The 141,449-nt window shown below is 47.6% G+C and overlaps 4 protein-coding genes and 1 long non-coding RNA gene across 6 annotated transcripts; 3 read left to right on the top strand and 2 right to left on the bottom strand.

Moving 5' to 3' along the window:
* Window positions 1–19,071: 19,071 nt before the first annotated feature.
* On the top strand, window positions 19,072–32,408 carry POC1A (POC1 centriolar protein A). The gene is made up of 11 exons (XM_073564533.1): window positions 19,072–19,243; window positions 21,335–21,419; window positions 24,276–24,447; window positions 24,861–25,040; window positions 26,165–26,272; window positions 26,813–26,928; window positions 30,525–30,658; window positions 30,819–30,887; window positions 31,584–31,724; window positions 31,868–31,993; window positions 32,223–32,408. The coding sequence occupies exons 1-11, from the start codon at window positions 19,232–19,234 to the stop codon at window positions 32,316–32,318; spliced, it is 1,239 nt and encodes a 412-aa protein (XP_073420634.1). The 5' UTR covers window positions 19,072–19,231; the 3' UTR covers window positions 32,319–32,408.
* A 5,932-nt stretch (window positions 32,409–38,340) lies between these two features.
* Window positions 38,341–47,852, top strand: LOC141077504 (dual specificity protein phosphatase 7-like). Its single transcript, XM_073564483.1, has 3 exons — window positions 38,341–38,743; window positions 42,731–43,159; window positions 44,317–47,852. Exons 1-3 carry the CDS (start codon window positions 38,386–38,388, stop codon window positions 44,622–44,624), a joined length of 1,095 nt encoding a protein of 364 aa, XP_073420584.1. The 5' UTR covers window positions 38,341–38,385; the 3' UTR covers window positions 44,625–47,852.
* An 8,873-nt stretch (window positions 47,853–56,725) lies between these two features.
* Window positions 56,726–111,644, top strand: LOC141077505 (inter-alpha-trypsin inhibitor heavy chain H3-like). 2 transcript variants are annotated; one of them, XM_073564485.1, is made up of 20 exons: window positions 56,726–57,516; window positions 60,423–60,589; window positions 63,177–63,281; window positions 80,485–80,647; window positions 80,790–80,900; window positions 80,969–81,097; window positions 82,228–82,344; window positions 84,423–84,591; window positions 96,758–96,883; window positions 98,647–98,828; window positions 104,696–104,881; window positions 105,283–105,413; window positions 105,491–105,651; window positions 107,867–107,902; window positions 108,121–108,177; window positions 108,651–108,764; window positions 108,981–109,146; window positions 109,533–109,678; window positions 109,820–109,898; window positions 111,423–111,644. In XM_073564485.1, the coding sequence occupies exons 1-20, from the start codon at window positions 57,436–57,438 to the stop codon at window positions 111,556–111,558; spliced, it is 2,562 nt and encodes an 853-aa protein (XP_073420586.1). In that variant the 5' UTR covers window positions 56,726–57,435; the 3' UTR covers window positions 111,559–111,644. The 2 variants fall into 2 exon arrangements, with proteins under 2 accessions (XP_073420586.1, XP_073420587.1); XM_073564486.1 differs by lacking the exon at window positions 107,867–107,902.
* A 16,706-nt stretch (window positions 111,645–128,350) lies between these two features.
* Window positions 128,351–131,748, bottom strand: LOC141077500 (uncharacterized). The gene is made up of 2 exons (XR_012227580.1): window positions 129,222–131,748; window positions 128,351–129,033 (listed from the first exon to the last, which is right to left on the bottom strand). It is a non-coding gene; the product is annotated as an uncharacterized lncRNA (long non-coding RNA).
* Window positions 131,749–137,771: 6,023 nt separating this feature from the next.
* LOC141077532 (olfactory receptor 5B12-like) lies at window positions 137,772–138,743 on the bottom strand. The gene has a single exon (XM_073564526.1). It carries the CDS (start codon window positions 138,741–138,743, stop codon window positions 137,772–137,774), a length of 972 nt encoding a protein of 323 aa, XP_073420627.1.
* Between the last annotated feature and the right edge of the window lie 2,706 nt (window positions 138,744–141,449).

Consider the following 141,449-nt stretch of genomic DNA (forward strand, 5'->3'; position numbering starts at 1 on the left):
TTCTTTTTTCATCTTGCTGTATTTGTTGACATTTTTGTGCCAGTTCTTCGCCTTTAGTGCAGTTGTTTTTGAATTTTGTGCAAATTTTTAAAAAAAATGTTATTTATTTTTACCTCTAACTTTTTATTGTGAATTTTTAAGGCTAAAACTTTCATCTTTCATGTTCTGGTTGCAATATTTCTGTCAAAAATTATTGACAAACATAAAATCACTCTGGGGAGGATGGAGAACATTTGCTCCAAAATGTTGTGACTGTTTAAAAAGTCACAATTGAATCAGCTAAAAACCATCTGGGTTACAAAACCGCCCCCACATCAGCGAAGATGGAAAACATAAACTTGCAATAAAGAATCGTTTTGCGCGCACCATTGACTTGTATGGGTGTGTGACGTCCGATATACGCTGCCAATTGCTGCATGCAGTTAGTCGGCTCTGCTACATCGTATAGCATTGGAGGAAGCACTATCTAATGAAAAGGCCGTCGTTCTGTTTGTCTCCCCACATTCCTCAGCTTCCCTGCTTACCATTGTCCATGTCCTGAAGTAAGGGATAAAGGACTTTTTATCTTTTTCATCGATTTGGTGAGAGACGCTTTTCTTTCATACTCTTGCCGGACTGTCCAATGAAACATCAGGAATCGGAGGAGACACAGATTAGATAAAACTTTTTGACAGAGTGATCAATGAGTGGAACAGGCTGCCACGAGAAGTGGTGAGTTCTCCTTCAATGGAAGTCTTCAAACAGAGGCTGGACAGACATCTGACTGGGATGATTTAGCGAATCCTGCTTTGAGCAGGGGGTTGGACCAGATGGCCCAGGAGGTCCCTTCCAAATCTACGATTCTATGATTCTATGATTCTATGATCACAGAGCGCTCGTCCGAGTTATACGCTGACTATTCGCCAGTGTGAGCAAACCCTAAAAGTGACCCAGGGATGGAAGCCATGAGATGTACCCAGCGGGGTGGAGACGGCGGTCCTGACATCGCTCCTCCAGCCGGGGTCTCGTTACCCTCCTATGAGCGCAGAGTGCTGGGATTTGTTGGTCGGCACCAGGTCTCCAGGTCGTTCATCAGTTTTTCTTCTTCAGGGTCCAATTTTTTGTTGCCACAATACAGACTACTTGCAGCACCAGAGCCGCCTCTGTCTCCGGAGCGTTCGCCCTAGCAGACGCCATAGTAGCAGCAGAAAGGCCCCTACACATTAGATTAATGTCAGCTGGACACCCATCAATATAAACGGGATCGGCTGACAGTCAAAGCCCGATTTCACACAGCCAATCACATAGTCTCCCAGGGATAAGCCGCCGGCAGAGATGTCTGTTGATGGCTTTATCACAAAGAACCAAGGTGCGCTCAGCCGAACAAGATCTCCAGTGTACGAGAGTCAGCCGAGGTGTGTATGGCGCCCAGAGCAGCTCCGCGGTGTAGACAGCAGTGTCACCCATCCGATCTTAGGGCCACTGCGCTGTTCAGTAGGATCTCAGTGATCTCTGAGGACGGGTCCATCGCTCTGCCCAATGCACTCGCCATCTCCCTGTGTCACTGGCCGGCTGACCCTCTATCTCATCTGCGTCACTGATGTCTCCATCTGCGCTGGGCTGCAGTCTCTCACGTCAGTGGCTGTCTCACCTGTCTGAACTACTCTCATTTGGGCTGTCAGACTGTCGCCGCCGGTCTCTCCATCTCAGGCTGTCTCCTGCTTGGGAACATAAACGTAGGTGGAAATGGGGTACAGGGCACCAGCTGAACCTCCCTCCTAGCACCAACCCTGGGGTGTCCATGTCGCCCTTCAGAGCATCGGGGTGCAAAGTTTAGCCCCAGCCGGCTCTCCCCTTGCTGACCTGGCACCCTGTCCCATCTAGTGCAATCAATCACTCCCACCTGTCCCCTCCCCTGTATGGCCGGTGCACGGGTCCTATAACCGGCCTCACCATTAGTGACCAGATCCTTACAGGCGCAGATCTACTACTTTAGTGTTTGCAGCCAAAAGTGGATCCAGAGGGATTTGGAGAGAATATGGAACATAATAAATATGCTGAGAGGCAACAATGGCGATTTCAGTCACGTACCAGGCAATGCTGATACCCTCGGGTCGCCCCTCGTAATCCATCTCTCTTTGAATTTCTTGGGAACATTTTATGAGTCAAGTTGGTTCTTTTCACTTCTCGTTCTCAGGTCAAATTTAACCATGTAACAAGATGTAATGTGAGCAAAATCTGCAGGAGAGATCTGATCCGTGAGAGCCGAGGAGAGAAGAACAAAAAGGAGGATAAAGCCTGAATGGTGGAGGCCACGTCTTACACAAAGGGCTGCGAGCACCTGGCGGCTCACACACCGGAGCGGATACATAACTCGCAGGATCACGTGTCTGCAACTCTATAGATCGCAATCAGATTTACACAAAGAGCTTGAGGCAGAAACTGGTCAGAAATCTGGACGAGGTCAGTGTCGGCAGAGACGGACTGGACCAATGGAACGCAGTGGACGTGGTGTACATGGACTTTTCAAAAGCTTTTGATACGGTGCCACACAAAAGGTTGATACATAAAATGAGAACAATGGGGATAGGAGAAAATATGTGTAGGTTGGATAAGAGCTGGCTCAGGGATAGGAAACAAAGGGTGGTTATTAATGGAGCACACTCGGACTGGGTCAGGGTTAGCAGTGGGGAACCACAGGGGTCAGTATTGGGAACCACAGGGGTCAGTATTGGGAACCACAGGGGTCAGTATTGGGAACCACAGGGGTCAGTATTGGGTACCACAGGGGTCAGTATTGGGAACCACAGGGGTCAGTATTGGGTACCACAGGGGTCAGTATTGGGAACCACAGGGGTCAGTATTGGGTACCGCAGGGGTCAGTATTGGGTACCGCAGGGGTCAGTATTGAGTACCGCAGGGGTCAGTATTGGGTACCACAGGGGTCAGTATTGGGAACCACAGGGGTCAGTATTGAGTACCGCAGGGGTCAGTATTGGGAACCACAGGGGTCAGTATTGGGTACCACAGGGGTCAGTATTGAGTACCACAGGGGTCAGTATTGGGTACCACAGGGGTCAGTATTGGGCCTGCTTTTTAACATATTTATTAATGACCTTGTAGAGGGCATAGAGAGTAGAATTTCAATATTTTCAGATGACACTAAACTCTGCAGGGTAATCAATACAGAGGAGGACAATTTTATATTACAGGAGGATTTATGGAAACTAGAAGCTTTTGCTGATAAATGGCAAATGAGCTTTAATGGGGATAAATGTAAGGTCATGCACTTGGGTAGAACGAACAAGATGTATAATTATGTGCTTAATTGTAAAACACTGGGCAAAACAGTCACTGAAAAAGACCTGGGTGTATGGGTGGACAACAAACTCACATTTAGTGGCCAGTGTCAGGCGGCTGCTGCAAAGGCAAATAAATAATGGGATGCATTAAAAGAGGCATAGATGCTCATGAGGAGAACATAATTTTATCTCTATATAAGTCACTAGTGCGACCACACTTAGAATACTGCGTACAGTTTTGGTTTCCGGTGTATAAGGCTAGGTTCACATTGCGTTAGTGCATCCGTTTAATGGATCCATTAAACAGATGCGCTAACGCTGATGTCATTTTTGACATCTTTGGTGACCTAGCGCTAATGGTATGCATTAACGCTAGGTAGCGCTCAGGTACCATGCGCTACCTAGCGTTAGCCCATACAGTTCTATGCACAGCGAACGGGTCTGTTCGCGGTGTGTTACTGCCAACGCACCCAAAAACGCTGCAAGCAGCGTTTGAGGGTGTGTCATGAATTAACGCATACTTGCTAATGCATGCCGATTTTGGCATGCGTTAGGATGGGTTAGTATCATTGCGGGCAATGGCGGCGTTAACGGATCCATCAGCGCATTGCCCCCTAACGCAATGTGAACCCAGCTTTAGAAAGACATACAGTTGTGGCCAAAAATATTGACACCCCTGCAATTCTGTCAGATAATAGTTTCTTCCTGAAAATGATTGCAATCACAAATTCTTTGGTATTATTATCTTCATTTAATTTGTCTTAAATGAAAAAACACAAAAGAGAATGAAGCAAAAAGCAAAACATTGATCATTTCACACAAAACTCCAAAAATGGGCCAGACAAAAGTATTGGCACCCTCAGCCTAATACTTGGTTGCACAACCTTTAGCCAAAATAACTGCGACCAACCGCTTCCGGTAACCATCAATGAGTTTCTTACAATGCTCTCCTGGAATTTTAGACCATTCTTCTTTGGCAAACTGCTCCAGGTCCCTGATATTTGAGGGGTGCCTTCTCCAAACTGCCATTTTTAGATCTCTCCACAGGTGTTCTATGGGATTCAGGTCTGGACTCATTGCTGGCCACCTTAGAAGTCTCCAGTGCTTTCTCTCAAACCATTTTCTAGTGCTTTTTGAAGTGTGTTTTGGGTCATTGTCCTGCTGGAAGACCCATGACCTCTGAGGGAGACCCAGCTTTCTCACACTGGGCCCTACATTATGCTGCAAAATTTGTTGGTAGTCTTCTGACTTCATAATGCCATGCACACGGTCAAGCAGTCCAGTGCCAGAGGCAGCAAAGCAACCCCGAAACATCAGGGAACCTCCGCCATGTTTGACTGTAGGGACCGTGTTTTTTTCTTTGAATGGCTTTTTTTTCTCCTGTAAACTCTATGTTGATGCCTTTGCCCAAAAAGCTCTACTTTTGTCTCATCTGACCAGAGAACATTCTTCCAAAATGTTTTAGGCTTTTTCAGGTAAGTTTTGCCAAACTCCAGCCTGGCTTTTTTATGTCTCGGGGTAAGAAGTGGGGTCTTCCTGGGTCTCCTACCATACAGTCCCTTTTCATTCAGACGCCGGCGGATAGTACGGGTTGACACTGTTGTCCCCTCGGACTGCAGGGCAGCTTGAATTTGTTAGGATGTTAGTCGAGGTTCTTTATCCAACATCCGCACAATCTTGCGTTGAAATCTCTTGTCAATTTTTCTTTTCCGTCCACATCTAGGGAGGTTAGCCACAGTGCCATGGGCTTTACACTTCTTGATGACACTGCGCACGGTAGACACAGGGACATTCAGGTCTTTGGAGATGGACTTGTAGCCTTCAGATTGCTCATGCTTCCTCACAATTTGGTTTCTCAAGTCCTCAGACAGTTCTTTGGTCTTCTTTCTTTTCTCCATGCTCAATGTGGTACACACAAGGACACAGGACAAAGGTTGAGTCAACTTTAATCCATGTCAACTGGCTGCAAGTGTGATTTAGTTATTGCCAACACCTGTTAGGTGCCACAGGTAAGTTACAGGTACTGTTAATTACACAAATTAGAGAAGCATCACATGATTTTTCGAACAGTGCCAATACTTTTGTCCACCCTCTTTTTTTATGTTTGGTGTGGAATTATAGCCAATTTGGCTTTAGGACAATTCTTTTTGTGTTTTTTCATTTAAGTCAAATTAAATGAAGATAATAATACCAAAGAATTTGTGTTTGCAATCATTTTCAGGAAGAAACTGAGTATTATCTGACAGAATTGCAGGGGTGTCAATACTTGTGGCCACAACTGTAGCTGAACTGGAGCGGGTACAGAGAAGAGCGACCAAGGTTATTAGGGAACTCGGGGGTCTGCAATTCCAAGACAGGTTATTACACTTGGGGTTATTTAGTTTGGAGAGTCGAAGGCTTAGGGGTGATCTTATTACAATGTATAAATACATGCGGGGACAGTACAAAGACCTTTCTAATGATCTTTTTACTCTTAGACCTGTGACGGGGACAAGGGGGCATCCTCTACGTCTGGAGGAAAGAAGGTTTAAGCATACTCACAGACGCAGATTCTTTACTGTAAGAGCAGTGAGACTATGGAACTCTCTGCCATATGATGTTGTAATGAGTGATTCCCTACTAACATTTAATAAGGGACTGGATGCCTCTCTTGAAAAGTATAATATTACAGGGTATATACACTAGTGTCCTTGATATTGCATTGATCCAGGGAGCTAGTCTGATTGCCGTATGTGGAGTCGGGAAGGAATTTTTTTCCCCAATGTGAAGCTTACTGTTTGCCACATGGGTTTTTTTTTGCCTTCCTCTGGATCAACATGTTAGGGCAAGTTAGGACAGGATATGGGTGAACTAGATGGACTTAAAGTCTTCCTTCAACCTTAATAACTATGTTACTATTTACATTATCCCATCTACAGAATTCAGTATTTATTCAATAGTCTGTTTACACCCTGAACCATCCACAACAGATCATTCCATGCACATTATTCTCAGCAGCACAAAGTGTTTACACGGGACGATGTGCTGCAGAGAACGATGATGGTTTGTCCGTCAATAGAGGTGTAGCCCCTCCACTAAGCTGTAACAATTGTACGCTCTCCAACAATCCAAGGCACCGGGTATCTTCCTTCCACAAAAATGATTTTTCCAGTGTAAACTCAGGAAAATTAACCGCGATGATGTTTTGTACAGCACAAAAAAGATCATTTTAGCCAGTGGATCAGCATTTTGCTCGTTCATCGGGCGATCGGCAGCCTGAAACCTGCGTTAATAGGAACCACTGATGAAAAGAGTTCCGTATAATTGAACCTTAAAGTTGACCCCTTTCAGATATTTGACCTTGGCTGCACTCTGTACCCATGGTCCCCAGGGCCACTGCTGAGTCTCCGCAGCTGCTCCGAGGGTCTGGCATTGGCTGCGGTGCTGATGTCACATGTGGCAGCCAATCAGTGAGCTCTGCCAGTGGAGATGGACCACCCCCGCGGAGCTGCTAAGCCCTCTGATTGGTGATCTCAGCGCTGCAGCCAGTGCCATCCACCATAGCAGACTCTGAGCAAGCAGCGATGACTGGGAGATTTCAGCTCTGAAGCTGCAGACATTCCAGCTGCTCTGGGATCATTGCTGATATATAACCGCGCTCCTCACATCCCGCTCCCTCCTCCAGTCTCAGGTGCTGCGCTGTCAGGGTTCTCGGGTGTTTTCTATCCTCTATGCCTTGCGGCAGATCTTATAAAGTACACAGTGACTGACAAGGAGAAATACAGTAATCATCATCATGGATGTCAGTGTCTCATGATGGCTTCACAGTCACAGGTGTATTGACATTTCCCACTAGATTTACATGTAAAGTGGCACTCAGGAAAGATAAAGGTTCCCCTGGGAATGAAGTCTGAGATACTAGCAGTCATTTTGTAAATTAATTATTTTTTTACATATATGGAAACTGTCAGCAAGTTGCTGTTAATCTACAATCAATTACAATATTTGGTCATTCTAAACTAATTATATGTTAATGAGTATCAGGAATTTGTTAATATACCACACCTGGAATGAAAATGAAGCTATAATGGGATCTGTCAACAGCACTCAGCCTACTTGTTTATGGTTTCCAGATAGAGTCTTTTCTTTTCAGAAATTAAACAAATGTGACGGTATTGTGACGGTATGCCACGTTACATTTTCTGACAGTTTCACCAATATTAATGACAGAGGCAGTATCACTTCAGCCTAATATATGCCGTGCAGTGGTGGTCTTGGCTGCTGGGAGTTGTAGTTTGCAACCACTCCAGAGTCACAGGTGTCACCAACGCTGGCACCATGGGCAGAATGTGGGCGCTGTTTATGGTGATCTGTAGTATCAAACGCCTCACAACAACCACAAAGAGCCGCTGCTATAAATTGTGCCCTTTTCTGCTGGCACTACCGGCCGGGCAATAGAGGGAGATCACATACCCCTGCACCCCATGAAGCAGTGCTCAGGGTAATGTGACCCCCAGCTTGGTGACATCACAGAGACGTGTTAGTCTTTCCATTGATCGGTCAGTCAGATGGAACTTTGGGGCCCCCAAGGGCTCTAAGGGGTTTTGAGCTGGAGATAATAATAAATTTTATTTCTATAGCGCCGACATATTCCGCAGCACTTTACATTTCAGAGGGGATTTGTACAGACGATAGACATTACAGCATAACAATAATCACATAGATCATAGCAGATACCAAGAGGAGTGAGGGCCCTGCTCGCAAGCTTACAGTCTATGAGGGAAAAAGGGGAGACACGAAAGGTGGGTGGGTTGTTCAGACCAGCCATAGTGTAAGAATCGGGTGTTGCTGCATGAACCAGTTAACAGTCTAAATATGTAACAGTACAGACACAGAGGGCTATTAATGCATAAAGCATGTGAGAACATGATGCGATGACCCTGGTTATGGCAAATAATTCTGAATGAGCCACACAGGGATAGATTAGGTTAATATGCTGAGGCGATAGGCCAGTCTGAATAAATGCGTTTTCAGGGCACGCTTAAAATTGTGGGGATTGGGGACTAATCGTATTGACCTGGGAAGTGCATTCCAAAGAATTGGCGCAGCACGTGTATAGTCTTGGAGATGGGAGTGGGAGTTTCTTATTATTGAGGATGCTAACCTCAGGTCATCAGCAGAACGGAGGGCACGGGTAGGGTGGTATACTGAAACAAGGGAGGAGATGTAGGGTGGTGCTGAGCCATGGAGAGCTTTGTGGGTGAGGGTAATAAGTTTGTACTGGATTCTGGAGTGGATGGGTAGCCAGTGTAATGACTGGCACAAGGTAGAGGCATCGGTGTAACGATTGGCGAGGAATATGATCCTGGTTGCAGCATTCAAGACAGATTGGAGAGGGGAGAGTTTGGTAAGAGGGAGACCGATTAGAAGAGAGTTACAATAGTCGAGACGAGAATGAATAAGAGAAACAGTAAGAGTTTTTGCAGAGTCAAAAGTAAGAAAAGGTCGAATTCTAGAAATGTTTTTGAGGTGCAGATAACAAGAGCGAGCCAGTGATCGAATGTGGGGGGCAAAGGAAAGCTTGGAGTCAAGTATGACCCCAAGACAGCGGGCATGTTGCTGGGGAGTAATAGTGGAACCACACACGGAAATGGCAATGTCGGGTATAGGTACATTAGTAGCGGGAGGAAACACCAGGAGTTCAGTCTTTGACAGGTTCAGTTTCATATATAGGGAGGACATGATGTTAGACACAGCGTTTAGACAATCGCCGGTGTTTTCCACAGAATTGAAGGGTTAACACTGGAGTCCTGGCTCCTTACTGCTCAGATGTTTCCACAGTGTAACACATCCACATTGCTCAAAATCTGTCCCAATGGCCGTCATCCAGAAGTGGTTTCCCTCTTTCTCAACTGCTATCATGCTGTAAACATTCCTGGTTTTGCAATTTGGTTCGTTATATGAGTTCTTCCTAAAAAATAACTGAACTCCCCACAAGTAAAAATTGACAATAGTCGGGGCTGCAGAGGCCGCAGGTCACTCGGGGACGTGGATCTGCGTGCTCATGGGCAGCGGGAGACACAGATCATTGGGGTCACCATGGACTCAGTGGGTTTTCATTTTTGCCATTCCCAATACTATCTTCTATGTTCTGTCTGCGTGAAATAATGAAATATCCCTTTTACCGCACCAGTGATGATGACCTTGTCCTGCTCACACAGCCGAGTGTTTGTTACAGTTGTATCCAGCATAGACAATGGTCTGCAAAGAAAACAACCTGGACTCCGGACTGATACATTGTTGCAAACTATTGTAACTGCAGAGATTTGTGGCTGTCTGCACTGGATACAACTGTAACAAACCCTCAGCTTTGTGACCAAATCTAGGACCAGGTTTTTAAACCTCTGGATGTTGACGAGGAAGATTTCTAACCAAAGACATCGTGATAGGGAATTTAGACTGTGAGCCCCATTGGGGACAGCGATGATGATGTGTGCAAACTGTAAAGCGCTGCGGAATGTGTTAGCGCTATATAAAGAAAATATATAATATATATAAAGAAATATAAATATACAGAAAAAATAAAGATCCCTGAAAGAAGCAGAAATCTTGAAATAGACAAAAAAAACGAGAACATAGAAAGTGGTAAAACTTTTCATTATTTATAATTCAGCTTTATTTACAGAACACTTGACACCCTGTCATGTGGGGCCTGTAGGGTGAGGCTGGGGGCCACACACAGGGTCCTTTATAAGGGCCACACACACTCTGGATTGCATTTTCCACATTCTTTGATCTTCTGTTCTTATCTGTTCTTCCAAGGTAATTATACAGCTCTGACAATTAGTGATGTGGAAAGGAGCCCCTCCAAAGGGTAATGACTGACCTCCCCAAGGATGATGCAATCCCAAGAATCTGGCAGGCGTTTATCAATAGGGAACATTGCGATCTCCCTTGACCCAGTACTGTGCAGGCGCCGCGCTGCCAAGGATGATCGGCGCCATTATATTAATCATTTATTATTATTATTTCTATAGCGCCATTAATTCCATGGTGCTGTACATGAGATGGGGGGTTACATACAAAGTTATAGATAACAGAGGGGAGGGGACCCTGTCCTTGCGGACTTACATTACAGACATGCTGCGGTCTAAAAAGTCGCACCGCATGTCCGGTTTAGCGGGTGTGTCACCCACGTATTCAGACGCATAGTGGAGACGGGATTTCATAAAATCCCCTCCACTATGCTGTAACATCTGGACACAGCGTTCATCCCGCTGCTAATCCAGATGTAATCCGGCAAGTGGAAACTCACCCTAAGTGTCAGTCTTCACAGCATTTCTGAGATTCTATTCCAGGATAAAGGTGACTAAAAAAAAACAGATGATACCAGGAAATAATACAATATATCAATGTGTATAAATACACTCAATATTGAAAAGATGCATAATTCTGCAAATCACAGGATGGACAGACATGATAATGATCTGCAAATGAGGGGAAGAAAGGAAACAAAACTTTCCAGATATCTCAATTTATTCGGTGTGGAGTCTGAGTCACGTGCAGAAATCCCGGAGCTGACAGCCGTACACATCAGATGGATAATAAAGGCTGCTTCTATTTTCCATCTCCATCCTGTGATTTCCATCATCCACTACTTTATCGCTGTGCTGTTGCAATTTCAAGATTGATGAGTATATATATATATATGTGTGTAGTGAGGGGTATGAAGGTCTTGAGGCCACTTCATCCCGACATCAGATCATTGTAATCAGTGTTAACCTAATCCCCTTGTATCCGGCGTCACACGCTCCTTGTCACCCTGAGGCTCTATTAATATTTCAGGCTTCTGTTTCCTGCGGTCTATAATAATGACGTTTTGGTAGATTTTCATTTTTGATGAACAGATACATGTACAATCATTAGGTATCACCCTGGGGCAATGTACGGACCTTTTCTTCCTCCTCACTGGCACCAAATCACTCAAAAATAAGATATACGGTATTCAGTCCCATTCCCTATAGGGGAAGATAAACGATGAGCAGATAAGTCATATACAGCGCCCCCTAGAGCAAACCAGGCGTTACATACAGCTATGTAGTGCCACTGATACAGCCTTGTAGTATTTATATAGTGACATTTGGCAGCACAGTGGTTAGCACTGTACTATACGTAGAGGGCACAGAAAGTTTTTAAACCCCTTTATATTTTTCACCCTTTGTTTTCATTGCAGCCATTTGGTAAATTTAAAAAAGTTCATTTTTTCCTCATTAATGTACACTCTGCACCCCATCTTCACTGAAAAAAACAGAAATGTAGAAATTTTTGCAAATTTATTAAAAAAGAAAAACTGAAATATCCCATGGTCATAAGTATTCAGACCCTTTGCTCAGACACTCATATTTAAGTCACACGCTGTCCATTTCCTTGTGATCCTCCGTGAGATGGTTCTACTCCTTCATTGGCGTCCAAATGTGTGTAATTAAACTGATAGGTGTGCGCCTTCACAAATCAAGTCCTGTCTATATAAGACCTCACAGCTCACAGTGCATGTCAGACCAAATGAGAATCATGAGGCCAAAGGAACTGGCCAAGGAGCTCAGAGACAGAATTGTGGAAGGCACAGATCTGGCCAAGGTTACAAAAGAATTTCTGCAGTACTCAAGGTTCCTAAGAGCACAGTGGCCTCATTAATCCTTACATGGAAGAAGTTTGGGATCACCAGAAGTCTTCCTAGACCTGGCCGTCCAGCCAAACTGAGCAATCGTGTGAGAAGAGCCTTGGTGAGCGAGGTAAAGAACCCCAAGATCACTGTGGCTGAGCTCCACAGATGCAGTAGGAAGGTGGGAGAAAGTTCCACAAAGTCAACTATCACTGCAGCCCTCCACCAGTCGGGCCTTTATGGCAGAGTGGCCCGACGGAAGCCTCTCCTCAGTGCCAGATATATGAAAGCTTGCATAGAGTTTGCTAAAAACACATGAAGGACTCCCAGACTATGAGAAATAAGATTCTCTGGTCTGATGAGACGAAGATAGAACTTCTTGGTGATAATTCTAAGCGGTATGTGTGGAGAAAACCAGGCACTGCTCATCACCTGCCCAACACAATCCCAACAGTGAAACATGGTGGTGGCAGCATCATGCTATGGGGGTGTTTTTCAGCTGTAGGGACAGGACGACTGGTTGCAATTGAAGGAAATATGAATGCGGCCAAGTACAGAGATATCCTGGGTGAAAACCTCTTCCAGAGTGCTCTGGACCTCAGACTTGGCCGAAGGTTCACCTTCTAACAAGACAATGACCCTAAGCACACAGCTAAAATAACAAAGGCGTGGCTTCAGAACAACTCTGAGCAAAGGGGCTGAATACTTATGACCATGTGATATTTCAGTTTTTCTTTTTTAATAAATTTGCAAAAATTTCTACATTTGTTTTTTTTCAGTCCAGATGGGGTGCAGAGTGCACATTAATGAGAAGAAAAAGGAACTTTTTGAATTTACCAAATGGCTGCAATGAAACAGAGTGAAAAATGTAAAGGGGTCTGAATACTTTCCCTACCCACTGCATATAGGGCAGGACTGTGGCTCAGTGGTTAGCACTGTACTATATATAGGGGAGCACTGTGGCTCAGTGGTTAGCACTGTACTATATATAGGGGAGCACTGTGGCTCAGTGGTTAGCACTGTACTATATAAAGGGCAGGGTGGCTCAGTCATTAGCACTGTACTATATATAGGGGAGCACTGTGGCTCAGTGGTTAGCACTGTACTATATAAAGGGCAGGGTGGCTCAGTCATTAGCACTGTACTATATATAGGGCAGCACTGTGGCTCAGTGGTTAGAACTGTACTATATATAAGGCAGCACGGTGGCTCAGTGGTTAGCACTGTACTACATATAGGGGAGCACTGTGGCTCAGTGGTTAGCACTGTGCTATATATATAGGGCAGGACTGTGCCTCAGTGGTGGTTAGCACTGTACTATATATAAGGCAGCATGGTGGCTCAGTGGTTAGCATTGTACTATATATAGGGGAGCACTGTGGCTCAGTGGTTAGCACTGTACTATATAAAGGGCAGGGTGGCTCAGTCATTAGCACTGTACTATATATAGGGGAGCACTGTGGCTCAGTGGTTAGCACTATACTATATATAGGGCAGGGTGTCTCAGTCATTAGCACTGTACTATATCTAGGGCAGCATGGTGGCTCAGTGTTTAGCACTGTACTATATATATAGGGCAGGCCTGTGTCTCAGTGGTTAGCACTGTACCATATAGGGCAGTACAGTGGCTAAGTGGTTAGCACTGTACTACATATAGGGCAGCATGGTGGCTCAGTGGTTAGAACTGTACTATATATAAGGCAGCATGGTGGCTCAGTGGTTAGCATTGTACTATATATTGGGCAGGGTGGCTCAGTCATTAGCACTGCACTATATATAGGGCAGCATGGTGGCTCAGTGGTTAGCACTGTTCTATATATATATAGGGCAGGCCTGTCTCAGTGGTTAGCACTGTACCATATAGGGCAGTACAGTGGCTAAGTGGTTAGCACTGTACTATATATAGGGCAGCACTGAGACTCAGTGGTTAGAACTGTACTATATATAAGGCAGCATGGTGGCTCAGTGGTTAGCACTGTACTATATATAGGGAAGCACTGTGGCTCAGTGGTTAGAACTGTACTATATATAAGGCAGCATGGTGGCTCAGTGGTTAGCATTGTACTATATATAGGGCAGGGTGGCTCAGTCATTAGCACTGCACTATATATAGGGCAGCATGGTGGCTCAGTGGTTAGCACTGTTCTATATATATATAGGGCAGGCCTGTCTCAGTGGTTAGCACTGTACCATATAGGGCAGTACAGTGGCTAAGTGGTTAGCACTGTACTATATATAGGGCAGCACTGAGACTCAGTGGTTAGAACTGTACTATATATAAAGCAGCACGGTGGCTCAGTGGTTAGCACTGTACTATATATAGGGCAGGACTGTGCCTCAGTGGTTAGCACTGTACTATATATAAGGCAGCATGGTGGCTCAGTGTTTAGCATTGTACTATATATAGGGGAGCACTGTGGCTCAATGGTTAGCACTGTACTATATAAAGGGAAGGGTGGCTCAGTCATTAGCACTGTACTATATATAGGGCAGCATGTTGGCTCAGTGGTTAGCACTGCAGCCTTGCAGCGCTGGAGTCCTGTGTTCAAATCCCACCAAGGACAATACCTGCAAGGAGTTTGTATGTTCTCCCCGTGTTTGCGTGGGTTTCCTCCGGGTTCTCCAGTTTCCTCCCACATTCCAAAGACACACTGATAGGGAATTTAGATTGTGAGCCCCATTGGGGACAGTGATGATAATGTCTGTAAAGTGCTGTGGAATTAATGGCGCTATATAAATGAATAAAATAAGAAAATACACACAGCCTTATACTGCCATACCTTGCTAGATCCTGTGCTGACATAGAGCAATATATCACTACGTATAATGCCCTATAGTTCCTATAGGTGATAGCCTCTTGCCATCACTGTGCCCCTAGCTCTGCTACAGGGATGTGGTGCTGCCCCTGCTGGCCACCGCGAATCTCCTAATGTCTCATCCACTCGCTACATAATATTATACTAAAACTGACAGTTGTGACCCTAAAGTGCAGGACCCCCTCTGCCCGCGGCCTCGGCCCCCACTAGTCTGCTCGCCTCCTCCTTTGGCGACCACCTATCAGCTGCATCGTGAAGTTTCTTGAGTCCTTCTCCCATGTACAGTCATGGCCGTAGTCAGAGGCCGCCGCAGAAAGACCGGAGAGGAACACAGGCAGCGCGGGAGCGGCGGGGGTCTGGCAGCCGATCCTAATGTGGTGGGCAGCCATTGGTACTCCTTCGTTCTCCCTCTTCTTCTCACAGTCAGGACAGGTTTACGTTTGCGTCTCCTCGGTCGTCCCAGGACTTTCTTTCTCGGGATGAGTTCTAGTTTTAAACGACATTATTCATTTTACTGTAAAATGAAAAAAAATATTAAGTGTCTCATTATCCGGCGTTCCCTGTCCTGGTGACGCGAATCTCCGGGTCGGTGCGATTACAGCGAAAAAAAACTCTAAGGATTTTTAAAATATTTTACAGCTTTAACAAAACCCAGAACTTTGGAAAAAATGTTTTGCTTTGTCGCTGATTTCAGAGCCGCGGTCACGGTTGTATCGTTCCGCCGCGGTCACGGTTGTATCGTTCCACCGCGGTCACGGTTGTATCGTTCCGCCGTGGAGTTTTCTGCACAGTCGGCAGCAGATCTTACCAGTCCCAGATGTGCAACTTGTGAGTCGCTTTTTATTGCAATTTTTGAGGGAGGAAAATAACAAATAATAATTTGGCCGTTTTGATTCTTGTTTTAAATATTTTTCACATTTTAATAGATTTCTTTCTATTTTGCACAACAATAAAAAAATTTATGTTTTCCTGCGAATCCAGAGCCGCTGGGCGCTGTGTGACGAATACAAGGGGCACAGGTGCATCAGGAAGGTGGGGACCCCAAACACAGCGTATACTGAGCGCCCTGCGTACAAGACCCCATTACTGGGACACAAGTACACTTTACAGGAAGATCCCCTAACAGGACACGAGCCCCCACTTACAGGACACGAGCCCCCCACTTACAGGACACGAGCCCCCCACTTACAGGACACGAGCCCCCCACTTACAGGACACGAGCCCCCCCCCTTACAGGACACGAGACCCCACCCTTACAGGACACGAGACCCCCACTTACAGGACACGAGACCCCCACTTACAGGACACGAGACCCCACTTACAGGACACGAGACCCCCTCTTACAGGACACGAGACGCCCTAACAGGACACGAGCCCCCACTTACAGGAAACGAGACCACACTTAACAGGACAAGAGCCCCCACTTACAGGACACGAGACCCCCACTTACAGGACGCGAGACCCCCCCTTACAGGACGCGAGACCCCCCCTTACAGGACAAGAGCCCCCACTTACAGGACGCGAGACCCCCCCCTTACAGGACGCGAGACCCCCCCTTACAGGACGCGAGACCCCCCCTTACAGGACGCGAGACCCCCCCTTACAGGACGCGAGACCCCCCTTACAGGACGCGAGACCCCACTTACAGGACGCGAGACCCCACTTACAGGACGCGAAACCCCCCCTTACAGAACACGAAACCCCCCCTTACAGGACACGAGACCCCCCCTTACAGGACACGAGACCCCCCCTTACAGGACACGAGACCCCCACTTACAGGACACGAGACCCCCCCTTACAGGACACGAGACCCCCCTTACAGGACACGAGACCCCCACTTACAGGACGCGAGACCCCCTTACAGGACACGAGACCCCACTTCCAGGACGCGAGACCCCCCCTTACAGGATGCGAGACCCCCACTTACAGGACACGAGACCCCCACTTACAGGACACGAGACCCCAATTACAGGACGCGAGACCCCAATTACAGGACGCGAGACCCCCCCTTACAGGACGCGAGACCCCCACTTACAGGACGCGAGACCCCCAATTACAGGACGCGAGACCCCCCTTACAGGACACGAGACCCCCCCTTACAGGACACGAGACCCCCCTTACAGGACACGAGACCCCCACTTACAGGACGCGAGACCCCCTTACAGGACACGAGACCCCACTTCCAGGACGCGAGACCCCCCCTTACAGGATGCGAGACCCCCCCTTACAGGACACGAGACCCCCACTTACAGGACACGAGACCCCCCTTACAGGACACGAGACCCCAATTACAGGACGCGAGACCCCCCCTTACAGGACGCGAGACCCCCACTTACAGGACGCGAGACCCCCAATTACAGGACGCGAGACCCCAATTACAGGACGCGAGACCCCCCCTTACAGGACACGAGACCCCCCCTTACAGGACACGAGACCCCCCCTTACAGGACACGAGACGCCTTAACAGGACACGAGACCCCACTTACAGAACACGAGACCCCCCTTACAGGACACGAGACCCCAATTACAGGACGCGAGACCCCCCCTTACAGGACACGAGACCCCACTTACAGGACACGAGACCCCCCTTACAGGACACGAGACCCCACTTACAGGACACCGAGACCCCCCTTACAGGACACGAGACCCCCACTTACAGAACACGAGACCCCCCTTACAGGACACGAGACCCCCCTTACAGGACACGAGACCCCCACTTACAGAACACGAGACCCCCACTTACAGGACGCGAGACCCCCCCTTACAGGACACGAGACCCCCACTTACAGAACACGAGACCCCCCTTACAGGACACGAGACCCCCCCTTACAGGACGCGAGACCCCCACTTACAGGACACGAGACCCCCACTTACAGAACACGAGACCCCCCTTACAGGACACGAGACCCCCACTTACAGAACACGAGACCCCCCTTACAGGACACGAGACCCCCCTTACAGGACACGAGACCCCCACTTACAGGACACGAGACCCCCACTTACAGAACACGAGACCCCCCCTTACAGAACACGAGACCCCCACTTACAGGACACGAGACCCCCACTTACAGAACACGAGACCCCCCTTACAGGACACGAGACCCCCCTTACAGGACACGAGACCCCCACTTACAGTACGCGAGACCCCCACTTACAGGACACGAGACCCCCACTTACAGAACACGAGACCCCCCCTTACAGAACACGAGACCCCCACTTACAGGACACGAGACCCCCACTTACAGAACACGAGACCCCCCCTTACAGGACACGAGACCCCCCCTTACAGAACACGAGACCCCCACTTACAGGACACGAGACCCCCCCTTACAGGACACGAGACCCCCCTTACAGGACACGAGACCCCCACTTACAGGACACGAGACCCCCACTTACAGGACACGAGACCCCCCCTTACAGGACACGAGACCCCCCTTACAGGACACGAGACCCCCACTTACAGGACACGAGACCCCACTTACAGGACACGAGACCCCACTTACAGGACACGAGACCCCCACTTACAGGACACGAGACCCCACTTACAGAACACGAGACCCCACTTACAGGACACGAGACCCCCACTTACAGGACACGAGACCACACTTACAGGACACGAGACCCCCCCTTACAGAACACGAGACCCCCCCTTACAGGACACGAGACCCCCCTTACAGGACACGAGACCCCCACTTACAGGACACGAGACCCCCCTTACAGGACACGAGACCCCCACTTACAGAACACGAGACCCCCCCTTACAGGACACGAGACCCCCCTTACAGGACACGAGACCCCCCTTACAGGACACGAGACCCCACTTACAGGACACGAGACCCCCCCTTACAGGACACGAGACCCCCCTTACAGGACACGAGACCCCCTTATTCCCGGGGGACAGTCACTGATCCTGATCTTCCTAATCATTCTTGGACACATGATCCCCACTCGCCCTAAGAAGGAGAGGAAGTAAATTGACCAATTTTCCATTTGTAGAAAGCCTCAGTCCGGCAGCTGTGGCCGAGATCACAGGAACGGAGGTCTCCTCATAGAAATGCACCACCTGATGATAGAACTACAAATCCCAGCATGATAGCGCCGCAGCTATAGAGCATGCGCAGTAACCAGCCGCTGGGATTGAAACGTCACACCTCCCGCCTTACTCTCCCCCCCCCGCGGCGCGGTGCATTCTGGGATTTTCAGCTCTATAGGCAGTGACGTAAGTACATTCTCTGCCAGCATAGTGACTTCCGCTGTATCCCGTAACCTAGCAACGCGTCGTCCGTTAGCCACGCCTGCATGCTTTTAAGCCAGTCAGTTTGGAGGCGGCTCGCGCGGCGCTCTCACTCCTTAACCCCTCGGTGTCTGCACTGCAGGAGCCGCCATTGCCGATCAGTGAAGAGAGCGGCGGGGGCGGCGCATGAAGGGTTAACAGGCGCGGAGCGGCAGATTCATAGTGTGATCAGAGCGGAGGGGAGACGGCGGCCGGAGCCATGGAGCAGCCGGTGAGTGCGCACTGGAGGGGCCACAGCAGGAGCGAACGGGCTGAGACTTGTAGTTCCCCTGTGATGTCTTCTTCTGTCAGAGACGCAATATCTGTGCGACCCCCGGGGGTCCGAGCAAGTGTCCCCCGCACCCTCTTGGGCTGTGTGCACACACTGCGGAATCACCTGCGGGTAAAGTGACCTGCGGTTTCACACTTCTACCATGTTAAGGCTGTGTGCACACGTTGCGGATTCTGCTGCGTTTCCGCAGCGGTTTTGGCCCTGCGGAAACGCAGCAGTTCCGCTGACCATGTACAGTACAATGAAAGCCTATGGGGTTTCAAAACCGCTGTGCTCACAGTGCAGTTTTTTCTGCGCGGTTTTGCTGCGGTTTACAAACCACAGCGTGTCAGTTGTTTGTGCGGTTTCCGCAGCGGTTTCCCACCTTTACCATAGTAGAGGTGTGAAACCGCAGGAAAACCGCAGACCAAACCGCAGGTCACTTTACCTGCATTTCCGCCCGGAAAAATCTGCAGCGGAATCCGCAACGTGTGCACATAGCCTTAGGCTGCGGTTTTTGTTGCGGAGCTGCAGCAGTTCTGCAGACAGGGTACAGTACCATGTAACCCTATGGGATTCACAATCCGCTGTGCCCACGCTGCTGTTTTTTCCGCGGTTTATAAACCGCAGCATGTCAGTTGTTTCTGCGGATTCCGCTGCGGTTTCACACCTCTACTATGTTAAGGCTATGTGCACACGCTGCGGATTTTTAACTGTGGAAAAGCTGCGGTTTGCCACCTATTCCATTGTCCAGGCGTCAAACTGCAGGCCAATCCGCAGTGTGTGCACACAGCCTTATTGCTCCACAGCCCGGAGCGTCCGCTGCACGTATAGCGGATCACAAGGCGCAGAACAAGGAGCGAGCCACAGACCTCACCTCATAGAGTGCCACCGAGTACCTGACAGAGCGCCTCAAAGAGTGCCACCGAGCGCCTCAGAGCGAGCCACAGACCTCACCTCATAGAGTGCCACCGAGTACCTGACAGAGCGCCTCAGAGTGCCACCAAGCGCCTGACGGAGCGCCTCATAGACTGCCACAGAGCGCCTCAGAGCGAGCCACAGACCTCACCTCATAGAGTGCCACCGAGTACCTGACAGAGCGCCTCAAAGAGTGCCACCGAGCGCCTCAGAGCGAGCCACAGACCTCACCTCATAGAGTGCCACCGAGTACCTGACAGAGCGCCTCAAAGAGTGCCACCGAGCGCCTCAGAGCGAGCCACAGACCTCACCTCATAGAGTGCCACCAAGCGCCTGACGGAGCGCCTCATAGACTTCCACCGAGCGCCTCAGAGCGAGCCACAGACCTCACCTCATAGGGAACCACCGAGCGCCTGACAGCGCCTCAAAGAGTGCCACCGAGCGCCTGACAGAGCGCCTCAAAGAGTGCCACAGAGCGCCTCATAGACTGCCACCAAGCGCCTCAGAGCGAGCCACAGACCTCACCTCATAGGGAACCACAGAGCGCCTCATAGAGCACAACCGAGCGCCTGACAGAGCGCCTCATAGACTGCCACCGAGCGCCTCAGAGCGTGCCACAGACCTCACCTCATAGGGAACCACCGAGCGCCTGACAGAGCGCCTCATAGACTGCCACTGAGTTCCTGACAGAGAGCTTCATAGAGCGCCACCGAGTGCACGACCGAGCACCTCATAGAGAACCACAGAGCGCCTCAGAGCGTGCCACAGACCTCACAACAGACCTTACCTCATAGGGAACCACCGAGAACCTGATAGCATGCCACTGACCACATCACCAAGTGCCTCAGAGTGCTCCACAGACTGCACGAGCAAGCACCTTAGAGAGCGCCTCAGAGCACACGAGCGACTGCCACATACCGCACGACTTAGCGCCTCAGACCATGCCGCATAGCGTGCCACAGACCTCACAAGTGAGCCCCTCAGATCGTGCCTCAGACCGCGTCACCGAGCGCCTCATAGCGAACCACCGACAGCGCCTCAATAATACCCGTCCTGTGCCGTGTCACTGCCGATAAGTGTCCCACGTCCGGCCGCTGTCACCGGCTCTGACAAACCTCTGACCTCTCTCCTCAGGAGGATCCATCCCTGGAGCGGAGCTTCAAAGGTCACCGAGACACCGTCACCAGCGCCGACTTCAACCCCAACATGAAGCAGATCGGTGAGTGACCGACACAGGCAAGAGAGCACCGCACCGCAGCAAGAGCGCAGAAGAGTGAATGCCAGCAGTGTCTGGTGACCGCCCGTCACCTCCATCATCAGTGTCTGGTGACCGCCCGTCACCTCCATCATCAGTGTCTGGTGACCGCCCGTCACCTCCATCATCATTGTCTGGTGACCGCCCGTCACCTCCATCATCAGTGTCTGGTGACCGCCCGTCACCTCCATCATCAGTGTCTGGTGACCGCCCGTCACCTCCATCATCAGTGTCTGGTGACCGCCCGTCACCTCCATCATCAGTGTCTGGGGACCGCCCGTCACCTCCATCATCAGTATCTGGTGACCGCCCGTCACCTCCATCATCAGTATCTGGCGACCGCCCGTCACCTCCATCATCAGTGTCTGGCGACCGCCTGTCACTAGAGATGGGCAGACCCCTTGATGTTCGGGTTTAAACATGACAGCGCGGCAAACACTGGATCTGATTGGCGGTAAAATCATTACTGCCAGTCAGAGAGCCTCAATTTTCACACTGTCAAATGGAACAACGTGGGAATCGGAAATAAAAAGCTGGGGGCTGGAATTCACAGGCTGGTAAGGGGCCATGGATATTGCCCCCCAGCCAAAAAATAACAGCCCGCAGCCTCCCAGAAAAGGCACATTAGATGCACCAATTCTGGCGCTTTGTCCGACTCTTCCCACTTTTCCTGTATCGGTGGCAAGTGAGGTTCATATTTGTGGGGTTGATGTCACCTTTGTATTGTCCGGTGACATCAAGCCCATGGCTTAGGAATGGAGAAGCGTCTATAAGACACCCATCCATTACTAATCCTATAGTTGTATGGTAAATAAAGACACAGCCAGAATAAAGTCCTTTATTAGAAATAAGACAAAACACGTTTACTTATTATTTAAAAATAACAAACAGTTATACTCACCTAACGCCTAATTCCACCGAAGCCCTCATCTCCTGTAATAAAAAAAAATAAAAAAACGTCACTCACCTGTCTGCCCCTCTGTCCCACGCCGTAATCCATGTCTGAGGGATAAAGTTTTCAACCTGGATGGTGCCAAGATGCGACCGTCCAGCTGAGAACCACTGGTGAATGAGATGTCTCGACTGCAGCATCAGTGACCAGTGGTGACGTCATCAAGGGTACCACCGGTCAGTGAGGCTGCGTTCCCAGCAGGGCTGAACTGAGGTGACCTCGGTGAGAGCAGCGCTGCACCATGAGACTTTTTTCTCACTGTGCTATCAGTTATCTCACCGATGTTTCTGCAGTTTAGGGGCCCGGCTAGGAACGCAGCCTCACTGACCGGTGGTACCCTCAATAATGAGGATCTGCAGATCAGTGACGGAGGTGGAAGGTCTGGGACTTTAATTCTGCTAATGGAGTTGTGTGTTTGGTCAGGATTAATGGTATCCACAATGCTGAGAAATCCCGTAAGAGACTGACCCATCATGTAATATCAAGAGGCGACTTGTTCCAAATTTATTACATAGTCGTTTCCTCCCCACTTTACAAATATCATCACTATCTCCATTGGTGCAGTCACTGTGTAGACACTGATACATTACTGATCCTGAGTTACATCCTGTATTATACCCCAGAGCTGCACTCACTATTCTGCTGGTGCAGTCACTGTGTACATACATTATATTCCTGATCCTAAGTTACATCCTGTATTATACCCCAGAGCTGCACTCACTATTCTGCTGGTGCAGTCACTGTGTACATACATTATATTCCTGATCCTAAGTTACATCCTGTATTATACTCCAGAGCTGCACTCACTATTCTGCTGGTGCAGTCACTATGCACATACATTACATTACTGATCCTGAGTTACCTCCTGTATTATACTCCAGAGCTGCACTCACTATTCTGCTGGTGCAGTCACTATGCACATACATTACATTACTGATCCTGAGTTACCTCCTGTATTATACTCCAGAGCTGCACTCACTATTCTGCTGGTGCAGTCACTGTGTACATAAATTACATTACTGATCCTGAGTTACATCCTGTATTATACTCCAGAGCTGCACTCACTATTCTGCTGGTGCAGTCACTGTGTACATAAATTACATTACTGATCCTGAGTTACATCCTGTATTATACTCCAGAGCTGCACTCACTATTCTGCTGGTGCAGTCACTGTGAACATACATTACTGATCCTGAGTTACCTCCTGTATTATACTCCAGAGCTGCGCTCACTATTCTGCTGGTGCAGTCACTGTGTACATACATTACATTACTGATCCTGAGTTACATCCTGTATTATACTCCAGAGCTGCACTCACTATTCTGCTGGTGCAGTCACTGTGTACATACATTACATTACTGATCCTGAGTTACATCCTGTATTATACCCCAGAGCTGCACTCACTATTCTGCTGGTGCAGTCACTGTGTACATACATTACATTACTGATCCTGAGTTATATCCTGTATTATACTCCAGAGCTGCACTCACTATTCTCCTGGTGCAGTCACTGTGTACATACATTACATTACTGATCCTGAGTTACATCCTGTATTATACCCCAGAGCTGCACTCACTATTCTGCTGGTGCAGTCACTGTGTACATACATTACATTACTGATCCTGAGTTACATCCTGTATTATACTCCAGAGCTGCACTCACTATTCTGCTGGTGCAGTCACTGTGTACATACATTACATTACTGATCCTGAGTTACATCCTGTATTATACTCCAGAGCTGCACTCACTATTCTGCTGGTGCAGTCACTGTGTACATACATTACATTACTGATCCTGAGTTACCTCCAGTATTATACCCCAGAGCTGCACTCACTATTCTGCTGGTAATGGTGATGATTTCCTTGCAGCCAGTGGATCTATGGACTCATGTGTGATGGTTTGGAACATGAAGCCTCAGATGAGGGCTTACCGCTTTGTGGGCCATAAGGATGCAGTGATGTCTGTGGAGTTCTCTCCCTCCGGTCATCTCCTCGCTTCGGCCTCCAGGGATAAGACCGTCCGCCTGTGGGTCCCCAGTGTGTGAGTATCGGGGTCTTGTTCTCGTACCTCCGCTTGCTGTCAGTGGTGGGATACACATTTCTGAACACTTCTCCTGATTGTGGAGCTCTTTCTCCCCCTGGTGGTGGATTTAGGTACTGCCCATGACCTGCATTCATCCTCACATGACCCGGGCTGTGATTTCTCTCTGCTCCTGCACACACGGTTTCTGGTCCCCGTTCTTCTCGTGGGGCAGATGGGGCCGTGTTCCGGAAATAAATCTTATAGTCTTACTATAGAGAATCTGGCAGGAGATGCTGGACGTGGCTACATACAAGCCGGAGAGGAGACCGGCAGAGCCGGGTGGAGCGGTCAGTCCTGTGGGGGCCGCACAGAGATGCCAATCCCCCGTGTTCAGACCACCAGACGTTTTCACTTGTGACTTTATTTTCTAGGAAGGGAGAATCGACCGTGTTTAAAGCCCACACGGGCACGGTGCGGAGCGTCAGCTTCTCCAGCGATGGGCAGTCCCTGGTCACCGCGTCCGACGACAAGACGGTGAAAGTGTGGACGGTGCACAGGCAGAAGTTCCTGTTCTCCCTGAATCAGCACATAAACTGGGTGCGCTGCGCCAGGTAAGGGCTCTGCAGCGGCGTCACCGCCTTCCACAGCACCGAGAGTCCTACGACATGGCCCGCCCAACACGTCACGCGTATAATACCCACCGCCTTCTCGGGTCCCCGCGGGCACTGGTCTGTGGCCAGCGGGTGAGTCCATGACCACATGTGGCTACCACAGTCCTGCACCTTCTGTGCCACATGGATCAGTACAAGACAGTGAGGTCCGAGCACCCACGAGGCCCTAAGTAACTGGTGCTTCTTTTCATGCAGGTCCAGTGAAATGTTTGGCTGGGTGAACGTTCATCCTCTGCAGCACTCTTCTCCTCCTCTTGCAGCATTACTCTTCTCCTCCTCCTCTTGCAGCATTACTCTCCTCTTGCAACATTACTCTTCTCCTCCTCCTCTTGCAGCATTACTCTCCTCCTCCTCTTGCAGCATTACTCTTCTCCTCCTCCTCTTGCAGAATTACTCCTCCTCTCGCAGCATTACTCTCCTCCCCCTCTTGCAGCATTACTCTCCTCCTCCTCTTGCAGCATTACTCTCCTCCTCTTGCAGAATTACTCCTCCTCTCGCAGCATTACTCTCCTCCCCCTCTTGCAGCATTACTCTTCTCCTTCTCCTCCTCTTGCAGCATTACTCTCCTCCTCCTCCTCTTGCACCATTACTCTCCTCCTCCTCCTCTTGCACCATTACTCTCCTCCTCCTCCTCTTGCACCATTACTCTCCTCCTCTTGCACCATTACTCTCCTCCTCCTCCTCTTGCACCATTACTCTTCTCCTCCTCTTGCACCATTACTCTCCTCCTCCTCCTCTTGCACCATTACTCTTCTTCTCCTCCTCTTGCACCATTACCCTCCTCCTCTTGCAGCATTACTCTTCTCCTCCTCCTCCTCTTGCAGCATTACTCTTCTCCTCCTCCTCCTCTTGCAGCATTACTCTTCTTCTCCTCCTCCTCCTCTTGCAACATTACTCTTCTCCTCCTCCTCCTCCTCCTCCTCCTCTTGCAACATTACTCTTCTTCTCCTCCTCCTCGTCCTCCTCTTGCAACATTACTCTTCTTCTCCTCCTCCTCCTCTTGCAGCATTACTCTTCTCCTCCTCCTCCTCTTGCAGCATTACTCTCATTTTCTCCTCTTTCAGGTTTTCACCAGACGGACGACTGATCGTGTCTGCCAGCGATGACAAAACCATAAAACTATGGGACAAGAGCAGCCGGGAGTGCACACACTCCTTCTGTGAGCACGGCGGGTAAGGAGCACCCTGTCACTGCACTACATCTCCCAGCAAGGATTAACTCTCACAACCTCTGCACCATCCCTGCGTCTTTACTATTTTGCACATCTCTGCTTGCTGTCAGTTCAGCATTTCTCATAGCAGAGGTTTTGTTACAATTGTAGACGATCTTGTGGGTGCACCGATACATTGTAACAAATCATCAGGACAGGAGAGGGATTTTGTCCGGCTGGTGTCTTTAGCTCGAAGCGAATTCTTTTAAACCATATCCCCAGCTGTGGGAAGTGGGGGGCCTGTAGGGATAAACAAGAATGTTCCTATTCACTGACGGCAAGCAGAGATACTGCGCGGTGAGGAGTTCCGGATCCCCCTCTGTCCCTGTGAGGCGCTGAGCTTTGTGCATATGTCATATGATATAGCGAGCCCTGGAACATCGCCCCCCAGAGGCCGCCCCCGGGGATGCGTCTCACTCAGCTTTATTAGCAATGGTGGTTGATTGCCGTCTGTGGAGTCTCCACGCTGACAAGTGGGTGCCTTGTGTGCTTTGTGCTCCAGATTCGTGAATTTCGTGGACTTTCACCCCAGCGGGACGTGCGTGGCAGCTGCGGCCACTGACAACACCGTGAAAGTTTGGGATATCCGGATGAACAAACTCATCCAGCATTACCAAGGTATCGTCCTACACCGAGGGCCCCTTTATATCCCCCCCCCTACAGCATGGGTCCCTCTGTATCCCCCCCCCCCCCCACTGCATTGGCCGCTCTGTATCCCCCCACCTCCTACAGCCAGGGCCCCTCTGTATTCCCCAACATTCAGCATATGCCCCTCTGTATCCCCTCTTCCTACAGCGAGGGCCCTTCTGTATCCCCCCCGCTCCTACAGCCAGGGCCCCTCTGTATCCCCCACAGCCAGGGCCCCACTGTATCCCCCACCCCCTACATCCAGGGCCCCTCTGTATCCCCCACCTCGTACCCCCCACCTTGTACATCCAGGGCCCCTCTGTATCCCCCGCCTCGTACAGCCAGGGTCCTCTGTATCCCCCGCCTCATACATCCAGGGCCCCTCTGTATCCCCCACCCCCTACATCCAGGGCCCCTCTGTATCCCCCTACCTCCTACAGCCAGGGCCCCTCTGTATCCCCCCCCCTGCTCCTACAGCCAGGGTCTCTCTGTATCCCCCCCCCCCTCCTACAGCCAGGGTCTCTCTGTATCCCCCGCCTCCTACAGCCAGGGCCCCTCTGTATCCCCCCACCTCGTACAGCCAGGGCCCCTCTGTATCCCCCCACCTCGTACAGCCAGGGCCCCTCTGTATCCCCCCACCTCGTACAGCCAGGGCCCCTCTGTATCCCCCCACCTCGTACAGCCAGGGCCCCTCTGTATTCCCCAACATTCAGCATATGCCCCTCTGTATCCCCTCTTCCTACAGCGAGGGCCCTTCTGTATCCCCCCCGCTCCTACAGCCAGGGCCCCTCTGTATCCCCCACAGCCAGGGCCCCACTGTATCCCCCACCCCCTACATCCAGGGCCCCTCTGTATCCCCCACCTCGTACCCCCCACCTTGTACATCCAGGGCCCCTCTGTATCCCCCGCCTCGTACAGCCAGGGTCCTCTGTATCCCCCGCCTCGTACATCCAGGGCCCCTCTGTATCCCCCACCCCCTACATCCAGGGCCCCTCTGTATCCCCCTACCTCCTACAGCCAGGGCCCCTCTGTATCCCCCCCCCTGCTCCTACAGCCAGGGTCTCTCTGTATCCCCCCCCCCCTCCTACAGCCCGGCCCCTCAGTATCCCCCGCCTCCTACAGCCAGGGCCCCTCTGTATCCCCCCACCTCGTACAGCCAGGGCCCCTCTGTATCCCCCCACCTCGTACAGCCAGGGCCCCTCTGTATCCCCCCACCTCGTACAGCCAGGGCCCCTCTGTATCCCCCCACCTCGTACAGCCAGGGCCCCTCTGTATCCCCCCACCTCGTACAGCCAGGGCCCCTCTGTATCCCCCCACCTCGTACAGCCAGGGCCCCTCTGTATCCCCCCACCTCGTACAGCCAGGGCCCCTCTGTATCCCCCCACCTCCTACAGCCTTGCCGCTGGCTGCTGGGCACACATGGCCAAATTATGGGCTAAGCATCGCCATTGTTTCGTATTATCTAGAGCAGTAATGCATATTGGATATATTACATGTTCAGCGCTACAGAGCACAGATTATATATTGGTCATGTGTAGCGATGGCTGCTCTCAGTTTGCGCCTGTACACACCAGTTATCTGTTTGGAAGTGACGGTCAGTCTTTTGTTATATTACTGATTCTTACCCCGGTCGCCCCACTGTCCTTCATATCTGGAGGTGGTTTGTATTGGGCTCTCGGTGTGGCGTCACTCCAGTACTGGTGACCGTCGGGGGTCTGAGTACGGCCTCTATAATACTTATTACGCCATCTGTTTCTCTTGCTCCATGGCGACCGGTAATGATAGTAAGTACAACTCTGTGACTACACGCAACGTGATGGACACAGACTCCAGGCAAAGTGCCATTAAAGGGAATCTGTCCCCCCTCAGTTGTGTGTCACATTAGGATTCTCTTAGTGCTTTTGCTTCCCCCTGACCCCGCACCTTTCATGCATAAATACCTTTTTTATATCGGTTCAGATGTATGTAAACTGCCGCGGTCCGGTCCTCTGGGCGGGGCTTATTCACCTGCTCCCCCCCCGTCTTGCTGTACACAAGAAGAAATGCGTAGAGCAAGACGGGGGGGGGGGGGGGGGGAGCAGGTGAATAAGCCCCGCCCAGCGGACCGGACCGCGGCAGTTTACATACATCTGAACCGATATAAAAAAGGTATTTATGCATGAAAGGTGCGGGGTCAGGGGGAAGCAAAAGCACTAAGAGAATCCTAATGTGACACACAATAGAATGATATCATTATATGATATCTCAAAAAAGGGGGACAGATTCCCTTTAATTGCATGCCCTTTACATGGCGTGTGAGCGCACAGAGGACGTTACCGGCCCTTTAAGTAGTGCGCTGTGTGCACAGTGACCCGGCGGCTCAGAAGTAAGGCCACAATACGAGTGCGGCTTTCGCGGAGTCACTGTGATGTGGACAGACGCCGGGTGTAATCCCCAGCGTGCCCAGAGTCTATGCTTTACAGATCGGATGGATTCCGGACTATCGGATGTTAGTAATGGACAGTCACAAAGATTCCGCCTCTAGGGCCCTGGGGATTCCACACTCCACTGTTATGAACTCATTTTCTGCTCCACCGGTTGAGAGTTCCCCTTCCGTTCTCCCTCTGGTGGTGACGGGAGGTAGTGAGGTTGGTTTAAGTGGTAGTGATCTGCCACCTGGTGAGGAGGATAACGATTGGCTCTCTGGAGTATCAGACTGGATATAAGACAGCCGACGCCCTATCCTGGTGCTGGTGATTCAGTCTGCTTCTCAGGTCTAGGACTCAGCTCTGTTCCAGTCTTCTCAGATAAGTTTGTTTTTTGCTAATGTTCACACTTGCTCTTGTCGGTCTTTTCAGTTTTTTGTGTGGTCAGCCAGCCCGGCTGGGCTGTGCTGAATTTCCACTCTTATTTGCCAAATTGCCTTTTTTTTGTCCCTTATTAGATTGGCCTCTTTTTGCTCTGTCTCAGAATATTTCAGAGTGCTGATATAGTGGGAGAATTCTAGTGACTTCAGGGTTAATTTTGCTATCAGTTGTGTTGGACATTTTGTAGGTTTTTTTGGCGGACTGCAGACAGTGTCTTTCCTTTCCTGTCCTTTCTAGTTAGTTTGGCCCCATCGTTTGCTCATCCTATTTTCCTGCCTTTGTTTGTGTTTTCATCTTTTTTTCACCGTCAATACATGTGGGGGGATGTCTCTCCTTTGGGGTCTGCTCTGGGGCAGGTTGTTTTCCCCTTTTCCTGCTTTAGGCTTATTTAGTTTCTCCGGTTGTGACGAGGCGTCTATGACCAACGGAGGAACGCTCCACGACTGCTGCTAGTTGCGTGTTAGGATCAGGGGTCTGCATAGTTACCAACCTCTTTGGTTTTCTGAGACTTAGCTTGTGTTGTTTTTTATTTCCTCCTCGGCTACCCGTTCATAACACTCCGCCAAGCAATATGGCCGCCATAACAGGGTGCCCCAAAGATTTGCAGGCCTGGGCAGCAGGTGACCTGCTCTCTGCTGACGTAGGGCCGGTGGGTGGGATTCGGGGGCTCTCTGTTGGGGTTCGTGCAGCCCCTCTGGTCAGGGTCATGTGACAATGGCCCCTCTGCTCCGTGTCTTGCAGTGCACAGCGCAGCAGTGAACTCTCTCTCCTTCCACCCATCCGGTAATTACCTGATCACCTCCTCCAATGACTCCACCCTGAAGATCCTGGACCTCCTGGAGGGGCGGCTGCTCTACACGCTGCACGGCCACCAGGCGAGTATACGCCGTATACCGGGACTACGCTGCACTCAGCGTGGAATGGAAACACTACTCATGGACTGTGTGGATGTATTCTGCTCTAGTCAGGGTCTCTGCCTGCTGTCGGGGGTCTCTGTCGGCTGTTAGTGACTGAGAACTTATTTCCATTTTGCAGGGGGCAGTAACTTGTGTCAAGTTCTCCAGAGAAGGACAGTTCTTCGCTTCCGGAGGCTCCGATGAGCAAGTGAGTGCAAGACGCATGAACTCGGGGAGCCATGACTTGTGCAAGTGTGCCGCTCACACCGGGGAGGAGGCGCGCCGGGTGCGAGGCCCTTCACATTGGGGAGGAGGCGCGCCGGGTGCGAGGCCCTTCACATTGGGGAGGAGGCGCGCCGGGTGCGAGGCCGCTCACACCGGGGAGGAGGGGCGCCGGGTGCGAGGCCGCTCACACCGGGGAGGAGGGGCGCCGGGTGCGAGGCCGCTCACACCGGGGAGGAGGGGCGCCGGGTGCGAGGCCGCTCACACCGGGGAGGAGGGGCGCCGGGTGCGAGGCCGCTCACACCGGGGAGGAGGGGCGCCGGGTGCGAGGCCGCTCACACCGGGGAGGAGGGGCGCCGGGTGCGAGGCCGCTCACACCGGGGAGGAGGGGCGCCGGGTGCGAGGCCGCTCACACCGGGGAGGAGGGGCGCCGGGTGCGAGGCCGCTCACACCGGGGAGGAGGGGCGCCGGGTGCGAGGCCGCTCACACCGGGGAGGAGGCGCGCCGGGTGCGAGGCCGCTCACATCGGGGAGGAGGGGCGCCGGGTGTGCTGCCACTTTTACTGAGGGACAAATGTCAAGTACGGGTGTGCCGCTCACACAGGAGGAGAGGTGGTCAGGCTGCTGCCGCTCACATCGGGGGAGCTGTACCGTTTGCCGCTCACATTACTTCCTCTTTCTAGATCATGGTCTGGAAAACAAACTTTGATTCCTCCACGTACAGCGATGTCCTGAAGCAGAAGAGAGGAGACGTTTTCATGAATGGCGCAGACGCCAAGACGAGCGGCGCCCCTCTTCACCCCCCGCACCCTGCACAGGAGCAGGTAAGGTTCAGCATTGTACCATGGGCGCGCCGCCATCATCGGGGAGTGAGAATTCATGGACCTGGTCTTGATCTCTCTTGTGTTTGCGTTGAGGTGTCGCGGTTCGGACGGCGTCCATTATTACTTTATTTCTGTGTTCCCAGCGCACTGTCACTGAGGAGGACACGGGCAGCCCCGGCCCACCCGGACCCCAACCTGACAGCTACACCATGAAGAATGTCGCCAACACCCTGGAGCACATTGTGGGACAACTAGATATCTTGACTCAGGTGCGGACCACCACCAACCTCAGATCCCCCTCCCCCAGCGATGGCAGCCCTTCATATCATGTATTCTCACCCCGTTCATCCTGTGCCTCCTGGTGCATGAGCAGAATACGGACACATTCACAGGCCGCGTGTCCGTGCTGATCTGTCCAGCTGCAGCTCCAATTCCTATAATTCCCAGGATATAATGTTCGGCCCCAGACCCCGCTATAACCCGATCTTTCTCTTCCAGACTGTGGGGATTTTAGAGCAGAGACTTTCCCTGACCGAAGACAAACTGCGAGAATGTATGGCGAGGCAGGAGCGCCGGCCCGGCACTGACACCTGAGGAGCGCCAGGACGCCACCTCTGCTCTTGGAGTTTTTAGGTTTCCTTTTTTTATTGTAAATATGAAACTTTAATAAAATATTTAATGTTTTTCATGGATAGAAGAGAAGTTTCTGCCCCTGCGTCCCGTCACTTCCTGCAGTTGCTGTGATCTTGTATAAGGGCCTGGTGATCACCTGCGGGATGACGAGGACACGTCTGCTGCAATCGTTTCCTCCTCGCCCGCAGCCACACGTTCATTTCCACATTTCTAGTTCCACAAGTTTAACAGGAAGTTTCTTGCTACAATAACCTCCCCGTGTGTAACTTCCACATTGTAACGACCCGACACCGAAAAGAGAAGTGTTACACACCCGTCATCTCCGGAGCTGCACTCACTACTCTGTTATACACCCGCCATCTCCGGAGCTGCACTCGCTATTCTGTTATACACCCGCCATCTCCGGAGCTGCACTCGCTATTCTGTTACACACCCGCCATCTCCGGAGCTGCACTCGCTATTCTGTTATACACCCGCCATCTCCGGAGCTGCACTCGCTATTCTGTTATACACCCGCCATCTCTGGAGCTGCACTCGCTATTCTGTTATACACCCGCCATCTCCGGAGCTGCACTCGCTATTCTGTTATACACCCGCCATCTCTGGAGCTGCACTCGCTATTCTGTTATACACCCGCCATCTCCGGAGCTGCACTCGCTATTCTGTTATACACCCGCCATCTCCGGAGCTGCACTCACTATTCTGTTATACACCCGCCATCTCCGGAGCTGCACTCACTATTCTGTTATACACCCGTCATCTCCGGAGCTGCACTCACTATTCTGTTATACACCCGCCATCTCCGGAGCTGCACTCACTATTCTGTTATACACCCGCCATCTCCGGAGCTGCACTCACTATTCTGTTATACACCCGCCATCTCCGGAGCTGCACTCACTATTCTGTTATACACCCGCCATCTCCGGAGCTGCGCTCACTATTCTGTTATACACCCGCCATTTCCAGGCCCTCGCACCGCCGTGTCCTCACTGATCCCTTTATACCCTCCAGGACACCACACGCCCCTTTTATTGCCTTACTGATTAACGCATACGACAAAAACTATTTTATATCTTTGGTTGCGATATGCTAATTAGCGGCTGACGAGTCGTGGGGGCTTTGTTTCCCCCAGAGTAATGGTCCCACAGATGTTATCACCTCCTGTCACCACTGGCTCTGTATACGTCTGACCATCCGCAGCCCAGCGGCATCCGTGCACGAGGCAGCGGGACACAGACAGCGGGGACAGACTGCAAATCTCACGGGTAGAGGTGTCCTAGACGAGAACATCATTTTTGGTTGCGCATTTACAGAAAGGGATCAGTAAGTACAGGGGGCGTAGTGGGGGGATGACGCTGTTAGGGTCTTCTTAAAGGTTTATGTAAAATCCGGTGTAATATTACAAGACCTCACCATGGCCGGGTTCACACAGCACTGCGGGAATGCGCTGATGGCGTCCGTTACATAGAGGCATTAACGCATGCCAAAATCGTCATGCATTAGTGATGACGCATTACTTCATGACGCACCCGAGAACGCGGTCTGCAGCGTTCGAGGGTGCGTCGGGTCTAGCGCACAGCGGACGGACGCGTTCACTGTGCATAGACCTGTATGGGCTAATGCACGGTAACAAACTGCTACCATGCACTCGCGCATACGTTAGCGCTATGGTCACAAATGATGTAAAAAATGACATCTGCGTTAGAGCATCCGTTCAACGCAATGTGAACCTAGCCTAATGAGAACAGGAACGTAAAGAGAAACATCTCCGTATATAACATTACTTATCCTGCATTGCTCTCCGGAGCTGCACTCACTATTCTGCTGCAGTCCCTGTGTACAAATCCTGCACTGCTCCAGAGCTGCACTCACTATTCTGCTGCAGACCCTGTGTACAGATATTGCTCTCAGGGGCTGCACTCACTATTCTGCTGCAGTCCCAATGTCCATTCCCTGCACTGCTCTGGAGTGGCACTCACTATTCTGCTGCTGTCTGTGTCCTGCTCCGGAGCTGCACTCACTATTCTGCTGCAGTCCCCGTGTCCATACCCTGCTCTAGAGCTGCAATCACTATTCTGCTGCAGTCCCTGTGCCCATACCCTGCTCTGGAGCTGCACTCACTATTCTGCTGCAATCCCTGTGTCCATACCCTGCACTGCTCCGGAGCGGCATTCGCTATTCTGCTGCAGTCCCTGTGTCCATACCCTGCACCGCTGCACTCCTCGTGTACAGATCCCACACTGCTCCGGAGCAAAACAGAAGCCGCGGAGACACCATCACATGTTTCTCAACGCAAGCAATGACTAGCCAGGTCTTTCACTGGGAAGGAACAACCACGGGAAGGGTAGTCTCCAATGAAGGAAACCACCTATGCCAAAACATGGTGTCCATCCACAGACAGCTGGAGACTGCCCTTCCCGTGGTTGTTCCTTCCCAGTGAAAGACCTGGCTGGTCATTGCTTGCGTTGAGAAACATGTGATGGTGTCTCCGCGGCTTCTGTTTTGCATATTTCCCATAAGGGATGGGGGCATTGCTCTAGAATCACTGCGTTGAGAAACGTGATGGTGTCTCCGCAGTGTTGGATGTTGATCTCCATGAGTTCATTCATCCTCATTTTTCACTGCTCCGGAGCGGCACTCTCTCTGCTGCAGTCCTTGTGTACAGATCCTGCACTGCTCCAGTGCGGCACTCACTATTCTGCTGCAGACTCTGTATACAGACATTGCTCTCAGGGGCTGCACTCACTATTCTGCTGCAGTTCCCGTGTCCATACCCTGCACTGCTCCGGAGCGGCACTCACTATTCTGCTGCAGTCCCTGTACCCTGCTCCGGAGCTGCACTCACTATTCTGCTGCAGTCCCTGTACCCTGCTCCGGAGCTGCACTCACTATTCTGCTGCAGTCTCCGTGTCCATACCCTGCTCCGGAGCGACACTCACTATTCTGCTGCAGTCCCTGTGTACAGACATTGCTCTCGGGCTGCACTCACTATTCTGCTGCAGTTCCCGTGTCCATACCCTGCACTGCTCCGGAGCGGCACTCACTATTCTGCTGCAGTCCCCATGTCCATACCCTGCTCCGGAAGCTGCACTCACTATTCTGCTGCAGTCCCCATGTCCATACCCTGCACTGCTCCGGTGCGGCACTCACTATTCTGCTGCAGTCCTTGTACCCTGCGCCGGAGCTGCACTCACTATTCTGCTGCAGTCCCTGTGTCCATACCCTGCTCTGGAGCTGCACTCACTATTCTGCTGCAGTCCCCGTGTCCATACCCTGCACTGCTCCGGTGCGGCACTCACTATTCTGCTGCAGTCCCTGTGTCCATACCCTGCGCTGGAGCTGCACTCACTATTCTGCTGCAGTCCCCGTGTCCATACCCTGCTCCGGAGTGGCGCTCACTATTCTGCTGCAGTCCCTGTGTCCATACCCTGCACTGCTCCGGTGCGGCACTCACTATTCTGCTGCAGTCCCTGTACCCTGCTCCGGAGCGGCACTCACTATTCTGCTGCAGTCCCTGTGTCCATACCCTGCACTGCTCCAGTGCGGCACTCACTATTCTGCTGCAGTCTCCGTGTCCATACCCTGCTCCGGAGCTGCACTCACTATTCTGCTGCAGTCCGTGTCCATACCCTGCACTGCTCCGGAGCGGCACTCATTATTCTGCTGCAGTCCCTGTACCCTGCGCCGGAGCTGCATTCACTATTCCGCTGCAGTCCCCGTGTCCATACCCTGCTCCGGGAGCGGCACTCACTATTCTGCTGCAGTCCCTGTGTCCATACCCTGCTCCGGTGCGGCACTCACTATGCTGCTGCAGTCCTTGTACCCTGCTCCGGAGCTACACTCACTATTCTGCTGCAGTCCCTGTACCCTGCACTGCGCCGGAGCTGCACTCACTATTCTGCTGCACTCACTATGCTGCAGTCCCTGTACCCTGCGCCGGAGCGGCACTCAATATTCTGCTGCAGTCCCTGCACCCTGCGCGGAAGCGGCACTCACTGTTCTGCTGCAGTCCCTGTACCCTGCTCCGGAGCGGCACTCACTATTCTGCTGCAGTCCCTGTACCCTGCTCCGGAGCGGCACTCACTATTCTGCTGCAGTCCCTGTATCCTGCGCCGGAGCGGCACTCACTATTCTGCTGCAGTCCCTGCACTGCTCCGGAGCGGCACTCACTATTCTGCTGCAGTCCCTGTACCCTGCTCCGGAGCGGCACTCGCTATTCTGCTACAGTCCCTGTACCCTGCTCCGGAGCGGAACTCGCTATTCTGCAGTCCCTGTACCCTGCTCCGGAGCTGCGCTCACTATTCTGCTGCAGTCTCTGTACCCTGCTCCGGAGCGGCACTCACTATTCTGCTGCAGTCCCTGTACCCTGCTCTGAGCGGCACTCACTACTCTGCTGCAGTCCCTGCACTGCTCCGGAGCTGCACTCGCTATTCTGCTGCAGTCCCTGTACCCTGCTCCGGAGCGGCACTCACTACTCTGCTGCAGTCCCTGTACCCTGCTCCGGAGCGGCACTCACTACTCTGCTGCAGTCCCTGTACCCTGCTCCGGAGCGGCACTCGCTATTCTGCAGTCCCTGTACCCTGCTCCGGAGCTGCGCTCACTACTCTGCTGCAGTCCCTGTACCCTGCTCCGGAGCTGCGCTCACTACTCTGCTGCAGTCTCTGTACCCTGCTCCGGAGCTGCACTCACTACTCTGCTGCAGTCCCTGTACCCTGCTCCGGAGCTGCACTCACTACTCTGCTGCAGTCCCTGTACCCTGCTCCGGAGCTGCACTCACTACTCTGCTGCAGTCCCTGTACCCTGCTCCGGAGCTGCACTCACTATTCTGCTGCAGTCCCCGTGTCCATACCCTGCTGCGGAGCGGCACTCACTATTCTGCTGCAGTCCCTGCACTGCTCCGGAGCTGCACTCGCTATTCTGCTGCAGTCCCTGTACCCTGCTCCGGAGCTGCACTCATTATTCTGCTGCAGTCCCTGTACCCTGCTCCGGAGCTGCACTCACTATTCTGCTGCAGTCCCTGCACTGCTCCGGAGCTGCACTCACTATTCTGCTGCAGTCCCTGTACCCTGCTCCGGAGCGGCGCTCACTATTCTGCCGCAGTCCCTGTACCCTGCTCCGGAGCGGCGCTCACTATTCTGCAGTCCCTGTACCCTGCTCCGGAGCGGCACTCGCTATTCTGCTGCAGTCCCTGTACCCTGCTCCGGAGCGGCGCTCACTATTCTGCCGCAGTCCCTGTACCCTGCTCCGGAGCGGCGCTCACTATTCTGCCGCAGTCCCTGTACCCTGCTCCGGAGCGGCGCTCACTATTCTGCTGCAGTCCCTGTACCCTGCTCCGGAGCTGCACTCGCTATTCTGCCGCAGTCCCTGCACCCTGCTCCGGAGCTGCACTCACTATTCTGCTGCAGTCCCCGTGTCCATACCCTGCTCCGGAGCGGCGCTCGCTATTCTGCCGCAGTCCCCGTGTCCATACCCTGCTCCGGAGCGGCGCTCACTATTCTGCTGCAGTCCCTGTACCCTGCTCCGGAGCTGCACTCGCTATTCTGCCGCAGTCCCTGCACCCTGCTCCGGAGCTGCACTCACTATTCTGCTGCAGTCCCCGTGTCCATACCCTGCTCCGGAGCGGCGCTCGCTATTCTGCTGCAGTCCCTGTACCCTGCTCCGGAGCTGCACTCGCTATTCTGCCGCAGTCCCTGTACCCTGCTCCGGAGCTGCACTCGCTATTCTGCCGCAGTCCCTGCACCCTGCTCCGGAGCTGCACTCGCTATTCTGCTGCAGTCCCTGTACCCTGCTCCGGAGCTGCACTCGCTATTCTGCCGCAGTCCCTGCACCGGAGCTGCACTCGCTATTCTGCTGCAGTCCCTGTACCCTGCTCCGGAGCGGCGCTCACTATTCTGCCGCAGTCCCTGCACCCTGCTCCGATCTGCGCTCTCCCCGCCCCCGGCTCGCCCAGGGTCAGGCGCGGCTCCGGTGCTGGCTCCGCCCGGAGGAGGGACCCGGGTGTGTAGTGCGCGGTCCGGCGCTGGCCCCGATGGCGGCGGCGCCCCCCAGTAAGAGCGGCCGGTGGCTGCGGGAGAGCCTGGAGGCGGGGGGCCGCGGGCTGCTGCTGCTGGACTGCCGGCCCCAGGAGCGCTACCAGGCGGCGCACATCGAGGCGGCCGTCAGCGTCACCGTGCCCGGGCTCATGCTCCGCCGCCTCCGCACCGGCAGCATGTCCGTCCGCTCCGTCATCGCCAGCGACCCCGAGGCCTTCTCCCGCCGCAGACAGGCGGACACGGTGCTGCTGTACGACGAGGCCACGCTGGACGGCGCCGACCCCCAGAGCTCCGTGCTCGGCCTCCTGCTCCAGAGGCTGCGGGAAGACGGCTGCACGGCGCACTACCTGCGAGGTGGGTCCGGCCGAGCGTCCGGGGGGCGGAGCGGGCTGTAAGGTGTGGTCAGGGGGGCGGAGCGGACTGTAAGGTGTGGTCAGGGGGGCGGAGCGGGCTGTAAGGTGTGGTCAGGGGGGCGGAGCGGGCTGTAAGGTGTGGTCAGGGGGGCGGAGCGGGCTGTAAGGTGTGGTCAGGGGGGCGGAGCGGGCTGTAAGGTGTGGTCAGGGGGCGGAGCGGGCTGTAAGGTGTGGTCAGGGGGGCGGAGCGGGCTGTAAGGTGTGGTCAGGGGGCGGAGCGGGCTGTAAGGTGTGGTCAGGGGGGCGGAGCGGGCTGTAAGGTGTGGTCAGGGGGAGGAGCGGGCTGTAAGGTGTGGTCAGGGGGCGGAGCGGGCTGTAAGGTGTGGTCAGGGGGGAGGAGCGGGCTGTAAGGTGTGGTCAGGGGGGCGGAGCGGGCTGTAAGGTGTGGTCAGGGGGGCAGGGCCGGCTGGGAGGTGTAGTCGGGGGGCGGGCTGGGAGGTGTAGTCGGGGGGGCAGGGCTGGCTGGGAGGTGTAGTCGGGGGGCGGGCTGGGAGGTGTAGTCGGGGGGCGGGCTGGGAGGTGTAGTCGGGGGACGGGCTGGGAGGTGTAGTCGGGGGGGCGGGCTGGGAGGTGTAGTTGGGGACGGGCTGGGAGGTGTAGTCAGGGGGGCAGGGCCGGCTGGGAGGTGTAGTCGGGGGGCGGGCTGGGAGGTGTAGTCGGGGGGGCCGGCTGGGAGGTGTAGTCGGGGGGGCGGGCTGGGAGGTGTAGTCGGGGGGGCAGGGCCGGCTGGGAGGTGTAGTCGGGGGGGCGGGCTGGGAGGTGTAGTCGGGGGGGCAGGGCCGGCTGGGAGGTGTAGTCGGGGGGCGGGCTGGGAGGTGTAGTCGGGGGGGCGGGCTGGGAGGTGTAGTCGGGGGGCGGGCTGGGAGGTGTAGTCGGGGGGGCGGGCTGGGAGGTGTAGTCGGGGGGGCGGGCTGGGAGGTGTAGTCGGGGGGGCGGGCTGGGAGGTGTAGTCGGGGGGGCAGGGCCGGCTGGGAGGTGTAGTCGGGGGGCGGGCTGGGAGGTGTAGTCGGGGGGGCGGGCTGGGAGGTGTAGTCGGGGGGGGCGGGCTGGGAGGTGTAGTCGGGGCGGCGGGCTGGGAGGTGTAGTCGGGGGGGCGGGCTGGGAGGTGTAGTCGGGGCGGCGGGCTGGGAGGTGTAGTCGGGGGGGCGGGCTGGGAGGTGTAGTCCTTTGCTCTGTGGCGGCTTCTCGCTGTGATTCCTCCGCTGACCTCGCCCGCCGCGTGCAAGGGAGCCGATGACCTGAACATTGCAAATTTTCCCACTGCAGACAGAGCGGATTTCTCACCATTCTACGACCTCTGCTGCTGTCAGTGAACGGGACATCTGCTCCCAGAGGACTAAGAATGATCGTGACCTGATGTTTCTCACAGCTGAGGGTTTGTTACAGTTCTATCTGGTCTGCACAATCCTCTGTGGACTGATGAATATTACCTGCACTGATACATTGCACCAAATCTCAGCTGTGACAGGTTAGAACCGAATTTCAGCAGTTAATAGTTCTGTTCATTGAGAACAATCAGGAACCTGCGAATCGAAACACAAAACGTCTCAGGAAGATGCAGAATGAATAAACTGAGCAATGGAGGCGCAGCATGTAGTCGTGCTGTGTCTGCTCGTACCGGAGCTGTGTGTGCGATGAGTTTGTCAGTTTTCCGTACATGTATAGCTATTCTGTAATGCCGGGCTGCACATCACGTCTCCCATGAGATGACAGCCTGGGCTCTGCTGTTGGTCATTGCCCATTTTTTCCTGGAGCGGAGGATGCGCCGGTTAGCACCCAGCTTTCCCAAGATCGGAGGACGCGTGGGTCATCGCCCAACTTTCCCAGGATCGGAGGACGCGTGGGTCATTGCCCGACTTTCCCAGGATCGGAGGACGCGTGGGTCATCGCCCGGCTTTCCCAGGATCGGAGGACGCGCGGGTCATCGCCCGACTTTCTCAGGAGCAGAGGACGTGCAGGTCATCGCCCGGCTTTCCCAGGATCGGAGGACGCGCGGGTCATCGCCCGACTTTCCCAGGATCAGAGGACGCGCGGGTTATCGCCCGATTTTCTCAGGAGCAGAGGACGCGCGGGTCATCGCCCGGCTTTCTCAGGAGCGGAGGACGCGCGGGTCATCAGCCGGCTTTCCCAGGAGCGGAGGATGCGCGGTCCATGACCCGGCTTTCCCAGGAGCGGAGGAGGATGCGCGGTTCATCAGCCGGCTTTCCCAGGATTGGAGGAGGATGCGCGGTTCATCAGCCGGCTTTCCCAGGATCGGAGGATGCGCGGGTCATCCTCCGGCTTTCTCAGGATCGGAGGACGCGCGGGTCATCCTCCGGCTTTCTCAGGATCGGAGGACGCGCGGGTCATCCTCCGGCTTTCTCGGGATCGGAGGACGCGCGGGTCATCGCCCGGCTTTCCCAGGATCGGAGGACGCGCAGGTCATCGCCCGGCTTTCTCAGGATCGGAGGACGCGCGGGTCATCACCCGGCTTTCCCAGGAGTGGAGGATGCGCAGGTCATCGCCCGGCTTTCTCAGGAGTGGAGGACGCGCGGGTCATCACCCGGCTTTCCCAGGAGTGGAGGATGCGCAGGTCATCACCCGGCTTTCCCAGGAGTGGAGGACGCGCGGGTCATCACCCGGCTTTCTCAGGAGTGGAGGACGCGCGGGTCATCGTCCGACTTTCCCAGGATCGGAGGACGCGCTGGTCATCACCCGGCTTTCTCAGGAGTGGAGGACGCGCAGGTCATCGCCCCGCTTTCTCAGGATCGGAGGACGCGCTGGTCATCACCCGACTTTCTCAGGATCGGAGGACGCGCGGGTCATCACCCGGCTTTCTCAGGATCGGAGGACGCGCGGGTCATCACCCGGCTTTCTCAGGATCGGAGGACGTGCGGGTCATCGCCCGGCTTTCTCAGGATCGGAGGACGCGCGGGTCATCGCCCGGCTTTCCCAGGAGTGGAGGATGCGCAGGTCATCGCCCGGCTTTCCCAGGAGTGGAGGACGCGCGGTTCATCACCCGGCTTTCTCAGGATCGGAGGACGCGCGGGTCATCGCCCGGCTTTCCCAGGAGTGGAGGATGCGCAGGTCATCGCCCGGCTTTCCCAGGAGTGGAGGACGCGCGGTTCATCACCTGGCTTTCTCAGGATCGGAGGACGCGCGGGTCATCACCCGGCTTTCTCAGGATCGGAGGACGCGCGGGTCATCACCCGGCTTTCTCAGGATCGGAGGACGCGCGGGTCATCACCCGGCTTTCTCAGGATCGGAGGACGCGCGGGTCATCACCTGGCTTTCTCAGGATCGGAGGACGCGCGGGTCATCACCTGGCTTTCTCAGGATCGGAGGACGCGCGGGTCATCACCTGGCTTTCTCAGGATCGGAGGACGCGCGGGTCATCACCTGGCTTTCTCAGGATCGGAGGACGCGCGGGTCATCACCTGGCTTTCTCAGGATCGGAGGACGCGCGGGTCATCACTCGGCTTTCTCAGGATCGGAGGACGCGCGGGTCATCACCCGGCTTTCCCCAGGATCTCATTTCTGCATCTGTTCACTGCAGAGGATGTGACGTTTCCTGGCTTACAAGTTCCAGCACGCCGGGGGTTACTCATCTGCTACGTCGCGCTGCTGCGTGGGCGTTATAACGCGCGTGTGTAATGAGGGCGGGTGGAGACAACTTGTCACATCACGTCCTGCAGGGAGGGATGGCTGCCGGTGTCACCCGATGGGCGACCTGTGTCCAAATCTTGCCCACAAATGTCCAATGCTGGTGACCCCTCCGGTGATTTCAGGGCGGCAGTTGTGTTACATTGTTACAAGTCAGATTTCAATAAAAACATCAAAGTTCTGATGATGCAAAGTGACAGAAAGCTGCGAGCTGTGGGGTCAGAGGTCGGGGGGCTCGGGTGGCGGTTTCTATCTGTGTCTGACTTCTTGTTCCGCTCGTTTGCAGGTGGATACAGTAAGTTCCAGAGGGAGCACCCGCAGCTGTGCGAGTTCGGCCTGGAGATCCCCTCCCCCACCGACCCATCGCCTGAGTCTCTGCTCGGATTGGGCAGTTTGAGGATAAGTTCTGAAGGATCCGACGGAGAATCCGACCGCGAACCCAACAGCGCCACAGAATCAGAAGGCAGCCCCGAGCTCAGCAGCCAGCCCACCTTCCCCGTCCAGATCCTCCCGTATTTGTACCTCGGCTGCGCCAAAGATGCGGCGAACCTGGAAATCCTGGGGAAATATCACATCAGGTACATCCTGAACGTGACGCCGAACCTGCCCAACGCCTTCGAGAAGAACGGAGACTTCAAGTACAAGCAGATCCCCATCTCCGACCACTGGAGCCAGAACCTGTCGCAGTTCTTCCCGGAGGCCATATCCTTCATCGGTACGTGGCGGCCTCGCTGATGGCGCCGATCCCAGGCGTTGTGCGCTTGCTGTCAGAGAATGGAAACAGGAGCAGATTTTTTACAATTGTATCCAGTGTAGAGAATCCAGGCTGATACATTTACCTGCACCGATACATAGTAACAAAGGAGCAGCGATTTCACAGATTGTCCGATCCTGGCCACACTGTAGCGAATCCTCAGCTGTGGGACGTATTAGGCTTCTTAACATTTTATAGCCTCCGATTGGAGACAATGAATCTTCCCGTTCACAGCAAGTAGAGATCTTTTAAAATGGAAAGAAATTGACTTCTCACAGCTGAGAGTTTGTTACACTTGTAAATCTCCAAACTGATACATTGTAGCGAACAAGGAGAGACTTGTGGTTCTATCTGTTTACACCACAGACTGGATGCAATTGTAACAAAATCTCAGCAGTGCAAAGTATTGGATTTAAACCATTAATTTTCCATTCGTTGCCTGCAAGCAGAGATCTTGCACCTTTACTTTTACTGATTTCTTGCCTCAGTATTAAGGGTCCCCAGGGTAGCCCCCCGGCCTCATCCTCAGACGTGCGAGCGGTTTCTCATTGTTACCGGTGATCAGCGGCGCCGTGTCCCGGTTATAAGACGCCTCTGTTTCACTGTGGAGACCGTCAGCAGGTTGGCCGCTGTTCATGACTGGAACAGAAAGCAGACAGGGCTGGGCATTAGCAGGATGTGTGAGCTGTATACTCCAACCACATCCAGAGCTGCACTCACCATGCTGATGGTTTCCACTTACCACAGAGCAGTGTATTGTGAAAGCTCAGATCATAGTTTTGCCACACGTTCACAGGACTTCATCTGGGTCAAGGATTGCAAGCAGAACTAGAATTACAACTCTGGAGGCGCTAGATGTGCCTGAACTATGAATGCAGCTCTGGATGCAAATAGAGTATTACGCACGATACTTTGTTCTTTGCCATTTTATAAATCTGTGCTCGTCAGTAATTGAAGTCCTAGTGCTGTGCACACAGCTGGAGGGTTTGTTACAATGTATCGGTGCGGATAAGAGAATCTAATGGCGTATTGTAACGAACCCTCAGCTGTGGGAATCGGAACATTTCACCGTTCGTTCTCCCCATTCATCCCTTTTATTCTAACTTCTCTCGTTTCAGATGAGGCTCGGTCCAACAAGTGCGGGATCCTCGTGCATTGCCTCGCAGGTATCAGCCGCTCGGTCACGGTCACGGTGGCGTACCTCATGCAGAAGCTCAACCTCTCGCTGAACGACGCCTACGATTTTGTGAAGAGGAAAAAATCGAACATCTCGCCGAACTTTAACTTCATGGGCCAACTGCTGGACTTCGAACGGACCCTGGGGCTGAAGAGCCCCTGCGACCTGCGCTCGCCCCCCACCCAGCTGTACTTCACCACCCCCACCAACAACAACCTCTTCCAGCTGGACAGCCTGGAGTTCACATGATGGGGGGCCGCGGAGGATGGCGAGTCTCGTATGTTGCCCCTTTGTCACCTGTAAGTTCCTGCGTTTCACTTCCGGAGCAGAAATCGCTTTCGGTTTCATCTTGCACTTAACCCTTCGATGTGCGGAGAACGTCTGTTTCCTATTTTCTGGTTGTATCCTGGGCCGGATTCTGCTGAAATTCCTTTAATCCGGCAACAGACGTCGTATTATTAGATGCCGGATTATAGGAATTTCTGGAGTTCAAATGTCCCGGCTGCTGCGAGCTTCTTAGAGCGGACGCGGCGTTTGGTGGCGGGTAATTAATATGCGACTAATCAGCTAATAATCGTTGGATGGAATCGATAATCAGATTTTTTTCTTCTATGTGACGATCCTAATTTTTTTTTCCTCCTTTTTTTGTATAAAAATAGTATTTTTTGTATTTTTTTTTTATACGCCAAATATTTCTATTGACCAAATGCTGTTTGCACAGTTCACGGGACGACGACGGGTGAAAATCCGCTGACGCCGCTGCTCTCGCTTCTCTGTGATTGGACGTTACCCTCTGCAGCTGCCGCCAGGTTCTCGGTCATATCCACAGTATTGAGCGTCGTCTGCGGAGCGAGAAGTGTTTATATCGGGTTTATTCTATGCAAATGGTGATCACGCGGGGAGCGGTCGAGCGATCAGGGTTCCTTGCTCCGCAGTTTAATTTGGGGCAAATATTAAAGCCCCGATGAGGTTATTGCACCTTCACACGGATCTTCTTGGCCAATCGGATTACTTAAAGGGCTGGCATCCCGGCGGAGTCACGCTGTCCTGATCCTGAGTTATAATGGGCAGTATTAAATATTCAAGAGCTGCATTCACTATTCTGCAACTTCAGTGCGGAAATCTCCCAGCATTCCCTGCTGGTTCAGTGGTGTCATCCTTACACCAGGCTCCTTACTCTCTTGTAAGAGGTTGGGGTAATATTTGACCACACGTTTGCTGACTGTTTCGGAAAATAAGCAGCAGAATGGTGAGTGCAGCTCCGGAGTTGGCCTATTTCTCACACCACCCACTCTCATAGGTCCGTAGATGTGTAACTGCTCACGCTGTAGCTGCATTTAGTGAACACCCTGCAGTAATGGACACACTGAGCTCTCGTTCCCTGTACTCCAGAGCTGCACTCACTATTCTGCAGCTTCAGAGCTGCATTCTGGATGATGCCCTCATATCAGCTGTAAGAGGTGGAGATACCACTTAAAGGGGCAGGCTGGGTCAGTCACTATACTCCCCGGATCGTGGTGAAGATTGCGCCCGTCTCTTCCTCCGCTCTGTCGTATTTTGGCGCTGCTGATGTAGAGTGAGAAGTGCAGCCATATCCGCTCCTCACACTTCTTTATGCAGCTCCAGGTGCTCCTCTCAGCTGCTGGAATGATGGGACTTGTGGTGCCACAGTAGCTGAAAAGTAACACAGTGGCCTTGATACATTGTATCAGCAGAGATGCCGTAAAGCGAGACCTCGGTGTGTTGTAAGATTTCGGTTTCTGGTGCCGACCGCTTCCCCCGATCACCAGACGGTCGGACGCTGCGACCCCGGTGCTACAATATGAGTGCCAAGTCCTGTAGTTATTAACCCCTAATGGTAATGATTGTATTTTGTCAGTATGGTATTGACGAGCGCTCATGTCTGATCACTGCCAAATCGCAGACTCGTCTCATGTTGTGCCTTGTGTGTCTTCGTGCGCGCTCTCCAGCCGCCACCTGCGACCATTTCCTCAAAGCCTCAGCGGCCGTGTCTTCAGTAGTGCGCAGGTCCCCTTTAAATGTAATTTCACAGCTTCTCCCCTAAGGCTGGGTGCCCTGCTCCGGTCACAACTAAAGCTGCATCCACATTCCTGCTCCTTGTATCCTGCTGCGTCAGTGTCCTGGGTCCTGAGTCCAGAACCAATGGGAAAAGCTGAGCGCTGATGTTTGGCGGTGCGGCGGCACTTTATGGCGTCCTGCTCGGAGGTTTGCGCGCTGCCACTGAGAAGCCATACGTTCTATTTCTGCCAGTATATACAGCGGGCGGCGCAGGAGCGCCCCCTGGCGATAACGCTCTAGTGCCAACCAAAGCCGATAATAAAGGAACTCCACAGACCCGGGCGCCATGAGGGGATTGACGTCACGAGTCCTGTGCTCTGATTCTGTCTGTACATCACTCCTAACATTATTTACTAATAACTCATTTCCTTTTCCTTTTTTTTTTAATTCTTTATTTCATTTCTTCATTTTATATTTTTGTTTCATTTTTTCTTTATTTTCTTTGTATTTTTTATATCTGCTACCTTTTATTTTATTTTCATTTTTATTTTTCTAAATATTTCTTTCAATGTTTTTGTTTTCTTTTCATTACTTTTATATTTGTCCCTTTTTTTATTGTTTCCTATTTGATTTCACACTTTTACTACTTTACTTTTATTCTTTTACATTTTTCATGTTTTCATTTTTTTTTTACTTTTCTATTATTTTTGTACTTTTACATCAGACTTTTAATTATTTCTGTTTCTTTTTCATTTTAAATATTTCATTATTTTATTTTCTTTTATTAGACTTTTTATTTCAGATACTTTGTTTCCTTGTTTTTTATGTTTTTTTAATTCCCTCCTCCTCTCGTGCTGAGCCGTCCTCTCTGGATGTGGATTTTATCGGCTGCCTATACTTGTACTTTATATACCCGGTCTTATAAGCATTTGTACTCCGTTTGCGCCGAGTATAATGACCGTCTTTTCTAGCGGTCGCACACTTTATACGGATCAGACACTTTATAAATCTGGGACTTTTCCACTGGTTTCACTTTGTTTTTTATTTTCCTGCAGAAAGAAATTGTATAAAATGTTTGAGAATGTCCTTGTTCTGAATGTTGGATGCGATGAGCATGCAGAGAGCGCACCGCCTGCTCGCCGCACAGAATTGGCGCCATATGGAGGCCGTGAAGGTCACATCAGCTCCATCCAGAAGGGGGCAGCGTCCTCTGTATTATATGGGTGGGAGATACATTGTAGATGTCACATTAGACCTCCCCCATTTATTAACCCTCTCCTCTAATGCTATATCCTTGTATGGGACTGTTGGGACCTGCCGCCCCCACCCCCCACATGTCACAGCGAGCCGGTCGTGCGCTCTAGGGACTAATGGTTGTGGTTATATGGCTTCTGATTTCCAGAATGTAAGAAAGATGATTGTTGTTTATACTCAAATAAACATATTTTTCTTTATGAAGACTGTTTCTTGTCATGATTGTTTGAGCAGCATTATGTGCTCCAGAGCTGTTTTACAAAGTTAATAAGGGTCTGAATTTGTCACAAGACACCATTCTGGATGCTTTATTTTTACACCTCATAGACGAAACAATAATGTATTTACAGACTGATGTTCTCAGAATGGAAAGCACAAGATTAGTGAGTGCAGCTCTGGAGTATAATACAGGATGTAACTCAGGATCAGTAATGTAATGTATGTACACAGTGACGGCACCAGCAGAATAGTGAGTGCAGCTCTGGAGTATAATACAGGATGTAACTCAGGATCAGTAATGTAATGTATGTACACAGTGACTGCACCAGTAGAATAGTGAGTGCAGCTCTGGAGTATAATACAGGATGTAACTCAGGATCAGTAATGTAATGTATGTACACAGTGACTGCACCAGCAGAATAGTGAGTGCAGCTCTGGAGTATAATACAGGAGGTAACTCAGGATCAGTAATGTAATGTATGTACACAGTGACTGCACCAGCAGAATAGTGAGTGCAGCTCTGGAGTATAATACAGGATGTAACTCAGGATCAGTAATGTAATGTATGTACACAGTGACTGCACCAGTAGAATAGTGAGTGTAGCTCTGGAGTATAATACAGGATGTAACTCAGGATCAGTAATGTAATGTATGTACACAGTGACTGCACCAGCAGAATAGTGAGTGCAGCTCTGGAGTATAATACAGGATGTAACTCAGGATCAGTAATGTAATGTATGTACACAGTGACTGCACCAGCAGAATAGTGAGTGCAGCTCTGGAGTATAATACAGGATGTAACTCAGGATCAGTAATGTAATGTATGTACACAGTGACTGCACCAGCAGAATAGTGAGTGCAGCTCTGGAGTATAATACAGGAGGTAACTCAGGATCAGTAATGTAATGTATGTACACAGTGACTGCACCAGCAGAATAGTGAGTGCAGCTCTGGAGTATAATACAGGATGTAACTCAGGATCAGTAATGTAATGTATGTACACAGTGACTGCACCAGCAGAATAGTGAGTGCAGCTCTGGAGTATAATACAGGAGGTAACTCAGGATCAGTAATGTAATGTATGTACACAGTGACTGCACCAGCAGAATAGTGAGTGCAGCTCTGGAGTATAATACAGGAGGTAACTCAGGATCAGTAATGTAATGTATGTACACAGTGACTGCACCAGCAGAATAGTGAGTGCAGCTCTGGAGTATAATACAGGATGTAACTCAGGATCAGTAATGTAATGTATGTACACAGTGACGGCACCAGCAGAATAGTGAGTGCAGCTCTGGAGTATAATACAGGAGGTAACTCAGGATCAGTATTGTAATGTATGTACACAGTGACTGCACCAGCAGAATAGTGAGTGCAGCTCTGGAGTATAATACAGGATATAACTCAGGATCAGTAATGTAATGTATGTACACAGTGACTGCACCAGCAGAATAGTGAGTGCAGCTCTGGAGTATAATACAGGATATAACTCAGGATCAGTAATGTAATGTATGTACACAGTGACTGCACCAGCAGAATAGTGAGTGCAGCTCTGGAGTATAATACAGGATATAACTCAGGATCAGTAATGTAATGTATGTACACAGTGACTGCACCAGCAGAATAGTGAGTGCAGCTCTGGAGTATAATACAGGATATAACTCAGGATCAGTAATGTAATGTATGTACACAGTGACTGCACCAGCAGAATAGTGAGTGCAGCTCTGGAGTATAATACAGGATATAACTCAGGATCAGTAATGTAATGTATGTACACAGTGACTGCACCAGCAGAATAGTGAGTGCAGCTCTGGAGTATAATACAGGATATAACTCAGGATCAGTAATGTAATGTATGTACACAGTGACTGCACCAGCAGAATAGTGAGTGCAGCTCTGGAGTATAATACAGAATTCATCTGTGGATATTTTCCACTGAATCCTATTTGCGCCCTTGTTAGGGCTCATACCCATATGTGAGAAAAAAAAAAGTTCCAATATCAGGACCGATTTTTTTTTTTTAAATGGAACATGTGTATGCAATCCGTAGGCAATGCAATTATTATTCTACAATCACTTACAGTGTTCTGTGCCACAGAATGGTAAGGTATCTGTAAAAATCGGACGGCATGCGCATGGTGCGAGTGCTGTGCGATTTGTTTCTCGCACCCATTGCCTTGCATTGCTGAGTCTCGTCCGCGGCACGCTGCAGTTTTTTCTCAGTCGGATTTCAGTCACCCATTGAATAACATTGGTCCGAGTGCAATCTGATTTTTTATCGGCTTGCCCTCGTCTGTGTGAGTCTTTGGTGTTGATATTGCCATGATTTACACTGCATCTCTGCTCCCTTGTGGCGTCTGCGCAGTGTGGCCGGGGCTGGGTTTGCACTCGCTCTTCTGGTCGGGGTGGGACCGGTCGCTTGCGCTGGTCACGGACTGACGCCGCCGTCTGTGGGACCCCCCCTGCTCTGAGTCGTCATAGACGGTGATGTGACCGCACACGGACAATGGCGAACCCAGATCTCGGCCATTCAGCCCTTTAGAGACTAAGGCCGGGGTCACACTAGCGATTAAAACGGTCGAATGCAATGCGATAAAAAATCGCATTGCATTCGAACCCATGTTATTCTATGGGGCTGCTCCCATCATGCGATTTTTTTATCGCATCCGATCCTCTGACCGAGACAATCGTAGCATGCTGCGATTGTCACCGATTTTTGGATCGGATTCGACAATGCAAGTCTATGGGGGCGAGAAAAAATGGGAGTAAAAACGGACCCGATGTGTGAGTTGCGATAAAAATCACACCAAAAGCCGGCAATTTTTTTTCCCTAAAGTAAAGTAAAATCACAGTGTCCAGTTAAATAAACCAACGAATGAATAGATATAGACACATTAAATAAATATATATATATTTTATACTTGTTATAGAGACACATAATTGCTATTCTGCAATTAAGAACTGTATGAACTAGAAATATAGATATAAATGTGTCTCTATAACATGTATAATATATATATGTATTTAATGTGTCTATATCTATTCATTCTTTGTGTGGGGAAACCTGTCATTGGGCTCCATTATATGTCCATTTTGCTTTCCTGCGAGAAAATCTCGCCAGACGGATGTCAAACGGATCCTTACATGCGATTAAAATCGCATCAATGAAGAAAAATCGCATCAAAAACGCATCACTGGTTAAGATACTTTTGTGCGAATTCGGACCATTAAAATGGGACCGATTTTTTTATTGGTTGTGTGTGACTCCAACATAAAATGTGAAACCATGGCGGTGACCGTGAGGGGAAGGTTGTGCTGTGGCTCCCCGTGTATGAGAACCATTGCTGCCCGTTACAGGGCTGCTGGTTATTATGTCGCGCTGACTCCGTTATTACAGGTCAGCTCCTAATATTATTATCGTCAGGTGATGACGTCAGAGTCTCGCACGGAACCTTCGTGTTGGCAGCGTTGTTGCTTCCGGGACACATTTACCGCTGCACCCCTGGCTGAGTTACTTCCCGGCGTGCTCTGCGCCCTGCCTTCCTCTTCCGGTTTGTGATCAGAGCTGTGTAGCGGTGAGTGCGGCACCGGGGCGGGAATCCGGGGGCATCCTCGGCTGTGGCTGCCTGGCTCGGGGGGAATTACACTGGGGACTTCGCAGGAGGGGACGAGGGAGCGGGGCCGCCGGATATTCCCCCGGGCTGACGGCTGTGTGGTGTCTGGGGCTGTGTGTGGGTGCGGGGTCCTCTCTGCACATATAGGGACAGCGCAGGTCTTGGGGTCTCTGCATTAATTTTTGCTATAATCCATCACTGAGGGTCCCCGGCTCTGCGTCCCTCTGTGTGCGGCCCCCACAGTACGTCCCCCGCTCTGGGGTTGGCGGGGGGGGGCAGAGGGCCGTACGTCCCCCGCTCTGGGGTTGGGGGGGGGGCAGAGGGCCGTACGTCCCCCGCTCTGGGGTTGGGGGGGGGGGGGGGGGCAGAGGGCCGTACGTCCCCCGCTCTGGGGTTGGGGGGGGGGGGGCAGAGGGCCGTACGTCCCACGCTCTGGGGTTGGGGGGGGGGGGCAGAGGGCCGTACGTCCCACGCTCTGGGGTTGGGGGGGGGGGGGCAGAGGGCCGTACGTCCCCCGCTCTGAGGTTGGGGGGGGGGGGGGGGCAGAGGGCCGTACGTCCCCCGCTCTGGGGTTGGGGGGGGGGGGGCAGAGGGCCGTACGTCCCCCGCTCTGGGGTTGGGGGGGGGGGGCAGAGGGCCGTACGTCCCCCGCTCTGGGGTTGGGGGGGGGGGCAGAGGGCCGTACGTCCCCCGCTCTGGGGTTGGGGGGGGGGGGGGCAGGGGGCCGTACGTCCCCCGCTTTGGGGGGGGGGGGCAGAGGGCTCTATGTTCCCGCTCTGCATCTGGCTCTGTTGTTGGGGGTGCAGAGGGCTGTACGTCCCCCGCTCTGCTGTTGGGGTGCCCTTGTAGTTAGTTCTGCTTTGGGGGGAGCAGAGTTTTTAGCGGCAGGGGTTACTCTGGGTGTTGCCTGTTGGGATGTGTCACCTGCAGGGACGGGTTATATTAATTGTTTTCCCTTTTTTGCAGGATTTATCATGGCCAAGTCCAAGAATCACACAACTCACAACCAGTGTAAGTGACGGCTCCCTGGACCCCCACTATTCACTGAGCGACCCCCAGTATTCCAGTCTTGCAGGCTAAATCTGTTTGTGTTTTTACAGCTCGCAAATGGCACAGGAATGGCATCAAGAAGCCGCGATCTCAGAGATACGAGTCTCTTAAAGGGGTAAGAAAGGCCTCACTGGTGTTTCTTTTTCGGGAGTTTTGGGATGTTTTCCTAAGAGTAAAAATCCGCGCTGCCAAATCCGCAGAGCATTCCGCAGCGTGTGCACATACCCTTAAGGGCCCCGTCACACATAGTGACTCACCAGCGATCCCGACAACCATATGAGCTTGTCAGGATCGCTGGTGTGTCGCTACATGATCGCTGGTGAGCTGCCAAGCAGGCAGCTTCACCAGCGATCAGCACCAGCGACGACGAGTGTGCGCTTCGCTGTGTGCCTTAGTTACCAGTGCGCTGGTGCAGGGAGCTGGTAACCAAGGTAAACATCGGGTTTCTAAGCGCTGCGCGGGCCAGCGGGAGACCAACGATCCAAAAAATGTCCAGAGGTTTCCACAACGATCAGCGATACCCAGCAGGGGGGCCGGTCGCAGATGGGTGTCACACACCATGATCTCGCTGGTGAGATCGCTGTATGTGACGGGGGGCTTTAGGCTGCTATTTGCTCGTGAATTGCCATGGCAAACATCAGGATCTCAGGGTGCCGATGAGGCTAAAGAGGGAGTAGCTACAGTCTTTTAACCATTTATACGATAGTCATTATTGACAGCAGCATCTAAGGCGTTAAACAGATATGGGCGGTGTCAACACTGATAGAGGCTGATGCAGCAAGTAGTCAGCTATAGAGTACAGCCAACAGCTGCTGGATTGTTACCTGTATGGGGGCGCTATTCTCTTATATCTCAGGTCAGTTAAAAAAAAATGTATTGACAGTCATTAAGGGGTTAAAAGGCAAGTTATAAATATATAATTCTGGTTTCGCTGCCTGATCTTTGGCAAATCTTATAAAATCCAGGAAAATCTCTTCTGGTCTCTGCATCGCTAGATTTTCCGCTCTGCTGACATCCTGCAGTTCTGGGCTGGATTTTCAGATAATGGATTAGCGGTGGTCGACTAGTTTTAGGGTAACCTATTGAATGAATGTGTCTTGGTGGTAAATGGGAATGGTTTTGATTATATAGGAGTTCTGTCCAGCAGTGACCCCTGACTTGTGTGTCTACTCCTTCATGATTTGCAAATAAAAAAAAACTGACCATCACATCCAAACTTGAATTAGGACTCAACAGATGCTTACCTAGGAGTCGCCAACTCGTATACAATAAACATAAAAGGCAGCACTATAGCATGCAAACATGAAAATTGAATTGCATTACTGCAGTAGAAATATGAAAAATTGAGAACGCTTAGCGCATAAATTGGTCATTTCATGTGTACCTGGCAGCCACGGTAAGGCGATTCTCGTATACCTGGACCTAACAATGCCAATCCTCTTAAGACAGTTTACAACAATGGGAACCTAATGTGAATTCTCTCCCTAGACTAAAGTCTAATATCTTCATTGAGGGCTAGTGATGAATTGGGTGTGAACAGGTGCTTTATGTTTATTGTATATGAGTTGGCAACTCCTAGGTAAGCACCTGTTCACACCTAATTCATGTTTGGATGTGATGGTCATTTTTTTGATCTGTATGCATTGACCTTCTGACTGAGCAACTCAGCCCCTTAGCCTCAGTCGCTTTTAATCACCGCAGGATCACTACCCCTTCATGAAGATATTAGACTTTAGGAGAGAATTCACATTAGGTTTCCATAGAGTTGTAGACTGTCTGAGAGGATTGGCAATGTTAGTTCCTGGTATACCAGAATCGCCTTATCGTGGCTGCCAGGAACACATGAATTGGCCAATTTATGCGCTAAGTATTCTCAATTTTTCATATTTCTAGTGCAGTAATGCAATTCAATTTTCATGTTTGCATGCTAGTTTATTAGGCTAAGTGCACACGTACCGGAACTCTCGCGGAAATTACCGCGAGAATTCCGGAATTCCAGTCCGCGGGAAAATCACATTTTAAATTCCCGCGATTTTCCCGCGGAAAAACTAGCATTTTGCAAGCGTAATTAGCTTGCAAAATGCTAGCGTTTTCCAAGCGATCTGTAGCATCGCTTGGAGAACTGATTGACAGGTTGGTCACACTCGTCAAACATAGTGTTTGACAAGTGTGACCAACTTTTTACTACTGAGGCCGCCTATGCAGCATCAGTAGTAAAAGATAGAATGTAAAAAATAAAAAATGGTGTTATTCTTACCCTCCGACGTCCCGCGCAGCCGTTCCCAGTAATCCTTTGCGAAAATGCCCACGATGGCGTCCGTTCTCGCGGGATCGCGACGTCTCGCGGTAATTCGCGATGACGTCGCGCGAATGACCGCGAGACTTTGCGATCCCGCGAGAACGGACGCCATCGCGGGCATTTTCGCAAAGGATTACTGGGACCGGGAGCGTGGAGAGAGGCGGGAAGGCTGCGCGGGACGTCGGAGGGTGAGAATAACAATATTTTTTATTTTAAATTCTATTTTTTACAGGGATATGGTACCCAAAGCCTGGAGGACAGTCTCCTCTCCTCCGGACCGTGGGTACCATCCGCAAATGTTCTGCTTACTTTCCGCATGGTGTGCACAGCCACATGCGGGAAGTAAGCGGAACAATGCATTCCTATGGGGGCGGGATCACCGCGATTCCGCAAATTAATGAGCATGCTGCGGTTTTTACCGCGAAGCGATTCCGCCGCGGTAAAAACCCGCAGCATTAGCACAGCATTGCGGAATCCCATAGGAATGCATGGGATGCTTATTTTTCGCGGCAAAATCGCGTGGTTAAAACCGCCGCGGAAACGCGAAAAAAACGCCACGTGTGAACGCAGCCTTACTGCTTCATGACAGACTGGTCTTGTACAAGAGTTTTTTTGGTTCCCTGGGTTTGTATAAAGAATGAATTGTGCAGCAGCGCATTGTTCACAGCTTGCTCTGCTATTCACTAAACACTTCGTCTGTAAGGTCAATTGTTTTTTTTTATTTTGTCAGTCTTCTTCCTTTGCTGCATTGCACAGATTTAAAGGGCTTGTGTAACTTCTGGATAGCCGTTTCCTAAATGCTAGTGCCCCGAGTAATGTAAAAACCAAACAGTTTCTCCAGGACCATCGATGCTACTGCTGTCTCCCGGCTATCACATGAAGTCACCTGAGCGCTGCAGCCAATTAGAGGACACGGTCTGGCTGAAGAAGTCGCTTGGCATAATGTAATCTGACTTTCCAGAGATTGAGCCCCAACGTCACTGGGCCGGTGGTGGTCCTGGAGACGGCTGTGCTCTTTTTGGCACTGTTAAGATGGAGCTATCCAGTAATAGAGCGTGGTTCCTGGCACAGTAGTGAAATACTGGAGGCAATCTGATGTCAGAACCAAGCCAATAGTCTTCTGTGCATTCAGACGGGTCCATGGGTCAGCTCAAACAATAAAACTGACTGCAGAGTGACATGTGCAGTGAGATCAGCTGCCACGTGTGAACGCTGACTTACTGCCCTTTGGATGAGGGACCGTTCACTATTAGGGTGCTTTCACATTTTGTTCTCTGTCCCCGTCGGGGCATGCATCCGAAATACTCCGAAAAATGGGAGTCCAGACGCATGCACCGACGGGGCCTTAGACTGTAATGGTGACGGCAGAGCAAATGTGATCTTTGCCATACATGGTTATCAGGAGTGTACTACTACAGGAGCTGGATGCTCAGACGTAGTAGACTGGGTTTGCTTCTCCGTCTCCTGTAGGCATACCCTCCTGAAAAAAGTGCACAGCAGAGCGCATGTTCACTCTGACGTCACCATTAGTCTGTGGCCTCGTCTGTGCATGCGTCCGGACCCCGTTTTGCTGGGGATTTCGGACATATGCCCTAAGTTACATGTCCAGTGATGTTTCTTTTGGTGTCTGTCCTTCTGTGTGACATCACGATCTGATGTACATCGGAGGCCGCGCGCACCGCAATCATCACTTCACATCCAGTTATTGATTAGTGACCTGATGCGTTTCCTTTGTACTTTTTTGCTTTCAGTTCTCTGTGGGTCGAGAGCCCTCAAGTTTTATTTTCTTGTATTTTTCAGGTTGACCCCAAGTTTCTGAGGAACATGCGCTTCGCCAAGAAACACAACAAGAAAGGAATGAAAAAGATGCTGGCGAACAATGCCAAGAACGCCAAATAGTTGTCCTGTGACCTGTTGTTTGATTAAAAAAAAATGTCCTTGTACGATCTGTAGTTTTGCCTATGTTTATAGAATTCAAAATCACGTTTGCAGCGAGGAATGTCTTGGCCGTCAGTGCAATTGTGTGGAGTCCCAGGATGAACACTTACTCATTGTGTACGGTGCTCAGAACCTGGGGTGGTCTCTTAGTAATTCCTCCTGATACATTGTAAGAAATCTTCGGTCCTTTATTTAGAACCCTCCAAGTTATTCAGCTATCATTATTCAATCACTTCGAATTGGTGCAGAATTGAAGGTTGATGAATGTTAGAAAGTCGCAGCACTTTTCCGTGTTCGGTGATTATCGCCTGTCTCCACCGTTTTACAGTTCCCACATCGTTTCTAATTGTTCAGATTTTGCAGAGTAGAGCGTTCTCCAGAGATGTCACAATTCTGCGAGAGTTTAGCTGCTGTATAAATGCTTTCACACTCTGCGGACATAGGGAGTATTTCCTAGGATGAGCTCTGACATAACACATTGGGACAGATCTGCAATCTGCTTCCAGCAAACATTTAGTCTCTGTTTACCGCCTGTGATTGCAGTTTATTCTGGGTGAGTGGTACCCCCGTCACGTTGCAGGCAGTCGTGGAGACTGAGGGTTTGAGTCTAGTTATCGATTAACACGTGTGACTGTCTAGCGGCCCGCGCACCGGAGGCAGAATCGCCATGGCGCTTCTCAGGTGCTGTCCGTTATTCGCTGCTCTGCTCCTGATAATCTGTAACAAAGGAGATGGCGATGTCGCCCTGGTGAGTACAGGTCTGAGCCCCTACTGTCAGGCGCAGGGTGATGTAAGGGCTGCAGCGGGCGGCCAGCCAGACGTGTACCAGGTGTGATTTACACATATACACGCGTACCACGCCGTAGTGCCACCGACTGATCTAAACCACATGGAAAGTGTTAACAGCCTGCAGTGTAAAGAATGGAGGGCACTTTAGAATCTGTCTTGTCATGGCTATGTGTAGACACCGAGATACAATTACATTGTGATTGTTGAACGAATCCGCACAGTAGTTTTATCTTCGTGTCATCAGACTGACCCGAAATATGGTTTCTTTTTTAAATACTTTTTTTTTGATGATTTTTCTTCTAATTGTCCATTATTGTTGTATGAAGAAAACAACCTTTAAACTTGCAGCTTTCACTCCGGCTCCACGACCCCTTATTGGGTCAACACTTCAGGTCCGATTCATCGCTTGTGTGTTCTTTAAAGACACTTTTATTTGTCTTGTATTTCTTGTCTTTTCTTGCACCAAATCCATCATTTTTGCCGTGACTTAAAAAAAAAAACAAAACAAAAGGCACAAATTAAAAGAGAAGGTACAAACTAAAAATGGCTAAAAAAAAACGGGCGCAAAAGCAATAATGTACGGGGCAGCGCCTGTTGTGTGGAGTTCACTTCCCTGCAGTCGTCTCATTTTAATAAGGGGAAGTTACGACAAAAGGTAAAACCTTTGCTGGAGGCAGATAGTGCAGGTGCTGGGCGCAGCTCACCCTCCCCCCTTCGCTGCACTGAACATGCCCGCTACACTCCCATAGAAGTCAATCTGACTTGTCTGTGTCTCCTGGCGTCTGTAGAAGAAACCTCTGCTTGTGTCATCAGAAGCTCGTGAATCATCTCCAGCCCAAAAATGCAAAAAAAATGTTCAATCCAAAAAAGAAATTGTTTCTCTGTAGATGCCCAGGATTCTGATCACCGCCACTGGAAGGCGATAACTACAGTTCCCTTCCTTTCATTATTTTAGACTGACAAGTTTCGCAACAAAATATCAACAGTTTAGCAGAATCCAGAGCAAAGAGCGCGGAGTTCAAGGTCTCAGACAAACAGCAATAACAGTGAGGGGGCGACTGAAGAAAATCAATAAGTGATGCCACAAAGTTTTCAATAGTCAAGGGAATCTGCGCTCTGTACTTGCTATTCATTCCTGTGATGACACTGATTCCAGCAATGCCACTTACTGGGCTACTTGCTGTAGTTTATCAACACAAGATTATCACTACAGAACTAGTAAACCTGCTGCTGTAATGTATCCTCCATATTCATGAGCTCTCTATAATCCTGCCCACACCACTGATTGGCAGCTTTCTGCCTCTGCACAGTGTACACACAGCTGCCAATCAGTGGTGTGGGCGTGGTTGCTCCGATCAGCATTAGAGGACTGCTAGATCTGCTGCTGAGAAAACTGGGATTGTATCAAAACTGTTACACCCAGTAAGTGACACATCGCTGGAATCAGGGTCTCTGCTACTACATCATCCTTCTCGCAGATGGAGTAGCAAACACCTGGTGACCGATTTCTTTTAAATGACAAATCTAGCTAATCAATTAGGAAATAAAAAGAAAGCGCAGGTCCTGACTGACTAAGGGAGACAGTGCACAGCTTCAAGGGATAAATGTGAGACAAGTAGACAACACTTTGCACCACATTCACGGGGAGAAAACTTTAATCACCTGTGTTCAGACTTTACACCTTACATATAATCTTTATCTTCTAGCTATTATTTATTTTCTATGATCTATCATCTACATAGAATGTTAAGAGTTGGAAGGGACCTCCGGGGTCCTCATGTCCATCCCCCCGCTCAATGCAGGAGTCACTAAATCATCCCAGACAGATGTCTGTCCAGCCTCTGTTTGAAGACTTCCATTGAAGGAGAACTCACCACCTCTCGTGGCAGCCTGTTCCACTCATTGATCACCCTTACTGTCACCCATCTAATATCTAATCTGTGTCTCCTCCCATTCAGTTTCATCCCATTGCTTCTAGTCTTTCCTTGTGCAAATGAGAATAAAGTTGATCCTTCTACAATGTGACAGCCCTTGAGATATTTGTAGACAGCTATTAAGTCTCCTCTCAGTCTTCTCTTTTGCAAACTAAACATTCCCAAATCCTGCAACCTTTCCTCATAAGACAGGGTTTGCAGACCGGTCACCATTCTGGTCGCTCTTCTCTGAACTTGCTCCAGTTTGTTGATGTTTTTTTTAAAATGTGGTGCCCAAAACTGTACACAGTATTCCAGATGAGGTCTGACCAAAGAGGAGTAGAGGGCAATAATGACTTCATGTGATCTAGACTGTATGCTTCTGTTAATACATCCTAGAACTTATTTGCCTTTTGATGCTGCATCACACTGGTGCCTCATGTGCAGTCTGTGATCTATTAGTATACCCAAGTCTTTTTCACACATGCTGTTGCTTAGTTCTATTCCTCCCATTCTATAGATGCAATTATTGTTTTTCTTGCCCAGATGTAGAATCTTGCTTTTCTCCCTGTTATTATCTTGTGTCTATAATAAGTATCAATAATACAAGTGTCTAATTTTCTTTATCCATCTAATATGTATTTGTTTTATTGATATATATGTATTATCTTTTCCTATATTTATATCTCCGTTTTTTTTTTTACACCTGCCTAAATCTTTAGGATATTACTGTGTATGTGGTTGCAGATTATTAAATCTCCAGGGTGTACAATGCACCAACTTTTCCTGAGGCGTCGGCACAAGAGCGCCATACGATGATGCTCGGCACCACAACGTGATTTCTGGGGGCTGTGCTGAGGGTCCTGCGCCTTCCTTGCAATCCATGGAGGTGGCAGAGATACTGATCGGGTGATTGTAACACTGACAGAAGGTTTATACCATCATGTTTCAGGAGGCGCAATCGCTGCTCATACACAATATGGACATCGACTGCAGAGTGACGTCGCGCTTCGCTCACACCTCGATCGTTGTGGGGATTGAGAACCGGTTGAACTCATCCCAAGAAGCCGCATTTGATGTGGAACTTCCCAAAACGGCATTTATCACCAACTTCAGCATGTGAGTCCTCGTCTGCGACATTCCTGGGTTGTGACAATCATGTAGCGAGCAGAATGATACAATTACGCTCTTGGCCTCTGTGACGTTTTCTTTCCACGGCCAGATATTGCATAATGGTGGATGAGATTCTAAGAAACGCCCTTCTCACAATGTGGCAGAACGATGGGCAGCACCCCACAGTGGACGGTGGTGCTGGACAGCATCTCACATTGGATGGTGCTGGGCAGCGCCTCACATTGGATGGTGGTGGTGCTGGGCAGCGCCCCACAGTGGACGGTGGTGCTGGGCAGCGCCCCACAGTGGACGGTGGTGCTGGGCAGCACCCCACAGTGGACGGTGGTGCTGGACAGCATCTCACATTGGATGGTGCTGGGCAGCGCCCCACAGTGGACGGTGGTGCTGGGCAGCGCCCCACAGTGGACGGTGGTGCTGGGCAGCGCCCCACAGTGGACGGTGGTGCTGGACAGCACCTCACATTGGATGGTGGTGGGCAGCGCCCCACAGTGGACGGTGGTGCTGGGCAGCACCTCCCATTGGATGTTGGTGGTGTGCAGCGCCCCACAGTGGACGGTTGTGGGCAGCACCTCACATTGGATGTTGGTGGTGGGCAGCGGCCCACAGTTTGATGGTTGTAGTGGGCAGCGTCCCAATGTGGACGCTTGTGATGGGCAGCGCCCCACATTGGACGGTTGTAGTGGGCAGCGCCCCACAGTGGCCATTTTCACTGCGCATTTCCATATTCACTTCAATAGTGGAGCTGAGCTGTGATCACCTCGGTCATGTGATGGAGCCGTCCCTAAATAAAGACCTGACAAAATAATAGTCACAATCTTCCCGTATTTGTCTCCTTTTTTGCAATAGTTGATTTCCTGCGCCATCACTTTACACGCGGTTTTCAGACGCAGATACAAGGTCTTACATCCAACTGATTGATATACACACGTGGACAAAATTGTCTCTGCCCCTCGTTTAATGACACGAAACCCCACAATGGTCACAGAAATAACTTGAATCTGACAAAAGTAATAATAAATCAAAAATCTATGAAAATGAACAGATGAAGGTCAGACATTGCTTCTCAGCCAGGCATCCACAGAATTTATAAAAAATAAAACTCATGAAATAGGCCCGGGCAGAAATGAAAGTACCCCTAATATTTTGCTGCACAACCTTTTGAGGCAATCACTGCAATCAAACGATTCCTGTACAGGTCAGTGAGACTTCTGCTCCTCTCTACAGGTAGTTTGGCCACTCCTCAAGAGTAAACTGCTCCAGTTGTCTCGTGTTTGGAGGTCGCCTTTTCCAGGCGCCATGTTTCAGCTCTTTCCAAAGATGCTCAATAGGATTTGCGTCAGGGCTCACAGAAGGCCACTTCAGAATAGTCCAATGATTTCCTCTTAGCCATTCTTGGGTTTGGGTGTTTTCAGCTGTGTGCTTTGGGTCAACATCCTGTTGTAAGACCCATGACCTGGGACGGAGACCAAGCTTTCTAACACTGGGCAACACATTTCTCTCTAGAATCCCTTGATAGTCTTGAGATTTCATTGAACCCTGCACAGATTCTAGACACCCTGTGCCAGATGCAGCAAAACAGTCCCAGAACATAACAGAGCCTCCTCCATGTTTCACAGTAGGGACAGTGTTCTTTTCTTGATATGCTTCATTTTTCCATCTGTGAACATAGAGCTGATGTGTCTTGCCAAAAAGTTCCATTTTTGTCTCATCTGTCCATAGGACATTCTCCCAGAAGCTTTGTGGCTTGTCAACATGTAGTTTGGCAAATTCCATTCTGGCTTTTTTATTATTTTTTTTTTCAAATATGGTGTCCTCCTTGGATGTCTCCCATGAATTCCACTTTGGCTCATACAACGATGGATGGTGTGATCTGGCACTGATGTTCCTTAAGATTGAAGTTCACCTTTAATCTGTTTAGAAGTTTTTCTGGCCTCTTTTGTTACCATTCGTATTATCCGTCTCTTTGATTTGTCATCAATGTTCCTCCTGCTGCCACGTCCAGGGAGGTTGGCTACAGTCCCATGGAGCTTACACTTCTGAATAATATGTGCAGCTGTAGTCACAGGAACATCGAGCTGTTTGGAGATGGTCTTATAACTTTTACCTTTAACATGTCTGTCTATAATTTTCTTTCTACTCTCCTGAGACAACTCTTTCCTTCTCTTCCTCTGGTCCATGCTGAGTGTGATACCCACCATGTCACCACACAGCACAGTGAGGATCTGTAGCCTCTATACAGGCCACTCACTGACTCCAGGATTGAAGACCCCTGGGATGATAATTAGTGGACACACCACGATGTAACATGTCCTGTCTGTCACATTATTTTCAGGGGTCCCATCATTTCTGTCCAGGCCGATTCCATGAGTTTTATTTCTTATAAATTCTGTGGAAGCATGGCTGAGAAGCAATGTCTGACTTTCACTTGTTGATTTTCAGCGATTTTTGATTTATTATTAATTTTGTCAGATTCAAGTTATTTCTGTCGCCGTTGTGGGTTTTTCTGTCTTTAAATGAGATCACCAACAATTTTGACCATGTGTGTAAAATGTCGTCTTCTCCCGTCATTCAGGACCATCGATGGAGTCACCACGGTCGGCGCGGTGGAGAAGAAGGCGGAGGCGGATGAGCAGTACGAAAGAGCCGTGTCCAAGGGCCAAAATGCCGGACTGGTCCAGTACGTGAGCCCTGTATATTGTGTCATCGAAGGACAAAAAAGCTGGAAAGTTGTAAAGAGACAGAGACAAATACACTGGGAAATAAGTGTCCAGTACTCTCTGTTATCAGCCACTTCAGACTGGCAGAGGGAGACTAGTGCTTATCAGTGGGAAGAATGACAAAAAGTGCAAAAACCTCCCCGCTCTCCAAATACCTGATTTATATCATATCCCCGATGCTGATGTGAGCGGCCCCTCTTATAACGCTCCAGCACTGATATAACCCCCAGACATTACACCATATGTGACTGATATCAGCCCCTCTTATAACGCTCCAGTACTGATATAACCCCCAGACATTACACCATATGTGACTGATATCAGCCCCTCTTATAACGCTCCAGCACTGATATAACCCCCAGACATTACACCATATGTGACTGATATCAGCCCCTCTTATAACGCTCCAGCACTGATATAACCCCCAGACATTACACCATATGTGACTGATATCAGCCCCTCTTATAACGCTCCAGCACTGATATAACCCCCAGACATTACACCATATGTGACTGATATCAGCCCCTCTTATAACGCTCCAGTACTGATATAACACCCAGACATTACACCATATGTGACTGATATCAGCCCCTCTTATAACGCTCCAGTACTGATATAACCCCCAGACATTACACCATATGTGACTGATATCAGCCCCTCTTATAACGCTCCAGCACTGATATAACCCCCAGACATTACACCATATGTGACTGATATCAGCCCCTCTTATAACGCTCCAGCACTGATATAACCCCCAGACATTACACCATATGTGACTGATATCAGCCCCTCTTATAACGCTCCAGTACTGATATAACCCCCAGACATTACACCATATGTGACTGATATCAGCCCCTCTTATAACGCTCCAGCACTGATATAACCCCCAGACATTACACCATATGTGACTGATATCAGCCCCTCTTATAACGCTCCAGCACTGATATAACCCCCAGACATTACACCATATGTGACTGATATCAGCCCCTCTTATAACGCTCCAGTACTGATATAACACCCAGACATTACACCATATGTGACTGATATCAGCCCCTCTTATAACGCTCCAGTACTGATATAACACCCAGACATTACATCATATGTGCTGATATCAGCCCCTCTTATAACGCTCCAGTACTGATATAACACCCAGACATTACATCATATGTGAATGATATCAGCCTCTTATAACGCTCCAGTACTGATATAACCTCCAGACATTACACCATATGTGACTGATATCAGCCCCTCTTATAACGCTCCAGCACTGATATAACCCCCAGACATTACGTCATATGTGACTGATATCAGCCCCTCTTATAACGCTCCAGTACTGATATAACCCCCAGACATTACATCATATGTGACTGATATCAGCCCCTCTTATAATGCTCCAGTACTGATATAACCCCCAGACATTACACCATATGTGACTGATATCAGCCCCTCTTATAATGCTCCAGTACTGATATAACCCCCAGACATTACACCATATGTGACTGATATCAGCCCCTCTTATAACGCTCCAGCACTGATATAACCCCCAGACATTACGTCATATGTGACTGATATCAGCCCCTCTTATAACGCTCCAGTACTGATATAACCCCCAGACATTACACCATATGTGACTGATATCAGCCCCTCTTATAATGCTCCAGTACTGATATAACCCCCAGACATTACACCATATGTGACTGATATCAGCCCCTCTTATAATGCTCCAGTACTGATATAACCCCCAGACATTACACCATATGTGACTGATATCAGCCCCTCTTATAACGCTCCAGTACTGATATAACCCCCAGACATTACACCATATGTGACTGATATCAGCCCCTCTTATAATGCTCCAGTACTGATATAACCCCCAGACATTACACCATATGTGACTGATATCAGCCCCTCTTATAATGCTCCAGTACTGATATAACCTCCAGACATTACACCATATGTGACTGATATCAGCCCCTCTTATAACGCTCCAGCACTGATATAACCCCCAGACATTACACCATATGTGACTGATATCAGCCCCTCTTATAACGCTCCAGCACTGATATAACCCCCAGACATTACACCATATGTGACTGATATCAGCCCCTCTTATAACGCTCCAGTACTGATATAACACCCAGACATTACATCATATGTGCTGATATCAGCCCCTCTTATAACGCTCCAGTACTGATATAACACCCAGACATTACATCATATGTGAATGATATCAGCCTCTTATAACGCTCCAGTACTGATATAACCTCCAGACATTACACCATATGTGACTGATATCAGCCCCTCTTATAACGCTCCAGCACTGATATAACCCCCAGACATTACGTCATATGTGACTGATATCAGCCCCTCTTATAACGCTCCAGTACTGATATAACCCCCAGACATTACATCATATGTGACTGATATCAGCCCCTCTTATAATGCTCCAGTACTGATATAACCCCCAGACATTACACCATATGTGACTGATATCAGCCCCTCTTATAATGCTCCAGTACTGATATAACCCCCAGACATTACACCATATGTGACTGATATCAGCCCCTCTTATAACGCTCCAGCACTGATATAACCCCCAGACATTACGTCATATGTGACTGATATCAGCCCCTCTTATAACGCTCCAGTACTGATATAACCCCCAGACATTACACCATATGTGACTGATATCAGCCCCTCTTATAATGCTCCAGTACTGATATAACCCCCAGACATTACACCATATGTGACTGATATCAGCCCCTCTTATAATGCTCCAGTACTGATATAACCCCCAGACATTACACCATATGTGACTGATATCAGCCCCTCTTATAACGCTCCAGTACTGATATAACCCCCAGACATTACACCATACGTGACTGATATCAGCCCCTCTTATAATGCTCCAGTACTGATATAACCCCCAGACATTACACCATATGTGACTTATATCAGCCCCTCTTATAATGCTCCAGTACTGATATAACCCCCAGACATTACACCATACGTGACTGATATCAGCACCTCTTATAACGCTCCAGTACTGATATAACCCCCAGACATTACATCATATGTGACTGATATCAGCCCCTCTTATAACGCTCCAGTACTGATATAACCACCAGACATTACATCATATGTGACTGATATCAGCTCCTCTTATAACGCTCCAGTACTGATATAACCCCCAAACATTACACCATATGTGACTGATATCAGCCCCTCTTATAACGCTCCAGTACTGATATAACCCCCAAACATTACACCATACGTGACTGATATCAGCACCTCTTATAACGCTCCAGTACTGATATAACCCCCAGACATTACACCATACGTGACTGATATCAGCACCTCTTATAACGCTCCAGTACTGATATAACCCCCAGACATTACACCATACGTGACTGATATCAGCACCTCTTATAACGCTCCAGTACTGATATAACCCCCAGACATTACACCATATGTGACTGATATCAGCCCCTCTTATAACGCTCCAGTACTGATATAACCCCCAGACATTACATCATATGTGACTGATATCAGCCCCTCTTATAACGCTCCAGTACTGATATAACCCCCAAACATTACACCATATGTGACTGATATCAGCTCCTCTTATAACGCTCCAGTACTGATATAACCCCCAGACATTACACCATATGTGACTGATATCAGCCCCTCTTATAACGCTCCAGTACTGATATAACCCCCAGACATTACACCATACGTGACTGATATCAGCCCCTCTTATAACGCTCCAGTACTGATATAACCCCCAGACATTACACGATACGTGACTGATATCAGCACCTCTTATAACGCTCCAGTACTGATATAACCCCCAGACATTACACCATATGTGACTGATATCAGCCCCTCTTATAACGCTCCAGTACTGATATAACCCCCAGACATTACATCATATGTGACTGATATCAGCCCCTCTTATAACGCTCCAGTACTGATATAACCCCCAAACATTACACCATATGTGACTGATATCAGCTCCTCTTATAACGCTCCAGTACTGATATAACCCCCAGACATTACATCATATGTGACTGATATCAGCCCCTCTTATAACGCTCCAGTACTGATATAACCACCAGACATTACATCATATGTGACTGATATCAGCTCCTCTTATAGCGCTCCAGTACTGATATAACCCCCAGACATTACACCATATGTGACTGATATCAGCTCCTCTTATAACGCTCCAGTACTGATATAACCCCCAAACATTACACCATATGTGACTGATATCAGCTCCTCTTATAGCGCTCCAGTACTGATATAACCCCCAGACATTACACCATACGTGACTGATATCAGCCCCTCTTATAACGCTCCAGTACTGATATAACCCCCAGACATTACATCATATGTGACTGATATCAGCCCCTCTTATAACGCTCCAATACTGATATAACCACCAGACATTACATCATATGTGACTGATATCAGCTCCTCTTATAACGCTCCAGTACTGATATAACCCCCAGACATTACACCATATGTGACTGATATTAGCCCCTCTTATAACGCTCCAGTACTGATATAACCCCCAGACATTACACCATATGTGACTGATATCAGCTCCTCTTATAGCGCTCCAGTACTGATATAACCCCCAGACATTACACCATATGTGACTGATATCAGTCCCTCTTATAACGCTCCAGTACTGATATAACCTCCAGATATTACACCATATGTGACTGATATCAGCTCCTCTTATAGCGCTCCAGTACTGATATAACCCCCAAACATTACACCATACGTGACTGATATCAGCCCCTCTTATAACGCTCCAGTACTGATATAACCTCCAGACATTATACCATACGTGACTGATATCAGCCCCTCTTATAACGCTCCAGTACTGATATAACCCTCAGACATTACATCATATGTGACTGATATCAGCCCCTCTTATAACGCTCCAGTACTGATATAACCTCCAGATATTACACCATATGTGACTGATATCAGCCCCTCATAACACTCCAGTACTGATATAACCTCCAGACATTATACCATACGTGACTGATATCAGCCCCTCTTATAACGCTCCAGTACTGATATAACCCCCAGACATTACACCATATGTGACTGATATCAGCCCCTCATAACACTCCAGTACTGATATAACCTCCACATATTACACCATATGTGACTGATATCAGCCCCTCTTATAACGCTCCAGTACTGATATAACCCCCAGACATTACACCATATGTGACTGATATCAGCCCCTCATAACACTCCAGTACTGATATAACCTCCAGATATTACACCATATGTGACTGATATCAGCCCCTCTTATAACGCTCCAGTACTGATATAACCCCCAAACATTACACCATATGTGACTGATATCAGCCCCCCTCATAACTCTCCAGTACTGCTATAACCTCCAGATATTACACCATATGTGACTGATATCAGCCCCTCTTATAACGCTCCAGTACTGATATAACCCCCAGACATTACACCATATGTGACTGATATCAGCCCCTCTTATAACGCTCCAGTACTGATATAACCCCCAGACATTACACCATATGTGACTGATATCAGCCCCTCTTATAACGCTCCAGTGCTGATATAACCTCCAGACATTACATGTGACTGATATCAGCCCCTCTTATAACGCTCCAGTACTGATATAACCCCCAGACATTACACCATATGTGACTGATATCAGCCCCTCTTATAACGCTCCAGCACTGATATAACCCCCAGACATTACACTATATGTGACTGATATCAGCCCCTCTTATAACGCTCCAGTACTGATATAACCCCCAGACATTACATCATATGTGACTGATATCAGCCCCTCTTATAATGCTCCAGTACTGATATAACCCCCAGACATTACACCATATGTGACTAATATCAGCCCCTCTTATAACGCTCCAGTACTGATATAACCCCCAGACATTACGTCATATGTGACTGATATCAGCCCCTCTTATAACGCTCCAGTACTGATATAACCCCCAGACATTACACCATATGTGACTGATATCAGCCCCTCTTATAATGCTCCAGTACTGATATAACCCCCAGACATTACACCATATGTGACTGATATCAGCCCCTCTTATAATGCTCCAGTACTGATATAACCCCCAGACATTACACCATATGTGGCTGATATCAGCTCCTCTTATAACGCTCCATACTGATATAACCCCCAGACATTACACCATATGTGACTGATATCAGCCTCTTATAACGCTCCAGTACTGATATAACCTCCAGACATTACATCATATGTGACTGATATCAGCCCCTCTTATAACGCTCCAGTACTGATATAACCCCCAGACATTACAACATATGTGACTGATATCAGCCCCTCTTATAACGCTCCAGTACTGATATAACCTCCAGACATTACACCATATGTGACTGATATCAGCCCCTCTTATAACGCTCCAGTACTGATATAACCCCCAAACATTACACCATATGTGACTGATATCAGCTCCTCTTATTACGCTCCAGTACTGATATAACCTCCAGACATTACACCATATGTGACTGATATCAGCCCCTCTTATAACGCACCAGTACTGATATAACCCCCAGACATTACATCATATGTGACTGATATCAGCCCCTCTTATAACGCTCCAGTACTGATATAACCCCCAGACATTACATCATATGTGACTGATATCAGCCCCTCTTATAACGCACCAGTACTGATATAACCCCCAGACATTACATCATATGTGACTGATATCAGCCCCTCTTATAACGCACCAGTACTGATATAACCCCCAGACATTACATCATATGTGACTGATATCAGCCCCTCTTATAACGCTCCAGTACTGATATAACCCCCAGACATTACATCATATGTGACTGATATCAGCCCCTCTTATAACGCTCCAGCACTGATATAACCTCCAGACATTACACCATATGTGACTGATATCAGCCCCTCTTATAACGCACCAGTACTGATATAACCCCCAGACATTACATCATATGTGACTGATATCAGCCCCTCTTATAACGCTCCAGTACTGATATAACCCCAGACATTACACCATATGTGACTGATATCAGCCCCTCTTATAACGCTCCAGTACTGATATAACCCCCAGACATTACATCATATGTGACTGATATCAGCCCCTCTTATAACGCTCCAGTACTGATATAACCCCAGACATTACACCATATGTGACTGATATCAGCCCCTCTTATAACGCTCCAGTACTGATATAACCCCCAGACATTACATCATATATGACTGATATCAGCCCCTCTTATAACGCACCAGTACTGATATAACCCCCAGACATTACATCATATGTGACTGATATCAGCCCCTCTTATAACGCTCCAGTACTGATATAACCCCAGACATTACACCATATGTGACTGATATCAGCCCCTCTTATAACGCTCCAGTACTGATATAACCTCCAGACATTACACCATATGTGACTGATATCAGCTCCTCTTATAACGCACCAGTTATTATTATTATTATTATTATTATTTATTGTTATAGCGCCATTTATTCCATGGCGCTTTCCATGTGAGGAGGGGTATACATAATAAAAACAAGTATAATAATGTTAAACAATACAAGTTACGACTGATCCAGGCGGAGAGAGGACCCTGCCCGCGAGGGCTCACTGTTATGAATGAGTCACCGTAGGAGGCAGACACAAAAATAGAAGCTAAGTCCAGGAAACCGGAGAAGTTGGCAACTATCAGAATGCAGACCCCTGAACCTAACAACACAACTAGCAGTAGCCGTGGGGGGTTCCTACGGTGCCCTAGACCCCTCGATCACAGCCGGAGAGCTAAATAGCCTAAAGACAGAAAAGGAAAACTAAACTGCCCCAGAGCAGACCCCAAAGCAAAAGGAAGCCCCCAACATATAATGATGGTGAAGCAAGATGAAAAAACACACACACAGATAGAAAGATAGGCTGAGCAAACAATGGGGCCCAAACTCACTAAAATAGGACAGGATAGGACAGCTGCTGTCTGCAATCTGCAAAAACCCTAAAAAGACATAAGCCAACAGGCTGATATGGAAAAAGGCCCTGAAGCAGCTAGGCTTCAAAAACTATATCAGCACTCAGGTATTTTCTGAAGACAGAGCTAAAGGAATTCAGCACACCCCAGCAGGGAATGGCAGAAATCCAGCAAAACAAAAACAACGAACAAATGCAAACGGCAGAGCAGAAAACTTAGCTTTTGGAGAGCAGGAATTCAGACTGGTATCCAAGGATCCACAGAGAAATCACCCGCAGAGCAGACGGGCGTGGACAGCCTTATATCCAGTCAGAAACTCCACTCAGCCAATCATCATTAGACCCAAATGCCTGATAATCAGGCTCACTATCTTTCTTTACTAGAAGAGGGAGTTCCTCGGGCCTCAGTGGTAAAGGGGAAAATGAACTCACAACAGTACCTCCCCCTTGAGGAGGGGTCACCGAACCCTCAACCACGCCACCAGGGCGATCAGGGTGAGCCCGATGAAAGGCACGCACGAATCTTTTGGCATGAATATCAGAGGCAGAGACCCAGGAATTATCCTCCTGACCATAACCCTTCCACTTAACCAAATACTGGAGTCTCCGTCTAGCCAGACGGGAATCCAGTACTTTCTCTACCTCATATTCCATGTTACCTTCAAGCAATACAGGGTCTGGAGGTGCCACCCCAGGAACAACAGGTTCAACAAACCTCTTCAACAAAGACTTATGGAACACATTATGGATTTTAAATGTGACAGGAAGAGCCAAACGAAAAGAGACCGGATTAATAATCTCCAAAATCTTGTAAGGTCCAATAAATCTAGGCTTAAACTTAGGAGAAGCCACCTTCATAGCAATATTTTTTGATGATAACCAAACCATATCACCAACCTTAAACTGGGGACCAATGGTCCTATGTCGGTTGCAAAACCGCTGGGCCTTCTCCTGGGAGAGAGATAACTTATCCACCACTTGGTCCCAGATCTGGTGCATTCTCTCCACCACAGTGTCAGCACCTGGGCAGGCAGAGGGCTCCACCTGCCCTGAAGAAAATCGAGGATGAAACCCAAAGTTACAAAAAAAAGGTGACATCAAAGTGGCAGAACTAGCTCTATTATTTAAAGCAAATTCGGCCAAGGGCAAAAATGAAACCCAATCATCCTGATCAGCAGAAATAAAACATCTCAAATATGACTCCAAGGTCTGGTTTGTTCTCTCTGTCTGCCCATTGGTCTGAGGGTGAAAAGCAGAGGAGAAGGACAACTGAATTCCCAGCTTGGAACAGAAAGTTCTCCAAAATCTAGACACAAACTGAACCCCTCTGTCAGATACAATGTTCTCAGGAATCCCGTGCAAGCGAACCACCTGTTGCAAAAACAGGGGCACCAACTCAGAGGAAGATGGCAACTTAGGGAGTGGTACAAGATGGACCATCTTAGAGAACCTATCACAAATCACCCAAATAACAGTCATTCTCTGAGAGACAGGCATATCAGAGATAAAATCCATTGAAATATGGGTCCATGGCTTCTTGGGGACAGGCAAAGGCATCAACAACCCACTAGAGCGAGAACACGATTTAGACCGGGAGCACGTCCCACAGGACTGCACAAAATTCCTGACATCACGAGACAAGGAGGGCCACCAAAAAAACCGACTCACCAAATCTCTAGTACCAAAAATACCTGGATGACCAGCCAATGCAGAGCAATGAACTTCAGACATCACTCTCTTCTTCCACTGGTCAGGAACATACAACTTTCCACTGGGACAACGCTCAGGTTTGTCCTCCTGGAACTCTTCCAGAGCACGTCTCAAATCGGGCGAGATGGCAGAAAGAACTACCCCTTCGCCTAAGATGGTAGCAGGTTTGGTCACCACAGGAGAATCAGCAAAGAAGCTCCTAGAGAGGGCGTCTGCCTTGACATTCTTAGTTCCAGGAAGAAAAGAAACCACAAAATCAAAACGTGTAAAAAACAAGGCCCACCTAGCCTGTCTAGGGTTCAAGCGCTTAGCCGACTCTAGGTAAATCAAATTCTTGTGGTCAGTGAGGACCACGACTTGATGCTTAGCTCCCTCCAACCAATGTCTCCACTCCTCAAATGCCCATTTCATGGCCAACAGTTCCCGATTCCCCACATCATAGTTACGTTCAGATGGAGAGAACTTTTGGGAAAAGAAAGCACAGGGATTCATTTTGGATGTTACAGGATCCTTTTGGGACAAAACAGCTCCTGCACCAATCTCAGAAGCATCCACCTCTACCTGGAACGGAAGTGAGACATCAGGTTGCCGCAAAACCGGGGCGGAGGTGAATCTTCGCTTCAGCTCCTGAAAAGGAAGAAACAGCCTCTGGAGACCAATTCAGCACATCAGCACCCTTCTTAGTCAAATCAGTCAATGGCTTGGCAATACTAGAAAATTTTGCTATAAATTTCCGATAAAAATTAGCAAAACCCAAAAACTTCTGGAGGGCCTTCAAAGAAGTGGGCTGAACCCAATCGTGAATGGCCTGTACCTTGGCCGGGTCCATTTCAATAGTTGACGAGACAAAATAAATCCCAAAAAAGAAATCCTCTGTACTCCAAAAAGGCATTTAGATCCTTTGACATACAGGGAATTCTCCCTCAAGATCCGGAACACAGTCCGAATATGTTCCACATGAGAATCCCAATCCTTGGAGAAGATCAAAATATCATCCAGATAGATAATCAAAAATTTATCTACAAAATCTCGGAAAATATCGTTCATGAAGCACTGGAAGACAGAAGGGGCATTAGTGAGCTCAAAAGGCATCACCAGGTACTCAAAATGTCCCTCCGGAGTATTAAACGCCGTCTTCCATTCATCCCCATGCTTAATGCGAATAAGATTATACGCCCCCCTGAGGTCAAGCTTGGTAAACCAGCAAGCACCTTTAACTCTGGAGAATAGATCAGAAATCAGGGGTAACGGATACTGATATTTAACAGTAATTTTGTTGAGGGCACGATAATCAATACAAGGTCTTAATGATCCATCTTTTTTGGCTACAAAAAAAAAACCCGGCACCTAAGGGTGACGAGGATGGTCAAATATGACCCTTCTCCAACGCCTCCTTAATATAGGATCGCATAGCCTCGTGCTCGGGTACAGATAAATTGAAGAGCCGACCCTTGGGGAATTTACACCCCGGGCTCAGTTCAATTGCACAGTCATAACTCCTATGAGGAGGCAAGGACGCAGACTCATTCTCACTAAATACATCATAAAAGTCCACCAAATAATCAGGAACATCATGCGACTGAGGAGAGGTGGAAAACACCGGAGCCTCACTAAAGGCACACCGACAACCCCAACTCACCACAGACACAGATTTCCAATCCAAAACTGGATTATGAATTTGCAAACAGGGAAACCCCAGAACAACAGTATCATGCAAATTATGCAACACCAAAAATCTGCAATTTTCTTGATGGTCTGGGGCGACCCGCATTACCACCTGGGTCCAAAACTGAGGTTTATTTTTTGCCAAAGGAGTAGCATCAATCCCCCTCAAAGGAATAGGCGTCTGCAGAGGTGTCATCGGAAATCCACAACGTTTAGCAAAATCCAAGTCCATTAGGTTTAGAGCTGCTCCCGAATCCACAAAAGCCTTGGCGGAAAATGTGGACAGGGAGCAGATCAGAGTAATTGCCAGAAGAAACTTAGGTTGAACACCACCAACAGAAAACGTGTGTGCAAAGCGTTTCTCTCGTTTAGGACAGACAGAAATAATATGCGAGGCATCTCCACAGAAAAAACACAACTTATTACGCCTTCTGAACTCCTGGCGCTGCTCTCTGGACAAAACTCTATCACATTGCATAGGCTCAGACACTCGTTCAACAGGTGGCAACACCACTCGTGCAGTTTTGCGTTTGCGCAAACGCCGATCAACCTGAATGGCTAAAGACATAGAATCGTCAAGACCAGAGGGAACAGGAAATCCCACCATAGTATCTTTTACGGCTTCTGACAAACCCTTCCGAAAGAGAGCAGCCAAGGCATTATCATTCCAGGTAGTAAGTACTGCCCACTTTCGGAATTTTTGACAGTACGATTCTGCAGAATCTTGACCCTGGTTCAATGCCAGCAGGGTCTTTTCAGCCTGATCAATGGCATTAGGTTCATCATACAACAACCCCAAGGCCTGAAAAAATGCGTTCACATTAGTCAGAATAGGATCATCAGGTTTCAAAGAAAACGCCCAATCCTGGGGATTGCCACGCAGCAAAGAGATGACAATTTTAACCTGCTGCGCGGAGATCCCTGACGAGTTAGGCTTCAAGGCAAAAAATAATTTACAATTATTTTTGAAATTCAAAAATTTAGACCGATCCCCAAAAAATACATCAGGTGTGGGAATCTTTGGTTCAGCAGTATGAGAATGAGCAAGGTAGGCGGAAATTCCCCGCACTTCCGCAGTGAGCTGCTCCACACGATCAGACAATTGCTTTATCTCCATTGAGAGAAAAAAAAATCCCCCTACGGCCTCAGAGATATAGAGGAAAAAATATACACACTTTATTTTTTTTTTTTTTTTACAATTCTTTCCTGCTATTGAGTACCCTAGGATCTGCGGTTCGGCGGGTGATTCTGTTATGAACGAGTCACCGTAGGAGGCAGACACAAAAATAGCAGCTAAGTCCAGAAAACCGGAGAAGTTAGCAACTATCAGATTGCAGACCCCTGAACCTAACAACACAACTAGCAGTAGCCGTGGGGGGTTCCTACGGTGCCCTAGACCCCTCGATCACAGCCGGAGAGCTAAATAGCCTAAAGACAGAAAAGGAAAACTAAACTGCCCCAGAGCAGACCCCAAAGCAAAAGGCAGCCCCCAACATATAATGATGGTGAAGCAAGATGAAAAAACACACACACAGATAGAAAGATAGGCTGAGCAAACAATGGGGCCCAAACTCACTAAAATAGGACAGGACAGGACAGCTGCTGTCTGCAATCTGCAAAAACCCTAAAAAGACATAAGCCAACAGGCTGATATGGAAAAAGGCCCTGAAGCAGCTAGGCTTCAAAAACTATATCAGCACTCAGGTATTTTCTGAAGACAGAGCTAAAGGAATTCAGATCACCCCAGCAGGGAATGACAGAAATCCAGCAAAACAAAAACAACGAACAAATGCAAACGGCAGAGCAGAAAACTTAGCTTTTGGAGAGCAGGAATTCAGACTGGTATCCAAGGATCCACAGAGAAATCACCCGCAGAGCAGACGGGCGTGGACAGCCTTATATCCAGTCAGAAACTCCACTCAGCCAATCATCATCATTACACCCAGATGCCTGATAATCAGGCTCACTATCTTTCTTTACTAGAAGAGGGAGTTCATCGGGCCTCAGTGGTAAAGGGGAAAATGAACTCACAACAGCTCACAGTCTACAAGGGATGGGTGAGAATACAGTAGGCAAGGGTAGAGCTGGTCATGCAGTGGTTTGGTGGATCGGTGGTTACTGCAGGTTATAGGCTTGTCGGAAGAGGTCGGTCTTCAGGCTCTTTTTGAAGGTTTTGATGGTAGGTGAGAGTCTGATATGTTGTGGTAGAGAGTTCCAGAGTAGGGGTGATGCACGGGAGAAATCTTGTATGCGATTGTGGGAAGAGGAGATAAGAGGGGAGCAGAGAAGGAGATCTTGTGAGTATCGGAGGTTTCGTGCAGGAAAGTACCGGGAGACGAGGTCACAGATGTATGGAGGAGACAGGTTGTGGATGGCTTTGTATGTCATGGTTAGGGTTTTGTACTGGAGTCTCTGGGCAATGGGGAGCCAGTGAAGGGATTGACAGAGGGGAGAAGCTGGGGAATAACGGGGGGACAGGTGGATTAGTCGGGCAGCAGAGATTAGAATAGATTGGAGGCGTGCGAGAGTGTTCGAGGGGAGGACACAGAGCAGGAGGTTGCAGTAGTCAAGGCGAGAGATGATGAGGGCATGGACTAGGGTTTTTGCAGATTTTTGGTTGAGGAATGAACGGATTCGTGAAATATTTTTGAGTTGAAGTCGGCAGGAAGTGGAAAGGGCTTGGATATGTGGTTTGAAGGAGAGATCAGCGTCAAGGATTACCCCGAGGCAGTGAGCTTGTGGGACTGGAGAGAGTGGGCAGCCATTTACTCTAATGGATAGGTCCATTGGGGGGGGTCACGTGAGATGGGGGAAAGATGATGAGTTCTGTTTTGTCCATGTTAAGTTTCAGAAATCTAGCGGAGAAGAAGGATGAAATAGTGGACAGACATTGAGGGATTCTGGTTAGTAGGGAGGTGATATCTGGTCCAGAGATGTAGATCTGTGTGTCATCAGCATAGAGATGATACTGAAAGCCATGAGATTCTATGAGCTGTCCGAGGCCGAAGGTGTAAACGGAGAAGAGCAGGGGTCCTAGGACTGAACCTTGTGGGACTCCGACAGATAAGGGGCGAGGTGAGGAGGTGGTGTGTGAGTGGGAGACGCTGAATGTCCGGTCTGTTAGGTATGATGAGATCCAGGATAGGGCCAAGTCTGTGATGCCAAGGGATGAGAGGGTCTGTAATAATAGGGAATGGTCCACTGTGTCAAAGGCAGCCGACAGGTCCAGGAGGAGGAGGACAGAGTAGTGTCGATTGCTCTTGGCGGTTAAGAGGTCATTGGTGACCTTAGTAAGGGCAGTTTCAGTGGAGTGGTGTGACCGGAAGCCAGATTGTAAGCGGTCGAAGAGGGAGCAAGAAGAGAGATGGGAGGACAGTTCAAGGTAGTCTTGTTGTTCCAGTAGCTTGGAGGCGTATGGGAGAAGTGATATAGGGTGATAGCTAGATACAGAGGGTGGGTCAAGAGAGGGCTTTTTGAGGATAGGTGTGATGGAGGCATGTTTAAAGCTTGAGGGGATAACAACAGTTGTTAGTGATAGGTTGAAGAGATGGGTTAGGGTTGGGATGAAGACTGTGGTGAGGTTTGGGATGAAGTGGGAAGGGATCGGGTCAAGTGCACAGGTGGTGAGATGTGATCTTGAGAGTAGAGTGGAGAGTCGATCTTCTGTAATGGTGGAGAAGTTGGTTTTGGAGGTGGAGGGCTGGGAAGTCGGGAGTAGGGGCTCTGGGGCTTGTTGACCAAAACTGTCTCTGATGTTATCAATCTTCTGCTTGAAAAATGAGGCAAAGTCTTCAGCTGAGATGAGTGGGGAGGGAGGAGGTGCTGGGGGGCGGAGGAGAGAATTGAAGGTGTTGAATAACTGTTTAGGGTTGTGAGACAGGGAGGATATGAGAGATGAGAAGTAGGTTTGTTTAGCTGTGGTGAGTGTGGTCTTGAAAGTAGTGAGGGACTGTTTGAATGCGATGAAGTGCTCGTTGGAGTGGGATCTTTTCCATCTGCGCTCAGCAGCCCTGGAAGCACGCCTCAGTTATTTGGTTAGGCTGGTGTGCCAGGGCTGTCTGTTGATTTTGCGAGCTTTGGTATGTTTGAGAGGGGCAACTGATTCCAAAGCTACAGCTATTGTGGTGTTATATAGAGCAGCAGCGTCATCCGCATTGTGTAAGGAACTTATATCTGTGAGAGGGAGGAGGGATTCAGAGAATGAGTGTAGGTCAAGGTGTTTAAGATTTCTGCGAGGGTGTGAAAGTTTGTGGGGTGGGGATTGTAGACATGGAGTGGAGAGGGAAGAGAATGTGAGAAGGTTGTGGTCGGAGAGAGGAAGAGGTGAGTTAGAGAGGTTAGATAGGGAGCAGAGGCGGGTGAAGATGAGGTCCAGTGTGTGGCCATCTTTGTGGGTGGCTGTAGAAGACCATTGAGTGAGGCCGAAGGAGGAAGTGAGAGACAGAAGAATAGTGGAAGCTGAGAGGGAAGTGTCAATGGGGATGTTGAAGTCGCCCATGATGATAGTAGGGATGTCCGTGGAAAGGAAATGAAGCAGCCAGGTGGTGAAGTGGTCAAAGAAGGTGGTGGCTGGCCCTGGGGGGCGGTAGATGACAGCCAGTTGGAGGTTGGAGGGGGAGTAAATGCGCACAGAGTGCACCTCAAAGGAAGGGAGGGTAACAGAGGGTGGCAGGGGGATTGGGGTGAAGGAGCAGGTATCTGACAGGAGAAAACCAACTCCTCCGCCATGTTTGCTGCTGGGGCGGGGGGTGTGTGAGAAAGGTGGAAGCCACCATATGAAAGTGCAGCAGGAGAGGCTGTGTCAGAAGGGGTGAGCCAGGTTTCGGTGATGGCGAGGAAGGAAAGTTTGGTAGTAACAAAAAGACTGATATCAGCCTCTTATAACGCTCCAGTACTGATATAACCCCCAGACATTACACCATATGTGACTGATATCAGCCCCTCTTATAACTCTCCAGTCCTGATATAACCTCCAGACATTACACCATATGTGATTGATTGATATCAGCCCCTCTTATAACGCTCCAGTACTGATATAACCCCCAGACATTACACCATATGTGACTGATATCAGCCCCTCTTATAACTCTCCAGTCCTGATATAACCTCCAGACATTACACCATATGTGATTGATTGATATCAGCCCCTCTTATAACGCTCCAGTACTGATATAACCTAAGGAAACATTTGCTGTCTCTAAAATTTCGAGACTGATACACATTTTGCCACTTCATTGTTTTTGCTCTGTTAGTCGCTGTTTCTATGGTTACTGACAGACAATTATAAACATTCCGCACCTTGTTACATTTGATTGACAAATCCGTGAAGTTCCTGTGACGCCTCAATATTCCCAGCGCTGCCCCTTATCCTCTGCACTCCTGCCCCTTAGTCTCCAGACTCCTGCCCCTTAGTCTCCAGACTCCTGCCCCTTAGTCTCCAGACTTCTGACCCTCTCCTGGCAGCTGGGTATTAGCTGTGGGATGAGATCTGGGGAGTTTCTGGCCGTGGACACATAATGTCAGTGTTTTGTTCCCTGACCACTTGGTTCTCAGTTTGTCTTCTGACCTGGTCTCCATCATTGGGGAAAAGCATCATCTCCACATTGTCCTGGATGCTGGGGGAAGTTGTTACAGTGCAGGGACTGGATGTCAGAGGACGGGGGTTTACCAGCACATCTATTGATCCTATCAGATGGGTAGTTCGGTTAGTTCTCACACATTACATGTTTTGCTGCTTGGAATTAATATTTGCCGTATTTAGATCCATTGGACGGAAAATGGAGAATTTTAAGATTTCTGTAAACGTCGGCGCTCGGGCTACAGCGATATTCACACTGACGTACGAGGAATTGCTGAAGAGAAACCAAGGAACTTACCAACTGCAGCTGAAGGTGAAACCCAAACAGCTGGTGGAGAATTTCCAGGTAAGAACATAGAACGGTCACCTGAGATACTTTGCGCCGCTTGCTGATTCATTATGCGACCTCCAGCAATATCGGCGCACTCCTGTCCTTAAATACTCTGTGCTGCAGGCCCCTGCTCCACTAAGTCACACTTGCTTTGCAGGTTACCGTAGACATCGTAGAGCCACAAGGTATCAGCTTTGTGAACGCAATTGGCGCTTTCCTGACGAACGAACTGCTGGACACGGTGCTGATCGATCACAGCGGGACCAGGGTGAGGTGTGCGCCGTCTGATTCCGCAGGTGTTGGAGGCTGTCGTGCTCACGGCGTCTATTTTTACAGGCTCACGTAGAGTTTACGCCGACACTGGAGCAGCAGCGCAAATGTCCTTCGTGTTCAGAAACGCTTCTAAACGGAGACTTTATCATCAAGTACGATGTGAACAGGGAGAAGTCTGCCGGGAACATACAGGTGACCACAAAGCGCGAGCATGGGGCCTGCGCTCACGTCACCGGGCTGTCGCTTTATTTTCCTGATCAGATTCGTCATAAAGCCTGAAGCGTTTCCTGAAACCAGAAAAATGAACGTGGAAACATCTGCACCAAAAAGACGTAAAAAACACATAAAAATGCAGTGAAAAACCTTCTATCTTACGTAGCGGAAATCTCCGCACCAAATACTAAGGGTATGTGCACACGTTGCGGATTCCATTGTGAATTTTTCAGCGAGTATTCTTCAGATTTTCTGCGGATCTTGTTCAGATTTCTCCTGCGTTTTTACACCTGCGGATTCCTATAATGGAATAGGTGTAAAAACGCTGCAGAATCCGCACAAAGAATTGACATGCTGCGGAAAATAAACCGCTGCGTTTCTGCGCGAAATTTTGTTTTCCATAGGTTAAAATTGTACTGTACACCGCATGAGATTCTGCTGCGGATCCGCAACATGTGCACATACCCTAAAGAGTCATTTACAATGAGCGGCAGCACTGAGGACAGCAGATCAGTAAGACTGTGTTCACACACAGCATTTTTTTTCGTGTTTTTCCCGCTGATTTACCAAAAAATCCGCTTAAAAGAAACTTCCCATTCATTTTAATGCATTTTGCACTTTTTGTGCATATTGATGCGTTTTTTTCCGTAAAAAAAAACGCTTTGCGGTAAAAAGCGCAGCATGCTCATTAATTTTGCAGTAAATTCCGCTTTTCTGGCTATTTTCTATGTGTCTGGGGACGCTCTGGAAAAAATCGTGGCAAAAACGCGCGGAAAAAAACGCACGTTTTCTGTGAAGGAGTCCGGTTTTCATGCAGAAATTTTCCGCATACGTGTGCACATAGCCTTAATATTTTCTTTCCCTCCTCTCCTGATAGTTTGTTACTTTTACTGATACTTTGTATCAGCCTGGAGGCCACAGAGAATTGTCTACAATGGATACAGGGCAGATCTGCTCCAGAATTCAGCCGGTCACTGAAAGCAAATATATTCAAAAGAATAAGGAGTTAAAGCCAAAATGTGTTAGAGATTTGCAGAACTTTGCATTGACAATAGAAACTGATCCTCTGTAATTTCTTCACTTACTGCAATAATATTTTTCATCCACAGATCATCAATGGATATTTTGTGCATTACTTTGCTCCCAGTGCACTTGAAAGTGTCCCGAAAAATATGGTGTTTGTTATTGACTCTAGTCTGTCCATGGTTGGCCGGAAGATAAAACAGGTTAATACTATGTAAGATTGATCAGACAATCATAGTGCTCATCATCTACTATGCTCCAGAGCTGCACTCTCTATTCTGCTGGTGCAGTCACTATGTACATACATTACATTACTGACCCTGAGTTACCTCCTGTATTATACTCCAGAGCTGCACTCACTATTCTGCTGGTGCAGTCACTGTGTACATACATTACATTACTGATCCTGAGTTACATCCTGTATTATACCCCAGAGCTGCACTCACTATTCTGCTGGTGCAGTCACTGTGTACATACATTACATTACTGATCCTGAGTTACACCCTGTATTATACCCCAGAGCTGCACTCACTATTCTGCTGGTGCAGTCACTGTGTACATACATTACAGTACTGATCCTGATTTACATCCTGTATTATATACTCCAGAGCTGCACTCACTATTCTGCTGGTGCAGTCACTGTGTACATACATTACATTAATGATCCTGAGATACATCCTGTATTATACCTCAGAGCTGCACTCACTATTCTGCTGGTGCAGTCACTGTGTACACACATTACATTACTGATCCTGAGTTACATCCTGTATTATACTCCAGAGCTGCACTCACTTTTCTGCTGGTGCAGTCACTGTGTACACACATTACATTACTGATCCTGAGTTACATCCTGTATTATCCTCCAGAGCTGCACTCACTATTCTGCTGGTGCAGTCACTGTGCACACACATTACATTACTGATCCTGAGTTACATCCTGTATTATCCTCCAGAGCTGCACTCACTATTCTGCTGGTGCAGTCACTGTGTACATACATTACACTACTGATCCTGAGTTACATCCTGTATTATACTTCAGAGCTGCGCTCACTATTCTACTGGTGCAGTCACTATGTACATACATTACATTACTGATCCTGAGTTACCTCCTGTATTATACTCCGGAGCTGCACTCACTTTTCTGCTGGTGCAGTCACTGTGTACATACATTACATTACTGATCCTGAGTTACCTCCTGTATTATACTCCAGAGCTGCACTCACTATTCAACTGGTGCAGTCACTATGTACATACATTACATTACTGATCCTGAGTTACATCCTGTATTATACTTCAGAGCTGCGCTCACTATTCTACTGGTGCAGTCACTATGTACATACATTACATTACTGATCCTGAGTTACCTCCTGTATTATACTCCGGAGCTGCACTCACTTTTCTGCTGGTGCAGTCACTGTGTACATACATTACATTACTGATCCTGAGTTACCTCCTGTATTATACTCCAGAGCTGCACTCACTATTCAACTGGTGCAGTCACTATGTACATACATTACATTACTGATCCTGAGTTACCTCCTGTATTATACTCCAGAGCTGCACTCACTATTCTGCTGGTGCAGTCACTGTGTACATACATTACATAACTGATCCTGAGTTACATCCTGTATTATACCCCAGAGCTGCACTCACTATTCTGCTGGTGCAGTCACTGTGTACATACATTACATTACTGATCCTGAGTTACATCCTGTATTATACTACAGAGCTGCACTCACTATTCTGCTGGTGCAGTCACTGTGTACATACATTACATTACTGATCCTGAGTTATATCCTGTATTATACTCCAGAGCTGCACTCACTATTCTGCTGGTGCAGTCACTGTGTACATACATTACATTACTGATCTTGAGTTACATCCTGTATTATACTCCAGAGCTGCACTCACTATTCTGCTGGTGCAGTCACTGTGTACATACATTACATTACTGATCCTGAGTTACATCCTGTATTATACTCCAGAGCTGCACTCACTATTCTGCTGGTCCAGTCACTGTGTACATACATTACATTACTGATCCTGAGTTACATCCTGTATTATACTCCAGAGCTGCACTCACTATTCTGCTGGTCCAGTCACTGTGTACATACATTACAATACTGATCCTGAGTTACATCCTGTATTATACTCCAGAGCTGCACTCACTATTCTGCTGGTGCAGTCACCATTAGTATTTATTATTCTAGTCCCTATGCTCCTGTGTGACTCGATCTGTTCTTTGCACATAACACTGTAAACATTTGTGCATCTGACCGCAGACGTACGAGGCCTTCATCAAAATTCTGTCGGATTTGCCTGTGACTGATCACTTTGGGATTCTGAAGTTCAGCAGCAGCGTCGTGAAGTGGAATGACAAACTCGTGAAAGCGACGCCTGACAATATCCAAGGGGCGAAGGAATTTGTGAAAAAGATAAAGGCTCATGGAGGTGGGCAATGTGGCCCCTGTGCAGAACTGCTCCACCCTTAGGTGCCAGATAATATAAGTGCATGTGAAACTGCTGGTGTTCCATGACAATGACCTAATTCTGGAGATGGCGGCCAGAATCAATGGTCTCGGCTCTGAGTGATAGGATCTGAATCTGAGGGCCTCCTTCTATCGCCCATCTAAGTCCTAGATGGAGATCTCCTTTAGGACCTGTTTGATTGTAGCTGCTCCACTATATGGAGGGTTAGGCTGTTTCGCACATCAGTTTTTTCTGTCAGTTAAAATCCGCTAAAATGGCGGACAACGGATCCGTTTCTGTGGTTTGCCACTGGACCGTTGTTTTAACGGATCCAGAGAAGGAAGAATTTTAAAGGAGCCACTGCCCGGGGAGAGAGAGAGAGTTTAGGGTTACATTTCCGACACAGGCATTTCTCCCGGGCATGCGCAAATCTTTTTGCAGACAGCAAAATCTTGGCGGATCCCTAAAAAAACGGATCGAACGGATGACCATCCGTATAATACAAGTCAATGGGGAAAAAAACGGATCCGCCAAGAAAAATGGCAGATCCGTTTTTTGGCAAAACGGCGGATTTTGACTGATGGGGAAAAACGGATGAGTGAAACAGGCCTAAAGAGTTGGGGTCCATGTTTGGTTTCATGATCTTTAAATGGAGAAATCCTGTTTATACATCATCATATAAACAACCACAAATCCCATAACGTTGCTCCGTGATGTAAAATGTAGAGACGCCAAGAACGCAGTGATCTGTAATTCTTCAATATTATTTGATAAAACTACTCATTTAGAAATTGATGGAAGTGACACATCTCAGAGCAGTGTCCTCCATTATGTCCGAGTCATGTCCACCAATGTGCCCAAGCCGTGTCCATCATTGTGCCAGGGCCGTGTCCACAATTATGCATAAGCCATGTCCACCATTGTATAAGGGCTGTGTCCACCATTGTGCCATAGTAGTGTCCACCATTGTTCCAGGGCCGTGTCCACAAATATGCCCAAGCCATGTCCACCAATGTGCATGGCCCGTGTCCACCATTGTGCCAGAGCCGTGTCCACCATTGTGCCAGAGCCGTGTCCACCATTGTGCTTGGACCGTGTCCACCATTGTGCCAGAGCCGTGTCCACCATTGTGCCAGAGCCGTGTCCACCATTGTGCCAGAGCCGTGTCCACCATTGTGCTTGGACCGTGTACCTTATTGTACCTGAGTCATGTCCACCATTGTTCAGCGTCCCTTCTCACAACAGTCAGTAAATATTGGGGAAGTGAGGAGACAATTGCTGGAGTTATGGGAGAGGAACGTTGTCTCCTTCTTCTCTGGTGTTAGATTTTCACTGCTCTACAGTTTGGGGTCTTTGCCAGATTTTTCCTTTCATAAAACATCAAATGTTTTCTATTGGTGGAAGTCCAGACTGCATGCGGCCGGTCCATTACCCCAACTCTTCTTCTGTGGAGCTGAGCTGTGAGATGGGTGCAGTATGGGGTTTACCATTGTCCAGCTGAAATATACAAGGCCTTCAGCAGTAATGGCACCTTTCATGTGTGTGCTGCCCCTACCATAGGCAGTAATGCGCCCAATATAGCAGAGATGCAGAACAGTATGCTGATAACAAGCTGGATGGTCCCTTTCCTCCATAACAAGCTGGATGGTCCCGTTCCTCAATAGCAAGGGTGATTGTCATGATCCAGTGTTGGATCTGGCGGTATTAAAAGCACAAAGTGAACTTTTTTTTACTTTGGTTGAGTTCAAAGGTGGAGGAGAAGATACACACAGGTGGTGGGCTCTGTTGCTAGGAGCGCACGCAACAGAGCAAAGCTAAGTGGTGTTTCCCCTGTATTGTCTCTTTCCTCATGTGTGTTATTAGTGCAGTGGTGGGATTAGTGTGACAGCCGTCTGCGAATCTGGGCTGCAGTGGGGACAGCACCCCGAGTAACCCCGAGACCCTTAACCCCTATACAGGGATCTGGAATTGTAGCAAGGCCCAGGAGGTAGCTGTCTAGATTAGCAGTGGACCAGAGCAGGACGGCCACCAAGGGGTCAAAACTAAAACCCGTAATCAAGGTCAGGATGCAGGAGTCTGAGACCAGGGCGCCGCAGAGGCACAAAATCAGCAGACAGAGGGAGAGTCAAAAGTCCAGGCCAGGGTCAGTAAAACCAGGAGGGCAGCGAGGTACAGAATCAGCAGGCAGAAGGAGAGTCAGGAATCCAAGCAAAGGTCAGCATCAAAAAGTCGGAAGAGAGGCGGAGGTACAAAAACGGCAGGCAATAGAATGGTCAAGAATCCAGGCTGAGGTCAGAGTATACACTATAGCAATTCACACAGTAACACGCAGGGGAACCAAGAATATATCCGGCGGCTTGCAAGACCAGTCCCCAGGTATTTGAGGGATCAGGTCCTCCCTCACAGGTTCCCGGCCCGATGATGTAACCAGGACCGCCCCCGGACCAGGCCAGATGGACATGCAGTAAGCCCTACATGACTGACAGAGGGGCGGAGCCTGCGCCCACCAGATGCCTGTGCAGGAGCCCCCTCTCTGCCACCACCCTCACCCTGGAGCGAACCACGGCGCCTCCCAGTGGCTGAGGCAGGAATAGCCGTCCCCGAGTCCGACGGCGATGTGACGGTCCGGCGCCCCCGAGTGGCCGAGACCGGAACTGCAGGCCCTGAGTCTGGCAGTGACGTCCGGCGCCTCCTAGTGGCCGACGCCGGAACAGCAGGCCCTGAGTCTGGCTGCGACGTGACAGTACCCCCCCTTCTAAGAGGGGCCTCCGGACCCTCAAAACCCGGTTTGTCCGGGTGAAGGAGGTGAAATCTTCTAATTAACCCCTTGGCATGGATGTCACCAGCGGGGACCCAGGACCTCTCCTCTGGGCCGTAGCCCTTCCAATGCACTAAGTATTGCACGGACCCTCTCACTAATCGGGAATCAAGGATACCTTGGACTTCGTACTCCAAGGTACCCTTGACCAAAACTGGAGGAGGAGGGGACTGGACAGGTTGAATTGGGGAGCGGTACGTTTTTAGGAGGGATTTGTGGAAAACGTTGGGTATTTTGAAGGACTGAGGGAGCTTTAAGCGAAAGGCTACCGGGTTAATTACCTCCAAAATCTCATAGGGACCAATAAATCTGGGGCCTAGTTTGGCAGACGGTACCTTAAGTTTAATGTTCTTGGTAGACAGCCAAACTTTGTCCCCAACTCCCAGGTGCGGCCCCTTGGACCGCCGTTTATTTGCCGCCGAAGCCTGTCTGACTTGGGAGCCTTTCAAGTTTGAGTTCACCTCTGACCAGATGGTCCTTAAGTGATGTATGGATTTCTCTACCCCCGGGAGGTCCGACATCTTAGCCGAAAATGAACCAAAACGTGGGTGTAAACCAAGATTACAGAAGAACGGGGTGGTTTTGATGGATTCTTGGTATTGGTTATTTAGGGCGAATTCGGCTAACGGGAGATGTTCCACCCAATCAGATTGATGTTCCGAAACATAACAGCGGAGATACTGCTCTAGGCCCTGGTTAGTGCGCTCAGTTTGACCATTGGTCTCAGGGTGGTAAGCGGAGGAGAAGGATAATTCAACGCCAATCCGTTTGCAGAACGCCCTCCAGAATTTAGAAACGAACTGGGTTCCTCGGTCGGACACGATATTCACCGGGGCGCCATGCAGTCGTATTACATGAATAACGAACAATTTACTCAGCGTTTCTGCATTAGGTAGTCCAGACAGGGGAACAAAATGGCACTGCTTACCGAACCTGTCTACCACCACCCAGATGCATGTCTTCCCTTCTGAGGGTGGCAGGTCAGTAATGAAGTCCATGGAGATGTGGGTCCATGGACTCTCTGGGGCAGGCAAGGACTGGAGCCAGCCGGCAGGCCGATTATGGGGGGACTTAGCACGAGCACAAGTTTCGCAAGCCAGTACATAATCCTTGCAGTCCTTAACCACCGTCGGCCACCAAAAATTCCTGGTCACTAGTCTGGCTGTATTATTAACACCAGGATGGCCTGCCAGGACAGAGTCATGCGACTCTTTCATAACTTGTAGACGCAACGGGGCCGGAACAAACAATTTCTGGGGGGGCGTCGTGTCCGGGACTTGTTCTGAGGATCTACGGATCTCCTCCAGAAGGTCCAGAGACACGGCCGACACGACGATCCCATTGGCCAGTATTGGGACTGGTTCCGAGTCCTCAGCCTGTGAGGGGCAGAAACTTCGAGAGAGGGCGTCAGCCCTTACATTTTTCGTCCCTGGACGAAACGTGATCACAAAGTTAAACCTTGAGAAAAATAAGGCCCACCTGGCCTGCCTAGGATTCAGTCTTTTAGCAGACTCCAAGTAGGTCAGGTTCTTGTGATCTGTGATCACGGTAACCTTGTGTTTAGCACCTTCGAGAAAGTGGCGCCATTCTTCGAAGGCCCACTTTATGGCCAACAATTCCCGATTCCCTATATCATAATTTTTCTCAGTAGGGGAGAATTTTCGGGAAAAGAAGGCACATGGGCGGAGTTGAGTGAGAGAGGCAGTGCCTTGGGAAAGCACTGCACCTACCCCAACCTCAGAGGCATCAACCTCTACCACAAAGGGGCGATCTAGATCAGGCTGAATTAATATTGGGTTGGCAGAAAAACACTCCTTTAAAACAGAAAATGCCTGAAGTGCCTCTGGCTTCCAATTAACCACGTCAGCCCCCTTCCGGGTCAGATCCGTGAGCGGTTTGGCGATCTCAGAGAAGCCTTTGATGAATTTACGGTAGTAATTAGTAAATCCCAAGAATCGCTGCAGCGCTTTTAGAGTTTTAGGTCGTACCCATTCTCTAATGGGTCGGATCTTGGCAGGATCCATGCGAAACCCCTTAGCAGAAATCATGTACCCCAAAAATTGTACCTCCTCGGCCATAAAAACACATTTCTCCAACTTGGCGTATAGAGAATGTTCTCTAAGTCTCTGGAGTACAGCACGGACATGTTGCACGTGTGTAAGAACATCAGCGGAGTAAATCAGGAAGTCATCCAAATAAACCACTACATATACCCCACAAATATCCCTGAATATATCATTCACAAAGTGTTGGAACACGGCGGGCGCGTTACTCAATCCAAACGGCATCACAAGGTACTCAAAATGACCAAGAGGTGTGTTAAAGGCTGTTTTCCACTCATCCCCATTTCTTATGCGAACCAGATTGTAAGCCCCCCGCAGATCAAGCTTAGTGAACCAACGGGCTCCCAGTAGCTGATTAAACAGATCAGGGATGAGTGGAAGCGGATACTGATTTTTCACAGTAATCGCGTTCAGCTCACGATAATCAATACACGGTCTGAGTCCACCATCTTTTTTTTCTACAAAGAAAAACCCAGCCCCTACAGGTGAAGTGGAGGGTCTAATAAAACCTTTTTGCAAGCTGTCCGCTATGTAGTCCTTCATGGCTACACGCTCAGGACCAGAGAGGTTAAATATTCTCCCCTTAGGGAGACGAGCACTTGGAACCAAGGCTATAGGACAGTCATACTCTCTATGAGGCGGTAATTTCTCAGACTCCACTATGGAAAAGACGTCCTCATAGTCCCTGAATGCGTATGGTATAAAGGGTGTTTTAATTTTAATTTGGTTCACTGACAGCGACATACAGTGATTCTGACACTGTGGACTCCAGCGCACGATATCCCCTTGGTGCCAGTCAATAATAGGATTATGCTGGCGCAACCATGGCATACCTAACACAACTGCATGTGATAAATTGGAAATAACAAAAAATGACATATGTTCTGTGTGTAATGCCCCCACTGACATAACAATCTCTGTAGTAACAAATTCCACTCCACCCTGGATAATGGATGTACCATTAATCGCCGTGGTTTGAATAGGAGCATTAAGCCTTAAAAGAGGTACACCAAGTTTCCTAGCAAGCAAAAAATCTATGAAGTTGCCTGCGGAACCACAATCCACATAGGCCTTCACACACAAAGATTTCTTTGAAAATAAGAGAGAAACGGGTAACAAAAGTTTAGCCGCATTTGCGGGCAATACCTGAGCCTCTGGGACAGCACGACCAGAGCTGCCCAGAGGCAGACGTCCCAGGAATGTGGATTTCTGACGCTCAGCATTTCCCTTGAAGCCTCCAGGCTGCAGCATGATGGTATAGGAAGATGGGAGTATTCCTTCAGGCTGTGCTCTGGAGCAGGTGTAGGCCAGGTAATCAGCTCAGGGGAAAAAAAAAAAATCAGGAGACTGCTTTTATATATGATGGAAATATACACAAAAAGCAGTTCTTTTTATGGCCGGATATAATGTGACAGCCGTCTGCGAATCTGGGCTGCAGTGGGGACAGCACCCCGAGTAACCCCGAGACCCTTAACCCCTATACAGGGATCTGGAATTGTAGCAAGGCCCAGGAGGTAGCTGTCTAGATTAGCAGTGGACCAGAGCAGGACGGCCACCAAGGGGTCAAAACTAAAACCCGTAATCAAGGTCAGGAGGCAGGAGTCTGAGACCAGGGCGCCGCAGAGGCACAAAATCAGCAGACAGAGGGAGAGTCAAAAGTCCAGGCCAGGGTCAGTAAAACCAGGAGGGCAGCGAGGTACAGAATCAGCAGGCAGAAGGAGAGTCAGGAATCCAAGCAAAGGTCAGCATCAAAAAGTCGGAAGAGAGGCGGAGGTACAAAAACGGCAGGCAATAGAATGGTCAAGAATCCAGGCTGAGGTCAGAGTATACACTATAGCAATTCACACAGTAACACGCAGGGGAACCAAGAATATATCCGGCGGCTTGCAAGACCAGTCCCCAGGTATTTGAGGGATCAGGTCCTCCCTCACAGGTTCCCGGCCCGATGATGTAACCAGGACCGCCCCCGGACCAGGCCAGATGGACATGCAGTAAGCCCTACATGACTGACAGAGGGGCGGAGCCTGCGCCCACCAGATGCCTGTGCAGGAGCCCCCTCTCTGCCACCACCCTCACCCTGGAGCGAACCACGGCGCCTCCCAGTGGCTGAGGCAGGAATAGCCGTCCCCGAGTCCGACGGCGATGTGACGGTCCGGCGCCCCCGAGTGGCCGAGACCGGAACTGCAGGCCCTGAGTCTGGCAGTGACGTCCGGCGCCTCCTAGTGGCCGACGCCGGAACAGCAGGCCCTGAGTCTGGCTGCGACGTGACAATTAGTCTCCGCACCGACCTATTCCCTAGTGAGGGTTTAGGCTCAGGGCGAGCAAGGGCGTTAAGGTACGCGTGCGGCGACAGGTGCGGAGCCTGTTTAGGGAATGTGAGGAGTGTAGGGACACTGGCTCAGGGGAGTGCAGGAGGTCTCCATTTCCCCATTCCCTATCGCAGGGCCCACCATTGTTAAAGTTTCCCAGGTTCCCCCCTTTATTATTTAAATGCGCCTTACTGGAGGAGGTGTTTCCAGAAATATATTTATAACGTGTAATACCTAAATTCGCCAGGTGGAAGCGGCGTATCCAGGGTCACGTGTGTTATGGGTTCGCCTTGCAGCATCATCTGCGACCAGACACACGTGACCATGACAGTGATGTTCCCTATCCTCAATAACAAGCTAGATGCTTCATCTCCTTTCATAACAACTTGGATGGTCCCTCTCCTCGATAACAAGCTGTAACCTCCTTGCCGACATCAGTGCATGGCTTCCCATCTCCAACCATGTTGATACACCGACTTACTCATCACTCCTGGCAATGCTGTGAGTTCTGCCCTCTTTCTGCTGGCTGCTGAGTGCTCTCTACTTGCTGTGTGCATACTTCTTGGCTGTTGACTTAGGGCAGCGGCGCCTGCACAGACTGATTCTTAAAGTGACAGTGTGCACATTCCTAATGTGTAACCAGTCTATTGCCAAGAAGCATCGGGCACTTAAGGCATCTCCACCAATGGGAAAAAGGCCTGAGCAACATTCTCTCTGTCTGTGTCCAACTACTGAATTCCCAGGTCCTGCCCTGTTTCTGTCACCCTGGAGGCCGTATATCCAGGTCTGTACCTGTCTTGTTTCTGCCACCCTGGGGGCTGTATACCCAGGCCTGAATCCTCTATCCTGAACTAGTACCCATGTCTGATTTTGTCTGAACTAAGTCCTATTCCTGAACCTGTTTGTATCTTAGTCTGGAGGCTTCCTTACCCTGCTTGTCTGTCCTTGTTCCTGCTCCTTAAACTTGCAGTATCTGCACCTGCACCGATCTCTATTCTGTTGTCTCTGCACAACATTTGTGACCTTGGTATACACTTGCTGTCATGATCCAGTGTTGGATCTGGCGGTATTAAATTGACAAAGTGAACTTTTTTTTACTTTGTCAGGTTCAGGGTGTCTTGACTGTCCCGGTGGTGGTGAGTGGTATCGCACCTTAGCTTTAGTTTTAGGTTAATGTGCACGTTAATTACATGACAGGCTCTATAAAGGACAGCCAGGGGTTTTCAATCACTGTTGGTGATAGTTGTTCATTTGCAACCAACCTTGGTGGTGGAAGGAGCTGAAGAGAGTGCTCAGCTCAATCTGAGTCCTGGTGTGGAAGGAGTCACAGAAGGGAGTTCTTGGCAGCTATTCAGGAGGAAGGCTGCAGTCGGTCGCTGGACTCTGTGCTGGAGCTTTAGCACAGAGAGAGCTAAGTTTTCTTTTTCCCCTGTTTGTGACTTTCCTTATGTGTGTTCTAGTGCAGTGGTGGGATTAGTCTCCGCACCGACCTATTCCCTAGTTAGGGTTTAGGTTTAGGGCTTGCTAGGGTATTAAGGCACGCGTGCAGCGACAGGCGAGGAGCCTGTATAGGGAATGTGAGGAGTGCAGGGACACTGGCTCAGGGGAGCTTAGGAGGTCTCCACGTCCCCCATTCCCTATCGCAGGGCCCACCACTGTAATTGTTCCCTGTGTTTACCCTTATTATTTAAATTCGCCAGCTGGAGGCGGGGTATCCAGTTTTAAGTGTATTTCTTAAATTCGCCAGCTGGAGGCGGTATATCCGGCTGCACGTCCCATTATTGTTTAAATTCTCCCTGCTGGAGGCGCTGTATCCAGGATCACGTGTGTCATAAATTCGCCCTGCTGGAGGCGCTGTGTCCAGTCACACCTGATCATTACACTTGCTACTTCATTGTAAGTACTTGTGTGAATCTGGTCCTATCTGGCTCTGCTCTTGTCCCGCACCTGCGGCTCTGCTCTTGCCTCGCACCTGCGGCTCTGCTCTTGTCCCGCACCTGCGGCTCTGCTCTTGTCCTGCACCTGCGGCTCTGCTCTTGCCTCGCATCTGCGGCTCTGCTCTTGCCTCGCATCTGCGGCTCTGCTCTTGTCCCGCACCTGCGGCTCTGCTCTTGTCCCGCACCTGCGGCTCTGCTCTTGCCTCGCATCTGCGGCTCTGCTCTTGCCCCGCACCTGCGGCTCTGCTCTTGGCCCGCACCTGCGGCTCTGCTCTTGCCCCCCACATGTGGCTCTGCTATTGCCCCGCACCTGCGGCTCTGCTCTTGCCCCCCCACCTGTGGCTCTGCTCTTGCCCCCGCACCTGTGGCTCTGCTCTTGCCCCGCAAATGCGGCTCTGCTCTTGCCCCCCACATGTGGCTCTGCTCTTGCCCCGCACCTGCGGCTCTGCTCTTGCCCCCCCACCTGTGGCTCTGCTCTTGCCCCGCACCTGTGGCTCTGCTCTTGCCCCACACCTGTGGCTCTGCTCTTGCCCCGCACCTGTGGCTCTGCTCTTGCCCCGCACCTGTGGCTCTGTTCTTGCCCCGCACCTGCGGCTCTGCTCTTGCCTATGTCCAAATCCTTCCCGAAACTGTTCCTAGTCTGAACTGGAAACTTACCCGTTCCTGTTTTCCATTCATACCTGCCTGTGTCATAGTCCTTCCCGAAACTGTTCCTGCCTCTCCAGTCTAAACTGTGCTCGAATTCCTGCCAGAGTGTCACCTGTGCCTGCCAGTATTTGCCTGCCTTTACATCAGCTATGTACAGTACTTGCCTGCACCTGTTGTTACAGGGTCCTGCCCCCATGTGGCGTCAGCTGCTACTGCCAGATGCCACCCTGGAGTGGTACCTGGCACAAGCCTGTTCTCACCACTAGAGGTTCCAGTGAACTTCAAGGTAGCTGCTTATTCACGCCCCAGCAGGGTAAGTCTGGTTTGTGGCAAAGTGGGGCCACATTCCTCGCTCGCGCCATCCTGTCTGGAGCTTTATAGTCCAGCTCCTGGATAACAAGCTGGATGGTCTCTCCTCCATAGCAAGCTGGATGGTCACTCCTCCATAGCAAGCTGGATGGTCTCTCCTCCATAGCAAGCTGGATGGTCTCTCCTCCATAGCAAGCTGGATGGTCTTTTTCCTCCATGACAACTTGGATAGTCTCTCTCCTCAATAACAAGCTGGATGATCCCTCTCCTCGACAACAAGCTGGATGGTCCCTCTTCTTGACAACAAGTTGGATGGTCCACCTCCTCCTGAGTCCACAGGACATGGCATCCAGGGTTTTCAAAAAGAATTTCATATTCTGATTAATCCAACTACAGAACAGTTTTCCATTTTGCCTCCGTCCATTATAAATGAGCTTTGTCCCAGAAAAGACGGCAGTATTTTTTAATTTTGTGGATATTTGGCTTCTTCTTTACATGATGGAGCTGTCGCTTGCATTTGTGGATTGCCCAGAGAGCAGTGATCATAGACAATGATTTCTGGATTATTCCTGAGCCCATGCAGTGACTCACGCCTGTATTTAGTGCAGCACTCCCCGACTGACTGAAAGCCTTGACCCTGGTGCACATGGATTTCTCCAGAATCTCCGAATCTCTTGATGATATTAATTGCTGTAGATTGTGGGATATTGAAAGTCTTTGTAATTTTACATTGAAGAACATTTTTCTGAAGTTCTTCCACAATTATTTAGCTGCAGTTGTTCACAGATCGGTGACCTCCAACCATCTTTGCTTTGGAGAGACTCTGCCTCTCTCACGTCCTCTTATGTGAGGCAGTGACGCCTGTTGAAGCTAGGGGGCGCTGTATGTGCTCCTCAGGATACGCGTTGAGGCATAATTGTGATGGTGAGATAGGAACTGACATTATTGTAAATGTCCGGTATGTGTCGCAGATGAAGTCTGCGCTGTAAGCCTGAAATGTAGTTGCTCTGGGACTTGTAGATCCACAAGTGTTTTTGTTTGTTTACTAGGGGGGCTTATAGGGTTAGTCAGAGAGCTGGGTGGGATTGACTATCCACACATACATCGCCCACCTGGTTACAGGTACATAATGTGACCAGGGTTTGGGTCATATAGTTGAGCATGTTTGGACCTGAATGGTCAGAGTGTAAGGTCTTGGTTGGCCTGTGTTGGAAGATCCTGGGAGTAGGATCGGACTCCAGGAGCACATGGTGAGGCCATGGACCTGAAGGCCTGTGTTGGAAGGTCCATGGAGTGAACTTCTTAAGAGCACAGGGAGAGGCCGTATATGCAGAGTCTGTGACAGAATTGCATTGGGGAAGCTACCAGTCCTTCTGCGGGTCTGGACTCCCGGGAGTGCCCTGGTCACAAGGACGGTAATCCCAGTAAGGCAGCTTCCCCCAGGAGAGAGGACTGACAGGAGTCAGTGTGAGGAGCAGGAGCTCCTGTAAGGTAACTCCACAAACTGTTGGTGCTTGTGATGTTCCATGGATGTTACTGAACTGTTCGGCGTGCGGTCTCCCACGGTAACGGGGCGAAATGAGAAGTCCGGCGTGTTTAGAGTCTGCCATATAATGTCATGTATTAAGAAGGGCTGTGGACTATGAGTTAGGTCTGTGATGTGCAACACGGCCTACGGTGCGGTTTATGATGTTTAAATAATCCAAATAGACTGTTTAATGGAGAAACGCGTTCCTGTGTGACTGAGTCCCGTGGCCAAGCGAGTGTCCCCCAGCACTCTCAGTAAGCGCTGTCTTACGCAGTACAGTCATGTGACAGTGGAACACTGACCCGCCGCCGCCTGTTCATTAGTAGCACTTACGTTACTCGCCTTTTGTTACCTCCATCCCAGGTTTACAATAAATTAAATGTTTCAAATGAAGGAGAAATGTCCAACGTTCCATGAGAGTAAGATGTGGGGATGACAGATCGTCGTATACTTGGTTTCTTTACATTTTACACAGTGGTTAGACTTTTCTTGGAATTGAAGTTGTATTATATGATCTGTACATTTTTGTGTTGTAGGAACTGATATAAATTCTGCTTTACTATCTGCGGCCACAATGCTGAAAGAGGCGCGAGAAGCCGGAATATTACCAGAAATCAGCGCCTCATCGATAATATTCCTCTCTGATGGAGACCCAACACTTGGTACGTAGGGCTGAGATTGCGGGTGGGAATGAAAGGGTTAATAAGTATGGTCGGGTATACAGGACAGCGGGGCCTGATGGTGGTGGGGACGTGTTTCATGTTTACAATGTAAATCGAAAAAAATGTAAAAAAGGAGACGCGTCATCATCTGTGCGAGATCATCAATTGTATTTGGAGTAGTGATGTCATTATTTATATTGGGGGAGTAGTGATGTCATTATTTATATTGGGGGAGTAGTGATGTCATTATTTATATTGTGGGGAGTAGTGATGTCATTATTTATATTGGGGGAGTAGTGATGTCATTATTTATATTGTGGGGAGTAGTGATGTCATTATTTATATTGGGGGAGTAGTGATGTCATTATTTATATTGGGGGGAGTAGTGATGTCATTATTTATATTGGGGGGAGTAGTGATGTCATTATTTATATTGGGGGGAGTAGTGATGTCACTATTTATATTGTGGGGAGTAGTGATGTCATTATTTATATTGGGGGAGTAGTGATGTCATTATTTATATTGGGGGAGTAGTGATGTCATTATTTATATTGGGGGAGTAGTGATGTCATTATTTATATTGTGGGGAGTAGTGATGTCATTATTTATATTGGGGGAGTAGTGATGTCATTATTTATATTGGGGGAGTAGTGATGTCATTATTTATATTGTGGGGAGTAGTGATGTCATTATTTATATTGGGGGAGTAGTGATGTCATTATTTATATTGGGGGGAGTAGTGATGTCATTATTTATATTGGGGGGAGTAGTGATGTCATTATTTATATTGGGGGGAGTAGTGATGTCACTATTTATATTGTGGGGAGTAGTGATGTCATTATTTATATTGGGGGAGTAGTGATGTCATTATTTATATTGTGGGGAGTAGTGATGTCATTATTTATATTGGGGGAGTAGTGATGTCATTATTTATATTGGGGGAGTAGTGATGTCATTATTTATATTGGGGGAGTAGTGATGTCATTATTTATATTGGGGGAGTAGTGATGTCATTATTTATATTGGGGGAGTAGTGATGTCATTATTTATATTGGGGGGAGTAGTGATGTCATTATTTATATTGGGGGAGTAGTGATGTCATTATTTATATTGGGGGAGTAGTGATGTCATTATTTATATTGGGGGGAGTAGTGATGTCACTATTTATATTGGGGGGAGTAGTGATGTCATTATTTATATTGGGGGAGTAGTGATGTCATTATTTATATTGGGGGAGTAGTGATGTCATTATTTATATTGGGGGAGTAGTGATGTCATTATTTATATTGTGGGGAGTAGTGATGTCATTATTTATATTGGGGGGAGTAGTGATGTCATTATTTATATTGGGGGAGTAGTGATGTCATTATTTATATTGGGGGGAGTAGTGATGTCATTATTTATATTGGGGGAGTAGTGATGTCATTATTTATATTGGGGGGAGTAGTGATGTCATTATTTATATTGTGGGGAGTAGTGATGTCATTATTTATATTGGGGGGGGTAGTGATGTCATTATTTATATTGGGGGAGTAGTGATGTCATTATTTATATTGGGGGAGTAGTGATGTCATTATTTATATTGGGGGAGTAGTGATGTCATTATTTATATTGGGGGAGTAGTGATGTCACATGCTGTATGTTCACAATTTGGCTGCAAGTTTCTTTTTATCTCTAGGAATCGTTGCCTTCTGTGTTTTCCTGATGCGCCATGTTGTTGTTTCCTGCTTTTGTCTCTTTTTTTTCCGCATTTCAATTATAAGGTGAAATGAACAACGAGTTGATAATGAGGAATGTGAAGCGAGCCGCTGGCGGCGTGGCGACCTTGTACAGTTTGGGATTTGGGGATGACGTCGATTATGAGTTTTTAGAGAAAATGTCCCTAGATAATGGCGGCCTGGCAAGAAGAATTTATGTGGACTCTGACTCCGCTTTACAATTACAGGTGAGCTTCTTAGTGAATGATTCATACTTTATAATTATGCTTGACCTGCTTTAATTGAGTGATAAATTGTGACAATTGAACAGTCCCACAAGCATCTAGATACATTGTATCAACGTGTGAGATGAAAAGCATCATGCAGCAGACAACCTAACAACAAAATAGTAAAATGGTGAAAAGATAAATATCCTTACAGAACAACTATAGAGTCAGACAGATGAAGAGTATAATACAGCAATCAGATAAATGGTGTCACACAGTGATCAGATAAATGATGTCACACAGTGATCAGAAAAATGATGTCACACAGTGATCAGATAAATGGTGTCACACAGTGATCAGATAAATGATGTCACACAGTGATCAGATAAATGATGTCACACAGTGATCACATAAATGATGTCACACAGTGATCAGAAAAATGATGTCACACAGTGATCAGATAAATGATGTCACACAGTGATCAGAAAAATGATGTCACACAGTGATCAGATAAATGGTGTCACACAGTGATCAGATAAATGATGTCACACAGTGATCAGATAAATGATGTCACACAGTGATCACATAAATGATGTCGCACAGTGATCAGATAAATGATGTCGCACAGTGATCACATAAACGATGTCACAGTGATCAGATAAATGATGTCACACAGCGATCACATAAATGATGTCGCACAGTGATCAGATAAATGATGTCACACAGTGATCACATAAATGATGTCGCACAGTGATCAGATAAATGATGTCACACAGTGATCAGATAAATGATGTCAAACAGCGATCACATAAATGATGTCGCACAGTGATCAGATAAATGATGTCACACAGTGATCAGATAAATGATGTCACACAGTGATCAGATAAATGATGTCACACAGTGATCAGATAAATGATGTCACACAGCGATCACATAAATGATGTCGCACAGTGATCAGATAAATGATGTCGCACAGTGATCACATAAACGATGTCACACAGTGATCAGATAAATGATGTCACACAGTGATCACATAAATGATGTCACACAGTGATCAGATAAATGATGTCGCACAGTGATCACATAAACGATGTCACACAGTGATCAGATAAATGATGTCACACAGTGATCACATAAATGATGTCACACAGTGATCAGATAAATGATGTCACACAGTGATCACATAAATGATGTCACACAGTGATCAGATAAATGATGTTGCACAGTGATCAGATAAATGATGTCACACAGTGATCAGATAAATGATGTCACACAGCGATCACATAAATGATGTCGCACAGCGATCAGATAAATGATGTCGCACAGTGATCACATAAACGATGTCACACAGTGATCACATAAACGATGTCACACAGTGATCAGATAAATGATGTCGCACAGTGATCACATAAACGATGTCACACAGTGATCACATAAACGATGTCACACAGTGATCAGATAAATGATGTCGCACAGTGATCACATAAACGATGTCACACAGTGGTCAGATAAACGATGTCACACAGTGGTCAGATAAACGATGTCACACAGTGATCAGATAAATGATGTCACACAGTGATCAGATAAATGATGTCACACAGTGATCAGATAACTGGTGTCACGCAGTGATCAGATAACTGGTGTCACGCAGTGATCAGATAAATGGTGTCACGCAGTGATCAGATAAATGGTGTCACGCAGTGGTCAGATAAATGATGTCGCACAGTGGTCAGATAAATGGTGTCGCACAGTGATCAGATAAATGGTGTCGCACAGTGATCAGATAAATGGTGTCGCACAGTGATCAGATAAATGATGTCACGCAGTGATCAGATAAATGGTGTCACACAGTGATCAGATAAATGGTGTCACACAGTGGTCAGATAAATGATGTCACACAGTGATCAGATAAATGATGTCACACAGTGATCAGATAACTGGTGTCACACAGTGATCAGATAAATGATGTCACACAGTGGTCAGATAAATGATGTCACACAGTGATCAGATAACTGGTGTCACACAGTGATCAGATAAATGATGTCACACAGTGGTCAGATAAATGATGTCACACAGTGATCAGATAAATGATGTCACACAGTGATCAGATAACTGGTGTCACACAGTGATCAGATAAATGGTGTCACACAGTGATCAGATAAATGATGTCACACAGTGATCAGATAAATGGTGTCACACAGTGATCAGATAAATGATGTCACACAGTGATCAGATAAATGATGTCACACAGTGATCAGATAACTGGTGTCACACAGTGATCAGATAAATGATGTCACACAGTGATCAGATAAATGATGTCACACAGTGATCAGATAAATGGTGTCACACAGTGATCAGATAAATGATGTCACACAGTGATCAGATAAATGATGTCACACAGTGATCAGATAACTGGTGTCACACAGTGATCAGATAAATGATGTCACACAGTGATCAGATAACTGGTGTCGTACTGTGATCAGATAAATGGTGTCACACAGTGGTCAGATAAATGGTGTCACACAGTGATCAGATAAATGGTGTCACACAGTGATCAGATAAATGGTGTCACACAGTGGTCAGATAAATGATGTCACACTGTGATCAGATAAATGGTGTCACACAGTGGTCAGATAAATGATGTCACACAGTGATCAGATAAATGATGTCACACAGTGATCAGATAAATGGTGTCACACAGTGATCAGATAAATGATGTCACACAGTGGTCAGATAAATGGTGTCACACAGTGATCAGATAAATGGTGTCACACAGTGATCAGATAAATGGTGTCACACAGTGGTCAGATAAATGATGTCACACTGTGATCAGATAAATGGTGTCACACAGTGGTCAGATAAATGATGTCACACAGTGATCAGATAAATGATGTCACACAGTGATCAGATAATTGGTGTCACACAGTGATCAGATAAATGGTGTCACACAGTGATCAGATAAATGATGTCACACAGTGATCAGATAATTGGTGTCACACAGTGATCAGATAAATGATGTCACACAGTGGTCAGATAAATGGTGTCACACAGTGATCAGATAATTGGTGTCACACAGTGATCAGATAATTGGTGTCACACAGTGATCAGATAAATGGTGTCACACATTGGTCAGATAAATGGTGTCACACAGTGATCAGATAAATGGTGTCACACAGTGATCAGATAAATGGTGTCACACAGTGATCAGATAAATGATGTCACACAGTGATCAGATAAATGGTGTCGCACAGTGATCAGATAAATGATGTCGCACAGTGATCAGATAAATGATGTCACACAGTGATCAGATAAATGGTGTCACACAGTGATCAGATAAATGATGTCACACAGTGGTCAGATAAATGATGTCACACAGTGATCAGATAAATGATGTCGCACAGTGATCAGATAAATGGTGTCACACAGTGGTCAGATAAATGGTGTCACACAGTGATCAGATAAATGATGTCACACAGTGATCAGATAAATGATGTCACACAGTGATCAGATAAATGATGTCACACACTGATCAGATAAATGGTGTCACACAGTCATCAGATAAATGATGTCACACAGTGATCAGATAAATGATGTCACACAGTGGTCAGATAAATGGTGTCACACAGTGATCAGATAAATGGTGTCACACAGTGATCAGATAAATGGTGTCACACAGTGATCAGATAAATGATGTCACACAGTGATCAGATAAATGGTGTCACACAGTGATCAGATAAATGATGTCACACAGTGGTCAGATAAATGGTGTCACACAGTGATCAGATAAATTATGTCACACAGTGATCAGATAAATGGTGTCACACAGTGGTCAGATAAATGGTGTCACACAGTGATCAGATAAATGATGTCACACAGTGATCAGATAAATGATGTCACACACTGATCAGATAAATGATGTCACACAGTGATCAGATAAATGGTGTCACACAGTGATCAGATAAATGGTGTCACACAGTGGTCAGATAAATGATGTCACACAGTGATCAGATAAATGATGTCATACAGTGATCAGATAAATGATGTCACACAGTGATCAGATAAATGATGTCACACAGTGGTCAGATAAATGGTGTCACACACTGATCAGATAAATGATGTCACACAGTGATCAGATAAATGATGTCACACAGTGATCAGATAAATGATGTCACACAGTGGTCAGATAAATGGTGTCACACAGTGATCAGATAAATGGTGTCACACAGTGATCAGATAAATGGTGTCACACAGTGATCAGATAAATGGTGTCACACAGTGATCAGATAAATGATGTCACACACTGATCAGATAAATGATGTCACACAGTGATCAGATAAATGGTGTCACACAGTGATCAGATAAATGATGTCACACAGTGGTCAGATAAATGATGTCACACACTGATCAGATAAATGATGTCACACAGTGATCAGATAAATGATGTCACACAGTGGTCAGATAAATGGTGTCACACAGTGATCAGATAAATGGTGTCACACAGTGATCAGATAAATGGTGTCACACAGTGATCAGATAAATGGTGTCACACAGTGATCAGATAAATGATGTCACACACTGATCAGATAAATGATGTCACACAGTGATCAGATAAATGGTGTCACACAGTGATCAGATAAATGATGTCACACAGTGGTCAGATAAATGGTGTCACACAGTGATCAGATAAATGATGTCACACAGTGATCAGATAAATGGTGTCACACAGTGGTCAGATAAATGGTGTCACACAGTGATCAGATAAATGATGTCACACAGTGATCAGATAAATGATGTCACACACTGATCAGATAAATGGTGTCACACAGTGATCAGATAAATGGTGTCACACAGTGATCAGATAAATGGTGTCACACAGTGGTCAGATAAATGGTGTCACACAGTGATCAGATAAATGATGTCACACAGTGATCAGATAAATGGTGTCACACAGTGATCAGATAAATGGTGTCACACAGTGATCAGAAAAATGATGTCACACAGTGATCAGATAAATGATGTCACACAGTGATCAGATAAATGATGTCACACAGTGATCAGATAAATGATGTCACACAGTGATCAGATAAATGATGTCAAACAGCGATCACATAAATGATGTCACACAGTGATCAGATAAATGGTGTCACACAGTGATCAGATAAATGATGTCAAACAGCGATCACATAAATGATGTCACACAGTGATCAGATAAATGGTGTCACACAGTGATCAGATAAATGATGTCACACAGTGATCAGATAAATGGTGTCACACAGTGGTCAGATAAATGGTGTCACACAGTGATCAGATAAATGGTGTCACACAGTGATCAGATAAATGATGTCACACAGTGATCAGATAAATGATGTCACACAGTGATCAGATAAATGATGTCAAACAGCGATCACATAAATGATGTCACACAGCGATCAGATAAATGGTGTCACACAGTGATCAGATAAATGATGTCAAACAGCGATCACATAAATGATGTCACACAGTGATCAGATAAATGATGTCACACAGTGATCAGATAAATGATGTCACACAGTGATCAGATAAATGGTGTCACACAGTGGTCAGATAAATGGTGTCACACAGTGATCAGATAAATGGTGTCACACAGTGATCAGATAAATGATGTCACACAGTGATCAGATAAATGATGTCACACAGTGATCAGATAAATGATGTCACACAGTGATCAGATAAATGATGTCACACAGTGGTTAGATAAATGGTGTCACACAGTGATCAGATAAATGATGTCACACAGTGATCAGATAAATGGTGTCACACAGTGGTCAAATAAATGATGTCACACAGTGGCACATCTCACATCTCCTGATGATTTTTTGCTCTTATATCTTTTCTCTTTATGACTACAGGACTTCTACAAAGAAGTGGCGAACCCCATCCTCCTGGACGTCACCCTGCGGTACCCCAATTTACCTGTCAGTGGCTTAACCCAGAACAGCTTCAGGCATTACTACCGGGGCTCTGAAATCGTCGTGGCCGGACACATAGAGAGTAACGACGTAGACGTGCTGATCGCGGAGGTCGCGGCGCAGGGTGTAAGTGCGGACGGTCCACGTTTATAGGGTACGGTCACAATGAGCGGTTTTTTTTCTTTTGCTGACTCTATGTGACATCCCCTGTGCTGTTTGTATAAGGAGGGTTTTTTAGTAACTTTTTTCTTTCTGAAGAGATTTTGAAAACTTCTAGTGGAAAAAAAAAGTGCAATCATTTCTGTGAAGAGGATCCTGAAGGAAACCCAACGGCGTGCTGTCCAATCGAAAGGCTACAAAAAGGTTTAGGACAAAAACTCTTCAGGAAAAGGAAAACTCCCAAAACTCCTCAATACAAGCAAGAAGTCTAAAGCTGGTTCTGCTTAAAAATGGTTTTAACTCCTCAAAAAGTGAGTGTGAACGTTCCTTTACATGCCGCTCTCAGATGTGCGCGATTCTTTACCCAGGTGAGGGATCCGTTCTCCATGAGGATGCAGACCGATATAAAGGAGGAGAGGACGGAGCAGAGCTACATATTCGGAGACTTCACCGAGCGGCTGTGGGCTTATCTGACCATCGAGCAGCTGCTGAGCAGGAGGTGAGATCGGGCGGACGACGCGTTTCTCGCTCCTGATCGGCAGCTGATGCTTCTCTCATTTACTTCTCTGGCTCCAGATTCTCATCTGATGTTGAGTTAAAGGAGAACTCTGCAGAGGAAGCCCTCCGCCTGAGCCTGAAGTACGGCTTTGTGACCCCTCTGACCTCCATGGTGATTACAGCATCCGATGAAAGCGACGGCCCCAAAAGAATAGTGGCCGAAAAGCCGAAGGAGGAGAGTGAGTGCTGACAGGAGGATGAGGAATCTGCACAGATCTGGGATTATTACAGTTGTACCTGATCCAGACAATGCTCTGTGAGCCAAATGCATGGCTAATCCAGACAATGCTCTGTGAGCCAAACGCATGGCTAATCCAGACAATGCTCTGTGAGCCAAACGCATGGCTAATCCAGACAATGCTCTGTGAGCCAAACACATAACTAATCCAGACAATGCTCTGTGAGCCAAACACACGGCTAATCCAGACAATGCTCTGTGAGCCAAACACATGGCTAATCCAGACAATGCTCTGTGAGCCAAACACATGGCTAATCCAGACAATGCTCTGAGAGCCAAACACATGACTAATCCAGACAATGCTCTGTGAGCCAAATGCACGGCTAATCCAGACAATGCTCTGTGAGCCAAACAAATGGCTAATCCAGACAATGCTCTGTGAGCCAAACGCATGGCTAATCCAGACAATGCTCTGTGAGCCAAACGCATGGCTAATCCAGACAATGCTCTGTGAGCCAAACGCATGGCTAATCCAGACAAAGCTCTGTGAGCCAAACACATAACTAATCCAGACAATGCTCTGTGAGCCAAACACATGGCTAATCCAGACAATGCTCTGTGAGCCAAACACATGGCTAATCCAGACAATGCTCTGTGAGCCAAACACATGGCTAATCCAGACAATGCTCTGTGAGCCAAACACATGACTAATCCAGACAATGCTCTGTGAGCCAAACACACGGCTAATCCAGACAATGCTCTGTGAGCCAAACGCATGGCTAATCCAGACAAGGCTCTGTGAGCCAAACGCATGGCTAATCCAGATAAGGCTCTGTGAGCCAAACACATGGCTAATCCAGACAATGCTCTGTGAGCCAAACGCATGGCTAATCCAGACAATGCTCTGTGAGCCAAACGCATGGCTAATCCAGACAATGCTCTGTGAGCCAAACGCATGGCTAATCCAGACAATGCTCTGTGAGCCAAACGCATGGCTAATCCAGACAATGCTCTGTGAGCCAAACACATGGCTAATCCAGACAATGCTCTGTGAGCCAAACACATGGCTAATCCAGATAATGCTCTGTGAGCTAAACCCATGACTAATCCAGACAATGCTCTGTGAGCAAAACACATGGCTAATCCAGACAATGCTCTGTGAGCCAAACACATGGCTAATCCAGATAATGCTCTGTGAGCTAAACCCATGACTAATCCAGACAATGCTCTGTGAGCTAAACCCATGACTAATCCAGACAATGCTCTGTGAGCCAAACACACGGCTAATCCAGACAATGCTCTGTGAGCCAAACGCATGGCTAATCCAGACAAGGCTCTGTGAGCCAAACGCATGGCTAATCCAGATAAGGCTCTGTGAGCCAAACACATGGCTAATCCAGACAATGCTCTGTGAGCCAAACGCATGGCTAATCCAGACAATGCTCTGTGAGCCAAACGCATGGCTAATCCAGACAATGCTCTGTGAGCCAAACGCATGGCTAATCCAGACAATGCTCTGTGAGCCAAACGCATGGCTAATCCAGACAATGCTCTGTGAGCCAAACACATGGCTAATCCAGACAATGCTCTGTGAGCCAAACACATGGCTAATCCAGATAATGCTCTGTGAGCTAAACCCATGACTAATCCAGACAATGCTCTGTGAGCAAAACACATGGCTAATCCAGACAATGCTCTGTGAGCCAAACACATGGCTAATCCAGATAATGCTCTGTGAGCTAAACCCATGACTAATCCAGACAATGCTCTGTGAGCTAAACCCATGACTAATCCAGACAATGCTCTGTGAGCCAAACACATAAACTGCACATATGTGATACAATCGCTTCAATGTATCAGTGCAGAGAGAACACATCATTCTGGCGTCCAGGAGGTGCAGATCACGGAGGATTGTCTACACTCGATCCATTGTGACACACAGGTTAGAACAGCAAGCAGAGATCTTGGAAACGGTCAGGAATTGCATTGCACAACTTTACATTATAATCATAAAGGTTCATTCATATCCATTAATCATTGCTGACGTTCACTGCTGTCGGCGCGAAGAGCCAAGTTATTGGCCGTCATATTAGCTGTACATGGAGCCCCCCTTTAAGAAAACACTCACAGTTGCCTGACTGATCTGTGCCCCCCAGAGGCCTGCCAGTTTTTTTTATATATATATATTCAGGCTTCCAATTTTCATTTATTTTCAGGTGGGCCGGATTCTCACGAGTCTTCATTTTCCCCAAGTAAGCGTCTCATACTGGAAACCATAGGCCAATTTTGGGTTACTGTTCCCTTAAGGGGTTGTAGTCTGTAAGATTGGAAAAGTTATGTCATTTAATCCACGTATTTAATTTATCAGTCCCGGTGCATTGTGGGAGATTTATTGTACTCCAGGATAGCAAGTGCTGCAGATGTAAGAAATATCCCAGATTCTATTCAGCTCAATTTCTTTTCCTTGCAGTGATGTCTTATGCCCGGACGGCCTCCAAGAAGAAAGTGAGGAGACCGACACATGTAGGTGAGATCTCAGGGACCGTCTGCAGTGTACGACTGTTCAACTTATTGTATAATGTCCTCAATAATAAATGTATATGCAGGGAGCTCCCCCTAGTGGTGGCTGCAGACAGGATCTTATCATGTATCTCTGTATACAGGGAGCTCCCCCTAGTGGTGACTGCAGACAGAATCTTATCATGAATCTCTGTATACAGGGAGCTCCCCCTAGTGGTGGTTACAGACAGGATCTTATCATGTATCTCTGTATACAGTGAGCTCCCCCTAGTGGTGGCTGCAGACAGGATCTTATCATGTATCTCTGTATACAGGGAGCTCCCCCTAGTGGTGGCTGCAGACAGGATCTTATCATGTATCTCTGTATACAGGGAGCTCCCCCTAGTGGTGGCTGCAGACTACATTTTCCTCTGATCCACCCGTGAACGTTGTTAATTGTGTCCGCTTTTGCCCGTGTTTTACTGTTCTCTTGTTTTGCAGATTGCTTATCGTCTTCCCTGCTTATTAGCGTCTCCACACTCCCTGAGAAGATTTGTCTTAGATTTTCTGATCCTCCAGATACAATTATAAATTTATTCCACAATTTGGACAGAGGTAAAGCATGTGCCGATCTCCCCCGAGATGATTCCTACAGATAGTGATAGGATTCTTGGTGGTGGGGGATAATTAGAGAGAACTATCTAATAGCTCTGATGGTCTCTGGTGGTGCAGGAGTCAATAATTGATACATTGTGATATTGTAAAAGATTTAGGTGAAACTTCTTGTGGCTGCTGATGTTAATGGGATATTGTCCATTTTTTCCACTCCAGGGGTCACAATTAATGGGAAACTTGCAGTAAATAAGAGCGGTTTTGATAAAATTGGACTTGTCCACAAGAAGGTGGTGACCATGGAGGTAACGGCTGATAACATTACAGTGACCAAAGGGGAAGATGCACAGGTGTACCCATGGTCATCCGGGCCACCAGGGCTGAGGTAAGACCACCAGGAGCGGAGCGCCCACGTCTGTGGATTATAGTGCTGCCCATGGGGGACTCTGCTGCTAGAAACAATGTATCAGGAGATCGCTGACACCACAGTCGTATCCACAATGTATCAGGAGATCGCTGACACCACAGTCGTATCCAGTATATGTATCAGGAGATCGCTGACACCACAGTCGTATCCAGTATATGTATCAGGAGATCGCTGACACCACAGTCGTATCCACAATGTATCAGGAGATCGCTGACTAGATACATGGAGGCTGTATACAGTATATGGACAGGAGACATACAGGCGGCTGTGCACGGCTCCTCCACAGACCGCGCGCTCCGTAATCTCCACATTTATCATTTGCTGATGATTTTATTTCTATTTAGGGTTGTAAGGAAAGAAGGAGATAAGTTAGTGGCGTCTCTGGAGCCGGGAGTGAAGCTCTTTATTTCTTTGGTAAAACCCTCGGATGTTCTGAAGCTTCACGTGCAGATCCGCGCTGCGGTTTCCAATTCCACCTCCGGCCTCGTCGGTATGTGTCGGCCGCTCCGCCCTGCGCTCACCATTGGGGGCCGCATGTATAGGGGCAGACCCCCAATAGCTGTACGCGCAGTGCCCAGTTTTCACAGACACCAATAACTAAGACGGAAACTTACAGAATCCTCTTTTCCAGGTCATGTGATGAGTGATAGTAACATTGTTCTGTCCTCAAATGAGATCAGCGTCCACGGGAAAATCCTTCCATCCAACCGGTAAGAAGCCGCAGCTGAGTGACAGGAGCATGAGCGGTGCCGGCTCCAGGTCCGGCGAGAAAACGCCGTTTGCTGCAGAATGTTTCCCACAAACCGCACCCAGAAACAATAAGGGTATGTGCACACGTTGCAGATTTTGAAGCGTTGCCTGAAATCCGCAGTGCAGATTGCACACAATGTTAATGAATGGGAAATGCCAAAACGCTGTGCACACTGCTGCGGAAAATACCGCGCGGAATCGCAGCGTTTTATTTTCTGCAGCATGTCAATTCTTTTTGCGGATCCGCAGCTGCGGTTCCCATTCTGCCACATAAAAGTCTCTCTCTCAATCCAAATCAATTCCACAGGAAAACTGCAAGCGTTTTACCCTGCGCTTTCTGCCAAGAGATGCGGATTCTCTGCAGAAAATTCCGCAGGCTAACCTGCAACGTGTGCACACACCCTAAGAGGCAGTCCACTATTATTATTATTATACATTTATATAGCGCCATTTATTCCATGGTGCTTTACATGTGAAAAGGGGAAATATACACAAGTACAATAAACATGAGCAATACAAAACACACATAAGTACAGGAGGAGAGAAGACCCTGCCTGCGAGGGCTCACAGTCCACAGGGAGGGTGAGGATACAGTAGGAGAGGGTAGAGCAGGTCGTGAGGCGGTTCAGTAGACTGAGGATCATTGCAGGCTGTAGGCTTATTGGAAGAGATGGGTCTTCAGGTTCTTTTTGAAGGTTTCCATGGTAGGCGAGAGTCTGATTTGTTGGGGTAGAGAGTTCCAGAGCCTGGGGGAAGCACGGGAGAAGTCTTGTGTGTGGTTGTGGGAGGAAGAGATAAGAGGGGAGTAGAGAAGGAGATCTTGGGAGGATCGAAGGTTGCGTGCGGGTACGTACCTGGAGACCATGTCACAGATGTATGGAGGAGACAGGTTGTGGATGGCTTTGTATGTCATGGTTAGAGTTTTGAATTGGAGCCTCTGGGCAATAGGAAGCCAGTGAAGGGCCTGGCATAGGGGGGAGGCTGGGGAATAGCGGGGAGACAGGTGGATTAGTCGGGCAGCAGAGTGTAGGATGGACTGGAGCGAAGCCAGAGTGCTAGAGGGGAGGCCAGAGAGTAGGAGGTTGCAGTAGTCGAGGCGGGAGATGATAAAGGCATGCACTAGTGTTTTCGTGGTGTCATGGTCAAGGAATGCACGGATCCGGGAAATGTTTTTGAGTTTGAGACGGCAGGAGGAGGTGAGGTCTTGGATATGTGGCTTGAAAGAGAGGGCAGTGTCGAGGATCACCCCAAGGCACCGAGCATGCGGGACTGGGGAGAGTGAGCAGCCATTGACATTGATGGATAGGTCTGGTGGAGGGGTAGAGTGAGATGGGGGAAAGATGAAAAATTCTATGTGCAGTATGGAGAGGCTGTCCACTGTGCAGCATGAGACAGTCCACTGTGCAGTGTGGAGAGTCAGTCCACTGTGCAGTATCAGTCCTGATAACACATCTTACACAGATTCTCCTTTCTCTCTGTTTCAGCTTCTGTCCTTGTGACGTAACTTCATTTGGAGCTAAAAATCCCGGCTGTTGTGTGAGCGTCACAGCGAAGCCCGATGATCTGACTGCAGGAACGAGCAACATTGTACAACAACTGTTTGATGTTCCTACTGCCTAATACAGAGAAATAATAGCAAGAAATAAAGAGCTGAGAGTGTAACATTGTAATGTCCTGAAAAATATCAATAAATGCTCCAGAACATGCCCAGGTTATACCGGCTGTACATATTATATACAGGAGATGCCCAGGTTATACCGGCTGTACATATTATATACAGGAGATGCCCAGGTTATACCAGCTGTACATATATAATTATATACATGAGATGCCCAGGTTATACCAGCTGTACATATATAATTATATACAGGAGATGCCCAGGTTATACCAGCTGTACATATATAATTATATACAGGAGATGCCGAGGTTATACCGGCTGTACATAGATAATTATATACAGGAGATACCTAGGTTATACTAGCTGTACATAGATAATTATATACAGGAGATGCCCAGGTTATACCAGCTGTACATATATAATTATATACAACAGATGCCCAGGTTATACCAGCAGTACATATATAGTTATATACAGGAGATGCCCAGGTTATACCGGCTGTACATATATAATTATATACAAGAGATGCCCAGGTTATACCAGCTGTACATATATAATTATATACAGGAGATGCCGAGGTTATACCGGCTGTACATAGATAATTATATACAGGAGATACCTAGGTTATACTAGCTGTACATATATAATTATATACAGGAGATACCTAGGTTATACTAGCTGTACATATATAATTATATACAGGAGATGCCCAGGTTATACCGGCTGTACATATATAGTTATATACAGGAGATGCTCAGGTTATACCGGCTGTACATATATAATTATATACAAGAGATGCCCAGGTTATACCAGCTGTACATATATAATTATATACAGGCGATGCCCAGGTTATACCGGCTGTACATATATAATTATATACAAGAGATGCCCAGGTTATACCAGCTGTACATATATAATTATATACAGGGGATGCCCAGGTTATACCAGCTGTACATATATAATTATATACAGGAGATGCCCAGGTTATACCAGCTGTACATATATAATTATATACAGGCGATGCCCAGGTTATACCGGCTGTACATATATTTTTATATACAGGAGATGCCCAGGTTATACCGGCTGTACATATATAATTATACATAGGAGATGCCCAGGTTATACCAGCTGTACATATATAATTATATACAGGAGATGCCCAGGTTATACCAGCTGTACATATATAATTATATACAGGAGATGCCCAGGTTATACCAGCTGTACATATATAATTATATACAGGAGATGCCCAGGTTATACCAGCAGTACATATATAGTTATATACAGGAGATACCCAGGTTATACCGGCTGTACATATATAATTATATACAGGAGATGCCCAGGTTATACCATCTGTACATATATAATTATATACAGGAGATGCCCAGGTTATACCAGCAGTACATATATAGTTATATACAGGAGATGCCCAGGTTATACTAGCTGTACATATATAATTATATACAGGAGATGCCCAGGTTATACTAGCTGTACATATATAATTATATACAGGAGATGCCCAGGTTATACCAGCAGTACATATATAGTTATATACAGGAGATGCCCAGGTTATACTAGCTGTACATATATAATTATATACAGGAGATGCCCAGGTTATACCAGCTGTACATATATAATTATATACAGGAGATGCCCAGGTTATACCAGCAGTACATATATAGTTATATACAGGAGATGCCCAGGTTATACCAGCTGCACATATATAATTATATACAGGAGATGCCCAGGTTATACCAGCTGTACATATATAATTATATACAGGATATGCCCAGGTTATACCGGCTGTACATATATAATTATATACAGGAGATGCCCAGGTTATACCAGCAGTACATATATAATTATATACAGGAGATGCCCAGGTTATACCGGCTGTACATATATAATTATATACAGGAGATGCCCAGGTTATACCAGCAGTACATATATAATTATATACAGGAGATGCCCAGGTTATACCAGCTGTACATATATAATTATATACAGGAGATGCCCTGGTTATACCAGCTGTACATATATAATTATATACAGGATATGACCAGGTTATACCAGCTGCACATATATAATTATATACAGGAGATGCCCAGGTTATACCAGCTGTACATATATAGTTATATACAGGAGATGCCCAGGTTATACCAGCTGCACATATATAATTATATACAGGAGATGCCCAGGTTATACCAGCAGTACATATATAATTATATACAGGAGATGCCCAGGTTATACCAGCAGTACATATATAATTATATACAGGAGATGCCCAGGTTATACCAGCTGTACATATATAATTATATACAGGAGATGCCCAGGTTATACCAGCAGTACATATATAATTATATACAGGAGATGCCCAGGTTATACCAGCTGTACATATATAGTTATATACAGGAGATGCCCAGGTTATACCAGCTGCACATATATAATTATATACAGGAGATGCCCAGGTTATACCGGCTGTACATATATAATTATATACAGGAGATGCCCAGGTTATACCAGCTGTACATATATAATTATATACAGGAGATGCCCAGGTTATACCAGCTGTACATATATAATTATATACAGGATATGACCAGGTTATACCGGCTGTACATATATAATTATATACAGGAGATGCCCAGGTTATACCAGCTGTACATATATAATTATATACAGGTGATGCCCAGGTTATACTAGCTGTACATATATAATTATATACTGTACAGGAGATGCCCAGGTTATACCGGCAGTAGATATACGAGGGGCGATCCAAATGTAATGATAATCAATAATAAACACAATGAATATAGTCAAATTTTTTTTTTATTTTTCTACATAGTCTCCTAACAAGTCTATACATTTAGTCCATCTCTTTTCTAAACTTAGAATTCCCTTCGAAAAAATTCTTGATCTTGACCCTCAAAAAACTCCCCAACAGCGGTTATCACGTCGCTATTGTCGTCAAATTTCTTGCCCCGGAGGTGTTCCTTGAGCCGAGGAAAGTGAAAGAAGTCACTGGGGGCTAGATCTGGCGAATAGGGGGGGTGTTCCACCAGTTCAAAGCCCGCTTCTTGAATGGTAGCCATGGCAACTGCAGCTTTGTGAGCCGGTGCGTTATCTTGGTGAAGCAGCACTCCAGCCCGCAGTTTGCCGCACCTTTTCTCCTTGATAGCCTCCCGCAATCTTCTTATTTGCCCGTAATAGTGGCTCCCTTCTCCAAATAGTCCACCATAATAATTCCTTCGGCGTCCCAAAAAACGGACGCCATAACCTTCCCTGCTGAGCTTGACACGTTGAATTTCTTCGGCGTCGGTTCGTTGGCTCGTTTCCATGTCATCGATTGTTGTTTAGTTTTGGGATCAAAGTGGTGGATCCAGGTCTCATCCATGGTCAAATAACGTGACAAAAAATTCTCCTTGTCTGCTTGGAACTTTTCGAGATTTGCTATTGAAATGTCAACTCGTTTCTTCTTTTGCTCGTCGGTTCACATTTTTGGCACCCAACGCGCGGAGACCTTTCTCATATGCAATTCTTTTGCAAGGATTCTTTGAACACTGCCATATGAGATCCCTGTGACCTCAGCTCCATGCCTGATAGTCACTCTTCGATCTGCCAACACAACTTCTTCAACTTTTTTCACGTTTTCTTCATTGAGGGACGTGGATGGGCGTCCTTCGCGATGTTCATCTTCCGTCAATGTTCTTCCCAGCTTAAATTCCTTGGCCCAGCGTGCAACTGTGGAATATGGAGGAGAAGAGTCCCCCAATGTTTCCACCAAGTTGCTGTGTATGTCTTTGGTAGACATTTTTTTCAAGCAGAGGTATTTGATGACAGCTCTGAGCTCGTTTTTTTCCATTTTGATGTTCACTCCTTGGCAGTTCATATTCAAATGAATGTAGCTCCCGGGAATCGTGGCCTATTTAAGTGATTTTTTTTTTGCTGGACTAGTGGGTACCTAAGAGAGAAGAAAACATTTTATTTTAATTTCTGTGTGCAATAGAAATAACCGATTATCATTACTTTTGAATCGCGCCTCGTATAATTATATACAGCAGATGCCCAGGTTATACCGGCTGTACATATATAATTATGTACAAGAGATGCCCAGGTTATACCGGCTGTACATATATAATTATATACAGGAGATACCCAGGTTATACCGGCTGTACATATATAATTATATACAGGAGATACCCAGGTTATACCAGCTGTACATATATAATTATATACAGGAGATGCCCAGGTTATACCAGCTGTACATATATAATTATATACAGGAGATGCCCAGGTTATACCGGCTGTACATATATAATTATATACAGGAGATACCCAGGTTATACCGGCTGTACATATATAATTATATACAGGAGATGCCCAGGTTATACCAGCTGTACATATATAATTATATACAGGAGATACCCAGGTTATACCGGCTGTACATATATAATTATATACAGGAGATGCCCAGGTTATACCGGCTGTACATATATAATTATATACAGGAGATACCCAGGTTATACAAGCTGTACATATATAATTATATACAGGAGATACCCAGGTTATACCGGCTGTACATATATAATTATATACAGGAGATGCCCAGGTTATACCGGCTGTACATATATAATTATATACAGGAGATACCCAGGTTATACCAGCTGTACATATATAATTATATACAGGAGATGCCCAGGTTATACCGGCTGTACATATATAATTATATACAGGAGATGCCCAGGTTATACCAGCTGTACATATATAATTATATACAGGAGATACCCAGGTTATACCGGCTGTACATATATAATTATATACAGGAGATGCCCAGGTTATACCAGCTGTACATATATCATTATATACAGGAGATGCCCAGGTTATACCGGCTGTACATATATAATCATATACAGGAGATGCCCAGGTTATACCGGCTGTTCATATATAATTATATACAGGAGATGCCCAGGTTATACCAGCTGTACATACAGTGGCGTATCTAGGGGGGGGGCAGCTGGGGCAGTTGCCCCGGGCGCAGCCAGCAGGGGGGCGCAGTCGGGCCGCCTAATGCAGCGGTCCGCAGTGTCCTCCCTGGCGGCTGCGTTCTGCCGCCCCCCGCCTGAGAGTCGGCGGTTCTCTGTGTTGGCTGTCAAGCTGACAGCCGGCGCAGAGAAGGAGGCCGTGCCGGCTCCCAGGGAGCAATTGTACTGGCGTCTATACAGACGCCTGTACAATTGAAGCTGTGACCGCCGGGCCAGAGCGACGTCAGCAGCGTGATCATGTCATCTGATCACGCTGCTGACGTCACTCCCCGGCGCCCAAAGCAAACGCTGGTGGTAAGTGTGCTCCACTGTGGAGCTGAAGAACCACCGAAGATGGGAGATGAGGGGGAGTTAATGAGTGGAGATGGGGGGGATTTGTAGAGGGGATGGCGGTTAATGTGTGGGGGTATTTAGAGTGGGGATGGGGGTTAATGAGTGGGGATGCCATGGGGTTAATGTGTGGGGGGATTTGGAGTGGAGATGGGGGTTATTTAATGTGATGGGGGTTAATTAGTGGGGATTGGGTTAATGTGTGCGGGGGTTAATGAATGGGGATGGGGGTTAATGTGTGGAGGTATTTGGAGTGCAGATGGTTATTTAATGTGTGGGGGGATTTGGAGTGGTGATGGGGTTAATGAGTGGGGATTGGGTTAATGTGTGCGGGGGTTAATGAATGGGCATGGAGGTTAATGTGGGGGTATTTGGAGTGCAGATGGTTATTTAATGTGTGGGGGTATTTGGAGTGCTGATGGGGGTTAATGAGTGGGGATTGGGTTAATATGTGGGGGGATTTGGAATGGGGATGGGGGTACTTAATGTATGTGGGGGATTGGGGATGGGGGGATTTAATGTGTGGGGAGATTTGAGGACACAAAATAAAGAGTATGTATGAGGAAACAGTATGGGGGATTGGTGCAGACAGTATGGGGAGCGAATGGGTTAATGTAAGTGGACACAGTATGGGGAGTCGGGGGTATGTGTGAGCAGACAGTATAGAGAGTGAGGGGGTAAATATATGAGGAGACAGTATGAGGAGGGAGGGGAATAGTGTGAGGAGACAGTATATTGCAGATATTTTTAATCAGGAGCATTATAATGACACTTCTATCTTTAAGGGCGTCGTGTGGAGATTTGCTGCAGAAGATCGAGAAGATGGAAGTCTGCAGAGACGAGATGTGGATGAGAAAACTCATCATGGGGTCTAGAAGAAAAGGAGACTGACTCCAGAGACGACGTCATCTATAAGGTACCTGGATGTAAATGTTATTTGTGACACTGACTAATTCTCATGTTTTTATTTGTTAGGAACATTAAAGGGGTTCTCCAGGTTTGTACGGAGTCTGCAGTCATTCTATGTGACTGCAGACTTCTGAATTCTCACAGTGCTCACTGAACGCTGTTAGGATTCTCTCATGCCGGTAATTTACATCCATACGGTCACATGCTGACTAGACATGTGTGGCCTCACTCAATGAAAGTGAACGGAGCGAGGCCGGGCACATCTAGTCGGAATGTGGCCAGAAGTATATAAATCACATACTTGTGCTGACATGACTGTACATCGGCAAGGGAGAATCCTAAAAGTGTGCAGTGCATTCGTTGTGAGAATTCAGAAGCTGCAATGTCAGGATTCAGCTCTGCAGGTTCCAGTAGTCATCACATGGACACTTCACTCATATGCGATTTTCATACTTGACAACGAGCTTCTCTTCCTGCTTCTCTCAGTTTTTTACTGAACATTGAGAGCATTAGGGAGAGCAGCTCGTGGGTACATGACTAACTGTGCAAGTCGCATATGTACTTGGGGAAGGGGGGGGGCGCCGAACCAAATTCTTGCCCCGGGTGCCAGAGAGCCTAGATACGCCTCTGTGTACATATATAATTATATACAGGAGATGCCCAGGTTATACCGGCTGCACATATATAATTATATACAGGCGATGCCCAGGTTATACCAGCTGTACATATATAATTATATACAGGAGATGTCCAGGTTATACTAGCTGTACATATATAATTATATGCAGGAGACGCCCAGGTTATACCGGCAGTACATATATAATTATATACAGGAAATGCCCAGGTTATACCGGCTGCACATATATAATTATATACAGGAGATGTCCAGGTTATACCGGCTGTACATATATGGTTATATACAGGAGATGCCCAGGTTATACCGGCTGTACATATATAATTATATACAGGAGATGCCCAGGTTATACTGGCTGTACATATATAATTATATACAGGAGATACCCAGGTTATACCGGCAGTACATATATAATTATATACAGGAGATGCCCAGGTTATACCGGCTGTACATATATAATTAAATACAGGAGATACCCAGGCTATACTGGCTGTACATATATAATTATATACAGGAGATGCTCTGGTTATACCGGCTGTACATATATAATTATATACAGGAGATGCCCAGGTTATACTGGCTGTACATATATAATTATATACAGGAGATACCCAGGTTATACCGGCTGCACATATATAATTATATATAGGAGATGCCCAGGTTATACCGGCTGTACATATATAATTATATACAGGAGATGCCCAGGTTATACCGGCTGTACATATATAATTATATACAGGAGATGCCCAGGTTATACTGGCTGTACATATGTAATTATATACTGAAGATGCCCTGGTTATACCGGCTGTACATATATAATTATATACAGGAGATGCCCAGGTTATACCGGCTGTACATTTATAATTATATACAGGAGATGCCCAGGTTAAACTGGCTGTACATATATAATTATATACAGAAGATGCCCAGGTTATACTGGCTGTGCATATATAATTATATACAGGAGATGCCCAGGTTATACCGTCTGTACATTTATAATTATATACAGGAGATGCCCAGGTTATACCGGCTGTACATATATAATTATATACCAGAGATGCCCAGGTTATACCGGCTGTACATATATAATTATATACAGGAGATGTCCAGGCTATACTGGCTGTACATATATAATTATATACAGGAGATGCCCAGGTTATACCAGCTGCACATATATAATTATATACAGGAGATGCCCAGGTTATACCGGCTGTACATATATAATTATATACAGGAGATGCCCAGGTTATACCGGCTGCACATATATAATTATATACAGGAGATGTCCAGGTTATACCAGCTGTACATATATAATTATATACAGGAGATGCCCAGGTTATACCGGCTGTACATATACAGTGGGGAAAAAAAGTATTTAGTCAGTCAGCAATAGTGCAAGTTCCACCACTTAAAAAGATGAGAGGCGTCTGTAATTTACATCATAGGTAGACCTCAACTATGGGAGACAAACTGAGAAAAAAAAAATCCAGAAAATCACATTGTCTGTTATTTTTTCATTTTATTTGCATATTATGGTGGAAAATAAGTATTTGGTCAGAAACAAGCAATCAAGATTTCTGGCTCTCACAGACAGGCTATACCGGCTGTACATATTGTGGTGTAGTAACCACTGTGTCTGCTAGGGGGCGCTATGTGGAGGTTCCAGGAAAGAGGATGAATGGCAGAATATTGAATGGCCGTTAGGTATCTCAGAGTGGGTGGCTTTGAGATGGAGACTTATATGTGTGTGATCAGCAAGGTCTTTGCTGAGGTGCTGCGTTAATATGAGAGGGAGAAGTCTCCAGGTAACTAGAGAGATGGGCTGGTCTGGTTACCTACAAACCCACCCAGGGGTGGGTCTGAAAACGCCTGTAGTAAAAGGCTATGTGAGTGTGTGACGGACCTGTGATGAGGTCATAGTCACGTGACCCGGTGGGCGTGGCTATAGACCATATAATGTGGCCAGGGTAGGTCACATGTGCTGAATGCAGGGACCTTATTGGTCCAGAGCGGAAGGTCCCATGCGCAGGATTGTCTCCTGGCTAACAGCCTGTGTGTGGCTGGGTGTAATGGCTGCCAGAGCCTGAAAGTTCTCTGGAGGGATATGAACGTCTGCAGCCTGAGTGACGGAACCATGTGGAGACCCTGACGTGGGTGACATAAATGAGGCTAAGAGAGCCTGTAGGCTGGACATTGAGCATCCTGTGTGAACACGGGGTTTACAGTGGGAAGCTATAATGGACGCTCTGCTGTTTATGTGACATTTTGTTGATTGCTTCTATCGGTTTATGCTGCATAATAAACCGCATGGACTGCTATGTTTGATGGAAAACCCGGGCCGGATGTGTTTTGTTCGCTGCCAAGCGAGAATTCCCCAAGTAAATGACAGCGCTACCTCACATTTGGTGGAGAAAGCAATGGGCATTGTTGTAGCCTTGATGCTGGGAGCAACGGAAGAGGTCTGCAAAGTCAGTTGCTAAGGGCAACGATTTCCAAAGAGTGCATGTTGCAATGCTGGCAACGCTGAGCCAGGAAGGCTGACGCTTGGGGAAGCCACTGTCCGGCTGTGGTTCTGGAACCGTGGGGTGGCCTAGTGAGTAAGGCACTGTCCGGATTGGTGAGCCCAGAGCGGCCGTTTCCCCAGGAGCAAGAGACTGGTGATTGCTATAGGGTGCCTCTGTGGAGAAGAGGTACCCGAGGACCTGTGTGGCCGACACAGGTAACGGACGGGTGTTCATGTGGTACTGACCTGGGTCAGTGAGGAAGACAGTGTACCTGGAGGGTTCAGTGTGCAAGGTCCTGGAGGGTCAGTGTTGGGAGGTTCTGGGAGAAGAATCGGATCCCTGGAGCATGTGGTATGACCTTGGACCTGGTAAGGCGTGAGTGTTCGGCAGTCTCAGGTGGAGACGGATGTCCTGAAGAGCACCCGCTAAACCCCTGGACCTGGTGAGGCCGGTGTGTTGGGAGACCCTGGGAGGAGGGTCGGCTCCCTGAATAGCACCCGGTGCGCCCTGTGTGTTGGACGGTCTCAGGCAGAGACGGTACGTCCTGAATAGCACACAGAAAGGACATGTGAGTTTTGAGTTCTTTTGTGTGGTGTTTTTCTTTTCTTCTTTTCTCAACTCAGCCTGCGGTGGCTCAGTGGGAGTCAAGAAGGTGACAAGCGGCTTGAGGTGGCTCAGTGGGGTCACGAAGGTGACAAGCGGCTTCCAGTAACTCGGCAGGGTTACGAAGGGGACAAGCGGCTTCCGTTGGATCGGCGGGTCCACGAAGATGGCGCAGCAGGAGCTATGGCAGCACCAGAAGGAACTGGTGTGGTGTCGGTGACAGCAGGAGCTGTGGTGGTGCCAACAAGGACTTGTGTGGTATCGTTAAGACATAAACTGTGTTGTGTGCACTGTGGTCTGAGAAGACCGGTATAACGGACATGGGGAGATCCCGAAAGGGGGTGGAGTCCCAGTAGGGGGCGGTGGCCCAAATCGGAGTGGTAACCCCAAAAGGGGTAGAGTCCCGGGAGGGGGCGGTAACTCAAATTGTGATGGTTCAGGAAATGGCAGCACTGGTTGACTCAGTGGGTATGTCTGCAGTACCGCAGTGTATGTGTATGTCTTGGGAGGAATGTGAGATATCCTTTCCGGGTAGTAATGACGGGCCCCAGGTGTGTACCGTGATGCTGTACCAGGAAGGAGTCTCTGGTAGGCTGGACTCCAAGAGTCAGGTGACTCTGACAGGAACTCCGCTCGTTTTATCTCTGACCGAGAAAAACGTCAGAGTTCGCTGCGTCCACGGGGTCATTGTGAATTATAAGGTGGACAGAGTCCTGATTGAGATGAAAAAGGGGGAGTGCCAAGGCGGTAGGATGCCACCAAACTTAGTGCATACCTTTGAGAAGTGCCGGGACTATGTCATATTTGAGGATGTGGGGGAGGCGGATAGAGACATTTCTACTGTAGGGCTAGCAGACACTGAGACGCTGACGCCTCCTAGCGTGGACAGACCAGACGTAGGGGCGACCGGAGAAAGAATGGCGTTGGACGAATTTACTGACCTGACATCACCTGAAGGGTACATCAGTGTAAATGAGAAGGGTGTGGTAAACAAAAAGAGCAGAGCTGACACACGGACAGAGAGTGTCCTGGGGGTTTACCTTACGATGTGGGGTGACTGTGACGTGTTGTTACCAGTAGCCACCACTAGGACAGAATCTAGTGCTGTGCTGACTGAAACTCGTGACAGGACTGGTGGTAACCTGATCGAGAAGATAACGGGTGTAGAGACACAGTCAGAGGGTAACTGGGGGGTTCACTCGACTGACGGGACTAACCCAGGGGTACCCTTTGACGATATAATTAAAGAAATAATGGTGCAACACATGCTGGCCAAAAGAGAACAAGAGCAGGAGATACAGTCAATAAAAGAGACAGTGAAGGAACATCTCGAACGGGAAAGTGTGATGAGACAAACTGCCGAGCACAGAGTGGAGGAGCTCGAGAAAGAAGTCTTGAAGCTCAGAGGTCACCTGTCAACGTGGCACAGCATGAACAACACCTTAAGAGAGGATGTGGTAGGGCTTGAGAAAGAAGTCTTGGAGCTCAGTGGTCACCTGTCAATGTGGCAAAATGTGAACAAGACTCTTAGGGAAGAAATGGAAGAACTCAGAGGAGTAGTTAAAAGTCTTCTGCGGGAGAAATTGGACGAAGACTTACCGCGGCTGAGCGCAAGTGATAACAGTACAGAACGGCCAGTAGCCCTCGGTGCAAAGGGTCATGAAGTGACAAATCGTGTGAAGTTGGTGAGTTAAGAACTGAAGAAGACAGTCACCCGGTCGGGTCAACTGTAGTGAGGGAAGTGTCCGTGGTAAAGCCAGAGCCTTCGGTCCAGGAAGAGAGCAAGACCACAACCTACCAGTCTGTAATTGATGTACCAGAGGACATGCAAGAAGCCTGTGCGGAGGAAGGTGTGCATGGGGCTTTCAAAGAGGCAGTCAAAGCGTGTAAGGTGCGCTGGGCACCTGAGACTCGGCAGTTGGTGATAGTATTGGACAGAGAAGATACATCAAACCGAGTAGCTGTCCTGAAAGAGGTGCATCTACAATGTCTCCACACCAAACATCGGGTCAGGCGGAGTAATGTGAAGGCTGCGATGATCCGGGAAGGTAATGCAAGACCTTGTGAATATCTCCGGTGTGGTGAGGGTGAGGATCCCTCCTGATGATGAAGACCAATTTCCAGTGAAGTGGGTAGGATTCCCCTCCTGGTGGTTGGCTCGGTGGAGAGCCTGAGAGACTTTCGGATGCTCTTGAAGTATCGAGTGGGGTACCTGCAAGAGATTGAGCAGTTGAGGGGGGACCGTCGGCGAATCAATAAAGAGGTACGAAACACCAGGTGGCGGCCGCCTCCAACCCAAGATGTAAGGACCCGAAGAGTTCCGCCAAGAAGCGACAGGGCAGGTGGCCGAAGAATGTCAGTGAGTGGCAGTTCGACGGGCAGTACGAGGCTGAGAGACATTAGTTCCGTTGAGACGCTGAGTGGGTCAGACTCAGGCCAGACAGTAGACCCAAGTAAGACGGATGACTGTACCAACCGGGGGAGCTGGTCGGGGAATGGAACAAACAGAGAAATGAAAGTGGTGACTAGACAGTGTCTGATGACGCACTGTAACTGGAGGGTCAAAGATCAGGACCGATATTCTGACCGCTGGGGGAGGCCGTATGACAGATGGAAAAGGTTCTCTTGATCTGTGTGGCAAGGTGTAATGAGTGCCCGGTCTCGAGAGCCTGATGTAATGTTGTGTGTTCAACCCCACAAGTTTGAACAGAGGGGCGAGGTATGTGGTGTAGTAACCACTGTGTCCGCTAGGGGGTGCTGTGTGGAGGTTCCAGGAAAAAGGATGAATGGCAGAATATTGAATGGCCGTTAGGTATCTCAAAGTGGGTGGTTTTGAGATGGAGACTTATATGTGTGTGATCAGCAAGGTCTTTGCTGAGAAGCTGATTTAATATGAGAGGGAGAAGTCTCCAGGTAACTAGAGAGATGGGCTGGTCTGGTTACCTACAAACCCACCCAGGGGTGTGTCTGAAAACGCCTGTAGTAAAAGGCTATGTGAGTGTGTGAAGGACCTGTGATGAGGTCATAGTCACGTGACCTGGTGGGCGTGGCTACGGACCATATAAGGTGGCCAGGGTAGGTCACATATGGTGAATGCAGGGACCTGGTTGGTCCAGAGCGGAAGGTCCCGTGCGCAGGATTGTCTCCTGGCTAGCAGCCTGTGTGTGGCTGGGTGTAATGGCTGCCAGAGCCTGAAAGTTCTCTGGAGGGATATGAACGTCTGCAGCCTGAGTGACGGAACCATGTGGAGACCCTGACGTGGGTGAGATAAATGAGGCTAAGAGAGCCTGTAGGCTGGACATTGAGCAACCTGTGTGAACACGGGGTTTACAGTGGGAAGCTATAACGGACGCTCTGCTGTTTATATGACATTTTGTTGATTGCTTTTATTGGTTTATGCTGCATAATAAACCACATGGACTGCTATGTTTGATGGAAAACCCGGGCCGGATGTGTTTTGTTCGCTGCCAAGCGAGAATTCCCCAAGTAAAATACAGCGCTACACCACAATATATAATTATATACAGGAGATGCCCAGGTTATACCGGCTGTACATATATAATTATATACAGGAGATGCCCGGGTTATACCGGCTGTACATATATAATTATATACAGGAGATGCCCGGGTTATACCGGCTGTACATATATAATTATATACAGGAGATGCCCGGGTTATACCGGCTGTTCATATATAATTATATACAGGAGATGCCCGGGTTATACCAGCTGTACATATATAATTATATACAGTAGATGCCCAGGTTATACCGACTGTACATATATAATTATATACAGGAGATGCCCAGGTTATACCGGCTGTACATATATAATTATATACAGGAGATGCCCAGGTTATACCGGCTGTACATATATAATTATATACAGGAGATGCCCAGGTTATACCGGCTGTACATATATAATTATATACAGGTGATGCCCAGGTTATACCGGCTGTACATGTATAATTATATACAGGAGATGCCCGGGTTATACCGGCTGTACATATATCATAGAATCATAGAATCGTAGAGTTGGAAGGGACCTCCTGGGCCATCTGGTCCAACCCCCTGCTCAAAGCAGGATTCGCTAAATCATCCCAGTTAGATGTCTGTCCAGCCTCTGTTTGAAGACTTCCATTGAAGGAGAACTCACCACTTCTCGTGGCAGCCTGTTCCACTCATTGATCACTCTAACTGTCAAAAAGTTTTTTCTAATATCTAATCTGTGTCTCCTCCCATTCAGCTTCATCCCATTGCTTCTAGTCTTTCCTTGTGCAAATGAGAATAAAGTTGATCCTTCTACAATGTGACAGCCCTTTAGATATTTGTAGACAGCTATTAAGTCTCCTCTCAGTCTTCTCTTTTGCAAACTAAACATTCCCAAATCCTGCAACCTTTCCTCATAAGACAGGGTTTGCAGACCGGTCACCATTCTGGTCGCTCTTTTCTGAACTTGCTCCAGTTTGTTGATGTCTTTTTTAAAATGTGGTGCCCAAAATTGGACACAATATTCCAGATGAGGTCTGACCAAAGAGGAGTAGAGGGAAATAATGACTTCACGTGATCTAGACTGTATGCTTCTGTTAATACATCCTAGAATTGCATTTGCCTTTTTTGCTGCTGCATCACACTGTTGACTCATATTCAGTCTGTGATCTATTAGTATACCCAAGTCTTTTTCACCTGTGCTGTCACTTAGCCCTATTCCTCCCATTCTATATATGCTTTTTTCATTTTTATTGCCCAGATGTAGTACTTTGCATTTCTCCCTGTTAAAAACCATTCTGTTAGTTGCTGCCCACTTCTCCAGTTTATTTAAATCTTTTTGAATCCTCTCTCTCTCTTCTCTAGTATTAGCTATCCCTCCTAGCTTTGTGTCATCAGCAAATTTAATCAGTTTACCCTCAATTCCTTCATCTAAATCGTTGATAAAGATGTTGAACAATATAGGGCCCAGGACAGAGCCCTGTGGTACCCCACTTGAGACATTCTTCCAACTGGATGTGCAGCCATTTACGACTACTCTTTGGGTCCGATCACTAAGCCAGTTATGAATCCACCTAACAGTTGCCTTGTCCATTCCATACTTAGTCATTTTTTCAATAAGGATTGTATGAGAGACTTTGTCAAATGCTTTGCTGAAGTCAAGATATACTATATCTACAGCATTTCCTTGATCCACCCAATCAGTAATACCATCATAGAAGGAAATTAAGTTAGTCTGACATGACTTATTAGTTACAAACCCATGCTGACTCTGTTTAATCACTTCATTCTTATCCAGGTATTGACATACATGTTGTTTAATAATTTGTTCAAAGATCTTTCCTGGTATAGAAGTCAGACTCACCGGCCTATAGTTGCCTGGGTCCACCTTCTTCCCCTTTTTGAAGATAGGAACAACATTTGCTCTTCTCCAGTCTTCTGGCACTTCTCCTGTTCTCCAAGAATTTTCAAAGATTATGGAGAGGGGTTCAAAAATTTCTTCTGCTATCTCCTTCAGTACTCTGGGGTGTAATTCATCTGGACCTGGAGACTTGAATACATTTAGGTTAGCTAAGTGTTTCCTCACTATCTTTCTGTTTATAGATATCCTGGATTCTTCTATTCCCTTAATAGGACAGTGAATAACAGTTGATGTTACATTTCCTTTCTGAGAGAAAACAGATGCAAAATAGGAATTTAAAAGTTCAGCCTTCTCAACATCCTGTCTTACCATTTCATCATTTTCATCCTGTAAAAATCCTATAGCATCTTTGACTTTTCTTTTACTTTTGACATATCCCCAAAATCCTTTATTATTGCTTTTGACATCTCTTGCAAGCCTCAATTCATTTTCAGCTTTAGATAATCTGATTTGTGCCTTGCAGGTTCTGCAGACAGCATTATATTCTTCTTTAGATATGCCTCCTTCTTTCCATTTTATAAACATTTTTTGCTTCCTTTTTAGCATGTGCTTAAGTTCTGTGTTCATCCATCCTGGTTTCCTTAAATGCTTCCTATTCTTCCCTCTTTTCGGAATTGTTAACAACTGTGCTTTGAGAATTTCATTTTTCAAGATTTCCCATCCTTCCTGGACATTTTTGTCTTTAAGGATATCCAGCCATTGGATCCCTCCAATTCTCTTTCTGAATCCCTTAAAATCTGCCTTTCTGAAATCTAACCTTGACGTCTGAGTCTTCACAGGTCTTCCGCCTCTAGTTATCCAAAATTCTAAAATAGCATGGTCGCTACCTCCTAGGGTCCCAGTCACTTTTACCTCCTCAACCTCAATATAATTATATACAGAAGATGCCCAGGTTATACCGGCTGTATACATATAATTATATACAGGAGATGCCCAGGTTATACCGGCTGTACATATATAATTATATAGAGGAGATGCCCAGGTTATACCGGCTGTACATATATAATTGTATACAGGAGATGCCCAGGTTATACCGGCTGTACATATATAATTATATACAGGAGATACCCAGGTTATACCGGCTGTACATATATAATTATATACAGGAGATACCCAGGTTATACCGGCTGTACATATATAATTATATACAGGTGATGCCCAGGTTATACCGGCTGTATATATATAATTATATACAGATGTCCTGGTTATACCGGCTGTACATATATAATTATATACAGGAGATGCCCAGGTTATGGCGAGGTAGCTATTTTGGGAGGGCTAAATTAACCCTTCACGGTTGAGCCAGTGATTTCCAAATTATTCCAGTGTTGCTAGCAACTCAAATGACCACACGGAGATGGGGGTCTCTGTACGGGAGGATCGAGACAGATCACTAAGCCCCTTTATTTTAGTCACATCTTTTATAATCTTTTGCTTAATTATGCAAAGTTCTCAAGTACCAATAGCATCATTTCACTTTATAAGCCAATAATATTGCAAGAAAACCGGAAACTACATATATGTCCGTCATAGAAAGTAGTATAGTGGCATATTCTTCAGAGTTTTACACCCCCGCCTCCCTTATCTTTGCACCTGATGAGAACAGTTTGGTTTCATGACAGCCCTTGCCAATTACAAAAATTTATCTTACAGCAACAAAAATGAAGAAACGAAACCTTCAGAGAATGGATAAAATGAAACTTCAGCTTTGACTTTAGTATTAACCCTTCACATTCCCCCCTAGATAAGTTTTTTTTAACACATATGCAGCATCAGAGGTGTTATCCCAAGCTAACAGCTTGAGTGGTACTGGTCTTCACATGGCTGATGCCGTGTTATCAGTCATGGCTGTCGCGGCGCACCCATCCCCCCTGTATACTGCAGTTCATGAATAACAATTTTTGATGACGGTGATGGAGAACTTTTGTAAGTAGCCATGCGCTTGGCTTCAACATCTTCATCAAGTAGCCTTTTGAGATCGGTGCAGAGAAAAGCAGGGGCAACGACGCCTTTGGTATCATCATTAGCTGGCTTAGTGTAGACTTTCCTAATACATACAGAAATACACCAAAGAACAAGTTTTAGTATCACATATACAACAAGGATACAGGCAGCAATGTATAACAAGCTTTGTAAGATCCCAGCTATCCAGCCCCCAATTCCCTTAAATCAATTGGCTGGATTGAGAAAGGAGAAGGTGTGTTCTGACGCATGGATATGTAGAACGTATGGTACCTGGATAGACCTCTCTTTCTGGGCCCCTTCCGTATTGACCTGTACTCACGTTCATACCGATTAATCAGACAGCTTAACTCAGCCAAGATCTCATGTAAGAAGACTCCTGGAAAAGAGGGATGCTTTAACTGAAATTCTTGTATTATGATGAAAGCAGCAGGTAAAAAGGAATATTCTTCAGAGGACATGTAACAGGAAGCATACAGATGGAGGGACGATCACAAAATGGAGAATAAAGGAGGGAACAAACATACATCACAGGACTACAGGGAGAGAGTTGGAACAAAATACAGGGAAAGGCAAACTTCTGCCTAGCAACAGAGATGCAACACAAACAATGCAAATATTAAATGATTTCCCAAGTCGTGGGACATGACAAGGTGTCTGACCACCAACTGTCCCTATTACAATCATTGTCTTTATCGTATTGATCTGAGTCATTGAATATCTTCTAACTTTAACTTTTAACTTCTACAAATAATAATATGGAAAATGCGAAAAACCAAAACATTATATCTCCTTTATTTGCTATTGGCTTGTTGGGTGATGAGGACTTCATAGGGACCGTCATACAAGGGTTCTAGTCCGTGCTTCCTGATATGCCTTTTCACGACTACCAAATCACCAGGCTTCAGGTTATGACAGGTGTCGGTTTCTGCTGAATCTGGAAGAGAAGAAGAAACTAGAGCATGGGTGTTAGCAAGATTTTTACTAAGCTGAATAACACATTGAACAGCACGGTCAGTCTCTTCTGATAACTGCTGGGGCTGGAAATTTACAACTGGGGGCCTAGCACCAAACAATATCTCATATGGGGACAGGCCATATTTTGTAATAGGGGTAGTACGGATGTGGTAGAGTACAATGGGTAGGAGCTCTGGCCATGGAGCCGTAGTCTCCTGCATCATTTTGGTCAATTGTCCCCTCAGTGTGCCATTCAACCTCTCAACTTCCCCACTGGATTGTGGGTGGTACGGAGTATGGAGGGCTACAGTGGATCCAAGCATTGTCAGAACTTCTTGGTACACATGAGAAGAAAAGGCCGGGCCTTGGTCACTTTCAACAACTTCTGGAACCCCATATCTGCATATAACTTCCATCACCAGTTTCTTCGCTATGGTTTTTGCAGTCATGTTGGTAACGGGGAATGCTTCTGGCCAACTGGAGTACATGTCAACAACAACCAAACAGTATTCATACCTTCCAGACTTAGGCAACGTGATATGGTCCACCTGGAGCCTTTGGAAAGGATAGTCGGGCTTAGCAAGATGCTTCGGGGGTGAAGTTGACCGGGATTACAAGTCTGACAGATATTACAGGAACGGTTGAGCGCTGACAAAACTGTGGAAATTCCCGGGGCCCAGTAGAATTTTTGCACCAGTGCGAGGGCCTGATTCTTTCATCAATATGTAGGTCCATGTGCCCATAAGGCAATAGCAGGGTACATCCGCTTAGGGAGACACACGAGTTGGTCCTTTTTCCAGAGACCATTATCCATTCGTGCCCCATCAGTCTTCCATTGCTTCACCTCTTCCTTTGGAGACATTCTCTGCATTGTCATTAAGCGGTCTCGCAGGGTTCGACAGAAAACTTCAGTCTGTTGTAGATCATCAGGTTCTTGTAGGGTCAGTGCTTCTTGTAACTGTTTACGCTGAGAGCGTGTGGTCACCACAGTTGGTATGGTTGGTTCAACGGGTAAGAGAGCGGCGGCTTTTGCTTGCATTTCCGCAAATGTGTTGCCAACAGTCTGTGGACTGTTCCTAGGACCGTGCGCCTGAAGTTTTTTTATAATAGCCACCTGAGTAGGTAATTTGATCGAGTCCATGAGGGTTTTAACAGCTTCAGCATTTTTCACTGGGGTTCCGGCAGTAGTAATAAACACTCGATTGGCCCATAGAGCCCCAAAATCGTGAGCAATACCAAATGCATACCGTGAGTCCGTGTATATATTAGCCCGTCTGTTCTTGGTCAAAGTACATGCAGTAGACAGAGCCTGGAGTTCTGCTTCTCGTGCTGACTGTGATGGCGGGAGCGCAGCTGCGTGCACTACAGTGTCCTCTGTGGTAACAGCATATCCTGTGTGGAATCTACCAAACTCGTCAGCATATCTTGAACCATCCGTGTATAACACCAGATCAGGATTTGGGAGTGGATTCTCACTGACATTTGGTGGAGTAGCTGTTTCTTCAGTCAGAAGTTGGGAACAATCATGTTGGAGGTAATCCTCATCACTGCCATCTTTCCTTATAGTTCATTATGCCGTCTTTCAAGGCGTTGTAAAGGGGTTGCATTATGCGGGATGCATCCGGTATCCACTGACAACAATAAGTGCATAAGAAAACGCTGGAGTTCAGCTTCATCTTTAGGGAAAGGAAGGGAGCTGACAGCTATTTTTCTTTCTTCTGTGAGGTGTCTGACACCCTGAAGGAGACAGTGACCCAAGAATATCACTTGACCAAGGCAGAACTGAAGTCCCGAGGCCGAAACCCGACAGTTCAGTGCTGCCAGATGCTTTAAGGAGGCTAACAATGGCAGAAATGGCAAAAGACACTCGCTCATATTTTTTGCAAACTGGTTGGGACTGTTTTGGGCCCCTTGTGGCATAACTGTCCATGTTATCTGTTGTTCCTGATAAGTGAATGCAAATAGAAACTAGCAGTCTGGGTGTAACGGAATGCTAAAGAAGGCATTGGAGATCAATAACTGTAAACCAAGCAGCATCCTGGGGTATTTGGGACAAAAGAGTATGTGGATTAGGCGCCAGGTTTGAGAAACACTTTTACTGGTTCTACAGGCATTTTCCCTTTATCATTTGGCCCTTTTGACCAGAGTTTAGATGGTATCTCTGAGAGGTATGGGGTGAGTCATTGATCCTCAGGCAATATTGGGGGTGGATCTGAGCCTATCAGGGCCATCATAACAGTAGGAAGGGCATGCAAAATACAGATTTCCTCACTGTCTTCATCTACATAGGGATTATATAACTTAAGAGCCATCTGACCATCATCTTGGAATTGTATTCTGGAGTGGAACTGTGATAATAAATCTGCCCCAAGTAAATTTACTGGACATGTGGGAGAGATTACAAACTGAATAGTAACCTCGGGGAAGGGTTTTATGGGGTTTATAAAAGTATATTAATTGAGTCTACCATCTACTCCGATTAAAACAAGCTCTTGATCTGAGAATTGAATAGGGATATCCGTAGGTGCATCTGATGCTTGATTATAGAATTGGCCGCCCCAGTGTCTACCATGAACTTAACAAGGGTGTCCCCTACAGGGAGCGTGACGGATGAGCATGCACCAGGTTTGGTGGAGGACATTGTGATGGCAGACCCTGGTTGGCCACCCCTTCAGTATGGACAATTATCAGGATTTTGGGGCTGTCCGTAACCGGGGTATCCTCTAGGGTTCCCAGTATTTAGATTACGATTGGAAGAGGGAACTTGAGGGTAGCATCTATCAGCGGGAGTGTGACAGTCTCTCTGAAAGTGACCAAGTCGCCCGCAGCGCCAGCATTAGCAGGGAAGGGCTGAGGAGCAGGGTTCCCAGTAGCTGAGGGGGGGCCAGAGTTTGCTATGTGCTCCAGTGATACTGATAAGAGACTGGCTGTGTGCTCGCAGCTGCGGTGGGGGCGAAGGGGGATATGGTGTGGGCTAAAATGGGAGGGGGTCCTGAAGCAGCTGCAGCTGCTAGCTTGCTAGTTTGCTTTTTTTTTTCTCTCTCTCTGCTGAACAGAGAGGGTTAAAGTCTTCTGAAAACTTTTTATTACTTTCAATGCATTGTCCGGAGTGGAATTCTCAACATCAGGTCTAACTGAAATTATTGCCTCTTGCAATTCGGGTCTGAGGCCGGACATCAAAGCTGCCACAAAAAGATGTGTATGGGCTTCATTATACAGTAAGAATCCCAGATCTCTAAATACTACCATGAGACGCCCATAGAACTTCTCGGCAGTCTCTCCTTTGGCCTGTGTGATATCTGTGAGAGAGATAGCTTGGTCCGCTAATTTATCTTGTGCCCAAACCTTTAAAGCATTGTGGAAATCAACACCACTCTCATAGGTTTCCCCATGAAGATTCATATTATATATTATGCCACCCTCAATAATTGGAAAATACCCCTCCCCAACTTTTACTCGAAGTATGTGTAATAGATCTCTTCGGGAAGTGGAATAAATGTCTCGATTTGATGCCATTTGCCTGTAGAAAGCAATGGGGGAAGTCTCTGGATCGGGTAATTGATTGCGAACAGTGTCCATTTGTGATGGGGTGAAGGGATTATACTCATAACCACTAGCAATATTAGACATAGCGGGGACTGAGGCTAGCGGCGGATGATAATAGGTACCGTCAGAGTTTAACAAAGGAAAGGTGGGGGCTGCTTCTCCCGGTCTCCTTGTGCCACAATTATAACAGACCTCTCTCCACTGAGGATTAGTAACTCCACATACAGTACAGGTCCACCCGGCAGGATCATAGGGTGGGGGCATACTGAGTTTCGGTACTCTAGGATACATCGGTGCCTTAGGGTTAAGAGGCACAGAGCTTACAGTCGGGAGGAGAGGCTTGATTTCCTGGGGAGGGACCTTATCATCTAGCAGGGAAACTTCTTGTTTCAAATCATTCTTAACCATCTGTCTGCCTGACACAGTATCAATCTTAATTCCTTCTTAATCAATCACTTCCTCACACCACAGTCACTTGCTTGAACCACAATACATCCCGTCCCTGTCATAATAATAGACAATTTTTCCTTCTTCCACATAGCAGTAACAGAAACAATCAGAATTCACTTCCTCTGTTCTTCCTAACACCTTCGTCACACAATTCATGTGCCAAGCCACAAAATTCTTCTTTTCCTTCCACGGATTCTCTCATTTAGAGCTAAATATCCTTCAGTTGTGCACAATACTGGAGCGGCCGTCTCAGTTTGTTCCACCGGGTCAACCTCCTCTGGGAAGCCCAAAATTCGCGGTACTCAGTGAAAGGAGGAGGGCGTCTCAGACTATCCCTCCGGACACCTCTGGTTATATCTATCTATATATACCTGAGTTACGAATCCTACCCGGTCTTCGATCACCTCACCACGCCTGATTACTAACAGTGAATTCAGGATTTCAAGATATTTTGACTATAAAGAGAGTCACAATCACTGGTCAATCCGGGGTGTCCGTCCCTTATGAGGTACGGTTCGAGCACTGAGCCCCCAACGGTACTACACCTCTATATGATTCCACCCATGAATCACCCCACTAGGGGACAAATCTCAGATCCTCTTTGCAGCAACAAGCACAGGAAAACCACACCAACGGTCAGTCTGAACAGTATAACTGCCAACTTACCATGGTTGCCGTGGGGGGTGATCAGTCCCAATTTTCCAGCACCTGTGTCCGCTCTGAGGGTCCTTTGTGTTGTTGTCCTCCGGGGGCAGAGGCGTCCCTGTTCGGGGGCCCCACGTTGGGCACCACTGTCGAGGTAGCTATTTTGGGAGGGCTAAATTAACCCTTCACGGTTGAGCCAGTGATTTCCAAATTATTCCAGTGTTGCTAGCAACTCAAATGACCACACGGAGACGGGGGTCTCTGTACGGGAGGATCGAGACAGATCACTGAGCCCCTTTATTTTAGTCACATCTTTTATAATCTTTTGCTTAATTATGCAAGGTTCTCAAGTACCAATAGCATCATTTCACTTTGTAAGCCAATAATATTGCAAGAAAACCGGAAACTACATATATGTCTGTCATAGAAAGTAGTATAGTGGCATATTCTTCAGAGTTTTACACCCCCGCCTCCCTTATCTTTGCACCTGATGAGAACAGTCTGGTTTTATGACAGCCCTTGCCAATTACAAAAATGTATCTTACAGCAACAAAAATGAAGAAGCAAAACCTTCAGAGAATGGATAAAACGAAACTTCAGCTTTGACTTTAGTATTAACCCTTCACAGTTATACCAGCTGTACATATATAATTATATACAGGAGATGGCCAGGTTATACTAGCAGTACATATATAATTATATACAGGAGATGCCCAGGTTATACCAGCTGCATATATAATTATATACAGGAGATGCCCAGGATATACCGGCTGTACATATATAATTATATACAGGACATGCCCAGGTTATACCGGCTGTACATATATAATTATATACAGGAGATGCCCAGGTTAAACCAGCTGTACATATATAATTATATACAGGAGATGCCCAGGTTATACCAGCTGTACATATATAATTATATACAGGAGATGCCCAGGATATACCAGCTGCATATATAATTATATACAGGAGATGCCCAGGATATACCGGCTGTACATATATAATTATATACAGGAGATGCCCAGGTTATACCGGCTGTACGTATATAATTATATACAGGAGATACCCAGGTTATACCAGCTGTACATATATAATTATATACAGGAGATGCTCAGGATATACCAGCTGCATATATAATTATATACAGGAGATGCCCGGGTTATACCAGCTGTACATATATAATTATATACAGGAGATGCCCGGGTTATACCAGCTGTACATATATAATTATATACAGGAGATGCCCAGGTTATACCAGCTGTACATATATAATTATATACAGGAGATGCCCGGGTTATACCGGCTGTAGATATATAATTATATACAGGAGATGCCCAGGTTATACCGGCTGTACATATATAATTATACACAGGTGATGCCCAGGTTATACCAGCTGCATATATAATTATATACAGGAGATGCCCAGGATATACCAGCTGTACATATATAATTATATACAGGAGATGCCCAGGATATACCAGCTGCATATATAATTATATACAGGAGATGCCCAGGATATACCAGCTGTACATATATAATTACTAGCTGAAGAGCCCGGCGCTGCCCGGGCATAGTAACTAACTGTGGTTAGTTATAGCAAATTATAATTATCCGCCATCCCATAGTCCCATGCCCATATACCCGTCATACATATCCTCCATCCCATAGTCCAGTGCCCATATACCCATCACACATCCTTCATCTCATAGGTTATACCGGCTGTACATATATAATTATATACAGGAGATGCCCAGGTTATACTGGCTGTACATATATAATTATATACAGGAGATGCCCAGGTTATACCGGCTGTACATATATAATTATATACAGGCGATGCCCACGTTATACCGACTGTACATATATAATTATATAAAGGCGATGCCCAGGTTATACCGGCTGTACATATATAATTATATACAGGAGATGTCCAGGTTATACCAGCTGTACATATATAATTAGATACAGGAGATGCCCAGGTTATACCGGCTGTACATATATAATTATATACAGGAGATGCCCATGTTATACCGGCTGTACATATATAATTATATACAGGAGATGCCCAGGTTATACCGGCTGTACATATATAATTATATACAGGAGATGCCCAGGTTATACCGGCTGTACATATATAATTATATACAGGAGATACCCAGGTTATACCGGCTGTACATATATAATTATATACAGGAGATGCTCAGGTTATACCGGCTGTACATATATAATTATATACAGGAGATGCCCAGGTTATACCGGCTGTACATATATAATTATATACAGGAGATGACCAGGTTATACCAGCTGTACATATATAGCTATATACAGGAGATGCCCAGGTTATACCAGCTGTACATATATAGTTATATACAGGAGATGCCCAGGTTATACCGGCTGTACATATATAATTATATACAGGAGATGCCCAGGTTATACCGGCTGTACATATATAATTATATACAGGAGATGCCCAGGTTATACTGGCTGTATATATATAATTATATACAGGAGATGCCCAGGTTATACCGGCTGTACATATATAATTATATACAGGAGATGCTCAGGTTATACCGGCTGTACATATATAATTATATACAGGAGATGCCCAGGTTATACCGGCTGTACATATATAATTATATACAGGAGATGCCCAGGTTATACCGGCTGTACATATATAATTATATACAGGAGATGCCCAGGTTATACCGGCTGTACATATATAATTATATACAGGAGATGACCAGGTTATACCAGCTGTACATATATAGCTATATACAGGAGATGCCCAGGTTATACCAGCTGTACATATATAATTATATACAGGAGATGCCCAGGTTATACCGGCTGTACATATATAATTATATACAGGAGATGCCCAGGTTATACCGGCTGTACATATATAATTATATACAGGAGATGCCCAGGTTATACCGGCTGTACATATATAATTATATACAGGAGATGCCCAGGTTATACCGGCTGTACATATATAATTATATACAGGAGATGCCCAGGTTATACCGGCTGTACATATATACAGGTGATGCCCAGGTTATACCGACTGTACATATATATAATTATATACTGGAGATGTCCAGGTTATACCAGCTGTACATATATAATTATATACAGGAGATGCCCAGGTTATACCGGCTGTACATATATAATTGTATACAGGAGATGCCCAGGTTATACCGGAATGATTTATGTAGAAGGGACCCCTCATATTTGTTCATTGTTTTTTGGTGGACCTTTTCTCTTCCCTCCCTCTGGTCTGTAGGTCTTGTATAGTCTTAGCAGCGCAGCTTTCAGCTCTTGGTTCCTCAGACTATACACTAGTGGGTTCACTAGTGGAGTGACCAGAGTATAGAACACTGACACGACTCTGTCAGCCGAGTGGTAGTAACTGGTGGTCGGTCTAAAGTAGTTAAAGACGAGGGTCCCATAGAAAATGAAGACGACTGTCAGGTGGGAAGAGCAAGTGGAGAAAGCTTTAAATCTCTTGTCCTTGCCTCTGATCTTCAGGATGGTGGAGAACACGGTGATGTAAGGAATGAACGTCATAAGCAGAGAACTGAGTCCAAGAAGTCCCCCGAGGATGAAGATTGACAGCAGGTTGATAAATGTATCAGTGCAGGAAATCTGCAACAACTTGGATACATCACAGAAGAAACTCCAGAGAACGTTCGAGAAGCAGAAGGTCAATCTCAATGTGAAGATAGTATGTATCAATGAATAGAGCATGCCGAGCGTCCACACTGCTACCGCCAGGTGGACACATGTCTTCCACCCCATGACCTGGATGTAATGCAGAGGTCTACAGATGGCAATGTACCGGTCATAAGACATCACCGCCAATAGAAGAATCTCACAAGTGGCCAAAAATATGAAGAAAAAGACTTGGCTCATGCAGGCTGCTACGGAAATTGTCTTATCGTTGGTGCTCAAGTCGTAGAGCAAACGCGGAGACGTGACGGAAGAGCAACCCATATCCAGACAGGCCAGGTTCCCAAGAAAGAAGTACATGGGGCTATGGAGGTGAGAGTCTACGACCACCAGGAGAATGATGAGAAGATTAGTGACGAGGGTCAAGAGATAGACATAGAAGAAGAGCAGGAAGAGAAGAAGCTGGAGGCTCGGGACATCAGACATCCCCAACAAGTACAATTCAGACCAAAGGGTTTGATTTCTCATCACAATATGAGCAGAAGGAGCCTAGAAGGGAAATGTATGGGAGAAGATATCCCAGAAGATGTCATGAAAGGAGACTGCTGAAGAAGACAGAAGATTTCACCAAGACTCAAAGTTTTTTGGTACCCTTCTCCATTGACTTTAATGATGGAAATCTGTCTTTCCATTCACTGGTTCCTAAGACATAAAGTAGTTATTGACAGCGTGAATGTAACAATGTACGTAAAGGATTTCCGTGCGGTCTTCTGTCCTGCTTCCCCTCATGGTTGTCTTCTCGCTGATACTAATGCTGCGCAAACAATATATTTTACTGCTACAGATGCTCCTGAGATTAGTGGTAGCTCAGAAGACATCATTAATTCCACCCCTCGAGGAATTATGGAGACACAGAACCAAGAATGGCAGGAAACACAGGATAGATTTCAAAGGTTCGTCCACGTAAGAGTTTCCTTGAAATAATATTAAAGGGTTATTCCTTTGATCCCATTATTTTTCACAAAGCAGAATACATGCAGAGTTACTGTTACTCTACAGACTAAGCCCAACATAGAGTTTAGTTCCTGTGTCTTTGTATCTGTTTTCATCTTTCTGCCCCTCCGTTTATCCAGTTTCACATAGCTGAATAGGAGATCCTCTTCTTATCTGCTAACACTATATTTCCCAGTGGCCCCCGCTTCTCCTCAGTGCTGCAGATACCACCAAACCTCCTTATCATCAAGCTGATCTAAGGGTAGAATTCACTTTATGTCAGGGATGTCACATTCAAATACACAGAGGGCCAAAAAGCTTGGACAAAGTCGCAGCCAACCTTGATATTTATTACAAAAAAAAGTCTATAATTGAGGAAGTTTTTCTCATCATCGGATATAACGATTACATTTTTTATATGGAAACAAACTTAAAATGGATTGTCCCAGGAACAAAGTACCGTACATTTTAATTAATAGATTTTAGAATAAAATATTAGAATAATATAATAATACGTTATGAAAGAGCAGTTAGAAGCTTATGGCCCAATGGCCTAATATAAATACGTAATAACAAAGGATAAAAAAAAACCTTGAATAATACAAATAATAAAGTATGGTTCCAACAAAAGTACCCCCAAATACAGCATGATACTCCCATAGTGAATTTCTCCACAGTACCCTCCACATGCATGGTATGATGACCCTAGTGTACCTCCTTTCCCTCAATCCTCCTGGCAAGGAATAGTGACCCCCCATCACATTATGATCCCCCAACTGTGACCTCCACACAGCCCTCCATACAGTATAATGGGCACAAAAAGTGCTGCCTACAGCTAATGGTCCCACATAGTGCTCCATACTGTATAATGGCCAAAAAAAGTGCTCTATACAGTATAATGGCCACAAAAAGTGTTCTACAGTATAATGGCCCCACATAGTAATTCATGTAGAATCATGCATCCCACATAGCGCTCCATACAGTATAATCCCACATAGTGCTACATACAGTATAATGACCTCACATTGTGCTCTATATAGTGTAAGGGCCCCACATAGCCCTCCATACAGTATAATGGCCCCACATAGTGCTCCATACCGTATAATGGCCCCACATAGTGCTCCATACAGTATAATGGCCACATAGAGTGCTCCATACAGTATAATGGGCTCACATAGCCCTCCATGCAGTGTAAGAGGCCCACATAGTGCTCCATGCAGTATAATGGGCTCACATAGCCCTCCATACAGTATAATGGCCCCACATAGTGCTCCATACAGTATAATGGCCCCACATAGTGCTCCATACAGTATAATGGCCACAGAGTGCTCCATACAGTATAATGGCCACACAGAGTGCTCCATAAAGTATAATGCGCCCCACATAGTGCTCCATACAGTATAATGGGCTCACATAGCCCTCCATGCAGTGTAAGAGGCCCACATAGTGCTCCATACAGTATAATGGGCTCACATAGCCCTCCATACAGTATATGAGGTTCAAATGATGCTCCATACAGTATAATGCGCCCAACATAGTGTACCATGTAGTATAATGGGCTCACATGGCCCTCCATACAGTATAAATGGCTCACATAGTTCCGCATTCAGTATAATGCACTCTACACAGTATAATGCACCTCACATAGTCCCCCATACAGTATAATAGGCTCACAGTGTTCCATACAGTATAATGCGCCCCACATAGTCCTCCATACAGTATAAGAGGCCCACATAGTGCTCCATACAGTATAATGCACCCCACATAGTCCTCCATACAGTATAAGAAGCCCACATAGTTCTCCATACAGTATAATGTGCCCAACATAGTGCCCCATACAATATAATGTACCTCACATAATCCTCCATACAGTATAATGCACCTAACATAGTGCTCTATACAGTTTAAGAGGCCCACATAGTGCTCTGTACAGTATAATGCACCCCACATAGTCCTCCATGCAGTATAAGAAGCCCACATAGTGCTCCATACAGTATAATGCGCCCCACATAGTCCTCCATACAGTATAAGAAGCCCACATAGTGCTCCATACAGTATAATGCACCCCACATAGTCCTCCATACAGTATAAGAAGCCCACATAGTGCTTCATACAGTATAATGCACCCCACATTGTCCACCATACAGTATAAGAAGCCCACATAGTGCTCCATACAGTATAATGCACCCCACATAGTCCTCCATACAGTATAAGAAGCCCACATAGTGCTCCATACAGTAT

This window comes from Dendrobates tinctorius, unplaced genomic scaffold (assembly GCF_039654945.1).
Source record: "Dendrobates tinctorius isolate UK_male_01 unplaced genomic scaffold, ASM3965494v1 ptg000455l, whole genome shotgun sequence".
NCBI lineage: Eukaryota > Metazoa > Chordata > Amphibia > Anura > Dendrobatidae > Dendrobates > Dendrobates tinctorius.

Coding starts and splice junctions, on each gene's coding strand:
- POC1A (XM_073564533.1), top strand. Junction 25,041..26,164: donor AACTGGGTGCGCTGCGCCAG/GTAAGGGCTCTG, acceptor CTCCTCTTTCAG/GTTTTCACCAGACGGACGAC. Junction 26,929..30,524: donor ACTCATCCAGCATTACCAAG/GTATCGTCCTAC, acceptor CGTGTCTTGCAG/TGCACAGCGCAGCAGTGAAC.
- LOC141077504 (XM_073564483.1), top strand. CDS start 38,386: ATGGCGGCGGCGCCCCCCAGTAAGAGCGGCCGGTGGCTGCGGGAGAGC. Junction 38,744..42,730: donor CACGGCGCACTACCTGCGAG/GTGGGTCCGGCC, acceptor GCTCGTTTGCAG/GTGGATACAGTAAGTTCCAG. Junction 43,160..44,316: donor GGAGGCCATATCCTTCATCG/GTACGTGGCGGC, acceptor CTCTCGTTTCAG/ATGAGGCTCGGTCCAACAAG.
- LOC141077505 (XM_073564485.1), top strand. CDS start 57,436: ATGGCGCTTCTCAGGTGCTGTCCGTTATTCGCTGCTCTGCTCCTGATA. Junction 105,414..105,490: donor GAGCAGCTGCTGAGCAGGAG/GTGAGATCGGGC, acceptor CTCTGGCTCCAG/ATTCTCATCTGATGTTGAGT. Junction 109,679..109,819: donor TTCCACCTCCGGCCTCGTCG/GTATGTGTCGGC, acceptor CCTCTTTTCCAG/GTCATGTGATGAGTGATAGT.
- LOC141077532 (XM_073564526.1), bottom strand. CDS start 138,743: ATGAGAAATCAAACCCTTTGGTCTGAATTGTACTTGTTGGGGATGTCT.